The sequence below is a fragment of the Megalops cyprinoides genome, chromosome 6 (assembly GCF_013368585.1).
Source record: "Megalops cyprinoides isolate fMegCyp1 chromosome 6, fMegCyp1.pri, whole genome shotgun sequence".
NCBI classification, from domain to species: Eukaryota; Metazoa; Chordata; class Actinopteri; order Elopiformes; family Megalopidae; genus Megalops; species Megalops cyprinoides.
In genome coordinates, this window is record NC_050588.1 from 5,732,789 (window position 1) to 5,858,082 (window position 125,294).

A 125,294-nucleotide genomic window follows, 5' to 3' on the forward strand; every position below is an offset into this window, starting at 1 on the left:
AAGAGCCGAGTTTCAGCGCCAGCGATCAGAGCAGCGCGAACTTGTTACTAGCCGGAGACAAAGTTGCGACCGGATCCACCTCAATGCGTCTCCCGAAAGAAACCCTCATCCAAACCGAACCAGACCAGCCCTGGCTCCCCGACGACGGAACCGCCAGCGAAACTATCCACGGAACCGCAAGATTTGGACCTCATGAGCTACAGTAGGCTGTTAGCTCTGGGCATAGGGCTTTGCATAGCTAAACACCCGATTGTTAGTTACACTGATGAATGTTGTACATCCGTGTGTTTCTGATCATTACGAGTAATGTAACGAGCCATGTTTCGTTGTTCCTAACTGATCTGTCACACACTATTCACCGCGCAGCGTTAGTTAAGATACCACACAGAGATGTAGGGTCTTTGCATGCGTATCGTCTTACTAACCCCTGGTACCTTCTTTTATTCCGCACAGAATAACCTCGCAGTTATCAATCGTCCGAACATATCCTGTACCAGACAGACGTTATGTTCGCTCACACATGCACACAGGCAACTCAAACTCGCCGCCACACGCATGCTCCTTTGTTCTCTTTGAACACGTGTGTTCAGCGAGCACTAGCACGACTCAGAACAAAGGAACACACACCCTATGACACGCTCACACATTTGCGCAAGACATTCACTCATACCTACACATAAGTGTAAATAATACAAATGCCTCACTCATATTGTATATAAATGTACTGCATTACTACTTCGGTTTTATATTTCAATAAATTCATTATTTTTCCAAGGTTGTGTTGTATGTTAGACGTGGAATGAATATCGCCAACCTCTGCTGATCAGAATTCTAAAGACCTTCACCTCTTAGTTAAATCATCAGTGTTATTTGTTTAGTTAGCTAAATAGATAATACTGTGATTTGATTAAGATTAACTATTGATGTGGTAATTTCGATTATGATTATTATTTTAATTATTAATTGAACTTCCAAATTAATAGTTAAGTATATTTTATGAGACTGATATCAGTCTTAAATTAGTATATTTTATTTTAACCACTATGGTAGATGCCATATTCTGTATGGCACCTCCATGTGTTTAATTTAATTATCACCAATATAATTGATACATCATGTAAGGATATTCCTTACACGTAAGTGGTACCCCTCTTTAATTGTAGGCATTGTCCCTACATAATTGGCATTGCCCTTGTGAGGAAGACGTAACTTCCCCCTACATCAGGGTGGGGTGAATGATAGTTTTGTTAAGAGGGCCAAAAACCTGTGTCCCCTATGCAGATATGTGTATTAGGCTAACTTTTTATTGATATAGAGTTTACATTCAGAAGTTCCTGCTCTATCTTCACCATAAGCCACTTCCAGCTGGGCTCTTATGTCTGATTGATTGGATGTAGGTTCAGTATACAGGATGCCCATAGGAGCCCATCTTTTTCTCAGAAGTAATACCAGAATTATTTTGTCTCCTTTTTCTTTCGCTGTAAATGTATGTTCTGTGTGGTTCAGTCATTCTTACAGTGCACTAGGTCCCATTGCCTAGACTTGAAAAAGACTTGAAAATGTTTTTGATTTGTGCTGTACATTTATCGCCCCATAAAAAGTGTAATTCCTTGGATGTAACAACCAATCTTTCTGACATTAAATAATTTAACTTGGTTTCTAAGGATATAGTGTTCATCATTTTTAAACAGATTTTTTTTCATTTCATGTTTTATATTCCCACTTAGTAAGAGGTATGAATAAATATGGAGGGTAATGTCAGTCATTACATTGACTGAACTGTAATACAGAGTCATCTGTTCTAAAAGTAAACATTTATTTCCATTTTTATATTATTGTAGTTGCATGTATATCCTTACATTTTTGGTGTGAGTGTTTCTCTGATGAATGCCCTGCTCCTCCTTGGCTGTAATGTTGCTGAAATAAAAGCAGCTGCACTTGGTAGTGGTTGGCTACAGAAATGGGCAAATGTGGGTTTGGAGGCTAGAGAAAGTATGTTTGTAAGTTTCATCCCAAATCCAGGAGCCGACTGCACTAATTACCTCTAAAAAGGAAGTGCTGGTGTTGACAGCAGCCATAGCAGCAGAGAAGACCATGGCACCCATGCAGTAAAACAGTCTGCCAATGAAGACAAACTCAATATGGGGAGCCTTTCAGTGGCTGCACCTACTTTTAACTGTAATAATATCAGCGCCTGGTGAAAACAGAGTAACTAACCTGGCATCATGGCTCAGATTAATATTATATATACATAATATAAGCACTTGATGAATACAGAGTAACTAACCTGGCAGCTATTTTTAAAGAAAAGTTGCTGTTCTGTTGCACACACAGTGATGCATTAAAAGCAATTTGTGCAGCTGTTTTAACATTAATTTGCAAGATGGTAAAATACTGATTCTGATGATACTGAAGTATATTTTGCTAAATTCTTCCTCAGCCAGCAGATATGTTTTGCTGCTGCAATGTGTGAATCTGTTAGTTTGCTTCCTCTGTTAGTGTTTCTATTGGTTGGAGTTTCTCTTTCCTCTGCCATGCCTTTGCTTGTTCACTAACCGTTATCTTACACAATCTATCATGGGAGATGCTTCACAGAGGTACATTCACGGGTGCCATTTGCATAAGGCATTTAGATGATCACTCTCATAAATACCCCCAATGGGAAGTTAGCACATGTCATGCACTGTAAGTACAGCATTATTACTACAGTGTATACGCATGCTGTGTGAATGGGGGTTTTAGAGTGGATGGTATAGTGTTACTCACCTGTGATGTGAAACTCTGTCTCCTTCTCCAGGCTGCGTTGCTGCAGTTGAACTCGACAGGTGACCCTCTTGGTGTCTCTGTCCTGTATAATGATGCGTCGTCTCACGATTAGGAGATCCATACTGTCTCTGTGTGTCTCTGTAGGTCCAGCAGGGAGACTGTGTCCCTCACTGTCCAGCCAGATGAGTTCAGGCTGAAGATCCCAGCCTTTAGATTCACACAGCAGGCCGATCCCCCATTCTCTGTGTCCCTCCATGGAGATCAGTGGCTCAGTTCCTACAGAGACACAGACTCAGAGGTTACAGCACATAATCTATAATCATTTAATGATCTTTCTCTTAATGCTGCATAAAAATATGCATAAGGATTATTCAGTTTTAAAATAATAATAATAAGAATAAAACACTCTATTTACACAGCAACTTTCATACAACATTTTGCAGCTCAAGTGCTTAACATAGCCCTAGAATAATGCAAGATATCAAAAAATCAAGAGAGAGTGGATTACAACAAACCAGACATAGTAAAAATAAGTTATTTTAAAAACAAAAATGAGTAGAATACTGATATAATAAAGATAAATAACAACCAATGAGATCATATTATTAATAAAAGCAGATAAAAACCAAAATAAGATGAGGTCATCCAAAAGCAATCTTAAAAAAGTGTGTTCAGTTTTTCAGAGTGCTCTGAAGTATAGAGGTGTAAGAGCTGAATGCCTCTCCTATTCACTTTAGATTTACATGTGGAACATGATTTGAGTAAGTGATTTGGTGGGTAATCAGCTATGTATTGAGCTGGTGCAACATTCTGTGCTTCTAATATCAATAAAAAACCTTAAAATCAATTCTAAACCTGAATGATTTGTGTTGTGCAGGAAGAGCACTGACCTCTTACTTCCACTTTAACCGAAGCATCGTCATACCACTGCAGAGACTGAATGAAACATTTATACCGTCCTTCATCAGAGGCTCGTACTCCTGCCAGTCTTAGTGAAGTGTTGCCTTTCTTCAGCTCCTCTGGGAACAGTGCTGTCCTTCCTCTGTACGATGGGATCTGATCCTCATTTCTAATCTCTTGCTCCTGGTAAAGATGCACCAGTCTGTCTGTGGAGTCAGGTCTGAACCACTCCACACGCATGTCCTCAGCGCTGATGTTGGGATTCAGGTAACAGGGCAGAACAACATCTTCAGCAACATCAGCAACAACAGGATGAGCTGGACCAAAAACCTGGAACATCTCTGCAGAAAGCAACACAGACTGAGAGACTGCAGCTGGACCAACAGCACAGACCCCACATTCTGTGACAGACACATGCTTTAGATGTCAGTATTGCAGTGAGAGTGCAGGTGAAGATGTGCTGCTGTGTCAGACACACACTTTAGACGTCAGTACTGCAGTCAGTGAGAGTGCAGGTGAAGATGTGTGGCAGTGTAGCATAGTGGTTAAGGAGCAGGACTCGTAACCGAAAGGTTGCAGGTTCGATCTGCTGCTGTACCCTTGGGCAAGGTACTTAACCCACAATTGCCTCAGTAAATATCCAGCTGTATAAATGGATAACATTGTAAAGAACTGTAACCTATGTAAGTCGCTTTGGATAAAAGCGTCTGCTAAATGAAGAAATGTAAATGTACCTGGTCTAGAGACAGAAGTCTGGTGGAGGAACAGGAGAATTAAACACAGGTACTGTGACCCATCGCCCTTCATCTCTGGAAGACACAATGGCATGGAGATTATGCATATTATATTGTGATTTGTTTTGTGTGAGAACAGGACCCTAATGTAGGACAGTAGAGAAACACTAATATAGTGAAGATTGATGGTTTGACATCATGTTTAAAAAGCTAATCATCAATTTCAGTATCACTCTGTTGTAACTACATAATTATCAATTTCTCATGAACACTCTTGCAGTTCTCAGAGGAAAAACCTTTATCAAGAATATAAAGGTCTGTAGTTCAACAAATTGATTTTGTAACTTACAATGTGATGTAAAACCATCTGTAATAAAGATGTAGCCTGGCAACTATTTGTTTGATTCAGCCGTTCTACTTTTTGTTGTGCTGTTTAATACTGAAGCCCACAGAGTGTCTACCTGGCTGCTATTCTAGAATGTTCCCCCTAAATGAAGCCCACAGTGTTGTATCTGCCTGCTTCTCTAGAAGGTTCCCCTCACTGAAGCTCACAGTGTGTGCTGCATTACCTGTCTGGTGTTCTGATAAAGTGACAGGTGTTCTTACCTGATCTCAGTCTGTCACTCAGCAGCTGTGCTGGGGCTCCAGATGTTCTCTTTTATGCTGGACCAGTTGAGACTCTTGACACAGAATGGACACTTTTCAATACTGAGGGTAAGAACACACAGACAGACCCTCCATCTGACTGGCAGCTCTCTGCTATTGGAGAGTAATATGGAATGCTGAAACAAGTTCAGTTTTTACTTTCATTTTTTAAATTCACACCTGACCTGTTATACCACATACCAAGATCTCTCTCTCTCTCTCTCTCTCTCTCTGTGCGTGCGTGTGTGTGTCTGTGTGTGAGTATGTGTATGTGTGAGTAACTCTGTGTATGTGTGTGTGCTTGTGCATTGATTGGCTGTGGTTCTCCTGGCCTGGTATGCCACATGCCAACACGTCTTTACATGCCAGCCTTATAGAGTAGTGTCACACTTCCTGGTTTAGCGTATGAGAATATGAATGTATTAATGAACTAAATTTCTTCTCTCATATTGTCCTCTGGCCCTGTGTCCTTTCCCCTCTCACCCTCAGTCTGAACAGTTGAGACCATATAGGAGCGTCTGAAATATCTCATACATAAAGAAATACCTCCTACTGAAAGAAACATCTCTACTTAAAGAAATATCTCTGACTTAAAGACAAAGGCTTCTCACAGGGCCCACAGAATACCTATATGTACACATACTCTGAACAAATTGTACAAACACACACACACACACCACACAGAGCACAAACTATACACCGACACACACTACACACGCTGTACAAACTATACACACACACACTCATATACACACACTGTAGAAACATGCACACACCCACACACACACACTCAATCCCACAAGACACAAACTACACTATCACTGATGGGCCACACAGTGTCTCAGCTCATCTATCACTGACAGGCTGTATCACTATCATTCTGCACTCTACAGCTCTGTCCCTCCTGGGGTTCACTCCCTCCACTCTGCACTCTACAGCTCTGTCCCTCCTGGGGTTCACTCCCGCCACTCTGCACTCTACAGCTCTGTCCCTGGTAAACTCCAGCAACGGCTTCATCAGGTGGCTGTGAGTTACTGGACAACATACCAGAGCACAACATCATTTCTCAGGAGCAAATGGTTTTTGGTATATTTTCTGCTTAAAAATAAAAAAGAAATATTACACATTAATTTTAATGGCACTGTACACAGCAATTTTTTAAACTTCTCTCACTGATTAGTTAGCAGAAATGGAGAATATCATTACACTACTGAAGGAAAACACTGGGCTCCATTACATGATTGAGTTCTCAATGCCTTATGATGCTCTTGTAACCAATGAAAATTCCTCAGCTGTGTGCTTTACTCCATTCCCATGGCAACAGTGGGATCCAATCAGCTTTGTTCTCCACCAAATAGCCAGTGCTGGAGTTTTCCAGCAGGTAAAAGCCTCTGACTGATCCCACCTGACTTTAGTGCAGACCTCCTTCTACACACACAGTAATGATACACAGCTCAGTCATATGGGGCATTAAAGTGAGGCAGAGGGGTCTGCATTGTGTACATGCTGCCATCTAGTCATAACCTGCATCTTGGTGGGTAAAGAAATGTGGAGCTGCAGAAGCTGCTGGTGAAGAGGGAGAGAAAATAAAAGGCGGAGCCTCCATATTATTCCCAGAGTCACTTCCTGTTTTATTAACCAGTGCAACTTTGATATGAAAAAACCTGCCACTAGGACTCCACTGTTTACGCAGTTTTACAGTGCTTATTAAAAACATTATTATTAAAAAATTTAAACTATTATTAATTATTAAAGCTAACTATTAAAGACAAATTCAATTAAATCTAAATGCAGCAATATTATATTTGCAAACTAAAATCAATTTATTACAGCATGCTGGTACTGTGTTACATCTCTCCAGTGCCAGGGTGTGCTGCCCCTGGTAGAGTGTATCTAGCACTGTGTCACATCTGCCCATATCTGCACTGGGCAGCAGTTTGGTGTGGTGGTAGGGATCAGGGCTCATAACCAAAAGGTTGTTGGTTTGATTATCCGCTACCACAATTGCCTCAGTAAACATCCAGCTGTATAAATAGGTAAAACTGTAAGTTGGTCTGGTTAAGAGTGTTTGCCAAATGACAATAATGCAGTGCTCCTGAAAACTCCAACCTGACCTGTAACCTCATATTTTAGGAGAAATATTAAAACGCAATACATTTTTGAAACATGCCGGTCATGTTCTTTGATATGTATTTTATGTCTTTAGTAAGGCTCACACTGTGAAAATCTGCCCCCACATGCGTATTGAGTGTTGCACAAACTCTGAGATCTAAATCACCATTTTATAATATAGCAGGCGGCTCCCCTTGCAGCCCGCCAACGTTAAAACAGCGTCTTAACAAGATCATAGTTGTGGATCCCCCTCATCAACCAAACCTCTCCACCTTTAACTTTTTTCCTGTCCCCGTCACTCTCTGCTGTACTAACCTTGTTGCTTTATTCCTCCTTTTGTCTTTCTCCTTTTCCCTCTCCTCCGCACGTAAAATGGCGTCTGGGATCAACTTTATTTTCAATTTCACTTTTAGAGCTTGTTAAACTTTAACTTTGTTGTTTTTCACTTCAATCAATTCAGCCGTCTCTGGGCAAAGCTTCTGCAAATGATTCATAACTCGCTGTTGTGTGGATTTATTACCCGTCAAAACAGACGACATTCTACTTATTATGGAGATACAAAGTTAAACCTTGATATCTTAGTGAGTTTCTACACGAAACACTGTCGTCCCAAAATAGCTGCTCGTCAAACTGTATCTTACCATGCAAAACCACTCAACATATCTGGAAACGGGCCAAATTTTGCTGCTTTCTTGTAGCAGAATAAAGGGTCGAGGTTTACGCCGTAGCTATGAGCGTATGAGGGTTATGATATGCTGTGTTGAGACGGTAGCCGCTGCAGCCCAGCATAAACAGGCTATATCATTTTTGCACCAATCTAGTGATTTTGCACCAATGATTAGAGCACTGACGCGCTCATGTGTTGGCACTGTGCGTGTCAGTTTGGGCAGCGCTTGCGTGCAACACGCCGCCGCCTGGAGACGGAACTGATACAAGCCGCAGCCGCCGCACGCAACGCCTGGGAACGGAGACGCATGTGGTGGTTTTGGAAAATTGCAGTAACAAGACACTTCGCAGAAGCTCTTGGATCGGTCTATTTTTTGTTTGTTTGTTTTTTTTTTTTCCTTTTTTTCTTTTCTAAACAATGTTTATTGATTTTTCTTCTTTAACAAGACATAAGCAGAAATATGTATAAGTATAAGCAGAAATATTACATGTAAGACATGAAACAACAGCAACAGAGCAAACATAAGTCAAACAAGCAACAATAACCACATCAAAAGTACAAACATCTAAGACAAAACAGGAGTATTACAAAAGCGTAAAACAGACAAAATTACTCAATTGTTCACAAGGTGTAGAATACTACCCTGAGTTCTCTTCATTAGCCAATATTTCACCCACATCACTCTGCTCAACAAAATCCAAAAATGGACCCCAAACCTTTTCAAAAGTGTCTTGTTTACCCTTAACCATATATGTTATTTTTTCCATTGTTAGGCATAATGACATTTCCCTTAGCCTTTGAGCAATATTAGGTCTGTTCACGCTTTTTTTTAAAATAGACCCCTCCCCCCACCCTCTAGCCACCCCCCACTCTTCCTCCCTGGAGCTTCAGAAACACAGCAGATTGTCAGACATCCCTGTTCTGCAGGTCTGTGGTTGGCGGGACGGGACACACACACCTATTTGGCCCCGTGTGACGGTTACAGTAATTTCGTAAAGCATAAGGATGGCCGTCCATAATTCTTGAGGCTCTTGTACATAACCGTACACACCGTTCTGGTAAAGCTGACAGTTCCTGACAGCTGCTGCTGTACATTTCATGTGTATCATCACTTCAAGAGACAACTGCACTACTACTACTGATAATAATAATAATAATAATAATAATAATAATAATAATAACTAGAAAAGTGCATTTCCTGAAGAAAATGCAGAGTGTGCTTGCAACCCGGCAGTAAAAACATAACTTAAAATATGAGACGATCGCTAGAATGTGGCTAAGTGGTTGCTAGGGTGTTGCTAGATGGTTGCTAAGATGTTGCTAAGCGGTTTCTAGGTTGTTTTGCTGGATGGTTACTAGGGCATTGCTAGGTGGTTACTAAGGTATATGATTTGGTTGCTAGAGTGTTGTTGGGTGGCTGCCTGGATGTTGCTAAGTTGTTCCTAAGCGGGTTCTAGGTTGTTGCTGTATGGTTGCTAGGCTGTTGCTAGGTGGTTGCTAGGCTGCCAGCATATGTGGTACTGTGACCGTAGGCCGAAAGGTGACCACACGGTAAGACCTTAAAAATGAACTGAGGTGAATGGGAGGATGGAGGGATGACTGAATGACAAAAAGATGAGTGTGGGTCAGTATGACTTTCAATGAGTGTTGGGTGATTTGACCTGAGGCAGCATATGTGGTACGGTGGCTGTCGGGCCAGAGGTGACCAAGTGGTAAGACTTTGAAAAATGAATTGAAGTCAATAGCAGGATGGAGGGATGAATAAAATGAGTAAAAAAAAATGATTAAAAAAATGACAAAAAGATGAGTGCGGGTAAAGATGGTCTTGGATGAGTGCTGGATGATTTGTCCCGAGGCAACATGTGAGGTATAGGGGCTATGGGGTAAAAAGTGAGCGAGTGGGAAGGCCATGAAGTGTGAGGAGGTGATTTTGAAAATGAATGGAAGTCTATGGGAAAAACGGGACGAAAAAACAACAAAAACCGGAGAACGAGTGCAGGTACGGCTTAGCTGTATACAAGCAACTCGATCAGGGTCAGACCGGACGGGTTACAGTTGGTTTGGGGTCGATATCTCAAAAACTGTGGGAGGAGAAACGGGACAAAATTTGGTGGAAGAAGAAGAAAACTATCGGATAGCAATAGTTTGCACACTAATTATAATAGATTTATGTTTGGTACTAACTCATGCTTTCGCTCTGGCTCACCGCCATATTGCCGTTACGTCACTGACTATGTCATGAGGTTGGTTAGTTGGAAAGCCGACCAAGGAAGACAGCTGTTGCGGCGGTGGTTCGAAGAATTTCGAGAGAAACTTGCTTGTTGTTTGAGAGAAAAGTAATAAAAAAATCAATAAAATGATTTTTAAATCAATATTTTGTGTCAAATTATTGATTTCTTTAGTAAGTAGCCGTGTAATAAGCTTCACGTCAGGTCCTGCATCACCCCGTCGGGGTTTATTTAGCAATAATGACCGGCTCGCTGTACATTATCCCTTACATATTATCTAATCATTATCTTGTAAACTACATGACTGTGCTTTGACGGGAAAAGACGTAACATAATCCTGGTCGTACCTCTTTCTGCTCTGCCAGATGGGTGTGCCGTTGGACCCTTTCCTTACGGCGCACAGCTACTTCTTTGCTATTAGACTGGGTCAGACGGTCTGTACACACAATCTTATAAGAGGAAAAGTCAAACACAGGGAGCGGCCTCGGACTTCAGCTTGTTGGTCCGGCGAACCACCAGTACGCCTGACTCTCGTCCACATCATCCTCGTTTACAAATGGCTCGCTACAAACCCTAGCATCATGGCTAACTGGGGGATCCTTTCGTTTCAGTGCAGCTAGCCAATGATAAAGAATGTGTGAAAAGTCTGTGTCTATGACAGTGTATGAAAGTGAACAATCTTTCATGGGTTTTTGACTTGAAAATTCATTGCTGCATCCAGGGGCAATACAAAAGTGACCCCCTTTGCATCACTTTTTAGTTTGGCTTTTCTTATTTTCTTTTTTTTTCTTATTTATTTATTGACAGATAAACATGTGTAACACAAAATTATTGTTAAACATACAAACATAACAAACATAACATACAACACAAACCATCACTGGGTCTAAGTCTAGTCGGGAGTTGTTAGACATGGAGTAGATGTTGCTACATATTTGTTTCCAGAAATTGAGATCAGTCTTGATTGTTAAATCTTTTTCCCAGTCTGTAATTGGGATGGATAGTGTTTTTTCTTTTGGTGATGATATGAGTTTATATAGTTTAGATAAAGGTTTCTTCGATGTTGAGATGGATGCTATGTTTTCTATTAATGGTGGTGGTTGCAAATTATTGTTGGATAGTTGTATTTTATTTTTAAGCGCATTTTTAAGTTGGAGATACTGTAAAAAGTTTTCTTGGGTGATGTCATATTTCTGTGTTAGTTCATGGATCGTCAAACATTTATCATTTTCAAATTCCTTTACTTTTCCATTAAATATGAAGGTGGTCTTATTGATTAAGAAATCTGGGTTGTTCCAAATTGATGTGAGTTTGCAGGGATTAAGTGGGTGGTTGGTGATCTTACTGATTTTCCACCAAGCCTCTATGCGGCCAGAGAGTGAGAGTGGTAAGTTATTCCATCGGTTTAACTGTTTCCCAGTGGTTTTAAGAATTGGCATGAAGTTCAGTTCTATCTGCCCAGTGCTGGCCAGAAGCAGATGGGCTCCCCCTCTGAGCTGGGTTCTGCTCAAGGTTTCTTCCTGTTAATTGGGGAGTTTTTCCTTGCCACCGTTGCCTTAGGCTTGCTCTCAGGGGGTCGCAGGCCTGGGATCAATGTAAAGCTTGCTTTGTGACAACCTGTGTTGTAAAAAGCGCTATACAAATAAAATTGAATTTAATTTAATTGAATTCAGTTCAAACTCTGAAAGGCTGGAGGAAATATCAATTCCTAGATATCGAATGTTACCTGTAGGGATATTAAGTGACAGATTGGGGACACAGCATTCCACTGGTCCTGGTTGACTGGGAGAATAATGGATTTTGACCAGTTGATTGAATATTCTGAGATGGTGGAAAATGTCCCAATCAGATTGAAAATAGCTGGAAGTGATGTTAGAGGATTTTGTGTATATAGTATTAGGTCATCTGCATATAGACTGACCTTATGGGTTGTGTTCATGGTGGTGATACCAGTGATTTTGGTGTCTTGGCGGATGGCAGCTGCTAGAGGTTCAGTAAACAGGGCAAATAGTAGGGGTGAGAGTGGATATCCTTGTCTTGTACCCCTGTGAAGTGTAAAACGTTGTGAAATTATACCATTTGTGATAACTGATGCTGTGGGTGAGTTGTACAAAATTTTGATCCATTGAATAAATGACTCCCCAAAACCGAATCTTTCTAATGTGGAGAGTAAAAACGTCCAATTAACCTGGTCAAATGCTTTTTCGGCATCTAATGACAAAATGATTGTACTGGTTTTTTTGTTTTTGGCTATACCGATTAGATTGAATAGGCGGCGCATGCTACTTGATGAATGTCTGCCTTTAATGAAGCCTGTTTGATCGGGGTGTATTATTGAAGGTATGACTGTTTCTAATCTCATGGCTAGTGCCTTACTGATGATTTTAATATCTGTGTTAATGAGAGATAATGGGCAATAACTTGAGCAGAGAGTTGGGTCTTTATTAGGTTTAAGGAGGAGTGATATAAGTGCTGTGTTCATATGGAGTGGAATGACAGAGGAATTTCTAATTTCAGTGGTCATTTTAATAAAAAATGGTGATATTGTCGGCCAGAAATGTTTATAAAATTCTGCTGGGAAACCATCGGCTCCAGGTGCTTTATTATTTGGCATTGAAAACAGTGCTTTTTTAAAGTCGTCTGGTGAAAGTGGTCGATCTAGATTTATTACTTGGTTTTTAATTAGCCTGGGAAGTTTGATATTGTCAAAAAGGTCTAAATTGCAGACGGATCACATGTACAGTTGGATTTGTAAAGGTTATTATAGAAGGATTGGAAAGTTGCTGAGATATCATTTGGAGCTGACAAGGTATCCCCTTCAAAGTTTTTAATGTCTGGTATGATTGTTTTTCTTGTTGTCTTTTTAGTTGATTTGCCAGATACTGTCCAGATTTGTCATTTTGTTCAAAATGGTAATGTCTGAGTCTCTGTATAAAGAATTGGGTTTTCTTATTTATGATGGTATGGCTTTTCTTATTTTCCATTGAGTGAGTGATTGTCAGTGCTGGCACTAGTTAGCTAATGTGAACTAATGTAGAATTTCCAAGACAACGAACCTCATGACGTTGCATTCTACGCTAAAACAAGATGGCGCTACACTTGTTTCAAAAATGTAACTTAAATTACTTATTTTTAATCCAGTTTCACTGACAGTGTTAAACCTATAAGGATTTTTAGAGTGGGAATCCATCTTGTAAATTATGTGAACTACATCTAGTGTTTCATGTCCACTTTAAAGCGTAACTCTATGTGTGATCTGGACTCTGTGTGAAGCTGTGCCTATGCTTTATCACTGTGTTTTTCCGATCTGTTCTGTGATGTATTGACTGTTTGTGGCTATTTGCATTATAGCATATCTGTGGTGTTACTAATGATCACATTTATATCACTACCCGGAGAACAGCTCTAAAATGAATTCATTGTGTAATTTTGTAGTTTGTTAGGGAATCCCATACTGCAGGCACAAAAGAAAACATGCTGTGTAACTGATTTCCAACCAACAGCACAAAGGCAAACACTGATTTTAAAAGAATTAATGTGACCCCACTATAGTGTAACCATTGGGGAGAACAAACTAAGCTATTCAGCTAGCTACTGTAGTGTATATCAGCTAAAGTGGTTGGATGTCCTGATTTTGATTGTTACCAATAGGCAGGATCTGGCTCTGTAGAGAAGATGGATGGATCTGCCATAAATGTGATGTATTGTAAAGAGGCTACAGTAATGAACTGAAACATGGAGGCAAAGAGTTACTGATGTGTAAAGTGAGGAGCAACAAGTCTTATTTCTGCACATCATTTCCAGCTGTTTCTCATTATGCACATAGAAGGTCATTATAAATGATCCAAAATTAATAATGAGCACAATGCTCAAATGCTACTAGAAGGAAGCCAGTGAGTATGATCCAAAGCCACACCAGTTACCTTTAGCCTCGTTGAGGCCCCCATATTCCATATGTGTAATCTCAAATCACACATCATATTAATAACCAAAACATATACTTTCAAAACGATTTTATTTAGAAAAGCATGAGAAATACAATTCCATTTAAAGTGAAAATAGTGCATTTGTATGAAGAACGTGTCTGTGGGACGTAAGATTATCTGACTGAAGAAAAAGAGGAGAAATGGAGATTTATGGAAAACACATTCTGTAGGATGATTATAATAAGCAGTCAAATGTTTCCATGAGAAAATACGTATCAAACATGTTTTAAACTACACACTTTACACACTGGCAGTAGTCTTTATATTCAATTCAATTGAAAAAATAAACTGTAATTTACAATTCCACATTAAAGCATCATTCTGAAGCTGCTACAAGCCCACATTGTTACATAAAGGATTACTTTCCATCACCCCAGAGCGCTTGTTTTTAAACACAGTGATCAGGCAGCACAGGTCTGTGATCTTATGCACATTCTGCTGCTATAACTGCATTCTGAGAAGCTACTGAAAAAACAGTATCAGTTTAGAGAAATTCAGCTGTAAAATCAGGGTGTAAGGGTGACCACAGACCGCACTGCATTGTGCTGGAATTTGGAAACGCTCCACTGGCTCCCTGTAGCTGCCCGCATCAAGTTCAAGGCCTTGATGTTTGCATTCAGAACATCCAACAAAACTGCACCTACCTACCGGAACTCAATACTACAAGTCAATGTCCCTCCCAACCGCTATGCTCTGCTACCGAACATCGTCTAGTGGAACCACCATAAAAGCATTTTCCAGAACTTTCTCCACCGTGACCCTGATGGTGGAATAAACTTCCACACTTCATCCGTTTCACTGAGGCCCTCACTATCTTTAAGAAACATCTGAAGCCATGCATTTGCATCTCTACCAGCCAGCTTGTGCCTTGTCTGGCCAACTATTGACTATTGGCTCCTGTAGCAAAGGGCGAGAGCAGTCACCCCACCTGACTTTAAACCCGGGTCTACGGGGTACCAACCATGCAACTTTGACCGCGACGCCAAAGAGCCTGGCTCTTTCGTGTTGCGGTCAAAGCTGCAGTTTGGTACCCCATAGACCCGGGTTTGAGGCTGGGTGGGGTGACTGTTCTCGCCCTTTGCTACAAATGGTGTCAAGTGGGATGGCCACGAGGCCATCGGAGGTGTGCCCAGTGTATGAGCCGTATGAAGGACCCCCTGTCAGGGCTCCGCCCCCTTAATCGCGGTGTTCTCGTTTGTTTCCCCTGTGTTTCAGCCCCGCCCCGCTGCCTGTCTGCTCACCTGCACCCCATCGCCTCGTTACCCCTGCCCTATATCTCCCCTGCGTGTCCCTGTCTGTTTGCTTGTTCGTTTCAGTGAGTTTCTCCTGTCTCGTCCCCGCTCTAGTTAACCTGAGGTCTGATCGCTGTTCTTGGAATCCTGCCTGTCTTTCGACTTCGTCCTTCGCCTGCCGCTTTGGTCCCGTCTGACTCTTCTTGCCCACCTGGTTACCGACTCTGCCTGCCCCGACTCCCGATCCTGGATCTGCCCCCGGACTGCCTCCCCGTGTTTTTGAACCCTGCCTGCCCCTGTACTACGAACTGCCCAACGATTATCATTAAACGCTTGGTTCCGTTTACCCGGTGGTCCGCGTTTGTGTCCCGATCCCCGTTCCTGACAGAACGAACAAGCCAGCATGGACCCAGCGGACCTACCGCAGCTGAGGACGGCACTGGAGCTCCAGGGAGCGCTGCTGGGGGGACACCAGAACCAGCTGGATTCCATCGGCCGGTCCCTGGAGGGTTTCGCCACCAGCCTCGCCAAGGTCTCGGCACGGCTGCAACAATTGCAGCTCAACCAGGAGAGCCGACCCTTTCCGCCAGCAGCTGCCTACCCACCGGTTCCGCCAGCGGCTGCCTACCCACCGGCTCCGCCAGCCCCTCCCAGCCGGGAGCCTCGGCTGCCACCCCCCGAGTCATACGCGGGGGACCCGGGAACCTGCCGCTCGTTTCTTTCACAGTGTTCCCTGATATTCGAGCTGCAACCCTCCACATTCCCCACAGACCGGGCGAGGATCGCCTACGTCATCACCTTGCTGACAGGCCGCGCAAGGGAGTGGGGTACCGCGGTCTGGGACGCCGGCGCTCCCTTCTGCCACTCGTATGCCGGATTCGCCGACGAGATGAGAAGGGTGTTTGACCGTTCCAGGCAGGGCCGCGAGGCAGCGAGAGAGATGCTGCAGGCTCGCCAGGGGCGTCGGTCGGTGTCGGATTACGCAATAGACTTCCGCACCCTGGCCGCCACCAGCGGATGGAACGCGGAGGCCCAGTTCGACGCCTTCCTCCACGGTCTCGCGGAGCCCATTAAGGATGAGCTGGCCACTCGGGAGCTGCCTGCCAGCTTCGAGGCCCTGGTGGACCTGGCTATCCGCGTGGACCAGCGCCTCTCGCAAAGACGCAGGGAGAGAGCGTCCAGCAGCCTGCCCGGTCCCGTCCGTGAGCAACCCCTCCCGATGGCGGCCAGGGGCCCTGCACCACCATCCCCGGGAACCTCCGAGCCGATGCAGGTCGACCGCACCCGCCTGTCTCCCGCGGAGCGCCAACGGAGACTCAGCACCCAGTCCTGCCTATACTGCGGGCAGTCTGGCCACTTTGTGGCGAACTGCCCGGCCAAGGGCCAGCGGTCACCCGCAGCGGGGGGATTACAGGTGAGTGTAACCCCACTGCGTCACTTTCCCCAGACCCGTCCCCTGTTCTCTGCCACCCTGCTCGTCGGAGGTCAGAGCCACGCCGTCTCCGTCCTGATTGACTCCGGGGCAGATGGCAGCTTTATCGACGCCGACCTGGCAGCCCGGCTGCGCCTGCCCCGCGTCCCCCTGCGCTCGCCGTTGGAGGCCCACGTGATCATCGGGGCCCCCCTGGTTCGCGTGACCCACGCCACTCCCCCGGTGAACTTCCTCGTTTCAGGCAACCACCGCGAGGAGATCGTCCTCAACGTCATCCGTTCCCCGCAGGCCGCCGTGGTCTTGGGTCACCCCTGGTTAGCTCGCCACAACCCCCACATCGACTGGGAGGGCAACCGAATCCTGGGCTGGAGCCCCTTTTGCCACTCCCACTGCCTTCGGGATGCCGTCACCCCTGTGTCACCGATCGCTTCCGCCACCGAGGACTTCCCGGACCTGTCGGCACTGCCGCCCGAGTACATGGACCTGAAACTGGTGTTTAGCAAGTCCCGCGCAACATCGTTGCCTCCTCACCGCCCGTATGATTGCGCCATCGACCTGCTGCCCGGCTCGTCCCCCCCTCGGGGGCGACTGTTTTCTTTATCGCCACCAGAGACCGAGGCCATGAATAAATACATCCGGGAGTCTCTCGCGGCCGGTCTCATTCGCCCCTCCTCCTCTCCTGCGGGGGCCGGATTCTTCTTCGTAGGGAAGAAGGACGGCTCCCTCCGTCCCTGCATTGATTACCGGGGTCTCAACGCCATTACCATCAAGAACCGCTACCCCCTGCCTCTTCTGTCGTCCGCCTTCGAGTCGCTACAGGGCGCTACCGTCTTCACGCAACTCGATCTCCGTAATGCCTACCACCTGGTCAGGATCCGCGAAGGGGACGAGTGGAAGACGGCGTTCAACACCCCCTCGGGGCACTATGAATATCTGGTCATGCCGTTCGGTCTGACGAATTCCCCGGCCGTATTCCAGTCCCTGGTGAACGACGTCCTCCGAGACATGCTCAACCAGTTCGTATTCGTGTACCTCGACGACATCCTGATCTTCTCTCGCTCCCTGCCTGAGCATGTACAGCACGTCCGCCGCGTCCTGCAGCGCCTGCTCGAAAACCACCTGTACGTGAAAGCGGAGAAGTGTGCCTTCCATCAGCGCACTACTTCCTTCCTGGGCTTCGTGATCACGGCAGGTAGTATCCGCATGGACCGGCAGAAGGTCCGCGCAGTCGAGGAGTGGCCGCGCCCCACCTCCCGCAGGGAACTGCAGCGATTCCTAGGTTTCGCGAATTTCTACCGTCGCTTCATACGCAACTACGGCATAGTAGCGGCTCCCCTCACCGCCCTGACATCGGTCAACAAAGCGTTCACCTGGGCTTCGGCTGCCGAGGAGGCTTTCCGCGACCTGAAGGCTCGGTTCACCTCGGCGCCTGTCCTTACCCAGCCCGATCCCGCCCGTCAGTACGTGGTGGAGGTGGATGCTTCGGATGTGGGAGTGGGGGCGGTCCTGTCTCAACGCTCGTCCGCCGACAACAAGCTCCACCCCTGCGCCTATTTCTCTCACCGCCTTACGCCCACCGAGCGTAACTATGACATCGGCGACCGGGAACTACTAGCCATCAAACTGGCGCTCGAGGAGTGGAGGCACTGGCTGGAGGGGGCGAGTGCTCCGTTCTTGGTGTGGACTGATCACAAAAATTTCGAGTACGTCCGATCAGCTAAACGCCTCAACCCCCGACAAGCCCGCTGGTCTCTTTTTTTCTCCCGCTTTGACTTCACCCTGTCATACCGACCAGGCTCTAAGAACGGTAAACCCGACGCCCTCTCACGCCAGCACGCCCCGGCCGGGGACTCCCAGGAACCCAGCACAGTCCTGCCAGTCCGATGCGTTGTCGCAGCGGCGCTGTGGGACGTCGAAGCCGCCATCCGCACCGCCCTCCTGAACGAACCGGGCCCCAGCTCTTGTCCCCCTAACCGCCTCTTTGTTCCCCAGCCTGTCCGTTCTCAGGTCCTGCAGTGGGGGCATTCATTCAGGCTCGCTGGCCACCCTGGAGCCCGGCGCACAGCGGCGGTTTTGGTGGCCCACTATGATGGAGGATATCCGGAACTTCACCGCCGCCTGCTCGGTCTGCGCCCAGAGCAAGACCTCCACCCGACCCCCCGCCGGTCTGCTGCAACCCCTGCCTGTTCCCAGACGGCCCTGGTCCCACATCGCCCTGGACTTCGTTACTGGCCTGCCACCATCTGATGGTAACACCGCCATCCTCACCATCGTGGATCGGTTTTCCAAAGCCGTGCACTTCATCCCCTTACCCAAACTGCCCTCCGCCAGGGAGACCGCTCAGCTACTCATTAGCCAGGTATTCCGGCTGCACGGTCTACCCTCCGATGTGGTGTCCGACCGAGGGCCCCAATTCACATCTAACTTTTGGAGGGCGTTTTGCAGGTTACTGGGGGCCACCGTCAGTCTGTCCTCTGGTTTTCACCCCCAGTCCAACGGCCAGACCGAGCAAGCCAACCAGCAGCTGGAGACGGTGCTACGGTGCCTGACATCTCGGGAGCCGTCGGCGTGGAGCCAGCACCTCCCCTGGGTCGAATATGCCGTCAACTCCCTTCCCTCTGCTTCCACGGGGCTGTCGCCCTTCCAGTGCTGTGTGGGCTATCAACCTCCCCTATTCCCGGCCCAGGAGGAGGAGGTGGGGGTCCCCTCGGCAACGGCATTTGTGCAGCGCTGCCGTCGCACCTGGAGACGCGCGCACACCGCACTGCTCCGCTCCTCGGCTCGGGCTAAGCGGTTTGCTGACCGCCACCGCTCCAAGGCACCCCGCTATCGCCAGGGTCAGCGAGTGTGGCTCTCCACCCGGGACCTTCCCCTCAAGGTGGACTCCCGCAAGCTGGCTCCCCGCTTCATCGGCCCTTTTCCCATCGCCAAAGTGATCAGCCCCACGGCGGTCCGGCTGAAACTCCCGCTCTCTCTTCGCCGTGTCCACCCCACCTTCCACGTCTCCAAGATTAAGCCCGTCGTCCGCAGTCCTCTCTGCCCTGCTCCCCGGGCTCCTCCGCCGCCTCGCCTGATCGACGGAGTGGTGGCTCACACCGTGCGCCGCCTGCTTAGGGTTCGGCGTCGGGGGCGCGGTCTGCAATATCTGGTGGACTGGGAGGGTTACGGTCCCGAGGAGAGGAGCTGGGTTCCTGCAAGGGACATCCTGGACCCGGCCCTGATCCGGGACTTCCACCGCCGACACCCTGGCGAACCCGCTGTTGGGGGGGGGGGGGTACTGTCAGGGCTCCGCCCCCTTAGTCGCGGTGTTTTCGGTTTTTTTTTCCCCTTACCTATGTTTCCCCTGTGTTTCAGCCCCGCCCCGCTGCCTGTCTGCTCACCTGCATCCCATCGCCTCGTTACCTCTGCCCTATATCTCCCCTGCGTGTCCCTGTCTGATTGCTTGTTCGTTTCAGTGAGTTTCTTCCTGTCTCGTCCCCGCTCTAGTTTCCCTGAGATCTGATTGCTGTTTTCCGAATCCTGCCTGTCTCCCGACTTCGTCCTTCGCCTGCCGACTTGGTCCCGTCCGACACTTTTTGCCCGCCTGGTTACCGACTCTGCCTGCCCCGACTTCCGATCCTGGACCTGCCCCTGGACTGCTTCCCCGTGTTTTTGAACCCTGCCTGCCCCTGTACGACGAACTGCCCGACGATTATTATTAAACGCTTGGTTCCGATTACCCGGTGGTCCGCGTTTGTGTCCCGATCCCCGTTCCTGACAGCTACATCATACCAATGTCAGCCTGGCATGTTTTTACCCCATCGACGCAAAGGAGAGGACTGTAACCTAAGGCTGTCTTCACACGTAACGTCTAACCGCTGTTCCAAAATGCAGTTGAGAGCATCTTTTGTTACAACAACTTATACTAACCTAGCTAGAGTTAACATTTGGTAACAGGCTAGTTTTGCTAGCAACTGAAATAAACACAAACACCAACCAGAAATTCTTAGGACCTGTCCAGTTTTACTCCACAAATGAATATTGGTGATACAATTTAACTGTCATGTCATATATTTCACTGCACTCTGATTCAAACATAATAAGTTTCTCCACCGCTACCATCTCCAATTTTGACGTTTTTATGGGACATGACAGGTCTCGCTGCTCCTCTTGTGATTGGTCAGCTGTCAAAAAACTGCTTGACGTAGGAAGTTTTTTCCTGAGAAGTTATATTTCTTTCAACCGTATTGCCACATAAATTTTGTATCTCTAATAAAATAAAAGAAATTCATTTAAAAATATTACACAAAATTTACCCATGTAATGCAATATTATCTAAATACATGGCTATAGACAATAAGTGTCCTTTCTGTGATATTGAAGAATTTATCATTCATATCTTTTATGAATGTAATGTTGTCCATAATTTCTGGGTAGATCTAAAAAAGCACATAGCTCATAGATATGATATCTGATCTGTATATATTCACAGAAAAAGATGTTCTTTGTTATTTCACACATCACAACAAAGCTATTGAATTTGTCACTATTTGATTCTCTCAAGTATCAATTCTTTATCCACAAACACAAATCTTAAAACCATTCCAAAACTGAATGTATTTTTAATAGAATTTGAATATCTCTTGTTGTCTCTTAGAATAGTAAATGATAAAAAAAAGTTCTGTTTCTAAAATATTACGACAGCTTAATGACTGTATAACCCCTACTGTATGTTTTAACTTTTTTGTGTTTTTTTGTGTTAATGCATCCTTTTTTATTATAATTATTTTTTCCTAGGTGTTCCTTTTTTGTCCTGCTTTACATGATTTTAGTGATGATACTGCTGTTTTTGCTTGTATCCAGTGTTTGCTTCAGTGTTTAATCGAAATAAAATATATGTATAAAAAAAAAAAATTCTTCTTTCAACCAAGAAAAACACCCAGAGCTGCAGAAAAAAACACAGGTGACGACGTACCAAAAGAAGCTCAGGGCGTTTTAGAAAATGCGGTCTACTCCATAGGATTATTATGTAACACAGGTGCTGACCGCTTCAAAAAAGATGTTACGTGTGAACACACCCTAATGTTAGTCTGCAGTTAATGTCCATTACAGCGCGCATGCGCATGAACGTGACACCAGCCCTGACAGAGGCAGCAGGAATTGCTTAAACCAGTAGTATTAGCTAGCCAGCCTGTTAACATAATATTGTGTTTTTGTACCATGATTACCATCGACATAATATAATATATATTATATTACAAATAATATATATCACAAAAAAAACATTTCAAGCTCTCTTGTGGGACATTTCAAGCACTCTTGGGGGCCCTAAGCAGGCGCTTAGTTTGCTTATGTGTTGGGTCGGCCCTATAAAGAATGATACATTGATTCAGAAACTTGGTGATGCCTTGTATACACAACATGGCCATGAGAAGTCCCAGTGTGCCCATATAGAAAATGAGAGAACTGGGACGTTTTGCGTTAGCTGTTAGACAGCTTGATAAAAGTGTTCGCAGCCTTCAAGAGGTCTGTGTGCCATACAGATTCAAACTAGCTGTGTCAGCAGCACATAAAGCGTCTGGATTCAAACAGAACAGATCTGAACAGATACAAAACACCACCCCTCGCTTTAAAAACTGGATATTCTCTGAAAAGAGCATCAGAAATTGCAGTCGGTGAAAGTCTCATGAATGGCGACAAGACAGCAGAAAAAATGCCAAAGACTTTATCAAACTGCTAGATACCAACTGGAAGACATACGAGTCTTGTCATGCAAGAACTACCCTTCAGCAAATGAAGTGGAACAAGGCAGACATGATCCCATTAACAGAGGATGTTAAAACACTGCAAAAATATCTGAAGAATCTGGAAGATGATGCAAAACTAAGACAGCTAGAAAGTTCTGACCCTGAAGCTTGGAAGACTCTGAATAAAAGCCTTCTCACTCAGATTGTTCTGTTCAATCGAAGACACGGAGGTGATTGCTTATGGAAATGTATGTGAACAGGAACAGCGCTCCACTGAATTCTGATGTTTATCAGTTTCACTAAGTTGGAACAGGAGCTCAGCAAGAAACTTGTACTGCTTGAAGTAGGGGGCAAAAAGGCAGGAAGGTCCCTATTCTCCTCACAGATCGAATGACTTCATCCCTTGACATTATCATAAGGAATCAAAGCAAAGTCAGAGTTCCAGAGACCAATCCATATGTGTTTTCAAGAATGGAGGCTGAGACACCCATAAGAGCATCAGACTGCCTCCGAAACTTTGCAGTTGACTGCAGAGCTAAACACCTAGAAAGTCTGACTGCAACAAAATTGAGGAAACACACTGCAACCCTTTGTCAGATGATGAATTTGAAGGACCATGAACTAGATCAAGTAGCAAAGTCCATGGGACATGACATTCGCATACATTGGGAATATTACAGGCTATCCGAAAATACATTGCAGCTGGCAAAAATCAGTAAATTGTTAACTGCAATTGAACAGGGAGTACATGTATACAAAGGGAAAACACTGGACCAAATTGACTTTGACATGGAGGGTAAGTATTAAATGATGATCAGATTTGGATAAATTTACTCTTTTGCTAAGCATTGAGTTGAATATAAACGCTTTACAAACTGCTTATGAATAAAAGTCTTCTACATATGTTTTGTTTGTACTTGGCTGTTAGGGTTTAAGTACTTAAAATAATGTGAGTGGATGACGAACATGTGAGTGCCTGTCGATAATGTACAATTTCTCTTATCCTTCAATGTTTTTCAGACATATTGTGTGATGGTGGCTCAAATGGCAAGAAAGACTGTGCTTCTACAAACAGCAAACAGAGGGGCTGTGCTGCTATAAGGAGTGGTGAGAAGACCAGTGCTGCTACAACTGGCCAAAACCTGAACTCCAAAGATGACAAAGCACTGGAGACAGGTATTATACACTTATTCATCACAGGTTTCCAGTAGTTTTCTTAGTGGGATTAGCCTGTGTTCTAAACCTGGGGCCTCATTTATAAAACGTTCGTACGCACAGATTTGATCTTAGAATGTGCGTACGCTCAAATCCACGCTAAAGTTCAGATTTATAAAAACGGTCTTTGATGTGGAAAAGTAGTCTACTTAGCCCCACGTCAGGTTCCAACTTGGCGTACGCACGTTTCCTTGTGGCAATGTTGGAGTACTGCAGGAATTCGGAAATCTAAGAGCGCCAACCAGGGTTTCCGCTGGGATTTTTTCTTGCAGGTCTGGTGTCCGGAAATAATTTATTTTACCGGACAAATTTGAAACTTACCGGTCACGTTTCAATAACAGTCTATGTTACAAATGCAAATATAATGTACACCTAGGTTGACGAAAGAATGACAACGACCTCAAATCAGTTTGATTATTTAATGAACAGTAACGATTGAGCAAGACCTCAGTCGTGTAGGCTACGTTTTGTATGAGCATTATTACCGAACTTTCTGAACGGCAAGTTTTCAATCTATTTGTTTTTTATAAATTTTACCAGGCAAAAACCGGTAATTACCGGCTAACGGAAACCCTGGCGCCAACATGTAGTCTGCTACCTAATTGTTTCCACATTGTTATTATTATTATTATTATTATTATTATTAGTAGTAGTAGTAGTAGCAGTAGTAATAGATGCTGTTGTAGTTCTATTGCCAGATTGAGTACATTGCTTAGGCTATACGTAATGGTTTGCACAATAAAGCTATCAATAAATTAAAACAACATAAGCTAGGCTACTTGTGGAAAACAAAACATTGGTTTTCCAAAACTACCCCTAATAGCATAATTGACACATCCTTGAAGAAAACTTATTTAATTTATTTAATTTTATTTAATATACATATTATGGTTCCACACGTGTAAAACATTTCAGTCAGTCTATATTATCTTTAATGTCCAATAATGCAGTGGTTTGCAAGAGGAAGAATGGCAGCATTGGCACTTCCCGAAGATATCGTCAATCACGCAATAAGAAGGGAACGAGTTTTTACAGATCGGGCAGACGTCTTTGCTCATGATGACGAGTGGCTGATAAGCAGGTACCGTTTGCAGAGAGCTACGCTATTAGAGCTTTGTGCCCAGAGGGCACGTACTTGGTTTTAGAGGTAATGGCACTGGAAAGGCTCCCAAACAGCGTCCCTGCATGCATCTGCACCTCCGCCAATAGGACCTTGATTTCGGCCTCACTAAAATTTTTTTTTATTGCAGCTCGCCATTATCAAGTAGAGGATTTGGGTTTTGATTCTAGTTCCTTTATATGCTAATGAAATTAATTAGGGGGTGTTTACAAGGTGGAAATCTAAAACCATTCTGCTATGCACAATTTCAAGATTGTTATTTATAGATTCCACATCTGGGAGAGTGGCGTACGTACGTTTTTTTTGTGCGTACTATAGCGAAGGGCGAGAGCAGTCATGCCACCCGGCCTCAAACCCAGGTTTATGGGGTACCAGACTGCAACTTTGACTGCAACGCCAAAGAGCCAGGCTCATTGGTATGACAATCAGAGCGCATACTTAACCATAGTGACAGCACTCTGTCACACTGCCCTTGCTCGTGCATTCCCCCACCGTACTTCTCCGATCCCAGGGTACCCCACTCACTGGTGCTTCACCCATCTCTGGGGTCCCTCACACCGGGGTCAACCTAACCTGGGGGTCCCTTGTACGGCTCACACACTAGGCACACCTCTGATGGCCTCGCGGCCAACCATCCCACTTGTGACACCATTTGTAGCGAAGGGCGAGAGCACTCACTCCACCCAGCCTCAAAGCCTGGCTCTTTGGTATTGTGGTCAAAGCTGCAGTTTGGTACCCCGTAGACCCGGGTTCAAGGCCGGGTGGGGTGACTGCTCTCGCCCTTTGCTACAAATGGTGTCAGAGTGGGATTGGCCTGCAGGGCAGACGTTAGAGAAAGAACACTGTTCTTACGTGGCAGACAAGAAGCTGACGTTATGCCACTAAAAATCCGGTACCGTGAAGAGCCAAAAAAAGAGTGAGAGAGGCTGCATCCTCAACACCACTAGGAAGAGGCGCTGTTGCAAGAGAAGGCACTGAGGGGGCCATGACTGAGCTGACCCAGATGTTCTAGGCCTTTATGGAGCAACAGAGAGCCCGTGATGAGTGGAGAGACAAAGAGGCTGCACTCCAGAAAAGCAGATGGGCAGCTATGCAGCACCAGTTCCAGCAGCTGCAGCAGCAAGTGGGAGAACACATCAAGGACCAGCACCAGGAGGAGGAGGATGGGATGTACCTATGGAGACAGCAATCCATGTCCCCTTGTGAATCTCCAAGAGAGCAACCTGGGATGTTCAGAGAGCCCAAACCACCAAAGCTGGATGACAGCGATGATATTGAACATTTTTTCGCAACCTTTGAGTGTATTGTGAAAATGTACAGGTAGCCAAAACCTGAGTGGGCCATACGGTTAGTACCTTTGCTAACAGGGAAAGCCCGTAGCACCTATGTTGCCATGGACTATGAGGACACTTTTTGAAGAGGTGAAAGCTGCAATCTTGTCAAAGTATGAGATCAATGCAAAGACTTATTGGCTGCAGTTCAGGCCCACAGGTGTCTTGCCAGGAGAGACCCCAAAAGAAGTCTATGTGAGACTGAAGCTGCAGTACAAGAAGTAGATCCAGCCAGACAAGCGTTCCAAAGAAGAAATAGGGGAGCTCATCATTCTGGAGCAGTACCTATGGATGCTGAACCCAGAACTACAAGTGTGGATCTGCCAGAACAACCCACAGAGCGCCCTGGAGGCAGCACACTTGCCTGAGTCTTTCGTGGCTGCAAGACAAAGTCCCAGGAGCTACCACTTCGCCCGGAAGAGCACCAGCGGCTGTAAGCCTGTTGGGGAAAGGGGGGGAGTGGTCTAACCCTGTTCGTGCCAACCCTAGAGAGTTCACAAACTCAACTAGACCTAAGCCCCAGCCTGTTATATGACATAATTGTAGTCAGGAGGGTCACGTGAGGTACAGTTGCCCTATTAGGAAACTCAAACTTGTTAATATTTGCTATGTTCTCAGGCCTGAATTATCAGAGGGGGAGGGAAATAGTGCAGAAAAGTTGGTTTCTGCTGTGCTTAATGGTCAGTGCTTGGAGGCCTTAGCTGACACAGGAAGCTCTCAGACACTTGTCAGACAAGACAAAGTACTACAGGACTGGTGGAATCTAGGCTCTAACATCAGCATACGTTGCATCTGTGGTGACGAAAAGTTGTACCCTACGGCAGATGTTTATGTTTTGGTGCAGAGGCAGTCATACTATATAAGGGTGGGTGTCATCAAGGATCTGCCTTATTCTGTTGTTTGGGTCAGGATGTACCCATTTTGTCAGATCTGCTGTGCACAGTGAGGCCTAGTGAGGTAGCTGTAAGCAATCTGGCAATCACTAGATCCAGAGCAAAGAGCAGTGGCCCAGAGCCTAATCCTTTTGAAGAGTTGCCATTCGATCAGTCTCCATCTCCACCCAAGACTAGGAGGGAGAAAAGGCAGGAAAAGCTCAGAGGCACTGTTAGGCAGAGGAGTGAGGCAGACCTGCCAGAACCACCCCTACCTGTAGATGTTGCCCCAGTGAACATTGCAGAGCTGCAGAGGGAGGTGTGACATTGACACCTTTGTTTAAAGATATTTCGGAGTCAGCCAATGATATCCTCAAGAAAGAAAGTTACATGCTAAGGGGATGTACTGTATCACAGGCAGGGGGAGACAGAGTGGCTAGTGCTACCTAAGCCCCTGAGGCATACAGTACTGGAGTTAGGCCGCTCAGTTCCTTGGGTGGGACATTTAACAGCACAGAAAACCTATGCATGCATTGCTGCTAGATTTTACTGGCCCCATATGTGCACTGATGTCATGAAGTACTGTAAGACATGCCCAGAGTGTCAGTTAACATTGGTGCCCTTCTCCTGCCCAGTTGCAATCCTTGCCCCTGATAGAAACCCCTTTTGAAAGGATAGCAATGGACATTGTGGGTCCTTTAGAGAGGAGCAAGACAGGCAATAAGTACATTCTAGTTATCTGTGACTATGCTACCCGCTACCCAAAAGCATTCCCACTGAGACAGTTTAAGGCCAAACGCATCGCTGTAGCACTGATACAGTTGTTCTCCCAGGTAGGCATACCAAAGGAAATTTTAACAGATTAGGGAACCAACTTCCTATCCAACCACCTCAGACAGGTCTATCAGCTCCTAGGTATTAAGGCTATTAAGACCACTCCTTACCATCCTCAAACTGATGGGCTCATTGAACGCTTTAACCGCACCCTCAAGTCCATACTGCGGAAGTTTGTCAATGAGATGGGGACTGATTGGGATGTTTGGTTGCCATACCTCCTCTTTGCTTACCGAGAAGTGCCACAAGCATCAATGGGGTTCTCGCCATTCGTACTCCTCTACGGTCACCAGGTTAGGGGACCCCTGGATGTCCTGAAAGAGACCTGGGAGGGAGGAAAAACAGAGCCAGAATGTGGTGGCGTACATCCTACAGACGCAGGAGAGATTGGAGAAGATAACGGCCCTGGCACAGGAGAGCATGAAGTAGGCCAAGGAGAAGCAGGACACCTGGTATGACAAGAAGGCAAGAACCCGTACCTTCTCTCCAGATCAAGGTGTTCTGCTTCTGCTCCCTAGCAGTGAGAATAAGCTGCTAGCCAAGTGGCAAGGCCCATACAAAGTGGTGCAGAAAATGGGGCCCTTAACCTACAAGATTGACACGCCAGATCACCAAAAGCCCTACCAGACCTTCCACGTCAACTTACTGAAGGAATGGAGGTCTTGTCCCAAATTAGTGAGCCAGCAGCTGTTTGTGCGAGCCGTCGAGGAAGAGGAGGAGACACCAGAGCAGTACTTCCCAACAGACAGCAGAGCACACTCAGTTGACCTCACTCACCTGTCAACTCACCAGCAACAGCAGCTGAGGGCAGAACTGGGGGCAGGTGTCATTCAAGAAAGACCTGGTTGCACCCATTTGTGCCAGCACAACATCCAGCTTAAAGAGGACACACCTGTGAGGCAAAGGTGGTACTGGATCCCAGAGAGGCTGTTGTCAAACCTCAAGGAGGTGAACCTGATGCTGGAGTTGGGGGTCATAAACCTCAAGAAGGAGGTGAACCTGATGCTGGAGTTGGGGGTTCATTGAGCCGTCTTCCAGTGAGTGGTGCAGTCCGGTGGTGTTGGTGCCGAAGAAGGATGGGAGCATCCGCTTCTGCGTTGACTTCCGCCACTTCAACGCCATCTCAAGGTTTGACTCATACTAGGGGTGGGTGATATATCAAATATACTCGATGTATCTTGATGTATTATTCTACGTGGGATGTAGTAAATAACTAAATCGCAAACATCGAGTACAAATTGCCACGTAATTTTCTAAGCCGTCGGCATGAGACTCACTTTGGCGTTTCACTTCTCTCGCTCTCTCCTATGGCTCTCTCCCTCTCACAGTCACAAAAAGGAAAAATATACGTCACACACACTCATCCGCCCATCCAGACCACTCTCCTGGGCGAGTGTGTGTGACGTATATACTGTAGGTGATACATGTGTTTTTTTATCTTAGGGAACAGGGAAAGAGCCTGGAGAGAGCAAAAGAAGCGGAGCGCCAAAGTGAGTTTATACATGTAAGGTTCGGAAACTGTAATAGAAGATGGAGGCGGACGAACTGGTTCTGAAAAGAAACAGCACTGGATCCATTGTCTGGCAGTGGTTTCGGTATCGCAAAGATGTTGAACAAACAACAGTTATCTGCAAAATATACAGCAAACCATTGCCTGGTTTGAATAAATACTGTTTTGTTTAATTTAACTTGGTTGTGATTTCCCGCTTTTTGTATGCAAGTTTAAAATTGTCCCAGTAGAAACCACTAATGAATATAAACGACATTTCAGGGCTCTAGACTGCGACCATTTAGTGGCATTTTGTGACCATTTTTGGAGACAGTGCGACGAAATTTTATAACTAGGCGCACCAGTGCGACTTGCAAATATGCCCACATATGCAACCATTTTTTGAGAGTACATGAAGTACATGATGATGATTAGGCTGTTTTGGTGTCCCTCCGGCACAGGTACTGCGTTAGCCATTGTGGTTGAAAGTAGTACTTTTTCTTCTTCACTATCTCAGTCGGTCTCTCCCTACCTGCACATGCGCACTGATGATGAAACGCACGAAACAATCCATTTAGATGTTACCGTGTTCCAAAGATGAAGCTATTATTTTAACCCTTTCGTACAAAACTTATTTTATGCAGTGTAGCATGCTTTACGTTACATGGTTCGTTATGTTTTCATTAGCGTTATTAAGCTTCTCATAGTTTTCACTGCCGCATTTGCTATATTTTTTCGCACTAGTTTTAGCATATGTGCTAAACGGCTAATCACACCGGTGTGACCATATCCGCGAAAGGGTTAAAAAACAAAATGAGGAGAGAGAGGAGGAGGCTGGTGGGGAGGGAGAGCTGAGTAGAGGCCCCGACTCAGACACAATGGATGATGAGAGTGCAGGCTGCAGGGAGAGTCTGACAGAGCCAGTGAGGAAGAAAAAGTACTACTTTCAACCACAATGGCTAATGCAGTACCTGTGGTTGCGGTACAAGGGAAACTTAATGTTCAGATTAAAATATTATGCAAATATCAAGTCTTGAGTCACTGTCAATCTTTACATCACTGCAAAACTAGGGTATGCAACTTAAGACAACTATTCATCAGCATGCAAGGTCATTGATTAATACAATGCTGTACCAAAAAAAGGGTGCGACTAACTGAGCTGATGGCACCAGTGCTACCAGTGGAAAAGTTAGTTTGGAGCCCTGATGTTTTAATGCACACATATGTTGCAGGGACTACTAGAATCATCATACTGGTGTGATTGTATGCATCAAAGGGTTAAATTGAGCATTTATGAAGTGCTTTAGAGGAGATTTCAAAATATCGAGATATTGCGATATAGCCTAAAAATATCGCAATATTATTTATAAACCATATCGCCCAGTCCTAACTCACACCCAATGCCACGCATTGATGAACTAATTGAAAGACTGGGAAAAGCCAGGTACATCAGTACCCTTGATTTGAGCAAGGGGCACTGGCAAGTCCTGTTGTCACCAGGGTCCAAAGAGTACACTGCCTTTCGTACGCCGTTTAGGCTGTTCCAGTTCACGGTGATGCCATTTGGGTTGCATGGAGCACCGGCAATGTTCCAGCGGCTCATGGATCAAATGCTGTGGGGGAAAGATGCCGGGCTTCTCATCATTCCAAGAGTGGGCAAAACTACTATAGGCGGTAGAGCCTTTTCCTATCAAGCCCCTCTCCTGTGGAACAGCTTACCCACCGAGATTCAAGGAACAGACTCTCTCTCCACCTTTAAGTCTAGGCTCAAAACATATCTATATAGTAAATCCTTCAGCTGAGGGACATGGCCTGGTGCTGGCGTGGATCATAGAGTCTCTGGTGGAGTAAGTGGTCATTGCTTTCATGGACTCTGTACCGTGATCTGGTGTTGACTGTCTTAGGGTTGCCCTCATGACTATGCCGGTCGTAGGTATGCTGCCATAATGTTAGCCTGCCGGGGTTGTTCCTTGTTGCACACTGGCACCTTTTTCACTGCCCCTCCTCTCCTGCCTCTCTGTTCTACATCCCTGCAATTCTTATTATCCACTAATCAATTTTTTCTGTTTGCTTCCTATCCCTGCTCTGGGCTCCTGTCCGGAGCTGTAGCCCAAGCATCTCATCCCGATTTCCAGTCCTAATACCTCGCTGCCCTGCCCATCAAAGCCAACTGCGTTCCAAGAACTGGACATCCTAGGAGACATTTTTGTAATAACTATGCTGTTAATTACTATTGTCTATCAATCTTAAATGTCTTAAAGTACATTGTATAACTCGTCTTTAACTCTATCTGCCCAGTGCCAGCCAGAAGCAGATGGGCTCCCCCTCTGAGCCGGGTTCTGGTCAAGGTTTCTTCCTGATAGGGAGTTTTTCCTTGCCACTGTTGCTTCAGGCTTGCTCTCAGGGGGTCTCAGGCCTGGGAACAATGTAAACCTGCTTTGTGACAACTTGTGTTGTAAAAAGTGCTATACAAATAAAAATGAGAGAGAGAGATGAGAGAAAGAGGAATTTGCTGCTGGTGCGTGAAGCACATGGGCACGCTTCCCAAAGGGGAGGGGAGTGTGACAGAGTGCTGTCACTATGGTTGCGTATGCGCTCTGAGTGCCATACCAAGGAACCTAGCTCCTACTCTCTGTGCTCACATATAGGCCTACTGTATTTTAATACAGCTGAATTCCCAATAAAGCTGTTCTCATTTACATATTTTTCTGTTTCTGTTGTCAGACAACGGGATGAGTATGAAATAGTGACTGAAACGCGGCCCATTAAGACTACATGTTAACCAGCAGTCACTTCCAAGCCATTTCCAAGCTGCTGCTCTGCACTGCTAAAATTCTGATTTTATAACCGCGACGTCATCTGACAAAATCACCATACATGTAATTTAAAGTCAACAGCTGTGCTGTGATTTCGGCTATATTTACATGTAAAATGATCACTCAGAGAGAAAGTTAGAAGCGACAGAATATCTTTTTTCTCTGACACAGCACATGACCTCCGTGTGATAGTGAGTGATAAGACATTGATAACAGTCAAAATGATCAATTTAAATTGTTTAAATAAAAACAAAGGAGGAGCAAACAATACATGAATAGTGATGGGTCCTTGGCAACACTGTTTGCACATGCGCAGCTCATTCACGTCTATGTCAGCTGCCGTGCTGAATGTGCTGCTCCGTCTCTCTGCCGCTCACTGAACAGATTAGACGCAGCAAGGGGCAACTCTCTTCTATAGAAAGTAGCTAAGGTTTGTCCAAAAAGTCACTAGATTTGTCGCTAGGTGCTTTTTTGAAAAAAAGTCGCTAAAGGGGTCTGAAAAGTTGCTAAATTTAGCGACAAAGTCGCTAAGTTGGCACCAGTGGTTCTAGTTGGTCTCGACCGAGTCCAGCTGCCTTTAAAAAATATATGTTTGTTTTTTTCTCAAGTAACTGCTCCTTCAAAAACAAAATCATTGATTAACTCTTTCGCACGTACGGTCACACCAATATGACCAGCCGTTTGTGTATGCTAACACGGTGCGCAGGGGCGGGGACAGAGGGGGGGCTTCAGGGGGGCACGGGCCACCCTGGAGATTTGATTGGCCATCCCGGGTGCCACCCAAAAAATCTTAGTCAATGATTGGTCATCCACCAGGTTGAAGGCATGACTTTTCTTGATTTTGGAAAAAAAAATCTATCTCAATATTACGGCAAAAATCCCTGATTTGCACTGCCCCCTACAGGCCAAATTTGGCTTCCCGTTAAATGTCTCACCTGATTCATACACTAGACCTCCCCACCTTTCCAGTGATATCCCACATGGTTTTTGAGCTGGATTTTCTCCAAAATTCTACAGTAGATATGGACATGTGAGATATCAATGGAAAGGTGGGTAGTTCTAGTTTGTTAATCAGGCGAGACATTGAACCAAATTTGGCCTGTAGGGGGCAACGCAAAATCAGGAATTTTAGCAGTAACAACAAGCAGAAGGATTTTCTCCAGATTTTTACATTGAATATGGACATATAGAACATCATTGGAAAGGTGGGGAGTCATAGTTTGTGAAGCAGGTAAGAAATCCAACTGGAAACTACATTTGGCCTGTAGGAGACTGTAAAATCTTTTTGAAGATTTGTAAAATTTGAAATATAATGTCAAAATAGTTATAAACTCGATTTCCTCCAAAATTCTACAGTGGGCATATGAGATGTAACTGGGAAGGTGGTGAGTGGTAATTTGTGAATCAGGTGAGCCTTTTAATGGAAACCATATTTGGCCCATGGGGGCCCAATTGTAATCAGTATAAAAAAAATCAACGTATAACCCATCTGACAGGCCGCAATGAAAGTGGCTATGTGATGGGATTACTAATTGTGGGAATGGGTGTCTGTAAGCAGAGGGTTCTAGAACCAGATGAGTTGATAGGACTGAGGGAGTAGACATCCCACAGTGGAGAGGAGTAAGTCTGGAGTGGGAGTGGAAAAGGTAGAACATTAATGGAAAAAAAGCCAGTTGCTTTAATTATGTTTGGTCATATTATATTACATTAATATTATATTAATATTAAACGGAAGTCTTAACTGTCTTGGACAAGCATATTCAAACAGTAGGCTATAGGCTAAAGGAACAAATATAAATTAAAATAAACCTTGTTGTTTTCTTTGTTTGAAGACTAAAAGTAAGCCTGATCTGCAAAACTTTCCTCTAAACACAGAAAATACACACAAAGAAAACGTAATTGGAAAGAAAAGGGTTGCAGTAGCCTACGCATAAGTGGGTGTGCTCATTGTTTTCGGACTGACTGCAAAGAGGCAAAAATGAAAGTAAGCCCGGGGAAGATGATCGCCGTCGACGGGCTCTGGTGAGTTGCAGAATATCTCGATGTTGCAGTAAACAATGCCATCCAGTGGCCGAAACGTGCATATTTTAAGGTGGAATCGAAACTTAAGAGAACTGGAGGCGAATGTGGAGCCATCTTCAGCGTCGTCTCAGTAAGTTCTACAATGAGATTGTCTGGTCAACTGTGGTAGCTCTTTAAAAACAGGACATTAATCGGCTGTTTTTGCTGCAATTTTGAGCACTTTACCCCTTTGTTTTATGTTAACTCTGTTTAACTCAGGTTAACTCCACATTTCATGTTTCTATCTGCTTTAGCAAAAAAAAAAAAAAAAAAACAATTCTTCAATAGTTTCATTTTGTAAGTTACCTGTATTTTGTTGAGTTATTTTTACTTAATTAATACAACCCAACTGCAGTTTGATTGATATTACCTGGAATGCACAATAAAAAAACATTATTTAAATTTATAAAAATGGAGATATCTGTCTTTGCAAATGAAGTCTTCATTTATTTTTAATGCGCAGAGACACAATAAAGTTGAATAAAACTTTATTCATTGCTGCAGCTAGCATGCTCCCAGATGTCAATCCAAACCATTAGCCCCTCTGTTTGAGTCGCAAAGCATGAACTTGGCGATCGCCGGCTTCATTTTATTTCCCATCGCTGTCTCTGCTGACGGAGCCGCCATATTTATTTTGAATGCGCTTTATTCGCTGTCAGATGTCCTTGCGTAACCCAAGTAGCAAAAAAAAAAAAAAAAAAAATACATTGGCCGAATGCGGCTCGAATACAGCCACGAATACATGCAGTACTGTGCTTTTAGAAAAATGTTGTTGATAATATAAACTAAATAATGTCTACAAATGACTAGATAATAATCATAATAATAAGGGGGAGCTGGGTTTTCTCTTAAGTGATAATACTGCCATCGTTCTGCTGGTAACAAGCCTTTGATTATTTTTACAACAGCACAAACCAGAAAATAACACATGTAACCCTGGTGGGCTAAGCAACAGTCCATGGCCCCAAGGCATGCTGGGAAGCTCCGGCCACTTACCACCAATACGTTACAATAATTAGATAATGCTACCAAATAATTCTAAATGTAAATTCCAACCCATTGAAACAAATGCGATAGGTCTAACAGTGGGCTACATACATAGCAAGTATTCATTATTCTCTCAAAATGTCAGTTTGCTTGCCAGTTAACCCAAAAGCCTACCAAATGGTTAGCAGGTTAGCTAGCCATCGGTCGAATGGTTGCTAATGTTAGCTAGCTGAGTGCGAGTCTTTGCCAGAGGAGTTTCATAAATTTGTTCAGCTAGATAACCTTATCGTTATCACGTGAAAAAGAATTTTCTACGTCAATGACTTGACCGTACTGGTAACTGCTTGGTCAGCTCGAAGCTCTTGGCGGTTCATGTTAGCTAGCTAGCGGAAAAGGTAGCTAGCTATGGTTTGCTAGGTGGAAATAACGTTAATAAGCCTGACTTCATTTTTAACTGTTCGCTGCTGCTCAACACATATTTTGCCAGCGACATAAGTAAGGAAATAAGGAGTATGTAAGAGGTAATATTTAAAATGTACATACTTATATGCTAAAATATTTTTTAAAATGTTGATTTTGGTCAGCTAATTTGGCTAATATTCTATATTCCAATGTCACAGTGAAATACAAACGAAAGAAATCACAAGTAGCCTAGGAATTTGTTTTACTGAAGACAATTTATTCAGGTTATGGCTGTGGTGATCAGTTAACCATCGTGGTTTCCTGTGGCACATATAGGTTAATGAGTATCTGGGCCGAGTAAGCACGCACGGCATCGGCGCTACTGCATTTTGCCGACGCCCTGGTCTGGCAAGCCGCACTCGGCCAGGTGACGGTTGACTGATGCGGAGTTTTAACCGAAGGCGCCGAACAGTTCCCGGACTCGGCCCTAGTCTTCTTGCTAGCTGGGAAGTGTTCAAACAGAAAAAATTACGCCGTCTGTGTGTGTGTGTGTGTGTGTATATATATATATATATATATATATATATATATATATATATATATATATATATATATATATATATATATATATATATACACATTTTTATGGCTGCCACATGCTACTAATTTGCATTCAACTTTATATGACTCACCCGTGTAAGTGCTTTAGTAATTGTGACAGTAATTAACAGTCTTTATTAATTTAGTTAATTAAGATGCAGTCCTTTTCACGTGGTGTTTCCGTTCATTTGTCCACCCCCTTACTTCTATGTTTAATATCTTTAAAAAGTGTTTGTTTTGGTTATTGATTAATATTGTGTTTGGCCATAACTTTAAATGTAGGGTTTCAGTCAGCAGCACCACAGCAGGCTGCACATGTCCAAATAACGTGATGACATCATACGGTTTCAGCCCAGCAACTACTGGTCCCAGCATGCCTAGTTTCCTACATGTTATTTTCTTTGCGTGTTTGAAAGTTCTTAACGATGGCTGAGACTCAGGCCATCTAGAGGTGAAATGTGGTGTCCTACTTCTCCAGTGAGTTTGAGAAAGGGTGACCCTAATAAAAAGGTGGCTTGTTTTGGACCTCACAGGTATAGAAAAACGTGTGTGTGTCTTTTGGCAGAGACTCGGCAGTGTGTGAGCTGTCAAACTTCTAACACCCCTCTGTGGAGGCATGATTGGACAGGAGACTATCTGTACCATGCCTGTGGGCTCTACAACAAGATGAGAGGCCAAAACAGACCCCTCCTCCAGCCCAAGAGAGAATGCAATGCAGCTGCCAGGGCATCTGACCCAGCTAGCTGATCACATTATGGACCTACTGGTCCAACTGTATTCCAGAATATTAATATTATGTTAATAATATTAACTGTCCCCTTCTCCCAAAGCCCAACTAGGGCAGATGGGGGGCTTGGGGATGGCAGGATAGATATGTTTTTCGTGTTCAACATAAAATTCATGCAAACACTACGGGCCACATGTATCAACGGTGCGTATGCACTAAAATCGTGCTGAGCACTTTTCTACACATAAAACGGTATTTATGAAAAGATACTTCCCGGGAAAACATGCGTACCTCTGCGCATGGTCTCGAGGTGGCGTACTCATAAACTTTGTAATTTGCAGATTGGCGGCACCAAGAGGAACTAACGGTGATGCAAGTAAACGGGTCAATCATTGATGAGTGTTATCTTGCATGCATCCATGTGAAATACTGGTTTAACTGTAAACTGTGAACAATATCGGACATTATGGCAAAACTGACTGTCAATTTGGAATTATTACATTAACATTGTAATTGGGCCTTGTAGTCAAAAAAAATTAAAACGTCACAGATCACCATGTGTAATCAAACATTTTTAATGTGTATTCCTATATAACAGGTGCATTTACAATTTATAAGCTTAAAGCATTCACAATCAGTATGGCTGTGCTAGTGCTTTTAGAGGATATCGAGAATAACCTAATCAGGCATGAATGTGTGTTCAGGGACCAGGCAGACTTCTTTGCCAGTGGTGATGTATGGCTAATAAATCGCTTTAGATTACCAAGGGCCTTAGCCTCTGAGGAACTGGAGCCTCTTTTCCTCAGAGAAACGTGGAGGACCCATGCAATACCGGTTCATCTCCAAGTTCTAACCACCTTGGATTTTCTCACCACCGGGACATTCCAAAGAGAGCTTGCGGAAAGGACGGGAATATCACAATCCTCTCTGAGCCGTATCATGCCCATAGTATGGGAAGGGATCACCCGGATGACTCCAAGGTATATAACATTTTGTTAGACTGCAGAGAAACAGGCCAATATCAAAATGCACTTTGCAGCAATGGCTGGTTTTCTTAATGTAATCTGCGCAATCGACTGCACTCACATTGCAATACGGGAACCAAAAGAGGATGAAGTTGTTTTTGTAAATCGAAAACACTTCTTCTTCACCTCCTCCACCGTACACACCTCTGGTGAAACTGCACTTTGAGCCACTCCGCATTTTTCCGTCGATTTGAAATGCCGCTAGTCTCGCCTCCAAAAAGGACTTTTTTTCTCCTCTCCACCTCATCAACCATTACCTCTATCTCTGTGTCCGAATAATTTCTTTTCTTACGTCCTACCATTGATCCTCAACATCAATCTCTGCATTTCACTCAGATTTACCTGGGATCTTCATATGCTAATTCGACTAATTAAAGGCGTGTCTCGGTCCATATAAGAACAATTGTGGGAGTGGACGTTAAGTGCGTTCATATGCACATAATCTCACAATTTGATTTACGCTCAGATTTATGAAGACAATCAGGCGTACGTGGTGTTTGATAACTTTGACGAAAAACCTCCATACACAAATCGTGGGATTCTGCGTACGCATGTTCCTATGGCAAGTTGTACACAAAGATTGATACATATGGCCCTACATTTAGTAATGGTGGCATTAGCTTGAATTTGTCATATGACTTTAAAATCCCCCTCTGTGGTACTTTTAGTTGTTTCCAAAACAGAGTATATGCTTTGTCCACCTTCAGTCCATGACTTATGGCCCCGCCTTCTTTCTCTGTCAAATTATCAGCAAACATGCTGACATGCAGTGCACTAACTGCCATACCTCCACACCCTGTGGAGACGCAACACCAAGGGGGAGCCAGTGTGCAATGCCTGCGGGCTCTACTTCAAACTGCACAATGTGAGTTTACTGTTGGCCTGTTAAATCCACTGGCCTCTAGCATTTCCTCACTTCAGTGTAATTGTACCACTAGCCCACACACAACAAGCATGAACACTGGCACTGCTGCCGCTGTGGAAAACGTCACTGACACATGTGAGGTCTGTGTGAACTTCCTCTTGTATTGTGATTAGACTGCTGTGACAAAGTGAAGAATGCATTGGCTTCATGTATTGCAAGCTACAGTGTAACTTTAACAAAGAGTTGGATGTAATGCTTTACCATAATGTAAGTTTCAGTGTATATCCTGACTGGATTTCTTTAACAAATGTGAAAACACACGCTGGCTAAACCCTCCCTCCTCCTGTCTTCACCCAGGCAAAGAAGCCATTCACCATGAAGAAGGACAGCCTCCACACACGGCTCTGCCAGGTGTCCAACAGGAACAAGAGGAGCCAGAGGAATGGAAGGGGAGGTCCCTACAAGGACACGCCCCAGGGACCACCCACCAATGAGCACACAGTCCCCAGCTTTCAGAGCCCAGATTTTTAAACTCTTTTGTTTCAAATGAAACCATGTTTCTGTTTTTTTGTTTTCACGTACTGAGCACTCTTTTTTTGGCCATCTGTGTACATTATGCCCTCTAACCAATTCAATTTCAAACATCCTGTAAATAAGGGACCCATTTTGACTGTCATCTTTGGGTGCTTTCTACACAAAACAAATAAGTGGTGAAACAAAGCTGCTCATCAGATTTCATCTTAGGCTCTACCTATATATCCTATCAATCAAGATGCCCCCCCCCCTCCACATCATGCCTCTCTGTAAAAAACTGCCCCTAAGAAATCAGTTCTCCCTCATGTTTTGTAACATCATGCTCGGGGGTCTGGAACAAAAAATGTAGCACTCCTGTGGGTGTCTACATCAGCTGTCCATACCTGTGGCTGATTCTGATTGGTCACAGTAACAAAAATATACAGTATGCAGTTGTTCTGAATGCCATTCACAACACAATTTGCAGACACACTTGAATGCCAGATGATAAAGCCTTTGTTTCCAAGCCTTTGTTGGGTTCTCCTGGGATCAGGTTAAAAAAAAAGACAACTTACAACAATGTTTTTACAACCAATAACTCTTCTCTTTCTCACAGCCCCAAGACTCCATATAGTATGGTCCGTTTAAGGTCTTCAAACCTAGTTTGTGAATCCATGGGGTAATGTAATGGTATTTACTCCAATTCAGATTTACAGGCATGAGCTATTTGGGAGGCACACTGACCAGCAGAGGATTAACACCTGGAAAAAAAGTAATTCAAGCTCCATGCCAGTCACTGTTGTCACTTGTAAAGATGGAATCTGACTAGTATAGGGTCCAGAGCTAAAGCAGGCTCACACAGCACAGTGTGTGATTGGCTGGAGCCAAAGCAGACTCACAAAGTGCAGTGTGTGATTGGCTGGAGCCAAGTAGACTCACACAGCACAGTGTGCGATTGGCTGGAGCCAAAGCAGACTCACACAGTACAGTGTGTGATTGGTTTCCTCTGCACTACCAGCAACAAGAGCTGTGAAATGTGGTGCCATGCTGAAAGCATGGGGACATCACGTACGTTATAAAAACTGAGAAAAAAACAACAGCTGGAGATGAGTGTCCCTTTCCGAACTGATGGACTGCAACAGTTAGTCTGTATGTGCTGAATAGACTGTTGTGTGGGAAATGTGCTGAACCCAATGGAACCTGTGCTTGAAGCAATGGCTTCTCCAGTTATAGCCGCCTCCTAGGCTGAGCAATTTCAAGCACAACTACCAGCTAAATGACTAAATTTAAATGTAAACATGTAATATTCTTCAATTTAACATATAGGTACTGGTCTTTGCATATTTCCCTTTTCAACTAATTGTGACCAGTCATAAAGTCATAAACATTTTATATTTTTTGGGATATTGACTAGTTTCACTTCCGAAAAGGGGTGGTGCATCTTATTTGACAAAATTATGAACTATACAGAATACTGGAACATTCCATATTAACCTATAACAGCAGCTCCACTGGTCAGGAATTACTGTATAGTTCTTGTTTTTATTTGTACCCAAATACTGAATGTTGTTTTCTCAGGGCATCTACAGTACATTCAGTATAATGTAGTTTGTTGCAAGTATAGAAAAAACAGAAATAGCAAAATTCATGTAACTGTTTAGACTGGATGTACAAAATAACCAAGTGTATTGTGAATTGAAATTCCATTCCGTGAAGACAACTTGCATATCTACATATCCGTTGAGACTAAACCATTTAAGATGAGAATATGACGAGTATTATCAGCAGTTTGGTGTCCCTGTAAGGTTAAGTTAATAAAACAGTACAAAACGTTGCAAAATAATCATATAAACAACATGCGTGTCGTGAACATGCTTCAAATACTCTTAACTGGTCCTGCGGAGACTGACAGAACTCGGGGCTGAGCACAAAGTTCTTCAACTTGTTTTTCAACTTGACTGAATAATGACCAATTCTCAAATCCATTCTGCGCTAGAAAATTCCGCAAAATTATTAGAGACTGCTGCGCTTTCGCCGGTGAGATGACTGTGGCGTGCGCACTGTCGTCTTCCTCGGAGTCGGAATGTTGTGCCTTTTGATTCTCTTTCGCCTGATAGAAGTCCTCATCCGTCAGCGGGGCAGTCCAGCTGTCATCTGCCTCCACTTTCATTAAATCGTCCAAATCTTGCTCCGTTATCCCCGCGAGGATCATGCTTTGTTCCACAGGCTCTTCCTTTACCAAAGCAGGGGCACTGTCCGAAATGGTGAAACCAGCAGAACAGAAGCTGTCAAGGATAATTTCCTTTCTGACCGAGTCCCACGCCTCCTTCACCATCAGGATGACAGAGAGCAGGTCCATTTTCTCCGCGTGCTCTGTGGCGGACATTACCCCGTCACCAGCATCCACTGCTGCGATAATCTGAGAAACCATCTGGCGCCGGTAGTGCGCTTTAAGCGTCCGAATGATGCCCTGGTGGCACGGCTGAATCTGTGAGCTTACGTTGTGTGGCAGGAAAACCATTTCAACGTTATTTAGTTTCACCGGGGGATGCGCGGGGCAGTTGTCCACCACGAGCGCTACGAAGCGCTGCTGAGACGCGAGGGACGTGTCCCACTGCTCAAGCCAATGCGCAAAAAGGTCCGACGTCATCCACGCGTTACGGTCATAGAAGTACTGCACGGGCAGGTCTTGAACTTCCCGGAGAAACTGTGACTGTTTCGATTTACCAATGATCAAAATGGGCATCTTTTCACCTGACATACTACAGCACACTAAAAGCGTGACCCGGTCTTTTACGACCTCGCCCTCACATTGGGCAGTTTTCCGAAACGTATTATAACCAGGTGGTAGCGCTCGATAGTACAGTCCCGTCTCGTCAGCATTGTAAATATCCTCTGGTTTATAACGCCGAAGAAGAGCAGGGATGTCGGTTTCAATCCACTTTCTCGAATGAGGCGTATCCGTATCCTCTTTCTCCCTAAATGCTCTCTTGAACGCAATATCGTTACGTTTCTTCCAGCGGTCAAGCCACCCATTCGACGCATTAAAGCCAGTGACATTAAGGTCTGCTGCAAACTTCACAGCTTTAGCTTTCAAGATGTCTCCGCTTATACGCTGATTCGAGGATACGGCAAAATGAAACCATTTAAGCAAAGCCTTGTCTACATCGACGGCATTACTGACGCGGTGTCTTTTTCTGTTGGAGGGAGACTGTTGTAAAATAACGTTTCGGTTTTTGTAGAGTTTGCGCACAGTAGATTGGCTGATATTGAACTGTTTAGCAATGACTGCAAAGGAAAGCTTTGGCTTTACTTCACAGATACGTATGATTTCAACCTTCTGTTTATTTGTGAGATCAGTTCTCTTGCGAACCGACATTTTGTCCAACAGAAGCACTGATGTGAAGACTTACTGTAGCACTGCGATACTCGCAACCCCAGCTGTGTGTCGTGACCAATACCAACGTCAGTAGGTATCCCAGGTATCTAAACTGAGCCACAACGAAGACTGGTAAACTGCTCAGAGTGAACGTGCGCAGCCAGCATCAATTAAGGGCAGTGAAAGTTACTACTTCCGGGACTCAAGGAAAAATCAAATTTCAAAATAAGAGCTTAATCAATGTATAATGTTGCGCATTTAATAATATTTAATATTGAGCATTTAAGTCAATATAACGCATAATGTAAACACGTTTGAGCACGCCTGTACAATTCAACGTATTTTAGTGATACTGTGTTGGTTATTTCGGTAAGCAATCAATCATGTCATGTGTGAATATGTCCCACCCTCACCATACTGCATCTTATAATCTCTGTGAAAGGAAGATAAAATGTAGCCTAATAATTGGATTTTCTATTTATTGCAACAAGGTTATGACAATGAAATCCCTCCTCCTTTGTTTCAATAAATAGAGCATACAAGGATTACGTTTTATCCTTGTTTTCATATAATAACCAGTTTGGTCATGGTTGACATGACATGGTTGACAATATAGTTCAATATTTACCATAGTAATATTCTAAAGAAAATTCTGCTTATGTTTATTCAGTAGAAAATGTTAAAAGAGGTATATTCTTCTAGACATTCACTTCTAGATATTCACTTCTGCTAACTGTAAATGAGAGGAGAGTGACACTATATACACATACAATTTGTCTTCATGAACAATTTCAGCAAAATTAAATTCTATTTTTGTATTATTATTTACATTGCAAATCAGTTTATATTAATGTATAAAAACACACTAACCTACAAAAAGTCATGAGACACCCCATCTCACTGCAGGAAAATGGGTGTGAGTATGTGTGTTTTGAGGAGAGTGACATCAGAACATTGCAGTGGCAAGCACAAGCAAATAGAACAACTTGATGATGAATTGGAATGCAGAAATAGGGCAAGGACAAAATGGTCCTCTTTAGCAGTGGAGCTCACTAATGCATTAAAAAAGTGGAGCACAGTGCTACCAGCTTTCTACCAAAAATTAGTAGTCTTCCATGATGCACTGAAGCAGTAATTACAACCAAGATGCTGTTCATTTCTGCAATAAAGATGTTTCATTCATAACAACCTGTGTCCAATGACGTTTAGTGGGATGGTGCATGACATGAAATGTGCACAAGAAAATGTAGTCTATTAAAGCAATAAACGTATCACATTCATCTGCATTCAATCAAAATTATTTCTCATCTAAATTTCTTTAAATTCTCTATTGAAATCAAACTGGATGGGTCTATTGTGTCACCACAGAACAGGGGATTATTAGAGAAAAAAACCTGTGGTGTTCTATCCATTGAATCAGTCAGTGTCTGCTGGCCATCTGTGCTGGAGGGTGAGGCTGAGGAGAATATGAGGTCCACCCCACTGGGTTTCCCAGCTCAGGCTGGTTCATCTGCCCTTAACATGACAGTAGAACAGAGAGGAGTCAATCTCAGCTGGTAGCTGGAAGTTTCAGGGACACATACGGGACAATGTGCAAGTGAACCTAAGTAACAAAGAATGCCACAGAGAAAAGCAACCGTTTGGCAACCGATAATCAGCATTTTGTGAGCTGTAACCACCTTCAGCATGAGCTGTACCCTTCCTCCGAGAATGTGGCATCATGCCTGCAAGACCCCACAGTAGTATTGTTTTGTGCCTGTCTGTGGTTGTGTACAGATAGTATGACATGCAGTGTTTGATCTCCTCCTGTGTCTTAATTACATGTCTTGGTTCTAACACTCCAGTTTTCCACAGCTGCAGTGTCTGTCATTTGGAAAGGGTCTGCCCAATGGTGATGCTATTGCTTGGCTTGTTCTTTTGCTCACCTGTGAGCACAGCCAAACCACTCCCAGGTGTGCCACTTCATCAGCAGCATAAGGAGTTTTCCATCAATCAGATCAGTTAACCTTGTAACTGACTCATATCTCACTTTCTCTGCATAGGGCTTTCCGCGTGGATTAAAACTTTCTTGATTTCTGGACAAGAACCAACACCTTATCTCCATAGTATGATGTCTGGCCCTGTACTGATATGAAGACATAAATGCATTCTTGAGTCAGCCATGCTTGAGATAAGAAGTTCTTTACTATGGACTATATCTCATTCTTCCGGCTTGGCCACCTCTCCACGTGTTCAGCCAGGCTGTGGTAGGGAACTGGTTGAGCATCCTATGCATTTACATTTATTCATTTCGCAGATGCTTTTATCCAAGTGACTTACAAGTGAGGCAGAGTACAACACAAAAACCATAAGGAGTCAACAATATTAGAAGCCTGTGCCTTCCAGCTGCCAAGTCAGATGTCTGTCCCATAGTATCTCAGTTAGGAAAAGAGCCCACAGCTGCCCGAGAGCCTCAAAGATAGTAAACATAGATATCAAAGATAGTAAACATCAGAGACAGACATCAAGATAGATATGATAGATAGAAAACATCAGAAAAGGTAAAGGATGTCGCAAGAATGTCCCGGGACCAGGAATATAGCCACAAATCTACAGCAGGGTGATTCATTCATTATCTTTGAATATCACCCAGTAAGGAACTGGTTAGAGAAATGGCTGCCTTTGAAAGAACAGTCAGATGCTGCTTCCATCCAGGTGAGGAATCTAATGGTGCTGACTGCCCTTTAGCCTGAAGTGGTCTCACAGTGACGATGTCTTCAGCAGGAAAAGCTCACATTGTATATAAGTGTGTATGTATTCGCCACACTGAGATTATTTTCTGTACCGATAAATGGCTCTCTGGCCTGCTGCATTTTTTTATTGATGGGTTTAGTTTGCCTTCAGCCAAGGGTTGTGTTTTGTAACCTTCTGTTACCTTTGCTTTATTCTGGCACACAGTAAGAGGAAATGGAAACTGAGCTTAATGTAAAGCACCTGAGTAAGCATTGTACAGTTTTGCAGGTACTATCATACCAGCGTTACTGGCTGTGGAGTTGCGATTGGACCATAATAGGAGCTGAAAGACTGTGACAGTGAATAAGAAGCAAAAACAAACATGGTGTCTGCTTTTGCACAAAAAGATGGCAATGATCTGTATTTCATGCACATGCACTATGAGCAAAATGCTAAGAGTGACAGCTGATAGTCAAAATGTTGCTATCAGTAATATTTAGTAGTATTATTGTTTACTTCATTGTTGCAGGGAGTAGGGTTGAGGGTAAGCTAGTTACCATACCATACCACTGACACAGACCCAGCTTCTGTGCACACATTGGTGGTGATTAAGGAATGCTCAGTGATGTCAGATAATCAGTGGCACTTTGCTAGTGTGCTATAGTTATTTTAAGCATGGGCTTTGAGCTTGTTTATCGCCACTAAAAGATGGCAATTATGCTTTGGCAGGTGACAAGCCACCGCTCGCACTATTAGCTCACTACATAATCACGAGGAAAAATTGTTCAAACATCGAGCAATTTACCTGGCCAATGTACCCCATTTAAGGTTCTCAATAGAATCTGATCTGTCACTGAAATTTCTCATGATCCTGTACAAGATGTATTGGTCATAATTTCTAAAAGTGCTTATTCTAGGGAATGCTATTTGGCAGTCTTGTATACAGGATAATTTAGAGAAAGCTTTCTCTGTCTCAGTGGTGGCAGAGGAGACATAATATATGCAAGAAGAATCAGGCCTGACTGATGGGAAGTCTGCACAGTGAATGCCTTTGTCCAGTAGAGTTGGATTACTGTCTGCGTGGGTGTTGCCATCTAGGGTGGAATTAAAATTTCGGCTTGTCCTCTTTGGCATGTGTGTTCCCAATGTGGCCAGCAGAGGGCGCTGTTTGCTAATGTGAGGGAAGGTATGAGACAGAACCATATTTGGGTCTGGCTCCTACCCTTCAGAGCAGGGGGATGATGCAGCAGGGAACTGGAAACTCAGCCAAATCAAATCCACTGTATACTGTGCCAAAGCTCTGGTTCATGAAAAAATTACTTAGTCTGATGTTTTATGTTACCTCAGAGATGCAGTTACACCTAATTGCAAATATTCCTTATTTTATCCATGTTACATTTAAAGGAGGTATTTTTACTTTATTTAACGGTTTTGCATAAAGTTCCAGTGCATTTAAAGCATAACTGGAAATATTTAATCATGCACTGTTTTTTTACTATTACATCTACTTTACATTCTGCTTGGCACGCACTCTTCTCCAGAGAGACTTACATGGTTCAGGTCCAGTGGCCACCTCACCCAAGGGTACAACAGCAGTGGTCCACCTGGGAAGAAATCTAGAAACCTTTGGGTTATGAGCCATGCCACAGCACCACACTGTAGAATCACAGTGTGCAGTACTTCACAGCACCTCACAGTAGTCATCATATTAGGCCATGCTCAAACGAGAGATCTTCAGTTTTATTGATGTAAATTGTAGCATGAACATCACAATAGATCACATTAAAACACAGACACATTTGGCTCACTAAACTTGCCAGTGACTCATTTGAAGCAATTATCTTTTACGTGCCACAAGTGTTTAGTTTTGTCATGAGCCACAAGCAAATTTGGGTAAATCACTAACTGTGCTTGATGAAATTTTAATAATAACAGACAGAGACTGCATTCCCGGGTGTATTAGGAGGGTGTCTCACTGATTTGCTGAGGACGGCTGCAACTGTTGATTGCCGTTCGCGGTGCCGGGAGAGCGAGTGAGAGAGGACGGGACGAGCCGCTGCCGCGTCAGCAAGGAAGGACGCAGTCTGCCTAGCAACAGCGGCGAGGGCGGTGCGCTCGGCGATCGAATCAGCCACGCAGCGCGGTACTAACAAACACCTGAGCTGCTACACCCCGTCAGCATGGCAATGAGAGGCAGCGGCACTGCCGCGCAGATGGGGAAGGGTCTGAGGAAGAGGGTCGCGGTGTTCCTCCCGCTTCTCGCACAGGACTCTGTTCTCTGGTGTTGTCCTGCTGCTGTGACCTTACCCTGCGTGACACCGCAACTTTGCATGTGAGTTGCTCTTATTTTGTATTTTGTTTTTCTGACATTGCTTGTATTCATCAGGGACATTGAAATGGTCTCATCGGTCCTTTGTTTTTGTTGTGCCCCTTTGCCTTGTTGTTCTTAAAGGATGACCACTCAGGCGTACTGCTGTTTTTTTTTACTGTGTGTGATCTTGTGTTCCCTCTCACAGTCCCTTTGGCCTTGTGTGACCCTACACGCTACCATGCACGGTGGGGAACGCAGGCGTCTGAGCAGGACCTCGATGGTACGTTCGGCCAAATACCAACACCTGGAAATCAACAAGGAAGGGATCCACATGCAGGGCTTTGAGGGACATGCACTCACCTGCAGCTCGGCCTCGGCTAGGGCTGCCCTCCACCAAATATTTTCCGAGTCGACTAATAGTCGTTAGTTCAAGCCATTAGTCGACTACTCGTGGCACGTTTATGACATTAATTTAATTATTTAAATATATATATTTTTCGGGCATCAGAAAATGATTTGAGTTCCAGGGCTGGGGAAGAATGTTATAAGTAACATTGTTAACACTGTGCTATGTTACAGAGAAATTCAAAACCGTAATAATGAGTCTTTAAAATGTAAAATTTACAAGCGCATGTGCGAAGCGAGCCACCTGTTAATGACGATGCTAACTGCAAAAACGGTAATGATTCTGAATGTGTTGGAACAACCAGCAAGGAGACTGAACATTTCGTTAATTATTTCAACACAGTCCATAATACAACTTATGAACTTGTAACACCAGCACAATAACTTATAAAGCAAATGATAAATAGGCCTAAACATGAAACAGAACATGAAATTAAACATGCAGTAGGCTAAGCGAGGTAATTTAGCTTCCCCAGTCCCCACGAACACTTGGATAAACCTAACAGCGCATATGACAATATATTTATTTAGCTGCATATAGCCTTAACATTTCAATTCGTTAATGTTAATTAGGCCATTAATTATTTAGCATAATGGAATAACCCTTTCGTGCGTATGGTCACACCGGTGTGGTTAGCCGTTTAGCGCATATGCTAAAACCGGTGCGATTAAAATACTAGATTGGAAAAATTCTAGCTAATTGCTACATTGCTGAAAAATCAGTTACGTGCAAAAGGGATAATAACGTTCGGGTACTTAGGGGAGAGCCGGGACGAAAGTAACACTTTTCAGGTAAATGTCTTTTTAAAAGATAACGTTACAGGCAGAAACTAATTTTCGTTGTGATCAACTACTCACGTGTGTGTTCTATCAATATCAGTTGCTATGTTGTACAAATGTGGAACGACTTCGGTATAATAATATGATAAGTATAGTTGTTATTGTAGAGGGACGAAAGTAACAACTGTTACAATCATCCTGACAATGGCTCCTGACAGTTAAACCTGACTTGCTTCTAAACTGAGAAACTCTGACATGGCAAACTTCAGGACATGTTAAAGTACTAATTATTCTGCCAAATGATCATGACTATGACACATGAAACAACAGACACAACTTGTCATTCAAAAAAAAAAAAAAATTACCGCTTGAGTGAATTTACTTTCCATGATCGAAAACAGCTTCTCGGGCATAACTCCACCAAAGTATCCACACGATTTTTCGGGGTTCTGGTAAGTGTTGCAAGCTCTACATGCTGACGCAGTCAGGCATATCAGACTTGTATGGGCTCGGGTGTTACTTTCGTCCCGGCTCTCCCCTACATGTTTCAGATCATATTTGAGGTCGACAAATGATAGGCGAATCTTTGCTTTGGATGATTTCCTGCCCGACAGTCTAATAACTTTTTAACGACAAGGCGCAGCTCCGGAATGGAGTTTCAGGGTTTTTTTCTGCGACTAACCGACCAATGAGAACTTGGCCAACTAAGATTCTTCTCATTGAATAACATTTGGTCGACTACTAGGGGGCAGCCCTAGCCTCTGCAGTAGTCCAGCCCAGCCAGACAGCCATGGTGATGTTCAACCATCTCATGTGTACCAGTCGGGGACAGGCGATCTGACCCACCACTTATTGTGCGTGCGAGGAAAGCAACCCCAAAGTCAGCCTCCAAACCTTCAAGAGGACGGTTCATAGAACACTATAAGCCCATAATCTATGGGCTGGTATCCTGGCACTTAACACACGAGACACAGGAAAGTTATTGGGACCTACGTCTTTATTATCATCAGCAGGAAAATTAGTCTTGAACCTTTGAAAGTGCTGCTGTACACACAGTATATTAAACAGACAGACTCTTTAGGTTTTAATTACCTTCAGCAACATGAGTAGCATTGAATCTGCATGAGAGGGGCCACAGTGACACACTTTTACTGTCCCTAGCGTGACACTTCAAATAGGGTGTGGGTGAACAGGACTCCAGAACATATTCGGGAGGTGGACTACACCACTGAGACCCTGGAGACCCTGCAGGACGTTCTCCAATCGGAACGCACAGTGAAGACACTGGCTGATGCCAGGAAGAGAACAGAACAGATGGCCTGTATCTGGAAAGGGTCCAAAGCCACGCTGACCATTCCCAGAAACCACTGTGTCGCTGGAAGTATGCAGCACAGGGAAAACTCACTCACAGGTCTCAAATCCTTGACAAACCCATGCCAGCTAGACCATGAATGCTAACCCCGAGACCACCTCAACCTGTTGGTCCTTAGGGTGGGAGCTCAGCAGATGTCAGCTGCCAATATGAGCTGATTGCAGCCCTAACTGCTGCAGTAAGGAGATCGCAAGAAGCATTGCTTCCCTACCTCGTGCCTTGTGTATTCAGCAACACTATAGACAGTTGCCATTGTTTGGGTATGCCGGTACCCTAACCATGAAATCTGGACAGTGTTCCTGGGGGTGAGGCAGGGTTTCAGGTCTTCCTCTCCCTTTGGCTGTAATGCCTTTGCATTTGACTGGGTAAATAAATTGGCCTCTGGTGATTTCCAGCCTATGTTTTATGTTTAGCCCCAAAGACTACATTACATTACAGGCATTTAGCAGATGCTCTTATTCAGAGCAACTTACATCAGTTAGACATACCCATGTCACCCATTTATGCAGCTGGACATTTACTGAGGCAACTGTGGGTTAAGTATCTTGCCCAAGGGTACAGCAGCAGTGCCCCAGCAGGGAATCAAACTGGCGACCTTTCAGTTACAAGTCTTGCTCCTTACCAACTACGCTTCACTGCCACCCAAAGATCTAGACTGCAGTCCAGCCACTACAGGACCATTGCTTCATAGGTCACCTAAACTGTGTCAAGCCTCAGCTGCAACAAGGGAAGGTCTTCAAGGTCCTGGCAGGCAATGTCCTGGCCAACTTCCCTGAGGACCCAAACTGAGTGGCAGGTGAGAGTAAGGCTGAGCATCTTGAGGTGTACCCTGACGTCTGTGACCTCCATGTTGGCATCCGTTCTGGAAATATTGGGTTATCACTTTAACAAAAAGTCTCAAGGTGCTCGAATCTCTCCACAAACCTAGTTTGACCACAAACCTCAAGAAGTCCTGCTTGGTGAAACACAATGCGTAGGATATGGCATTGGCAGTGGAATCCTCAGTTACTAAAAGAAGGAAAGTGAATGGCTTTAGTTAATTAGCTAAGACACTGTTAATAGGGATGTAACGATATATCGTATTTCTCTCTTGTTGAAAATCGCCCAGATCACTCTTATAGACTCTCATGTTAATGCAATTTTTTTCGAACTGCAGGCACTGCAATGCAATCTGTATGGGTTCCGGTTGGGCTTGCACTAACATGCTTTCTTCATACGTAATCTGGTGTAGGGATTACTGGGGCAGCCAGCGATCTTGTCACATTCAAGGTCAACATGGCTAATGTTACCTCAACTCAGGGCAACTCGATGGTGTCATTAAGAGTTGTAGTAATCAGGATAAATCTGCAACTAAAGAATTAGGACCACCCAGACCAAATTTAAACATCAAGCAAGTATCTACAAAGGGGGGAAAATCATATAACCGGGGATTTTTATGTGGAGCTGGTATGAGTGGAAAACGTGGCTAGCAGGCTGCGAAGTAGCTAACGCTTTGTTTGCAATGTGACAATGTCAAGTTAGCTAGCTGACTAATTTGCACAATGCAATGTGACAATGTCTAGTTAGCTAGCTGTTTATTTACCCATTGAATGGGTCACCTTAGCCATCATCGCAACAATTGCCCCCCCTGAAAGATTTGGCAGGAGCCACCACTGAATTGTACATACATAGTTCATAGTTTGTTCTCAGCTGAGATGGACGGCATAGTGCTGCAACACCTGTCTTTAGGTTTAATTAAAGGCACTAATTTTTAAGGATTCTGTTATTCTACAGTATTGTTGTTTGTGCAGTCATGGGCTGCTTAACGTCCATTCGGACAATGTCCGTTCGCATATACGTCCGTAGACCTATAAAGTTATAATAAAGTTTAAAAATCCCGATTGCAGAACGGGACGTAGCGGACATAACCAGATGTAGTGAAGGCAACGCTTCCCGAACACAACATGTGTATCTCAAGTCTCTTGCGCTGCCAGGCGTATAATTCTTTATTGCCATTTCTCAGTACTCGCATGCACTAAAACGAAATTTGTCCTCTGCCTTTAACCCATCCTATTGTGAGTGAGAGGGGTGTCAGGCGCCCAAACTGAGATGGTTTATATATTCACATTTTAACAGTGCAATTAAAAAGTATAAATATAGTACAAGAATGTGCTGACAAAATGTATTTTGCAGTTCATCTTTATTGATAGCCTACATTTTGCAAAAAAAAAAAAAAAAAATTGAAAAATGAATACTTACGCAATTAATGAATATCCAAATAGTCGAATATTCGGGTCCAGTCCTAATAACCACAAATTGTTTCTGATACCGAATGTTACATACATAATGTTACATCTGTAATCTCTTTGTAATCTGGCATTTTCACTGGTTTGACATCATTGCTGACTTTCTCTATTAGTTCAATGATGTATTTTACAGTTCATGAAGCTCTTTCCAGCAGACATAAAATCCAACAGATTATACACCATTAGATATAAGTCAGTTGGTGTTCTTTCACAGGAGAATGCTTACTGAAGACTCACCGAAACCATATGCTGAGCTGGCAGAATTCCACTTTTCTGTGTCCTGTTTGGTTATCCCCTTTCAAGCCTTGGGAAGAAAGCTTTCTCTTTGACCTGAAATGTGCGAGGTTGCTTCTGTATCAGTATCAGTTCTATTAATTTTTGCACAACTAGAGAGGAAAGACTTATTAATCAGTATGTATGTGAAGGTTCCTTCACAGATGGTGTCTGCTGCCATCATGCTGTATTTTCATAAATTGCACCTGTTCTCAAATTTATCCAACACCTGCTATGTGTTTAACAGTGGACTTCAATGCTCAGTGTAACCGCTGCTGTTCTGCTATGGACAGAAATGGATCATATCAGCAGAAGGTAGGTATAAGCCATTTGCACATATTTTATACATCAAAATACCAATTTCCACATAAGCAGAGAAAACAGACACAAAAAAACACACACACAGAAATGAAAACACACAGAAACACACACTTCAACAGAATAATTTCAAGTTTATTTCTTTTTCCACATGGATTCCATAGAATAAGAATACAATAGACTTCTGGAGAATTTTTTGATATTTTTTCTCTGCATTGTCATAATTAATCATCATCATTAATACTAAGAATACATCATACACAATAAACACAGCACTACCCAAAGGCATTGAGAGTATTACAAGACATCATTCACCACTAACAACAGAGTATTACGTAGCATATCTGTAGAGAGAGAGAGACACACAGAGTAGGGAGGGAAAAGAGAACAGAGAGAGAAAGGGAGAGAAGGAGAGAGAAAGGGAGAGAGAGAGAGAGAGAAATGCATCTAGACAGCCTGATTCTTAATCCCCCAAATTTAAAACAATTCTTACACAAAGAGAAACAGAACAGTGAAGTCAAATGACAACTGTGTAATTAATACTTCATCACCGTGATATCACTGTGAATTCAAACCAATCCATCCATAGATGCCTTTCCACTAACTAGAAGTCCTGGCATGTGCTGTTTTGGAAAGGGGTGATTCTCATTGTGGTCTAACATAGTGCATGCAGTGGTCTAATGACTAATGCAATACATATAGTTAACTATTAGAATAATGCCCACTGTTACATTGGGGAAAAAAGTATACATTGAAATACACAAATAGTACATTCCGCATTTCTTTGTGTATTTTTCTATTACCAGTGATTAAGATTTGGTGTACAGCCTATGGACAATTCATGTATGCACAGAAAGAGGGTAGAGAGCAGAGAGACATTTCCAATGCCCACTCCTATGATTCAAATATATGGTGCATTTTGGCAGCAGGAAGCCTGTAGCTGCACTGGAATTAATCACATTGACAGAATGGGACACATGCAAACTGAGAGGAAAATAAAGCCTTTTATAAGAGATATGGAACCTTGCATATTAACAGCCCATATAACTGTGAAATGGCTACTCAAACAGCTACTCTATACGGTACAGAACTCCTACTGTTCTCACAAGCCAAGCATTTAATACTGCATACGGTCTCCACAGTTTGTACATACAATTTATATTAACTCCACTTTTTAAGCATGCTGTACTGGAAACATTACTGGTACAAGTATGTTATTGAGGCAAATCTTATTTTGCAGTTATTACTCATTTGAAAATAATTTGCTAAAAAATTAAGAACCAAAACCCCAAAACATATTTTCCCCCATTACATATTTTAAATGCAAGAAAAAGTTGTGAGACACTGTCCTTGTTGCCATTTCCCTCTTCACAGCACATATTTCTGGGCATTTCAAAATTAGTGATTGCATTTTTTGTGTATTTGAAAAATTTCAAACATTTGTAGTGCTAGACAAATGTCAGATGTCCAATTTTTCTCCATAGAAACTGATGGAAAAATCTGATACAAGACAGTGCCCAATGACCAAAAGGCAGATTTTACATTTGTAACTCCTCCCTGCATTAAAACACTTAAGGTGCACTGCAACAGCTGAAACGACAGCATAAGTATTAGCAAATATCAAATGTTACCATGCTAATTTATTACAACAATTTATTATTGTCATATGTTTTTGGTTTTTTACATTTGCACTTTGAGGCTTTTTTGCAACATGCATCTACCTAAATTATACTGAAAATAGTTATATTTTGAGTAACAGCTTAATATACACCATATTGTAACATGATTAAATAAAAGTAATGAAAATCATATCCATTTATTAATGAATCCACAAATGACTGTTTTCCAGCCTCTCTGATGTGTTCCTCCGCCATCCCCTCTCCTCTCATCTCCTTCTCTTCCTCTTTGTGTAAATATTAGGTTTCTTTTTTCTTTTCTTTTCTGCATACTTCTGTTCTCTTTCTCTTCCTTTGTTCACTTGTTCTTTCAATCTCTCTCTCTCCCTCTGCAACTTAAGAAACCCACTGAGTACTACTAAATAAATTAACAAAAATATATTGGAAATATTAATAATCTGTTCCCTTGTTCTGAAATGAAGACATCATCACAGAAAGGAAGGAGGAGTCAGACAGTTTAACAGATTAAATGAAAAAAATTATGAAAACTACAAAAGTGGGCAGAATTATTATTATTGGAATAACTATCTAAGCTCCTAATTCCGTACATAACATTACACACATATGTATATATAATATATATATATATAAATGTATATACACATATATTATATATAACATAATGTTCATATTGATATTTACACAGCACAGACAAATACATTCTCCCAAGTGTATTATTACTATAATTAATATTAATTTAAAATGTTTTTATTTCTTTATTTATGTTTTTTGTCTTTTTCAGTTTTTCTTTTTTATGTTTTGGTACTGTATTCAAGTTTTTTACCATTTGATCGGTCAGAACTCTTTTTTTCCTTTTGAATACACCACAATGATAAACAGCAAATTGAAAGTTAGAATCCCGTATTCTGACTTCCCCCCTCCCCTCGGTTCCCTGTGTTGCTGTGACCCCGCCTCCCACCCCTACTCTTCCTCCCTTACTATTTTTTTTTGTCAAACAGACTGCTGCACAAACAGATAAACAGAGGAGTGTGGAATTGTGGGTAAGGTTTAGGCACCACACTCCCAATCACATTGTCACCTTCTTTCTGTGGAGAGACAGAGAGAGAAAGAGAGAGCATTTTAAACGACAGTAACAGAACTGGGAAGGTTATTTCACAATGGAAATAAAGTTTCACAAAATCACAACTGGATTTTATACTATATGGTGCTCCAATAAAGCCCTACTAAACAGTTTCATTCTAGTACTGTACTATCTACCTTACACGATAAGGTAGCACTATAATAATGTATAATTCTGTACTTCCTGTTGATAACACAGCATTATTAGTCATACCACATTCTATTAGTACAAGTCCCAATGCCAAATACTGCTACTGAGTGGGTCTACAGTCGTACTGCACCATGCTGGCTAAGACTCGTTAACACAAACTAATCGACTAAAATGACTTCTTTTTGCCACTTGACATTTCCTCATGGTTGGGGGCAGTTAAGTGGCACAGGGGTAAGAGAACTGGCCTCCTGTATGGTCATGGCAACCATCTGTCAAAGAGAATCTGGCTGCTGACATGGCAATGCAAGATGTAACCTGTCTAAGTCAGCCCTGATATGTCTAAACATATACATAATATAATGGAATAATCTGTTGACAGCATGTGACATTACTACATCTGAGCATTAGGCACTAACTGCAAAGTGAAAAGCAGAATTCTCAACCATCCCCATAAACCCATTCCCCTCCACATCAGCTGCTGCGTGGTGAGTGCTCTGCTGCAAAATGGCTGCCGTCCATCACCCAGGTGGGTGCAAGTCATTGATGGTGATTGAGGTGAGTGTCTCTCCATTACTAAGGCACTTGGAGTCCAGTAAAATGGCTGACATCAGTACCAATCCTCACCTGAGAGTAATCAGGGATAGTCAGACAAACTAAAAACTGCACAATTACTATTTTTAGTACTGCTAAAATGCTATGTTATGCTACCGTTTTGTCTTGTTTTCTTGTGCTATGTCCCACTCTCACAAGCGCTACTATGGATTATTACAGTGTATAGACTGTTTGTCCTGTATACAGGCAAATTTGAGTTGAGTGCTCATTTTTAACTTCTGTTCCTTGTAGATATCTGCCCTGATTACCTTTCAGCAATATTTGGCCCTTTTGATTAATTTGAGTTTATGCATAAACAAGACTGTGGCTCCAATAGAGAATTAGTAGAAGGAGCCATCTAACTTGCTTTATTTGGCTCCAGAGAGGTGTGTTGCTTATGCTTCTGATGAACGTGCTTTACCAGCATATGAAATGATGTTAACAGTCAAGGTCTTCATCTGTTTGCTTTACTGGTAGATTACACACAACACAGAGTGGCAGACTTTAGTCAATTGATTCAAGTCAAAAATGGAGGTGAACAGATGATACATTTTCATCTGTTTTAATTTTCGATGACATTAAGACTGGTCTACACATGAAATTGTGCTACTTTCAATAACCATTAGGTTGTAGGCTAGGTAGCTATATATCTTTAGCTATAGAGATTATACCCTGAGCACGATGTGGTTTGTACTCAGCTCAAACGTAAGTGACTAATAATAACAACAATGACCCCTGAAAAGAAAAACAAGGTTTGTACATTAGTTAAATTACTGGTCATACTGAACTAAAAAAAAACAGTATCAGCCAATAATACTGACATATAGATCAATCTACCTCCTCTCTCTTATAGCACTTTGTGTTTCCTTGTTTGTATCAAAGAGGAAGAAACTATCTGTAGGCTAAACTGCAACAGCAGATCTCATGTTCACAACACTGTGAGGTGTCACACAGGAGGAACGTTACTCAGAAAGACTCACTTGACTATTGAACAGCTCATTCAGTGCTATTGTGGCAGAGCTGAAGTGAGTAGCTCGTGTGAGCCCTGCGTAAAGCCTTAGGTAGCGGGTAGCAGGTAGCCTAGGGTTATGTCACTCCCTAATACCTGGTTAACTAGCGTTCTTGCCGACAGGCTAGGGGCAATCTGCCTTTAGCTCAACTGGCAACGACGCTGGCCATAAGGGGTTGGCAGTGAGCAGCGAGAACCCAGGTTTGAAACTCACTCACTCGCTGACCCACGCAGTCTACACCCGTTACACAATGGTAGGTGCAATAAGTACTCTTTCACCCTGTAGCAAAGGGCGAGAGCAGTCACCCCACCCAGCCTCGAACCCAGGTCTACGGGGTACCAAACTGCAGCTTTGACTGAAACGGCAAAGAGCCAGGCTCGTTGGTATGGCAGTCAGAGCGCATACTCAACTGTAGTGACAGCACTCTGTCACACTGCCCTTCTCTTCGGGAAGCCTGCCCATGCGCTTCACCACCAAGGTGTCCCTCGCACATTCCCCATCGTACTTCTCCCATCCCAGGGTGCCCCTGTATCACAGCCTGTCTAGAGCAAGTGCACCTCCCGAACCTCAAATTCATCTTCAGTTTTAGGACGAGCCAACAGTGGGGGGTTTGAATGACCTACCATATCGTTTTTGCTTGATTTCCCATGAGCCCCCTGCCTCCCTAACCCCCTCAGCACCTACAGGCTGCTGTGTGCCAACTCACCATCCTCCTCTCGCTGCTCCACCTCCGGACTCACATCTGATTGGCGAAGGAGGTGGGTCCACCCTGGCCGTAGCCCTGCCCGTAGTCCCCGCCCTCATATCCCCCGCCCTGCTGGCCGTAATCGGGCTGGTAACCCCCCTGAGATCCGGCGTAGGGGTCCTGCTGGCCGTAGCCCTCCTGCCCGTAGCCCCCTGGCTGGCCGAAGGACTCCGGGGCAGGCTGCTTCTCCTGTGAGGGTGGTGGGTAGTGCGTGAAGGCAGCCAGCCAGCCTGTCTCCTTGAACACAAACCACAGGTTGCCCCCCCACAGGATCAGGTTGAGGAATCCAAACACCTGTAGGATGAGACAATGACAGGAGGGTGCATTAGTTTTTGTCAGAACAGAGCGAGGTGCACCATAGGTAACCCTAGTCCTGGAGTACTAGATTTTTTTTTCGTCCAAGCTCTTAATCACATACTTAGATGCATTATGATACTTAACTAATGCAGGTGATGATGCACAGCTGGCGACATCCACAGCATCTTAAGCTCACAGTCAGCTATGAAAATTTAGTGTAATAACTGACCCAATCGTATGATTATGAGATGGGAAAAACACTGAAATGTCTCTGGCACCCCTGGACCAGTGTCACCCACATCAGGCAAAGAGCAACAGATGGCACTAAAAAGACCAGCAGTGTCTGCCTGGAAACCCATTTTAATTCCATCAGATCATTTCTTAATGTTTACTTTTCTTTTTTTCCTCTTTTTTTTTCTTTCTGGAGATGTGAGAGCAGACTCACGACAGAGGTGTTGAGTCCGGACACGACGGGGTCGTGGACCTCGCGGCAGCGGTTCTCCTCCCGCTCGCAGGCGGAGATGAAGGTGATGACTCGCTCCGGGTCGGTGGCCGTTTTGACGTCGGAGAGGCCCTTGGCCCAGGCAGCCGAGCTCACCAGCCACATGAACGTGAACACGCACGTTACGCCGAAATCCTGAGGAAAGAGAGAAAAAAACATCAAACAAACAAGACTGATAAGCTTTTTCCAGGGCTAGAACACCGCATTGCCGTATGCCAGAGTGAAATGCTGTTTGAAGAAAATGTTCACTGGCCCTCATACTAAAATGCAGCACTACATTTTCAATATACAGGTCTTCAGGGCCTGTATATATATATATATATAGTCCCTACTGGCAAGATGCCGGGTGTGGCCATTGTGTCATGTGGTGATTGGATAAGACTCAGGCACCCAGAGGCGCTGTAAATCAGCCACCAAAAAGTGGGTCACAAATACGCCAGTGTACACACTAACCCAGCACAGGTGTTACCCAAAATTCACAGCAGAACACCTGGCTGCTATGTCCTGGTACATCTCCTGCAAGGTGCAGTCTTTCTGACACTGAAATTGAGGCGCCTACTAACACCTGGGCCAACTACCAATCAGGTTCAGCTGTGAGCAGCTCAGATGTGCCACCGCTGTCCTTAGAGCCTCCCGGGCTTTTAGGACCAGCAGGGCCGCCTGATAGCGGCCATATTCTGGGAGCAGCCCTCTCCACTGTGACACCGCCGTCAACCCCCAGCGTCATGCATGTGTGTGTTAACATTAGTAAAAAACAGAGAGAGGAACTCACAATCTGAGGCCCCTTGTTGTTCTCGCGGTACTTTTCCAGGCAGAAGAGGTAAACAGCCAAGGCTGCCAAGGAGTACAGGAAGGAGAAGACCCCAATGGTGACGAAGAACTCTGCCGAGGAGGAGTAGTCACCCACAAGGAAAAGGCGCTCTGGGTTACCCCCCTTACATGTCGGGGCATCAAAGTACACTTGGTGGAGCCTGCAGAGAAGAGGAGAGGGACACAGTGAAGTTACTGATCACACACAGATCACACACAGACCCATCGCAAACATGACAGAGTCTTAGATGTAGATAGTAGATGAGAAACTGAAAATAAATTCCAGCGGGGCACTCTTATTTTAAACATATCATAACCTGGAGACTTCATAGTGAGTGGGACAGATTACCTCCCTGAAGTACATGAAGTGACACAGTTTGAGCACACAATTCTCCACAAAGTGGGTGAACGGCTGGCTATCAAAATGATCAGAGACAACAAAGGACAAAACCATAGTGTAAAGGAGGGATAGGGAAAAGGGACGGGAAGGGGAGAACGGAGAGGAGGAGAGGACAGAGAAATGGTGAGGGCATCTGAAGACAAATGAGACAGGGAAGGAGAGAAGCGTACTTCTGTGTGCATTTGTTACCTGTGTCTTACCATTCCCTGTGTCAAAATAGTGGAGCAACCCTAAATAAAATGACTGATGGGAGAAACATTTTGTTTTATCATGTCACAACAGTGACTCGTCTGCACAGTGACTTTCCCCCCTGAGAGTCCCCGACTGCAGTATGAGTCAGACACAGCTCACACACACATATACAGAAACGCACGTGCACACACACACACCCACGCTTCCAGTCACCTCCAGATACAACCACACACACAATTTAGGGTAAGTGTGAGGCTCAGTCCCTGAATGGCCATCCACACACACAAGTTGCACCTACCACCTATAGTTATACAGCTACCACACAGTGTGAAACTTGTGAGTGTTATTAGCTGATCACTCGTGGCACCACTGACCTGAATGGGTACTCAAACTCCACCTCGATGCTGAGGTCGCTCTCGGTCCTGTTTTTGCACTCCACACTCATCTTGAACATCCCGGAGTAACTGCCACATGTGGAGAACGCAAAGATCGCAAACACCTGGCAGACAGAGAGGAAGACAGAGGGCCAGAGTGAATAAAACATCCTCCTATTTTGAAAGATGTGTTGAAGACACACAAGCGCACACATGCACATCCACAGGTGCACAAATATGCTTAGTCACTCAGTCCCAACCACAACCACAGATACCCACAGTCACATGTATGTACCATTTATGCCCAGGGCTACTTCTACACCCCATTTACTGGCTCTGATGCCAGGCTCCCAAGTACCTGGCTCTGATGCACACAAAAACTCTCAAATGTGCATACACACACATACATACATGCACAAACACACACACACACACATATGCATGCACACATTTGCATTAGTTCACTTACACACCCTCTGCACACAGACACAGGCACACAAGCACAATCATATGCACGCACACACACACACACACACACACACACACACACACACACACACACATACATAGACACACATACACGCGCACACACAAACACACACACACATACATAGACACACATACACACGTGCGCACACACACACACACACACACGCGCACACGCACGCACGCACACACGCACACACGCACACACTCACTGGAGATTAGTCAGTCAGACTATTTTTACCTCCCCTCCCCTCCCTGTAGACTAGATCGGATTGAATGGAAAATCCAGCTATTAATCTGACTGAGGTGCTCCACCATCTGTCACACTGTACTGCTAGATCCTTTGTACACTCACTGACACTGCACCGCAGACCAACATGGAGAATACTGCTACACTGCACACAAACATGGAGAATACTGCTATACTGCAGACAAACATGGAGAATACTGCTATACTGCAGACCAACATGGAGAATACTGCTACACTGCAGACAAACATGGAGAATACTGCCATACTGCAGACCAACATGGAGAATACTGCTACACTGCACACAAACATGGAGAATACTGCTATACTGCAGACAAACATGGAGAATACTGCTATACTGCAGACCAACATGGAGAATACTGCTACACTGCAGACAAACATGGAGAATACTGCCATACTGGAACATTGCACACAAGCATGGAGAATACTGCTATATGTACACAAACATGGACAATACTGCTCTACTTCATGTAAACATGAAGAATATTGCTATATTGCCACATTACACACAATCATGGAGTATACACTGCTACACTGCGCACCAGCATGGAGAATACTGCTACACATTATGTACAGCACAAGGACACAGCATAATACTATTCCATACTGGTAACATGCAACCCTTCACCTCAGAATAAACAACCGACCGTAAATTGCTTTTACTATATATGACACACTAAAATGGCTAGAGTAGTGCTTTCAGTGAGTACTGGTAAACAATACTGCTAAATATGCATGCACAAAGCATGAGGCAAAATAAACTATCCCACACACTATAATGCTCACAAGTGAAACACACCTTTTATACATACACACACAATGCAGTGCATCTGGGCTGTGCAGGTGTAGGTGGAGCGCACTGCCATTGTGTAGTGATGTAGCCTTCAACAGCGCAGACATTCAGACATCTCACCCACTCACTTCCTCTCAGAATCTTGGCCTTTACAGATCCATTCACCCAACCTTTTCTTCCATCCCTTTCTTGATCTCTCACTCCTCCTCCTTCTCCACCCACACCCCCACCCCCCACCCACCACCACCACCACCACCTCAGTCCGCAGTAATATTGGTGATTAACACATATTAATTAGGAGAGCACAGAAGTTGTGCGGGAAGGCGGAGAGGAAGAGGTGATAATTAAATCTCGTCTGGTGGAGACAGGCGTGGGGAAGACAAAGGTGGAAGGAGGGGCAATTAAAACATTATTTCTCTGAGTGTAACAAACAATACAAGGGTAGCGCGCATCCTTGTGCATTCAAAGAACCACAGTATTTGTTTTGGGGGGGGGGGGGGGGGGGGTTCAGTGCACATCTACTTTGCAAACGAACAATCCTGATTAATATGAAAACGCAATTAAGACAACACATCTCCAGAAAAAAGTAAGTGAACACACAAATGTGCGCTAGCTCTGGCAGGGGTGACACATTTGCTTGTGTGAAATTTCACTGCTAATGGCCTGTCCTGGCTGTGCCCCATGCCACTCATTTGCTCGGAATGGAAGAGAAAAGGGGTGTTGGCTGCAGGTAGCTCTGGCACTCACAGTGCTCAGGGCTAATGACGCCTCAGAGGGGAGACGGAAAGGAAGAAGACAAGACAGAGTAAGCAGCCCTGAGGCTGGCAGTTCAGTTTCAGTTTTCCCTTCAGTTTTCCAGGAGGATGCCAGTGTCAATATGAAACAACAGGGCAGAGTAACAGTAACAAGCTGGTGATTGTGGTGCTGGATGCGCAGTTCCATTTTTTTGTGTACATTTGATGCACATGACAATATAACCAATTATTTGGGCATCTCATTTGAATTGCAGCCGAAGTTGGAAGAGGATGACGTTAAGAAACAGAGGGAGACATCAATGCTGAGTAGAAGTGTGAGGCGGAGAACAGCACCGGGAAACATCAAGGACCAAAAATAGACAATGAAACCAGACAATAAATAGGCAATGATATTTAATTATTTATTACAGGGTTGCACTTTTCAGGTTCGCCATAGCAGGCTGAACCCAAATCTTACCTCTCTGTCCCCATGGTAATGGGTTGCAAAGGACACAGATGATACAAAGGCGGTTAATTATATATATTTTTTTTGCTTCAACAGGGAAAGCTGAAATTGCACGAAGGAAGAAAAAATTGTTTAAAGAAGCCCTAAGCGGAAACATCTCTCAGTGAGAGAGAGGTTCTGGGGGGATTCTTCACACCATGCAGAATTATCTCAGGGAGGGAGAGGAGTGAGGCAGCTCTCCACACCGCTGCTGTTCCAGCGGAGGGCCCGCTAAAATGATCGATAGCGGCGACGAGGAGACAATTAATTTCTGGGGGAATTTAGCAGGAGAGAGCCAAGGTACAGTATTAGATGAACTGTTGGATGGAAACTACTTCCAGAACTGCACCCTCTCCAGTGGTGCAGAGGCCGTGATGCCACGCCTACAGACTATTTCAATGCAGTGTTACGTGTGGGCCCCTAATGGCCAGCAGACCTTGTGTCACTGCGTGTCTGTCTGGTTTTCACTCCACGCCTTCTCCTGCCACATTAGGGCATATTTGGTATGTGTTTGTAGCTTGCACCATCTTCTTAGTGTACCATAATGCTGAGTCAGTTTTACTTAACGACAAGATAGAATAGCAACCTATATCAATTTTTTGTTTAGCTACAACCACATATTGTCGTCACTGGCCCTGCTCAACAGTTCATATTTTCATTTTTTGTTTCATTCACTTATGGTAACACTTAACCTTAGGTGTAATTGACATTTTAGCTGTCCCACTTTTCAAAATTTCGAAATAGCAAAAAAATAAGCAGATGGAAACTGTACATTGATATGCTCATAATAGGTATTTTTCTATTTGACTACCTGTGTCTTTTACGGATCAGAGAAATAGGCAATAGATTTTACTTCTCTGTTAACATTAATGAAAGTTGAAGCAATTCTGGCTGACACCACTGACTGGAGGAGGAGGGCCTTATGTCCACAGGGCATGCTTCAAAATGCGTGAATGCAGATCATGCATGCAAATAAACAATGCAAAAATGTGATGTTTAAGATGGTAGGTCACTATGATTGATCATGATATGCATGATAGCATGATATGCTAACTTTCGAAACTGAGCAAAAGCACCTAATAATTTCTGACATTTCCAAAGATGTTTTTACACAAACTTTGCAGCTGTCATCTCTGATCCAGCATTGGTTGGCTTTAAAAAAAGATAGCTTCTTAATTTAATGTCTATATGTCTACATTAGTCTACATTATGCCCATATTACTTAGTCTTCTCATCTTTCAACAATTACAAATACACTCCAGTTAATGTATTTCACTTAACTGAACTTATCAGATACACAGCTTGAAGTATTATTGCAACTTTTAAAGTATTTTACAATGCGACACTTCTGACAACATTTGTTGCTGGAAATGATGTATTTTTTAAGATTTAGTAAGTTTTGTGTGTATTGGTGAAAGTCTGTATATTGGTAGATTGTGTGCATCGCTAATGAGTTTTACAGGATTGCAGACAGTGAGGGGGAATAAAGGGAGTGAACACAAACAATAGAACTAGATAACACAATAGAATAAACAATAGCCAGAGTCAGTGAATAGATAAGGTAAGATAGAGAGGCAGAAGGGGAGAGAATCACAGAACGATGGATGGAGCGAGTAAAAGAGGGCAGAACAGGGTGAATTAGACAGTGAGAGAGGGATGGGTATGCCGTTGGAGATGAGAAAAGATAGAGAGATCAAAGCAGGGAGGAGAACAAGGCTGCACAGGGAGAAGGCTGGCCTCCACTGCACATAGTGGACCTGTCACTATGGCAACATTATCCGTGGGAGATGGGAGAGAGGAATCACGTCACGGTTTCCACGGAAACGCCGTTCTCACCTCCCGATCCACACGCACATGCAAGCATGTGCACACAAACACCATGTACACGTACATATACACACGCGCAGACATGCACAGTGTTAAAGACGGGGGGAATAGCCCTGTAAAGGACTGATGACTGGTCAAGGGCATGCTCTAGCGCATCAAGCTATTTCATACCAAAGCAATCAGGATAAGCTCAGACCATATAAATCAACCAGGCTAAACCTAGTGTGTGTCATCTATCTATCTATCTATCTATCTATCTATCTATCTATCTATCTATCTGTCTGTTTATCTATCTATCTACTGATCTGTCTGTCTGTCTGTCTATCTATCTGTGTGTTTATCTATTCATCTCTATCTATTTATCTATCTACCTATGATTTATGATAAGATACTGTAGATATCTTGCATCCCGGTCTGCTTAATGGCTTAATGTCACCAGGTATGGGAATGACTTAAAGCAGATTAGGCAGGTTGAAAACGGAGGAGCCGACAGTCGCGCACCTCTGACTCAGATCTGCAAACACAACGCCCAGCAGAAAGGATGCTGGGAGCTGCCTCTGAACGGGGATGATGAACGGAGGCAGCAGACGACGGAGGGCCCGAGAGAGGGCTGAGGGAGGAGAGGATGCGGACGGCGAGGGTTGAGGGAGGAGAGGGCCCCCCGGTGGAATGCCGCACCGCCCTCCCTCCCCTCAGTCACGGTGATGCCCCCGTCGGCACGCGGGCCATCTCTGGGAGCACACAGCGGCAGCAGCATGAGTCACGCATTGCGCAAGCAAGCGCGCCCGTGCGCGGGCCGACACGCATATCCTTGAGAGGAAAAAAAAAAAAGAATTCTCTCCTTCTCTCCGCGGTTCAGCTTGTACCAGACGGCCTCTCTCTGCGTCTCGGCTCTACCTCACCGATATTAATAATTCAGGGCCCCCACCCCCCCAAAAAAAATCACCTCCGACAATCAAGTGACCTTCAATTCCATCAGACACGCCGAATCTCAGAGGATGATGGCACTCTGCAGGAGCGTGATCTTGTGTGTGTGTGTGTGTGTGTGTGCGTGTGTGCGTGCGTGTGTGTGCGTGCGTGCGTGCGTGTGTGTGTGTGTGTGTGCAGGAGATTCAGAACCTGGGCGCCCTGGTTCCAACATCTGGGTGGCAGATTATGCACGTGAATGGTGGCACAGGAAACTGGATTTCCAGGCACAAAGGCGCATTGAGCGCAGCTCTGATTAAAGAGGTCAGAGATGGTGTTCTTTCTCTCTAACATTAGAGCTCTCCTCCCCTGAGATAGTGGGGGGGATGGGGGGGGGGGGGGGGTATGAGAAAATTAATTAGCGTCTGTCTAATGACTCCTCCGGTGATTTTGTTGTTGACAAAGATGGAAAATAAGATAAACGATGATTGGCTCAGTCAATGAAAAACATTGTATCTATCATAATGTGATGACAGAAAACAGATCCACATGTGAACCTCTATCATGTCCATCTCTGTTTGTATCTTAATGTGCGATGCAGCGGCCTTGAGTCATGAGTGGCTAAGGACTCCTGGTTGCCAGCCTCATAATTATGGGAACATGATAACTTGCCTGTAGACGGATGACCTGGATCTGCTACAGATTAATGACTTGCGCAGACCTGGGGAGGTGGAACAGCTGCCCTCCGCAGCATTCTCGCTTGAATTCCACTGGGAGCCCTCGGCAAGTCGTTAAACTCAGAGTCCCATCAGGCTATTCTGGAAAGGAGTGACAGGGTGAGGTGCAGAGCCGCTGTTCCAAACTGGAGCGTTCAATCACATCAGAGAGTGGGGGGCGTCTGTCGTGAAAAGGCGTAGAGTGATCGCCGCACAAGCAATCAACTTATGTCTGAAGCGTTCCCAAGCGCAATCGTCATTACCACTGAGCACCTCTGGTGGAACTGTAATGCAGAGGGCCGCGAACGACAAAAGTGCAGAAATGCATTGCAAACACAACCAAGGTCCCTCCGACCTTGCCACATGCCCGCTTTCCAGAGCGTTGGCGCTAAATACCGTTTGTGGCCCACAATGTAAGTCAGCCTAAATAAATGGTTACTCAAGAGCCACGCTCCATCCATTAGAGAAACTGACTGACGATACAGTGACAGGAAATGTAAGGTTCAACAAAGTTTCAATCATTTCACTGACCTACTGTCAAACAGCTTAAGACAAGAGCCCTACAGTTCTGTGCAACCGGGAGCTTTCTGGAGGCCCTGGGAGATGTGTTCTTTCCGTGCATAGTCTCGAGGTTCCGTGCAGAGTCTCCTGGCAGTGGCAGCATCGCTTTCATGCCACGCGTGGTTGCTAGTAGTTACAAAAGATTCTCAGAAGATGCTGGCAGTAGCCCAAACACCAACAGGGAATTGCATGCATGTGAGTAGAAAGCATCACTAGCACGCTCATCCATTTATTCATAGCGTGCATGTTAAAGAAGAGCTCTATGTTAGGTGTACAGGTGATATACAGCCATGAGGGGGGTCGTTTTGGACATTCTGGCAAAGTGGCGGGGGGTACCCACTAATGCACTCTACATGATAGGAGGCCCTGGTTTACCAATTAAGTCAAGACTTGATATTGAGGGGCAATGGTTATCCCTTACAGCCCTTATTAGTGTCAGCAATCACCTTTCATGGCAAGGTTTGACTCGCTGCCCATTGCTGAAAAGAAATTAATTTGACAATTAACCGATCAAATTATTTTTAGATAATAGCATTTTAATTGTTTATATTTATGCAAATTAATAACAGACACTGGACATCAATTATGTACCACCACTGGTCCACCACTGCTTTCAGCAACTTCAAATGGAATAGCTACTAATGGACTTCATTTACAATTGATCCATAAGCTGCAGTTTCAATGGGAGGTTTGGGAAACGCAGATGGGGGTTCCATCGAAAACTGCTACAATCAATTATAGGAATCTTTGTGCTCCCAGGTGGCTCAGTCGGCTACAGAGCTTGAGTTTAGGCTGAGTTCAACAGCTCAGACTTAGGTTAGCGTCTGAGCTGTGCAATTTGCCCACAATGACTGAGAGGCCGTGGCAACGGCACACAGTTGGCCTTGTTCCGCGGCCGCCGAGGTAGGGCAGGTTTTCTTGGACAGAGTTCCCTTGTCGCATAGCTCTCTCAGCACTTTGGCTGTGCCCCAGTCTGCAAGTGAGCAAGGGAAGTGAGTGAGCAAGTCCACACATCACGTAACATCACACAAGTGTGCACACTCAAGGAGGAAGGGGACAGGTGTTATTTGGGAGAGCATTTGGGACACGCCCCGCTGTCACCATTGCAGCACTGTGGCTTGTGACAAAACAACAGTGACTCTATGGAAATGGAAGAAGTGGGTTTTAACAATACACGTTTTTGAAAGATAATGTCCTCTCCCACACTGACCTTTCCCATTGTTTCTGAGCACAGTTGGAAAATTGAGGGACAATACTAAGGTACAATTGAATCAGTCTTCAGGAGGTAATGTCTGATGCATAAAAAGGTTTCAATAAGGGAGCAATGCTCAAAATGCAACTTCAATGCTACAGTCATGGTCCCATTTTCCAATTTTAGCAATGTAACAATTTAAATGTTACATTGTTTATCACTGATTTAACTGGGCTAACCACAAAGTAGCAAATGGCAGTCAGCTTTATTGCAAATTTGGTAGTGATTGATATGAAAGGTTTTTTTTCTAACTCCTCACAGTCACCACTTGAAAGCCAAATATTTATCACTGTAATTCAGTGTTTTAGTCTTGAAATCAAAACATAAACTTTTCATTACGCTGCTGTGGGTAAGGGTGTATGCCAAATGAGTAAATGTAAATGCAAGGTTGTTTGTTATCATTTCTGTTCACTTCTAATTTAAGTGCATTATAGAGTCCTTCAGTCCAATGTTACCACTTTCTCATGACTGTGTGTGAGAAATGTGTGTTCATGCATACAACTGAAGTCAATAGCATCTGAGACATTTTAGATGTTTCCGTGGCTGAATGAAATTTCCTAAAATTTGTGAAGGGTACAAGCACATACACTCGCTAGGGCAAGTGAATGTTCCTCCCATGGGTTTTGATACCCTTGACCACTCTCACAGTTTTCCATTTTGATGGGTAGAGCTTAGGACAGTCAGCAAAAATGCAGATTGTGATGCAGCCTTTGCAAACTGTTATTCGCCTAGGGTTGCTCAGATGACATCGAGGAAATGCTATCCTCCATTCGCTGTTCGCTCTCCTGGTGCACTGTGGGACATGTAGTGTACAAAAAAGCCACCATTGGCATGTAGCAGAGGATTGCATCTATTAGACTTCAGTACTCCTGCTCGAATGTAGAGGATTTACTCCTTGCGACTCCAAAACAATGTGGAAAAAGCATCTTAAAACAGTAATAATGAATCATCTTAAAAATTCGAGTTCTATTCACCCCAGAACTGCAGAGCAGAGGAATTGCTTGTGACACGGAATACAATTGGCACAAATGCAATTTTTTTTATCCTTACTCTGAGAATTGCACAGGACATACACAGAGCAGGGCATAGATCATTCAATACAGCATGACACTGCACAGTTTCCTTTAAGATCAGCAAAACGCAGCCTCTGCCAGGCGGCAGTGCTCCTTGTAAGCAGTGTTTTCTGAGCCTGATGCTGTTTGCATCATCTACAAATGAATCCCTGCTGAGTCCATCTATCAATAGCCCAATGAATAAATTGATACAACAAACACCTGCAGTGCAGTTATTTTCACCCAACCCCACCCTTGTTTTCATTAGTGTTGGCTCTCATCAAAGTTTACCCCTACAAACAGCAGTCTGATTCAGCAAACCCTTGTGTTTTCATAATACATGCACCTATTCACAAAGCCACAGATGGGGAGAGTGTTATAGAACTGAAGGTAGGCAGGAGAAAATAAAGAAAATGAAATGCCAATGAATAAAGGCACAGAAACGTTGAAAAGGAAATGTGCTGCCATTACCCACCCCGCCATAGTTTGAATGGGGTCCATTTTCAAATGTTTATTCACTTTTTCTGCAAAACTTTAAATGAATCTCAAGCTTCAGCTATATATACAGTATGTCATATCAAAGCGTGAGGTAAAGCCTTGACATTCTGGGCAGAACATCTGTGGGTGCCCTTTTGGATCCTGAGCTCTCAGGAGCTTTCTAATTCTAACAAAACACCCTTCTTCTTAAACAGTGTTTATTCCACTGATCGATTCCAGACCTTTCCACTGTGCTTACATTGCTTAGCTTTCACCTGAGCTTTGACAGGGATTTGTGATTCATTTTATTTATGAATTAGTTTGCTTATTCCACTGTCTGAGCATAGGCCTTTATTCTCTGGTTCCTTAGCTCTAACACAAGCTCAGACAAGGATTCATGAGCACAGGTGTTGGGCACCAAGGGGAGGGCTGTTTACTGCCAACCCAGGAACTGGTGATGCACGGTCTCTGCAGTCGTCTAGGACTAACTGAGTCAAAGGTGTGTGTGTGTGTATGTGTGTGTGTGTGTGTGTGTGTGTGTGTGTGTGTGTGTCTGTCTGTCTGTCTGTCTATGTGGATGTATGTAATGTTTGCATTCATATGTGTGTGTGTGCAAGAATGTATGTTTGTGTGTGAGAATGTGTGCATGTATGTGCACATGCACAGCTGTTTGTGTGTGAGTGTGTGTGCACCTTCAGGAGTCTGTGTGTGCATGGGAGTAAGGTACTTCTAAAATGGGACACAGCAGTAGTCCTGGGGCCATAAATCAATACACTCTGCTGACAGGGGTGCAACAGTGGAACTCAGACAGAAGGTGACAGGAGATCCTGTATTTATCATGCACAACCTACAACAGAGGAGTAGCACCATAATCATTACATGGACTATACAACATAAATATCATTAGTTACTTTCAACAGTCTAAATCACCCAAATAAGAAATGTCACTCCTTAAAAGCAGAGCCACTTAAAAAACTGTTTGTTCTCATTTTCATTACAGCCTTTTTTATATCCTATGGGGATGTGGGTAATTTAGCTCAAGTCACCCACATACCCGGTGAGCTTGTTACTGCATTGCTTCACAGGTCAGGCACCCCACAGGGCCTGTATGCATGTGGTATGATCTGTTCTATTTCTTTTGCAGTGGCTGATGTTCAGTTTGAGTAAACAGAGGATAAAATGGCAGAGGAGACAGACTCTGGAAGAGGCAACATACTCTTTGCTTTATTTACAAGCGTATGCAATCAGCTGCCTTTTCTGTGACTTTTATTTCTGGTATAGTCCAGTAAGGCCATTTGTTTTCAGTAGCTCAATTTTCAACAAAATGTAATAAATGCATCTTGTGAATGAATAAATCTCTAAAAGCTTCAATAAATCTTGAAATACATAAATATGTCTTGCCATTATTAAACCAATTTCAGAACAATATAACATAAATAAACATGCACATATTATTTATTTAATTGTATATTTCTGCATTTTTATATATATTTTTTAACATAGTTCATCTATTTTATTGTGTTGCATTGAATATCCAGTTGAAATACTTATGGATTTTTTTCATGTTCTATTAAAGCAAATTGGCAGATTTAACTCCTCAATTGGCCCTGGGACCCCACCAGCCCAGCCTAGTCCATCTTGCTAAACAGCCCAGTCCATCTTGCTAAACAGCTATTAAAAGAAGCCATTCTTATCTTGATAACCTGCACTTACGTTATAGCCAGCCAACTACTCGTCTAACTCTCAGTGGTTCATTATCACTGGCAATGTCTCTATTGTATATTATATATTCTGTTCCATGTAAGTTGCTCTGGATAATAGAGTCTGCTAAATGCCTAACCATAACCCTAGCCTAACCCTAACCCTAACATAGCTGGCTAACTAAATACACAATGGGTTAACTATAGCTACATTTATGGTATCTAGGCTAGCTGGCAAGCTACTATTAAGAGATCCAAACACCTGGCTAGCATGTATATATAAGCTTAAGTTGTATATGGTAATATCCATCTTGTGGTCATCTTTATCTTGTTGGGTAGCTATAATACAAGGACTCTAGGGTAGAGATTACGTAGCTAGCTATGTAGCTACATAGTTACATATCATCAACTAGTCAGCTAACTAGCCAGAAAACTAGCTAGCTAACATTAGCTTGCCAGTGAGCTATGAAATCTATTCCACATTTTCTTCCCATCTGTTACACTGTATTCACAATATGCATTTCAATTTGACTGTCAAAGAAGTACAAGATTGACATAAGGGAACAAACGAAAAAAATCTGTTTTAAAAATATACCCAAAAATATTGAAGCAAATTAAATGAAATAAATGAAATGTGCATATGAATCTCTTTCAATCCATTTTCTTTTCACTATTTAACTGCTTCTAGATCCTTACAACATACCTCTATTAATTTATTTAGATATTTATGTATCTATTTTAAGACATATCCATTTAAAGGTGACCTTTAAATTTGGCAAGAATCAAGCATCACAGAGTGTATTGGAAAAAACCCTGTTTAGGCAACATGTATTTTTATTTAAATAATTATCAGCTCTACATACTATCATTCAATGTGTCCTGGTTTACAGAAAATCCCTTTCTGGTCATTTAGAGAGAGAAAAAAAAAAGTTACTGGTTTTAGTTACTGGTTTAGCTAAAACAAAAAAGAATCCAGTGCTACAAAGAAAGATGCACTACAATGGATAGCACAGTACTGTACAGTCCCATAGGAAAACAAACTGTATATGGTCAAATACAGATCATGGAGATCCATAAGGACTATGGAACTGTAACGACATAACAGATTTGTTTCCTAAAGAGTATGATTACAATTTCATGATATAATCACATGACCGACAGGTCGCGATGCCTCCCTCCTCTTTGCACGACGTCACGCAGGCACGCCTTGAGCACAACGCTGTCTTAACTAAGCGGTGACCTATGTGCGCGATAAGGACATTGAATCAAGCGAGATCAGGTCATAAACTCGTATTTATTTGCGCCATATTTTATAGTGGCAAAAACATCTAGAAAACGCTGCATCCCTTTCACGCTGTTTGTAGATACATTTTCTTGAGCGATTTATTCCTAGAATGCTGAATGCAAGACTTTCGTTCACAGCGCACACGCGTACATACGCGCGCGCGTGCACGCACACACACACACACACACACACACACACACACGTGATGCAAAGCACAATCCTCGCTGTCTCCCCTGCTTTCAACTCAGGAACTAATACTTGCACGACGAGGACTTACCCATTCTAGGATCTTTATAAACCCCAGTGGCTGTTTAATGATGGTGAATTGCCCGGTGGCGACCAACTGTCAACACAGAAATCAAGAGTTAACAAAGCCTCCTGGACAGCACTCCGTAAATGGAGTGTATTCATATAGCTACGCAATTACACAAGCACAAAAAGAAGTCCCAGAGCTGTGGATACACTAACCACCGTTGCACAGATAAATATCGCTTCTTCAGGCTACGTGCAGGGAGAAGAGCAGGAGGGGGTCTAGAGAGAAGGGGCGCGCAGACTGGATTAAGCAGAAACTGACACCGTGTGCTGGGATGCTCATAATATGTACAGGTTGACCGTGGCACACACACAAATGGCAGGGTTCTTTCATGCAAAATACGAATTTTAATAAACTGTGAATTATTATATTCATTATACCCGAGATGTATACCTCCATGTAAGCTAGTGTGTGTGTTTCTATTTTGATATGTTTTTTTTATTATTATTATTCTTACTATTCTTATACTTTAGGAAAGCAAACATTTCTCAAAGGGTGACAGTGCGTGTGGACACGGTTAACAAAGATGTATGCTTGTACAGGCCGCAAACGGTATTTTTTCGTTCTTTGCTTAGGGCGCGACACGCAGACTGACAAAGCACTGTCAACGGTTAAGGAGAGAGAAAGGGACGAATGGAGAGAGAGAAAGAGTGAGTGAGAGAGAGAGAGAGAGAGAGAGCGAGAGAGAGCGATGGACAGTTCGATAGCCTTCGCCAAAATTAGACAAAGCTGCTTATCCCAGTGTTTTTGCCTCGTACGCACGATATAACGCATATTATGAATATATACATACATTTTTTTCGTTCGAATTTCCATTATTTCATACAGAAACTAATGTATCAAGGTGCTGCATATTATTTGACATTATCCGTAACAGTATATATTTTGTATCTCCTCATTTGAACATAACCATAATAAATAAATTAATTCACTAGTTTAGTGAACAGTAACCTTACGTCGCTGATGCTGAATGATGTTTTTTCTCGATTACTGGTACCCCTTTTGCACCCTAGCCCCGTTCCCATCCCCCGCCTGAAAAACACTCGATAAAACCCTTTATATAAACAACAGCTCACGGTATGCCCCAGCTATGGCACACAGCATCTCATGATTCTGTTTCATGATTTTAAGGTCTGTGCGCACGGACCTCGTAAATTATTCATCAACGTACATTTATAAAAAAAAAAATACGCCTATGTTCGTTTACATACTGAAACACCACGTATGCCCCTGCTATTCGCACACAATGTAGTTTAACATTCAATTACATCACTACCTTAGCTGCAAAGGCGGTTTTTTTTCCCTATGCTGTTTACGAATTTTGTCTATTATTGTTATTAACGATAAAATTACAGCCATTAGTACAGTATGCTACATTTAACCGGATTACACGATCACTGGTTATAATGTGACAATTGCTTGCGCATTTCCAGGTATTTTTTCTTCTGCCATGATATTTTTCTTTATAACACAAATATTGAAGACATTCGTTAACCATAACCTTTCAGAGCACTGCAATTCAGACACGGACCATGCATATATTTGCTCTGAAAATGCCCCCTTTAAATAAAACCAAACCACTATTCAGATCAAGTTAAAACATGTATGCGCCATTGCGTACATTTATAGAGCTGCAGATTGGTACAGTATTCTACGTTAATTAAATATGTGAATTGTTGTTTTTGGAAAGCCCTACCTGGTTTACAATATCCATCTTAGTCGCCTGCTCGGAGATAAGAGGATCAGCAGAATGGAGGGAGGGAGGCGTAACATCCGGAACAGCCCACGGAGAGAAAGGGGGAAGGAGGGGGGAACAGCTATATTGCGTCACAAGCTAGTTGAGGGCATCTTCAAGCCAAAGATGACAATAAATCCTAATGTTTGCACAAACAGCTGTCTGAACCACCATTTTAAATACTGGACACACGAACAATACACGGTCGATTATACAGGTAATCCTAATATACCGATGCAAATAGACTATGTTCTGTAGATTTGTGCATGTTATTGACAATTGCTAGTTCACTGAGAATTGTCACTGGGGTAGCGAAAACTGTGCTAGTGGCTGTCCCGTTCAGCAGCACACAGTGCTGCATTGTGCTTAAAATCGCCCACCAATGACATTTCCTGTCTTGTGGAATTTGGGAACTGATTTCAATGCATGACAACATGTTCACTCAGTGACAAATGTAGCATTTGCCATGTGTATTGCATAACATTTGGGGCGTGGACAGGTTGTCGGTGCCAAATCATTAGTGTCAATACACGCTGATAAGGTCTTGCAGTGTGTCGGAGTGGGAAGGGGTCGGTTTTAAAGATTGTCAAGACATATCGCAAAATAAATATGATTCATTTTTATGACTAACTGCACTAGTCTGCCTTGAGATTGGCAAGGATCATTATGCATTATTGAAGCCTGACAGTTTGTTTTCATTGTATTCATCAACAAATCGTTATTTCAATGTTAAACGATAGATTGCCTAAATGTACAATAAGTATATTTGTAAAACTGTAAGAGGAAGGTCACCGCAAGAAATAGTGGCTATATTTAGCATACCTAGAGGTTCAGCGCTGTTGCGGGTCACTTTAGTCCGCTAGTTACCCTTGCTAAACAACCTAATGTAGGCCCTATACTGTAGGTGTATGCATATGAAGAAGGCATGACACATTTACAATAAATGTATCTATGTGTCATACAGGGCTGACTTGTGGAAGGTCTGCCTAATATATCTTCTGTAACCATCTCTTTTTAATACATACATAGATATGCAGTCAAATATGTAGTGTATAGCAATGTTGCCTGGGCTTCAGTCTGTATGCTCAGGCTAATACAAATCTAGAATTAATTTAGCTAATTTAGCCTGTGTAACTGTGTAAACAAAGAAACAAAAAAAAAAAACCTTGACATAGCAGCCAACTGCTTGCAACATATTTAGTCTGATTTTGGCAGGACCACAAACAGGCACTGGTTCGACTACGACTTGGGTCAGTCTTTTAAGTGCTCTGGTGGCCCCACCCCTGCAGGCAGGTGTGTACACACACTGTGTACGATTTACATGTGGCCCTCCTGCAGCTGTCTGTGGTACAAGCTCACTTTTCGTTGTTGATGTGAGCACCATGCAATTATGCAGAGGACTCCAACAGCGCTCATCTTCTCTGAGGAGAGCAGATCATTCTTCTTCAAGAGCTTGTTATTATCATGAGTAGTTTATCTGACATTTCAGCTATAAGTGTCACAGTGTATTTGAGGGTGTGTGTCAGAGCTGATATTTGTGGACCCCTTCTCACAGATCAGCTTTGCCAAAAAATGTAAATGCACTGTAATAGTTTTTTTTGCCAGAATGTCAGAGAAGCTAGTGGTGATAATGGCAAGCTCTTGTAGATGCATGATGCTATTCTTTCCAGGTTGCCCTTAACATTTTTCTGTGACTAAATATTTTCTAAACATTTTAGTTCCTTTCTTAGTCTAAGCACTGTGTGGTGTCCAAGGCAGAATCTGATGATATTTCTACTATTTGTACTTGCAAGAACAACATGCACTGAGCTCCTAGTGAAAGCATCGGTGTGCAAGGTTGCTGCACATGTTTATGAAGACAAGTATATCTGATATATATACTGTGTATATTTTACATACATCAGGGGAAGGAAAACTAACCTCCCTCTGGCATCATTGTGATCAGTGAAAACAGGTTGTTTGTTCAGCTGACAACGACCAGCAGCCCACACAAGAGGAATAAAGCTTCATTCTGCCATCTTCATTTTCCTTGCATCAGTGCTCCTCCTGCCTGACTGCAAAGGCTGTCATGGTCAGGTGTGCCTAATGTGTAATTGGTGATTCCAAAAAGGGTTGCAAAAGGAAAGAAACTACACAAAAATTACACATATTCTTTGTACATATAATACATAAAATTACAGTGCATTCAGACAGTATTCAGACCCCTTCACTTTTTTCACATTTTATTATGTTACAGCCTTATGATAAAATCATTTAAATCCATTTTTTTGCCTCATGAATATACACTCAATGCCCCATAATGACAAAGTGAAAACAGCATTTTAGAAATTTTTGCAAATTTATTAAAAATAAAATTGAAAATTGAAAATTGAAATTCACATTGACACAAGTATTCAGACCCTTTGCTATGACATGATATGAAATTTAGCTCAGGTGCATCCCATTTCTCTTGATCATCTTTGAGATGTTTCTACACCTTGATTGGAGTCTACCTGTTGACAATACATATCAGACAATGCATATCAGAGCAAAAACCAAGCCATGAGATCGCAGGAACTGCCTGCAGAGCTCAGAGACAGGATTGTGTCGAGGCACAGATCTGGGGAAGGCTACAAAAATATTCTCCTCCATTGACGGTTCCCTCCATAATTCTTGAATGGAAGAAGTTTGGAACAACTAGGACTCTTCATAGAGCTGGCTGCCCGGCCAAACTGAGCAATCGGGGGAGAAGGGCCCTGGTAAGACAGGTGACCAAGAACCCGATGGTCGAAGGTGGACCTTCCAACAGGACAATGACCCTAAGCACACAGCCAAGACAATGCAGGAGTGACTTAGGGACATCTCTGTGAATGTCCTTGAGTGGCCCAGTCAGAGCCTGGACTTGAACCCAATTGAGCATCTCTGGAGAGACCTGAAAATGGCTGCCCACTGACGGTCCCCATCCAACCTGACAGAGCTTGAGAGGATCTGCAGAGAAGACTGGCAGAAAATCCGCAAATCCAGGTGTGTAAAGCTTCTCACATCATATCCAAGAAGACTCGAGCCTGTAATTGCTGCCAAAGGTGCTTCAACTAAGTACTGGGTTAGGGGTCTGAATACTTGTGTCAATGTGATATTTCAGTTTTTTATTTTTAATAAATTTGCAAAAATTTCTAAAATCCTGTTTTTGCTTTGTCTTCATGGGGTACTGAGTTTAGATTTATGAGGGAAAAAATTATTTTAAATGATTTTAGCATAAGGCTGAAACATAAAATGTGAAAACAAAAAAAAACTGAATGCACTATATGTATATATATATATATATATGTGTGTGTGTGTATGTATATTTATTCTATAATGCTAAAACCAAACCAAACCCACGATAACATCTTCAGGATTTATTTGTTTTATTACCATGGCATCTCCTGTTTTAATGTTTTTTTTTCTGTCTCAAATTTTCCAAATAATTTTCAAATCTGCATTAAAAGAGTTCCACCTGTCTCACACCTACAATATTCATTGATGGTTTATTTCTCTAAAACATGCATACAATATCCTGTGGCAGTACTATTGCAATGAATAACCACCCTTGTTTTTAGTATTAGTTAGAAGTTAAACATTAATCCAAAACAAAGTGACAAAATACAAGTGACAAACAGAAAGAAAAACTTCAGAATTTAATTCATTTACATAAAAGTGACCTGATTTCATCACAAAATATATTATTGGCATACACTGCATGGTATTCAGATATAACAGAATCCTTTCACTTCTTCATGTCATTTCAGGAAGAAAAATGACTAATCGATATGCAACAACATATTATCAACAGAATATTAGTAGTCAAAATAAGAAAACCGATTCTAACATTGGATAACACTTTGTGCGCTGGAACATTTCTCAGCAGACCATCGTTTCCAGTGTTTCCTCTTGGCATAAGACCAGTCTTCAGAGAGATCACATGCAAATGTGCACATTTGTAATACACTATAGCTCAAGCATATACTAAATATATTTATTTACATATGCTACTTAAGAAAATATACCTGAGTATAAAATTATCTTTCAAAATTCAGAGACGCTATTTCAGACACCCTGCTAACCATGCTCTGGAAATTTGACGCTAAAGGTGTCAAATGCCACAGAAGTCCCAGATTTGGTGCCACAGTGGAGGACACTGGAAAACAGTGCATTGCAGAACAGTGCAAGCGAAGTACAGTACGGAACAAGACAACGGTTCTGCATGTTATGGTATGGAAGAACGCTGCAATACCATACGTCATTTTACAGTGTAGATCACTATAGATTAGAGCAACATACTAAGAAACAAATCAGCACAGAGATTCAAAAACCAGTGCTGTGAGAAAAGCAAAAAAAGGTGCCATGCTGGATTTGTGTACTGTCAGGAAGCTTTATTGCTGTTTTATTCAACTGTAGCCAAAACAGGCAATGACACGCCATCAGTAAAAAGACTGTTAAAATAATCAAAAGGAGTATCCTCTGAGGTGCTGTACACCAGTGAGATCTGACACAAGTTTGCGTGATCTGGTTGAAAACAGCTGAGCGGTCTTTTTTGTGTTTTAAATGATGAGATCATTCACAATTCCACTTCAGTGGTGTTAAATCTTTCCTTACATTACATATCTCATTCCACTCCACCCATGCAGCCGCGCTGTCATTCATACTCATTGGAACCCTTTTGTTGCAGTAATAGATAACTTACCATGAAATAGGGCTACTCTGAATGCGGAATTGCAGTGAGACATACAAGAAGGGAGAAATTTTTGGGACATGTTAGCTTCAGAGAACGTAAATGTTCCTGGCAGCAATTAGCAACCTCCAACAGCCTTTGGTAATGGGGCCATGGAGCTAGCAAGCAGGATCGCCAACATGTTGACATTATCAGCATGTTTGCTAGTTTTGACAGAAAATCATACTGAGCTTAGTTTAGAGAGATTGACTTACTGGACTTGCTGAATGTTTCGTTTTTTTTTTTAATTCAGGCAATTTTGCATGACCTTTCAAGGACAGTGGGCTTTTTTACCACTTTCAATGACTGTCCCACATATTTCCAGGATGAAATTATTTTTCAAGGTCAGTGGGAACCCTGTTTACTGCTTTTCATTGTCCACCCCTTCATATTAAGCTGCGTACAGTATCCCCCCCTCCCCCAATCCGCAAAGTCTACAATGGTACATCCCTCTCTCTCAGCCAGCTGGTCCCCTGTCAGCACACCCCTGGTGGTTCCCTCCCTCTCAGAACGAGCTGACGCAGTTCATCTCGTCGGCCAGCTCATCCTCCAGGCGGCCCCTGATGGACTCCTCGTCGCTGTACAGGGGCGACACGTCGGCTCGGCCCAAGAAGTGCGACCCGTGGCCCCGCCTCCCCGCCCCGCGGCTCAGCAGGTCGCTGGCCGCGTTTTCCATCTCGTCGATGGTCATTTGGCAGGCATCGGCGATCTCCTGCTTGGCGAAGGCCACAAACTTGGGGTCCTTGGCGTAGAGACCCAGCCCCTCAGAGATCAGGACCTTGGGAGAAGGTGTATGGCAATACACTGAATTAACAACTAAAGATTAACTAAGTGAATGGAAAAAAAAACAGACACTGATGAAAAGGGCCTGTTGGGCTCTTTAATCAACATATTGTGGTTCTGCAGCCCACTTTCCTGCTTTGGCTCATGTGAATGTTATATAAGAAGGATGAGCTACACTATCCCGCAACACTTCCTAAGGATAACATCCGTAAGGAATGTAAAGAGGACAAGCATTGACAACAAAACTGGCAGAAGGCTCAGGTGTCATTTCCCATCCATTAACAGTATTGAAATTAAGAAGACTAAAAGGGGCACATAGGCTAAAACGGGCACATAGTTTTAGTGAACTCTGAACAAGAGCCTTCACCTGTATGTGTTTTACCAATGTGTTAATGGAGATAATCCTCATCTCAAGTGCCTTTCATTTCCATGTTCTGTCTTATAGAACAGATCTGTACTCCATGGATTAATTTCAAACAGGTTCATTGTCGTTGTAATTAACATTGTGTGGCTAATGGTATAAGAGCAGCCACTAGCTAACGAGTCACACCCGTGCTAATCAGCAGCCTTTAAAACAGGTGTGAGGGTGCTGTTAGGGTGGGAGGGTTTTTGAATGAGCAGCCTGCTATCGTTCAAGCAAGGCTGTTTTGTGGTGCATTTTAAAATAAATCATGTATTTTTAGAGCTGTTTGTCCTTCCGTGTCTTATTTGCGGTGCTTGCAACGTCACAAGTTTTCTTGTGCATTGGAGTATTAAAATGCAGAATGTATATGACTTTTGTGCAGCAGTGTAGTAAATGGTGTGAATGAAAGGAGTTACAGGTAAGTCAGGTAAGGGGCACTGTGTAATAGTCTCGGCATTTAAGTACCAGGCAAACAGGAGGGGTACTGTCAGCAAAAGCCCTGTAGGGTCAAGCACAGGAGGCCACTCACCGACTCCACCAGGCTGTCAGCGCTGCCCTTGCCCACATACTGGTGCGTGAGCTGGGGCGGCACCCTCAGGTTGGTGTATGTTCTGCTGTAGGCCGGGGCCACCCCGTGCCCCAGGGTGCCTGAGTCCCAGCCGGGCCGCACCGCCGCGGGGAGGCTGGCGCTGCCGTTGGCGTCGGCCCACGCGCCCATGCCCCCCGCCACCTCACCCGCCCTCCCCTCCCCTTCCACCAGGATGAGGGGGGCGTACAGCAGGCGGCCCCGGCGGGGGTTGGAGTTGGAGTTGGAGTTGGCCCATGAGTTGGAGGAGTCTATCGACGAGACGCTGCCGCGGCGAGGGTCGTATCCGCCATACACCTTGAGGAGGTGGCGGGAGAGGGGAGCAAGGAAGGAGAGATATGGAACCTTGTACCATGTCAAATAAATACAGTCAGATTTCCTTATGGTAAATAGTGTCTTCAACACCGTTCCCTGCTGCCACCGCACAACTTTTTCTGTCTTTCGAGATGGTCCATTTTAGAACTACATCCGTCACGTTGCTTTGCTATTTCTACCCTGCTGGGCTGGGCATACACCAGTGCTCTCCCCGGGCCTGCCCATGTACTCAACCTGCAACTGTGTGGGAGACATGTCAGTCAGCAGCCTATCAGGGAGCACTTATTACCTGTGTGTGCATTTGTGTGGGCGGGGCCGCCTGATGGTAGGTGCCAGGAATGGGGATGTCCTCGTTGCTGCCCTGCCTCCCCAGACACTGGATGTTAAAGGTAGGCTTGTGCCCTGAAAACAAGCGAAGGGGAGAAAATGGAGAGAAAGAGAGAGAGAGAGTGAGAGAGAGAGACAGAAAGAGAGAGAGAGACAAAAAGAGAGGAGAGTGTTGGGATGAGAGGAGGGTGTATGGAAAACAGAGAGAGGAATGTGAAGAAAGAAGTGAATAGAGAAGAGTGGTGAAGACACACAGATTTGTGGAGAGGTCAGAGATAGAGCAATGGTGAATGATTCAGAGCAAAAATAGAAGGAAACAGCAACAAAATGGTAAAAAACTGAAAACGCATATAGCTGCGGTGAAGGCAATGCCAGTAAAAAGAGCAGACAAAGACAGAGATGCTCTTATGATGAATCTAATGTGAGGAAGCAGGGCAAATGTGACAACTGATCCTTACCGGTGGGCGTGGCTGGAAGCAAGCGTCGCCGGGGAGGCCGCAGAGGATCGCCGTTGCCGATGTGGTTGCCGATGTGATTGCCGATGTGATTGCCGATGTGATTGCCAATGTGGTTGCCAGTGTGGTTGCCATAGAGGTTGCCGTTGTGGTTGCCATAGTGGTTGCCATAGTGGTTGCCGTAGTGCGTGGGGGCGGGGGGCTGTGTGTCGTACGTTTGCTCACGTTGTCCAGGGTACATGGGCGGTGCCTCTGGGAACCAAGCCCTAAGAGAAGCGGTTAGAAATGGGTACTCTTAGAGGAGCAGGGCACACCAAAAAACACACACTCTAAAATGCATGGCCCCTCCCCATGGAAGACCCCTCCCCACCCAGTATAAATATAATAATTTCAATGAAATGTGTAATGTAATCAAATTATGCTCAACTGTATGAACTTGATCTCTCTTCTTAAGATAGCCAGTTCTGATATGCATATTCAGCTCACAAACGAAAGCAATGAGCATCATTTGTGAGCTGAATATGCACATATAAATATTGCGCTCCATGAGCTTGAAGTTTCTGCTAAATGACAGACTTTGCTGTTCTGTGTCTTTGTGTCCTGTCTTTTATGTTATTTATATTTGTATATTTACAATTATTTTCATTTGGCTTGGCAGGTACCCCTCTCCAGGGCAGCTCTTAAGACTTTATCCATTCAACTTGCTGAATTGATGATGAAGCCGATCTTATAGGTAGCAGAACAGTGTCCCGGCTGGGATTTCAGAGTACTGCTTCTAGGCATGTCTCCCTAATTGTTATTTGCCAGATTGCTTTGCAATATGTGACAGGTGGTTGGTGAAAGTAGGATTGGATTCAAAGAGATCAGAAGCTGTCAGCATTCAAACTATGAAAGTATTGACATCTGAACCCCCAACCAACCTGTGTGTTGTTTCATCAATGAACATACATTATATTGACTAGATTAAATGACTGATATAAGATTTATATAAGACAATAAAGTGAAAACTAGATTAGTTCCTAGGTTGAATGTGACAAACTTAATAGCAACATTTTCTCAATGCATATGTATATATAATAATTTGGGGGGCATTTTATAATATTGTATTTCCTAACAGTACTACGAGATGACCATTTACAAAATGAATTTTTGATGGGGATGAAAACATTCAGTGCACAGAGGTTCAGCATTATAATGTGAAACACTTATAAAAACAGTGGATGCTCTACCTTTCTCGTGACGCGGTGCTCTCATTATCCTCCTCCCCGTAGTACTCTTGCTCTCCGGTGTAGTTTTCTTCCGGTACCTCCATCACGTCCTCCCGGCGAGGGGGAGGTGGAAACCCATGGCTGTATCCTTCCCTGGGGAACATGAACAGAGGGGACGAGAGAGGAACGGACAGATGGAAACAGAGACAATGGCGGTGCAGTTAATGGAAGTCAGAAGTGATGGGAATATTGCTGTAATGGGTGGTAGAGATATTGAGAACAAAGTCAGTGGTAATGGCAGGCAGAGGTATTATGAACATAATCAAGTAATGGGGACATTATCAGAAGTAATGGGTAACAGTTAAAGGAATCAGATGTAATGGGAGTCAGAGGTAATCAGGACATAATCAGAGGTAGTGGGTGTCAGAGGTAATGGGAAAACAATCAGGTAACAAGCATCAGAGGTAATGGGAACATAGAGGGAAAGAGATACTGTAAGTGAAACATAAAAAGATGTAATGGGTAACAGATGTAAAGGAAACATAATCCGATGTAATGGGTAACAGGTAATGGGCACAAAAATAAAAAGCAATATGTAAATAGAACATACACAAAGAAGGCGGTACAAAGGGAATGAAAAAGGGGGGAGTAGAATGTGTCAGTTTGATTTTGGAACAATTCAAAGGATGGATTTGTTCATTTCCACACTAACACAGAGTACTGAGAGTGTGAAGGTGTTTTGTGTGCACACAAGAATCATCCCTTAAGTAAGAATAACCAAATGCTGCCTTATTATGCATTTGTAATTGAAATTACAGGCCAAATTATCAGATAAAAGAGTATTGTACAAACATCTATACATGTAAAAGTGCAAAAGTATACTGTCACACAAATAAGACATCATTACCCTTGATGTATCCAATTATTTGGTTGTTGTAAACGGAAAGACTGAGCACTGCTTCCAAACTCTGCCAATACATTTTTCAGAAAGCTGATCAAGGCTATGGTAAACATGTCTCCTCATGTAAAGAGGTGTTCATATCAGTTCATATCAGTGACTTCAGCTCCACATACCTTTGATGGTGGCTTGGGAGCACAGAACTTACTCATTTTGTATTCTTTATTCTTTTCCAACTTTTGAACTTTGGGATCACCAGTTGTACAACAGGCTTGACACACCACAACAGCCTCTACACTTGCACAAGTGTGCTGAAGCATGACAAATGCAAAAACCTGTACAAGTCCCGCCGTGCACTATAGTGAAGCCAACAGTGAACAGCCAACAGGTGAATTTCTGTTGACATCATCTGAATAACTTGCAGACTTCTAAGGTATCACTAGAGGGTGCTAATGAGCAGCAGGACAAGGGGACCTTGGTAGACATAACCCCGCCCTACTCCCAACACAGAAAAGCCAACTGTGACTAAAAGGGACATTGTCAGTTAACTGTCAGTTAATGGTGCAGCACAGCTTCAGATTTTCAAAGTTTTGGGTCAAGCTCCTTTACTGGCTGAGCCAACCAGGAGCTTTGGATGCAGAACATTTGAATCTTGCCATCATATGAACAGCATGGCAGAGCACAATGGAAAAAGTAAATAAATGCATTTCAGCTCAGTGCAGCTCTTGTCCTGTCTGTCAGACCCTCCTCTTTTTGAGACAAGCTGTCATGAAAGCGGCCCAAGACTCTACTGGTCTTACCTGTTAGCGGCTGGCTTAGGCTGCTGGTTCACAACCCCTCTCTCGACCACGGGAGGAATATACTGAGAGTGGTCCTCCTCCACCTCTACAGGCTCCTCCTCCTGCTCCATCATCACCTCTCCATTTGGTGTTTTTAGCGGAACGTCCACAGTGACGGGTGTGGGAGTCATGCTTGCGTTGGAGACCATCTCTGCCTCTTCTTCCTCAGGGGGTGGCAGAGGGGTGCTTGTGGGTAATGGAGTTCCAGGATCAAGCTTGTCGGGACTGACAGTGTTACCTCTGAAAACACTCTCACTCTGTAGGGAGAGAGGGGGAGAGAGAGACAGTTATTACAGAACACAGTAATATCAAACTCATTGTGTATGTGCCCATGACAGAACACTTTGCATGGTGCAACAGAGGGAAGAGACTACAAGAAACTGTCCAATTATAAAAACTGAATCCAATTATAATAACTAGGTGCTCTCAGAGATAGGTGCAAATAAAATTGCACACAAAAAGATATGCCTGACTGAGGTCACGCTGGAAATAAAACAATATTTTGAGAGAAAGAGACATGCTGAATATATCAAAAGATGGCTTAATTGTGACAGAGAGAGAGAGAGAGAGAGAGAGAGAGAGAGAGAGAGAGAGAGAGAGAGAGAGAGAGAAAGAGAGAGAGAACACCAGCAAAAGGAGAAGAAAGACAAAGAGGGGTGGGCCGAGGGGTGTGGTCTGACGGGACACTGCCTTCGCGACCTTGTAGAAAGCCTCGTCCTCGTCGGCCTCTTCCTCCAGGTCCAGCGCCACCTCCTCCTCAGCCTCCTCCTCCAGGTCGCAGGACATAGCCAGCCGCATCTCCGGCCCCAGGTCCTGCAGAGTGCGTAGGCCGGCCTGACGGACACCAAGCACAGGTTGTTACATGTCGTTTATGAACGAGACGCCGACAAAGGACGTTCTGCTGCTAACAGTCGTTTGACAGTGGAGCACACAGATACAGACAGGCATATTATTCTCACACACACAGCACCTCACGCTGTGACAGACAGAAGGGAAAATTACAGTATTTGGAGGAATGCTAGTGTAGGGGCCCACATATTCTCAAAGACACAAAGCATGGAAAGGGCATCAGACAAGTTCCTGTGAGTAAACCCAGGCTGGCTGTGTAACATACCATCATAAATCACAAGGCCCTCCAGCAAGGCCCCTGTCAATGGCACCAGGGTGTTCTCCCTGACATCCACACTACCATCATTTTAAAACGCATGCATTTACACTCAGAAATTAGCCACAGCACAACACGTTCAGGCCGACCCTGGTCAGGTTCACTGTGCTGATGTGTCTCGCTTTTAATGCATCTTTTTTTCTTTCTCAGATATCTGATATGAAGGATTTCCAGGGTACACTGAAGCACAGCCAGATAGGGATAAGAAGTGGTGTTATCAGTTGATTTTCAAATTCCAACAAAAAAGTGCCTCTCACCCTCTCACGAGTAGAAGTCTATGCATCAATTTAAAAAAAGCAATCTGGATTGTCATGAACACATCACACTAAAACGTGGTCCACACTGTCACGAAAACATTACATTGGATAGCTGTCTGCACTGTCAAGAAAACGTTACTTTACAAAGCAGCCTGTGGTTGTGCATCACTCTCAGACCAGCGCATAGGTGTGCTTCGCTCATACACTGTGACATCAAGGTCAGAGCCACACACCTCCAGAGCAGACGACTTGTTCTTGTTTTTCTTGTTGGCCTTCTTCCTCTTGCGGAACTTCCGGAAGTAATCCTGGATGAGGAAGCTGGCGTACACCTTGCCAACCGTGGCCAGCTCCTCTGTGCGAAGAGAGAGGGGGGTGAGCGAAATTACAAAAAACCACACAAGGGACAAGGAGCAGAAATGGACTATTCAGAGGCACAAGGCAGAGGGACAGAGGAAAGCCAGAATGAGAGAAATGAAGGAAAAAAAAACATGGGGGGTCATGTGTCTGGTGCAGGCAAGCTAAAGGCTAATGTGGCCATTCACCCCGCAGAAGAATGAGTGTTCGCTTGTTCAGTAACCTCTACTGGAGGGCCCGCCCAGGCCCAGTGCCAGGAATGAATGCAGAGGGGTGAAATTGCAATCCACTGCGGGGAGGGGGGCACAAAAAAGTCATAAATACTATGTAGACATCAGGATATAAGGAGATAACTGGGGGTGCACTGAGGTCCATCTGAGGCACCCTGAACGTGCTGGGCCTGGGCCCGCCTCTCTGCTCCCCGTACTCCCTCCAATGTGCAGTGTGCCTCTTACCCTCACGGGGGGGGATGATATCGTCCAGGATCTTGGCCTTGGTTCGCTTCCAGACTTTCTTGATGATGAGACGCAACTCCTCGTTCTCCTGCTCTATCGGACCTGCAGGGGGAGACAGAACACACGCCAAACCAAGCCATTAGAGAGTGTGTCGGCTGTACGCAAACATCACATTTAGCTCAACTTAACATCAAATTTAGTATGCGCTCTATACTGTGGTTCACTGCGTTTCAACACACAGTACAATCTACACCGATATGAACTTGCACACTTTTGTCCACATCACTGTGAGGTATGTGCTCTGTAAAAGCAGATCGCCGGACCTATTTATGTTAATTTCTCCACTTATGCGTCATGTAGAGCGAAACATAGAAACACAACAAGCGCCCGGTGCAGTGCACGCAATGGCTGTGGTCCCTCGACGGGCTTTTGGATTGCATGTGATATATCTAACGTAACCGCTGTGTCCGACTGCGGCAGCAACGAGCACGGCTTCAGCACAGAGCAGGGATCAGTGATGCCGCGTCCCAGTTTCAGAGGAAGACCGACCTTCTGTTTTAATCTTCAGGGCAGTTCTGACCAACGCGAACAGAGTGGCGTTGAAGGTCACCGTGCCATCGCTCTTCAGAGGCATGTTCATAGCCACCAGTCTCTGATGGTGAGGGAGGGAGGGTGGCAGAGGCGGAGACAGGGGAAGGGGTTCGTAATTGGATTGGGAGACAGGGGACACATCTCCAGTGAGAAAATTGTGTCAGTCGGTAGTAGCGGCACACTACAAGAGCGCTTTATCACTAAGAACACTATCAACCCCGTCATTTACAGTATATGTCAGGTTCACTGGGGCATTGACTAACAAATGAGGGAGGTGGACAATATACATGTATTATTTGGTGTTCTTTAAGTGTAGTATTGCAATGTGTTTTGGATTCTGTGATCTAGTGACTGTGATGTATGGTACTGTGTGCACTTTTCCTTAGTTTGTAGGCTGTCTAGTCAGGCTAGCACAACTTAACTTGTGGTAGGGCTTGAATAGTGTTATGCTCACACTCACTGGTCTGGGAGTGTTGTTAGCCTGGTCTGACACTGTTGCTCATCCAATTTGAATACATACACTTCTGTTCTTTTAGATGGAAGTCGCTCTGGATAAGAGCATCTGCTAAGTGAATGTCATGTAATGTAATGTAAATGTACAGTATCCTTGCTTAAAACCAATTTTTACTTTGTTTTCTTAACAAGCAAGCTGATTAAACTCAGGAACACGTATACAGTGCCTATTCCTTTTGATGTGTCTACCTCTGTAAAAGAATTATGTGTACTTCACATTATGTCACTTCATTTTGAGAGAAAACAAATTGGTTGAGTTAAAAAAATGTTCCCCAACTTAGTCAAACCTATTTAGTCGAGCCCAATCGCCATCTTGTAATCAACAGTATGAACATTCAAGGTACTGTAATGCTATGTAATTAGAAACACCTGAGTTAAAAAACAACTCCTGTAAATTAAGAAAAAAGTCAGAAACAGCTTCAGGACAGTTATCAGTTTAAAGGTAGGTGCCTCCCTCATCTCCTGCTCAGGGCCCCACCACTGGTTGTTGTATTGGCATAGATGAAACTAACTGTGTTTTTCCTTGCGTTTTTTAATGCTGAGCACCGTGGATGTTGTGGGGTGAAAAATCCCTCTGGGGAAGGGCAGTGGGAGTGTCGCGGTGAGGTCACAGTGGTGAGACAGCACCGGTGCAGTGGGGGGGTCAGCACATTTGGATGCACTGAGAGTGCCGGCACGTGCGTGGGGCCCTACCCTGCAGGCGACCCGGTGGGGACACCGGTGGCCGAAGCCCAGCGGAGGCTGGATTCTGCGCAGCAGGGCCACCACCTCCAGGTGCTTGATGCGGCCGCTGCAAGACAACCAGACCGTTACGGCACGACTCACTAAAGGCACATAGACAGAAACCACACCACTGTACACAATACACAATACGGCATCATTCACTTAACACACAAAGAGAGGAACCATATCATTGCAACAATTCTGCAGAGTACACCAACGACACAGAAATAACCAATGATAGAGAAAAGACAATACTGTACACAATACTGCACAATATGGCATGATGCACCAATGGCATAAAGAGAGAAATCACACCACACCACTTTACACAATGTGAAATCCTAAACTAATGACATTAATGAGAATGTGTACCCCTGTACAGAATACTGCACTGTACACCAGCAGCACAAATAGAGAAACCACATTGCTGTACACAATACTCTACACCAATGACAAAGAGAAACCATATGACTTTGCACTACACTACATAATATGGTATGATGCAGCAACAATACAAAGAGAAACTAAACTCCTACTCACAATAATAGACAGTACACCAACAACAAAGACAGACGCCACACTAATGTATAAAATACTGGACAGTACACAAAAAGAGACATCACAATAATGTACACAACACTGTAGTGCACCACTGTACTATACATGGTACATTGGCTGAATTTTAGAGAGAAACCATACCACTGTACAAAACGTGCACCCTAAACTAAATTTACAGTTCATTTTTTAAAAAATTATGCCACAGTTGCTAAACACCGAGAGAGGAACAGAATAATGCCTCACCTGGCCTCGGGGTCATATTCTGACCAGACCCTTTTGAACTCATCCAAGTGATGGAGGCCGAGGATGGACCAATCGCGTGTCAGGTAATCAAAGTTGTCCATGATGACAGCCACAAACAGGTTAATAATCTGAGCGAGATAGCAGAGAGGAGGGGGAGGAATGTCGAGTAAAGCCAGGGCTATGAGAGAGACACGGCAACTCAGATGAGGTAACAGACCTCGACCTTCAATAGCAGAACAAGCAGAAAACATTTCAGGAGCTGTGGTCCTTAGCCTTCCTTTCCTAACAGCAGCTTCCTACTCAAAGCCTGCTCTGTCCCTCACCCGCACCCTCTCCTTCCCTCCCTCTCTATGGCACTCTCTCACCAGAAAAGCACAGAGCATGAAGAAGCTGATGAAGTAGACGATGGCGAAGTTGCTCCCGCAGGAGTACTCCTCTCCGGGCTCGTAGTCCGCCTCCGGGTCACACAGCTTTCCCGGCAGGCTGGCCAGCATGATCTCCTGCCACGCCTCTCCCGTGGCACACCTGAATTGGAAGCCCAATGGGGTGCGGGGGGTAAGACTGGGGGTGAGGTCTGTATCAGATCAGATTCGAATGCTGCTGCGATTGGGTTGTGCGAAGCGAGGGTGTGTGGCGACTGTCTGTTGATAAACGTCCTTTCTTTGTCGCCTCACCTGAATAGCAGGAGGACAGCCTGGGGGAAGGTCTGGAAATTGTTGTTTCTGTTTATATCCGTGTTGTCCTGCATGGCGATCTTCCCAAAGGTCTAGACAGAGCGAGAGGAATGGGACAAGACACCTGAGCGTAGGCTGTGACTGGAGGATCCTGAGATGGCTAACCTGGTGCGAATCATACTGGCATCAGAGGGAGAAAAATGCGAGGAGAGACCCACCTGCATGCCAATGACGGCGTAAATGAAGAAGATCATGGCAATGAGGAGCGCTACGTATGGCAGAGCCTGAGAGATGGGGAGGGAGGAAGAGGACGAGAGAGAAGAAGGTCATGGGTGAGGGAGAGAAGACTTTATTTCATGAGGTGACAATACTGAATATGATCAACAAGCAAATGGATAAAGACTGATACACATGTCCTTCACAGTTCATACCACTATCAACAGTGGTCTCTATACATATACTGTATATAAGCTGCAATATAATTACGTTGCTGATATAATACAGTCATACAATCCACAATTAAACAATCAACAGAGCATGAAGGAAGCAAAGTGCATTGTGATATAGCTTTTCCACTCTGAATCCTCCTGTGAGGTGCCTCAGCAGACAAGGCCAACTGTGCAAATGAACAGCAGTCCACTCCTCCAGACGCACCTGGAGGGATTTGACAAAAGTCCACAGGAGTGTGCGGATGCCCTCCCCTTTGTTGAGCAGCTTGACCAATCTCATGACACGGAACAACCGGAAGAATGTGATGGACACTCGCGAGCTTTCTTCTCCCTGAGAGAAAGAGAGATAGATAGAAAGAGAGAGGGAGAAGCAAAGAGAGCTACGGACATTGCCATGTTGCGAAAATGAAAACATTGAAACAATGTTTGATGAGAGAAAAAGGGGTGATAATGGGATGGGGGGTAACAGCTATCTATCCCCATTATGGCGTATCGCAGGGGTCTTCTTTTGCAGTACCTCTCCTGCGTGTCCTCCAGTCTGAGAAGGCGATGTTGGAGACAATGATGTCACAGTGAGGCATGGACAGAGAAAACAGTAATGCATGAATTCCAGTGTGATACCAGCAATAAAGCCTGGCCATTTATTTCTGAATGAATATACGCATTAGGAGTCATTCAGTGTTAGAACTAAATATCAAATAACATTAAACAGATACTGTAACCGATATTACCTGTGTTTTGGTAAGTCTCAGTGTTTACAATGAAAAATGATCTTTTCACTACTTGAGGTGCAGGAATTGCACAATTGCAAGGGCATTGCACTACAGACACTGGCATTAGAGACAACTCGTACTTTGAGCATATTTGGGACAACGGCCTGTTTTAGCTAGGGATAAAAGGTCTCTTTAGTAACAATCATGTTAGCACCAACGCTGAGGTGGCGGACTTACGCTGAACTCTGTCACCACGATGTCCACCACACTGCCCACCACGATCAGAGCATCAAACGAGTTCCAGGCGTCCATGAAGTAGTGCTGTGGAGACAGGGAGGGTTTGGCTGATCAGCGCCATGTCAGGGCAAGAGGCTGCAGGACACATGCGCAGCCTCCAAGCCTTTAAAACAGGGCTTTCAGGGGACAGCATGGCGTACATTTCACAGTATTATAGACAGATGTTAATATTCACTGCAGAAATTTGATTGGCTAGGAGGCTCTTTAAAGGCCCCTTTAAACATTAGTATAGACCAGTATAAACCATATTTGGAAAAACTCGAAATGTGATTGGATGATGGTGCTGGTGGTTTTTGTAAGGAACCTTGCTTCCCTCTTTAATCTTGTATCTGATGCGAAAATGGTCATTGAGCAGTTTAACATGAAATTTGCATATTTAACTGGTGACTGATAAATTTCTTAAAAATTCTAACCAGCTTTGACTTTTCACAGGCAATCACTCAAATTCAAATCAGAGCTTTACCAAGTGCCCAATCACATGTTCCATGCTGTTCTGGATGACAGGAAATGCAGGTAAGCTATGTTGTCCATCCTGCATTCTGCAGGTCAGGGCCTATCCCCAGTGGAGCTGCAGTCCAGGTTGCTGTTATCAAGTGCATGAAGTTCAAGGGCAACAGCTACAGTGGTTTCCACATATAGTAACAAAATGACTTTAAATCCTGCAGTTAATATAGGACATATCTCCATATAGGAGCATGAAATATTAATGGCAGGAAAAGAGAGGAGAGAGAGAGACACAGAGAGAGAGACAGAGAGAGAGAGAGAGAGGGCTCCGTCCCCTGTGTGGAGTCTTACCCTGGGTCTGAGCGCCAGGAGCTTGAGTACCATCTCCACGGTGAAAAGCCCAGTGAAGACCATGTTGAGAGTGTCCATGACAAAGCTGAAGAGCTTTGACTGTTCATAGTGCTGAGGAACACAAGCACAGACTGTAAGGTCACTGATGTACTGTCATGTCACTGAAGCTCCTGCTATTTCTGCATTTTGTGTTTTTCTTTTGCACGTTTGTGAGCTGTGTACTCTGCAGGGCCATGATGTACTGTGGCACTGCTTGTAATAAGACGACCGCAGGATCACTTCCCAACGTGGGGGCCCTGCTGCTGTAACCTTATACTGCAAGTGCTCTGACCTGAACTGCTTCAGATGTCCAGATGTACAAATGGATGATATGCTGAATGGAAATCATGTAAGTTGTGCTGGGTGATGTTGTACACCACTCAGACTAACGATACTGTGTGTGTGTGTCTGTGTGTGTGTGTGTGTGTGTGTGTGTGTGTGTGTGTGTGTGTGTGTGTGTGTGTGTGTGTGCGCATGCGCGGTGAAGAATGCATAGCTGTGCAGTACCTGTACAGCCAGCGTGACCGTGTTGAGGAGGATCAGGACAAACATGATGTACTCAAACGTCGTGGAGTTCACGATGGACCAGAACTTAAACTGCATGGGATTCTTCGGGATGTAGAGTTTCAGTGGCTGGGCCTTCAGTGCATAATACACACATCTCCTCTGAGTGAGAGGGAAGAGAGAGAGAATAATTATACATATATTTATGCACAGGTGGACAGAGATATATGGATATGCATATACTGTGTATGTGTGTGTAATGTATTATGCTTACCTCACAAAGTATATGTATGTAAAATGTAACTGTTACAAGCTGTGCTGTTGTATTTATAGTTTCATTTTATACTGTATGCAAATGCTCTGGCCAACAGTGCTTTGGTATGCCCTACCAATAAAGCAGATTTGAATTCAATTGAACAGAGAGGTCAGTATGCACAGAACACCGGCTAAAGCATGCACATCAATGGCAGCTCATTCTGCTAATGAAGATGAGCATTGCCTTTAATCCTACTGTATGTCATTGACATTAATCTGACCATCTTTGAGATTTTCCCTGAAATATATATATTTTTCCCAGCTACCTTTCACCTATTTGCTCCAAGGGTCTGTAAGTGACCACCTCTCTGATCAGACAGCGCGCCACGCTGTTCATTCTGCCACTGCTGCAGCTATTTCTGTCTCTGTGTCCTCTGGCACAGCATGCTGAATCCAGTAATAGAGGCCTCTCTGTTAAAGAGCTGCGGACTCACCTGGTTCTTGTCCAGCTCGCAGTTCTTGTACTCCTGCTCTCCCTGCTCGCGGAAGGTGATGATGACAAAACCCACGAAGATGTTCATCATGAAGAAGGCGATGACAATGATGTAGATGATGAAGAAGATGGAGATCTCCACGCGGTAGTTGTAGATGGGGCCCTCATTCTCGGCGTTGGCGTCGATCGCCTTGTACAGAAGCCTGAGAGAGAGAGGGAGGGAGGGAGGGAGGGGGAGAGAGGGGATGAGAGAGCTGACAGTCCTGCTAGCAGTGGGGCCTACAGCCCCGTTAGGCATCCGGACACGTCACAGAGGGACACACAGTGAGCACCCACTCAAGTGCGAGACAGAGGAACAGAGGAATAAGATGCTGGGTGATGCCAGCCAACCTGGTGTCCAAAAGGAACACACTATTACACAATTGTGCAATCAGTGCAAGGCAACAAAGCAATCCCTTCCACGCTGCACTGTAACTCACTTAACAAATGTTACTGCATGGTAACACATGTCACAAATCTATTATACAATCAGTCATTGATGTACACAAACTATTGAACAGTGGGAAAAAAACTACCCAATTTACTAGGCAGGGGTCACGTAGCCCCCCCCCCACCCCCCCCGTCCCAATCTGCCCATTCCGTCAGTCATGTGAAACGGCATTTTTAAGGGAGACACTCACACTGGCCAGCCCTCGAACGTGGATACAGTGAAGAGCGCCATCATGCCCATCAGCACGTTATCGAAGTTGAAATCGCTGTTGTACCACACCCTCTCCTTCATCATGGGGTGAGCCACGTCCCCGTCCTTGTACACGACAAACATCCCCCTGAGACAAGCAAGCACACAGATCCGTAGTGACAGTGAATGGTGTTGTGTTGACAAGCATTGATATTGTATTGGGAAGTTAGTTTTCGCCGGCAGGTTCTCTCTGAGTAATCCATTTCTTGTTTGGATTACTCAGATGCCTTTTACTCTGTGGGCCAATAGTAACAAGACAAAAGGAGAGGACCTGCGCTGCCATGACAACTGGAATACATCATTGCACTGGAATGAAGATGGTCAAAATGTCTCAGAAATGTGTTTGTGTTACTTGTTCACTCTGAAACCTAAAAAGAGCTTATATTTTCTTAAATATAGCAGGACTTCAGGTGCTTTCCTTTTGGACTTCTTAACAAATCTGTTTAGGGCATGTGCACCTTAGAAAGAATTAAATAAACCACTCAGGACTGGGCGCTTCCTGCTCAATGGACACTGGCAAATACAACAGTGACAGACTAAGCAGCTTACAGACAATCAGCTTGAGTGCACTCAAAGTGACAGGAGGAGAGGGAGAAGGAAAAGAGGAGACGCAAGGGTGGGGCAGAGGGGGCCCGACTGACTCACTTGCACTCCTCTGGTGTGTGCTTTGCTTCATCAGTGCATCTGAAAAATTTACCCTGAGACACAAAGAGCTTGTCAATCAAAAATGACCTGCGCAGCAAGGACGACATTTCTGGCAAAGCTCATTAATCAGACACTGAGACAGTGGCTATTTACAAGCCATCCACTGATGGTTAGACTTAGGTTTTTTTTCCACCTCAATCCCAGAGTTCATCCACAGTCTATTGCGGTTGTCTTATTGGGCAACTGTAACCATCTTCAAGCATAGCTATCATATTCATCTCTTATACTGTTTTACGTACAATGCTTTAAAGTACAGGGGTACATATTCTGGTATTTGCAGTTCTCATTATGTTCACTCTATGTTCAGTTGAGTCTAGAAAAAAACTGACGTAGATTACACTTAGTATTGATAACAGAGAGCTGAGTACCTTGAAGAGCTGCACTCCGATGCAGGCGAACATGAACTGCAGCAATATGTTGACAATCATGATGTTCCCGATGGTTCTGATGGCCACAAACACACACTGTACCACGTTCTGTAAACACAGACAGGCACAAACATTACTGTCAGGAGCACACATACACAAACATTACTGTCAGGAGCACACATACACAAACATTACTGTCAGGAGCACAAAGACAGACACAAACATTACTGTCAGGAGCACACATACAGACAAAAACATTACTGTCAGGAACACACATACAGACACAAACATTACTGTCAGGAGCACACATACACAGACACTACTGTCAGGAACACACATACACAAACATTACTGTCAGGAACACACATACAGACACAAACATTACTGTCAGGAGCACACATACACAGACATTACTGTCAGGAGCACACATACACAAACATTACTGTCAGGAACACACATACACAAACATTACTGTCAGGAACACACATACACAAACATTACTGTCAGGAGCACACATACAGACAAAAACATTACTGTCAGGAACACACATACAGACACAAACATTACTGTCAGGAGCACAAAGACAGACGCAAACATTACTGTCAGGAGCACACATACACAGACACTACTGTCAGGAAGACACATACACAAACATTACTGTCAAGAGCACACATACACAAACACTACTGTCAGGAGCACACATACAGACAAAAACATTACTGTCAGGAGAACACATACACAAACATTACTGTCAGGAGCACACATACACAAACACTACTGTCAGGAGCACACATACACAAACATTACTGTCAGGAGCACACATACAGGCACAAACATTACTGTCAGGAGCACACATACACAAACATTACTGTCAGGAGCACACATACACAAACATTACTGTCAAGAGCACACATACAGACACAAACATTACTGTCAGGAACACACATACACAAACATTACTGTCAGGAACACACATACACAAACATTACTGTCAGGAACACACATACAGACACAAACATTACTGTCAGGAACACACATACAGACACAAACATTACTGTCAGGAACACAAAGACAGACACAAATACTGCTGTCAAAATCACAAAATACTATCTGACACAAAAACTTGTAAGACACACTGCTGTCACACCCACACACTGCTGTCAGACAAAGATCGCTATGAAACACATACTGTTGTCAAACACAAAGACCGCTATCACACTCACTTCTGTCAGACACAAAGACTGCTGTCAATCACACTTCTGTCAGACATGCACAATGCTATTAGACACTGCTTTCAGACACAAATCATATTGATAATTTCAAAACTTTGTCTGTTACAGAACTACACACACACATACACGCACAGTACCTTGAGCCCCTTGGCTCTGTTAATGGCTCGAAGTGGCCTGAGCACTCTCAACACCCTGAAAATCTTCACTACAGAGATAGCACTCGAACTAGGATCGAGAGAGAGAGAGAAAGAGACAGAAGTGATTATGTTTTAAAGTGATACATTAGTAAGCAAACCTCACAATCAGTCTTATGAAACTATGAGAAAAGGAATCCACTTGAATCATCTACTGTTCTATTACCAGGTTTGTGTTATCATTTTTAATTTAAAAGCATTAATAAAGATGTCCCACTGTTACTAGTCTGGGTCAATGACACTAATGCATTTTGCATAATTTATTTGTAACCTGTACTGCAGTATGCCTTTGCCATTGCAGACATTGTAACTGTCCATGTCAACAAACTACATTGAGATTATAAAGGATATATAAGATCTCCATCCAAAGGAAAGGTGACAGAATTAGCCTGGGTAACTGGACTTAATGTTCAATGGTTTTAAGTAAAGGTAATCCAACCAGTGTGACCCAACCAGTGTGACCTCTTCAAGTATTAAAAACAATGCACTTTTACAAATTGTTGAATTGTTGCTTATTTTTTTCCATTTACAGTAATATAAAAATATGGTATACTGTACAAAGAAGCCCATGAATTCTATGTTTTTATATGGAATTACAGCCATGACAGTGCTGTCTCAAACCCCAATGCAATAGGTCTTCACTTTTGGGCAGGGAAATCTGAATTCCCCATTAGCGACCCCTTGTGGACAGTATGCACTGAAGCAGAGATGCTGTAGTTTGTACTGTGCTGGACACTCACTGCAGGAAGAAGGAGACCAGCGACACACTGACCACCAGCAGGTCCAGGAGGTTGAACCAGTTCCTGCAGAAGGAACCTTTGTGGAGAAATGCGCCATATACTGTCATCTGAAGGTGGAAAAAGGGAGTGGAAGGTGAGTGTTTAAAAAGCAGCGGAGTCCAGCTTGACTTACACCAAAGCTGCTCAGCACTGATCCCAGCTGTCTGCAGTGACAGACAGCTTTAATGCCGCCGATGTTTCCTAGGCCTGGTCCTGGGGACCCTCTGTGTGGGCTGGTGTTCTTTCCGTCTGAACTCTCACTTCTTTAATTTTAACTGCTGTTTATTTGAATAAATACAAGGATTTAATCTCCATGTTTACTCTTCTATAAATTCTCTGTGAGCAAAATATATTACAGATGTGTTTGCACTGATATTAAAAAAGGAAAGGTGATAATTAAAAAAAAAATTATGAATGTCCACTTTGTGAACAAATCTGGTACAGCTGTCACAATTGAGTATAATTGTTCAACTCCTTGTTCTAGGCCACACAAACATCTAATTATGCTTTATCAAGGTGACTACTTGGTTGTATTATTAATTTGTTTAACATACTCAAATGAATAGAAATATGTAGCTCATAGTTACAAGCTCTGCTTGAGATAGACAGTCTGCATCTGCGGCCACTGCAGGAGGCCCATTGTGATGTCAGATGCATGTATCAGAATGTACAGATTCTGAATGTCCTATTCATGTTCATCAATTTGAAATAAGTAAAACCATAAATATCTCCAAATATATTGCAGGTATTGACACAAACAAAACACAAGCAACACAATCCCATACTAGCTGAAGGTATTGGCCAAGTTTTTTAAATGTAGCTGAAAAGCTGCAGGAGTTACAGAAAATCTGATGGAATACTAAGAAATAGAACAGTAAGTAGGCTTTTTTTCAAACCAATTTAATAAATGTAAGAGCTTTGTGTTCACATGGCAGCCCAGGATTAGACAGTGATGCTGGGTACAGGGAGTGCTGCCTGCTGCTGCAAATATTCGAAAACCTCAAATGGCAAACTGGCAGACAGCAAGGGTGTCTTACGCATAGATTCTGCCTTCAATTGACAATGGATCAGCGCCAACCTTTTTTCATTTTCAGCTTTTTTTTTGCAGCCCCCATTCCCCCCCCCCCCCCCCCCCCCCCCCAGGACTGGAGTTAAGTGGTGCTGAGACAGACCATCTGTGCTGTGTTTCCATGAACACTATGTATGTACCATGCCTCTGCTGAATCACTTCGCAGCCAAGAAACAGGACATGCTGAGAGTGGGTGGAAATGGACAAAGCACTGATGAAGTATGGACAATGAGAGCCAACCTCAGAACCCGGCCATCAGAGAGGGAAACTGTAGGGGAGTGGCCTTCACTGACTGACAGATTGAAAACCTTTATCTGTTTTTATACGCAAAGGTAACAAAACAAGTGTAATACAAGGACTGGGGGTCAGCCGGAAGCAGACAAGATTTGACTTCTCCATTTTGCACTGGGCATGGCAAATGCAGGTTGTGAACTGTTTAAGTTGATTAGCTGGCAAGTTGATTCTCGCTAATGTACCAGCTGGTCTTCAGCTCTTGTGGATAGGTATGCATCTGAGTGGGGAGGGGAGGTGTGTGCTAATCAGTGCAATATATAGGTTACTGCTTTGTGGCAGTTTTTCCACCTGTCAAACTGACCAAATTGCCACTGATTCCACTCAGAATCATGGGATTGAAAAGACAGATGGCATTTGGGATTTTTTTTTGGAAGGGAAAGGGAGGCATTTTCATAAATAGTCTCAGCTTAACAAACCCATGCATTTTGAGTCCCTACATGGACTCATGCCTTAGTGGAAACAACCATGTTTGTGGTTCCTTAGTGACTAGGCTACTGTAAGACTTGAGTTAGCAGTATGGTATTTTTTTTTTTTTCCACAGTGAATTTGCATTTGACTTTTTTATCGGATGGAAGACATCATGTTGGCTTGATAATTTGAAACATTTCTTAGAACCCTGCTCTGAGACAGGCCTCTCTGTTCTGTGAGAACCAGCTACACACACAAACCTGCTTTGACTGCAAAATACAGCCTCTTACACACGTTACACCTGTGCATGTCAGTCATAGCACTGGGCCATAGTGGATTTTGGCGTGTTCAGTTAAACACAGTGTCTGTACCTTCAGTAAGATTTCCACAGTGAATATAGAGGTGAATGCGTAGTCAGCATAACCCAGAACCTGAGGAGAGAGAAGAGGTTAATAATCACATGAAGAGGCATTCCATCATAACTGGCACTTCCTGAGAGAGCCTCCCTGCTCTCTGATAGCTCATAACCAGATGCTAATTTCTGCTCTTACAGCACTTAGCAAGGCATAACCAGCAATGAAAAAAACAGGAAATCAGCACAGCACTGCAGCACTAAATGGTTGGTACAATGGTTGGTACCAATCACTGGTGTATAGAAAGGATCCACAGTTTCTCTGAACATGTTATCAGTTATGTTACATCTTCTCAATGATTCTTAAGCCAGCTATCCCTTGTATTTACAGTGTATATAGCAATATACTTATAATTAATATTTTCTTTCATATGTTTTTTTTTTAAAAATACTTGTTATATTTAATAAATGTTTATCTAAGAGCCATGAAATCCTCCTTTTATTGGATTTGTGTTTTTGCAATTGGTAACCTTGTTTCTGATGCTGCTCACTGTTTGGTAAAAATGGGATCAAAGATTTTGAACAGTGTGTAACATACATTAACATGAAACATATTGCATCTTATATTACTGTGTAATTTAAACTGTAATTAACATTGTAACACACATTATTCAGTAAATTATATTATTCTATAACTTACATTACTCTGTAACATGTATCGTAACTTTAATTACTCTGTAACTTACAATGTTACTCATATTACTGTGTAACTTACATTATTCCTGGCTGAATGTGTCCTGATTGGGTCCTCGGCAGCCAGGGAGATGCTACTGAGGATGATGAAGACGAGAATGAGGTTGGTGAAGATGTGGTGATGGATCAGCTTATGGCAGCCAACTCGAATCCTGAAAAAGGGAGATGGTGAGAGAGAGAATTAGCTTATCACTGTTAAACACAGAGATGCATTAACACACACTTACTTGTGTTCCTGAGAGAATCAGTGATATGCCATGTATGTGTCCACTGTGTAACCTTGAAATATGACATGGTATAAGTGTAAATAAATGCAAACCAGTATGAGTTACCATACTACAGATCACACTGAGAGTAATGATGTTGACTGCGTTGGTAACCCTACTGTATAGAGAGTAATAGTGGTGTAGAATATAAGCAAGACTGTGCCAGTGACCAGACTACAAGTAAAACTGTATCAATGACCACATTATAGTAGGAAGTACAGTAACAGTTCGGTACAACTTGAGAGTGTGAAAATGTAAAATCTGCACTTTTTATATATGAATGACAATTTTAAAGAGAATAGTATTAAAATAGTTCACCTGTGACACAAAACTAATAAATAAAGTATTCTCAAATAAAGAAATATTTGAGAATTTCAAAAAGATAATAATAGAGTAGAAAATAATAAGGAAGTGATACTTTTCATCTTAAATTGGGCATACTGGCAAATAAGAACCTAATATTTGATTTTATGGGGAATACATCTTTGTGAATTTGTGCATTGTGTGCTTGTGAATTGCAGCGGGAGCAGCAGGGACTCACGGATTGGTCTTGCCCAGACAAAAGAAGGAGCTGCCATCGGGTATGGGGACGATCTTTTCTTTTGGTGGCGCAAAGTCAGTCACTTTTAACTGGGAACCGCCTTGAGCGGGACAGAGAAATGGGGGGGTCAGTTAAGCCTCTGGGACAAAAGTTACCTTCCCTTAAACACATCGTGGCTAACAAGCTAACAAACTAACAAACTCTAATAAAAGACTAAAGCATCTTCACCCTCCTCTCCTTCCTCCTCTTCTTCCAAGTCCTCTATATGAACCTAGTTAGAGACAGCGAGAGAGATTGACAGAAAGTAAATACAGACACATACTTTAGTGACACTTCTGAAAGAAGAATCTCAACAGAGCTCACCATCAACACAAACCTGATACTGCTGGAAATAGTTTGAGAAAAATAACATGTCTTCCAAACCACAGCTAGCCCATGAAAATTCACTTATATGGTAAATTCTACTCTTCCATTGTGCATCCATACCAAAACAGCTTACAGTACACAGTTCAAAGGCTGGCCCATGGGCTCAGTAGCTACTAATGGATTCTGAATCTAGAAATTGATACCAATACATTAATTTCAATGGCATGATAAAGCCTTACCTTTATATCATCTTCATCCTCATCCTCATCATCATCTTCATCCTCCTCCTCTTCCTCCTTCTCTCTGCAAAACAGGATTATAAGTGCCTTTTGGTCAGTGCACGCTGCAAGCCAGACTGCTAATGTGAATGCAAATGTTTGTCTGTTTATCATGAGAATGGGTGCTTGTAGTCATGTCTTATTGCTGAATACTGGTGGCCATGCGTGTGTTCAAGCAGTCTCTCCCCCCTGTCCTTTCCTTCCTGTCATTTTCTCTTCTATGTCTCCCAGCTCCCTTGCTCCATTCCTCTGTCATGAGCATCACTGAATGGCTTGCATACACCAATCAGAAGCAAATCCCACCCATCGGTCAGAGTCGGAGAGTCACTGATGACTTATGATATCAACACCCACCTTGGGGTTCACAAAGCTTCTCTTTACAATCACCACGATTTAGCCCCTCCCACTCTCCCATCCTCTGGCCCTTCCACTTTTCTCTCCAGATTCATCAATGCACATTCTTCAGGGTCTATTTTCACTGCTCAGTCTTGCCCCCCACCCCACATACTCTTTCTTTGCGTCGCTACGGTCACAGCTAGCCAAGTTGTCCACAGCGATGGCCAAGAAGACATTCAACAGGATGTCTGAGAAACAGTAGGTGTCAAGGAGGTTAGAAGAAGAGGGAGAGTCAAGGGAAGGGAGGATACTGATAAGGGGCTGGAAAAGCACAAGCAAAAAGGGAAGGAGGGGAAAAGGAGAGCGTCGTCTCCCGTATGCATGCCAGGAGGGGATGGAGCACACAGAGGGGTCAGCAGAAAGGATACAGTTGCCGCAGATGAAAAGGATGACAAAGTAAATGCAGACGATCATTCCGGGGAAGGACGGGCCTCCATACGCCATGATCCCGTCATACATCACCGAGTTCCAGTCCTCGCCCGTCAGAATCTGCACACAGGGAGAGGGTGAGAGATGAACAGGGGATTCAGGCCGAATGGCGATAGCGATGATCCCAAAAGACATAAAGTGTTTTGCGTTTAGGCACATATGACCATTGTGCATGCCTTGTTATAACTCAACCTTGGATGCTGTGCAGTACAAAGCCTGCAGACATTATGCATTATGATCATACAGCCACATTCATAATATGTTTCCCAAAGCCTTTTCAAATTAGTTCAGTTTGAATCGCGTTTGAATTGAGCCGGCTGAAGTTGGATTTGGTCATTTCATTTGTATGTGAATTGATAAAAGTACATTTATCAAAATCCTAACATGATACTTTTAATTTGCTTCGATGACACCCTAACATAATGGCATTGCATTGGTAGAGTCCTACAGGAAACAAAGAAGTGAATGCCCAAGGATTAAACATACAGTGAAGGGAGTGGAGGTGTGCTGTAGTTACATAAGATGTTAATTACTTAGTTTCTTAATAGGTTAACTGATCACATCCTTGCTTGGTTAATTGGTTTATTGCTATTCTATTGCTAGTTGCTAATTAAGAAATGGTGGGCTGCAGGTGTTTATCCGGATGGAGCTGTTACCAGACTGAGTTGTTAACAATTAATCAACGATCGATTATTTGCTGATAAGAATTTAGTCGATCAAGAGTTCCAGAGTATTTTCATAACAGCGAGTAGGCCTACTCTTTTTACTGTCTATGGGCCTACTACAATAGCACACAAATCTCATGTGGTTTCTGAAATGATGAAGTTGGTGAAGAGGAGTGTGGTGTGGGACCATTTCACGCGAAAAAATGAAAACGTGCATTGTAACCATAGGATTAATACAACAAGTCCTCTTATGTATCATTTAAAAAGCCAACATCCAACCTTACTGACAGGTGAAAGTTCCAGTGGATTCCAACCAACCATTATTACTGGATTGGCTAGGAGAAATTGTGATGACAGGCGAACTAACGAAATCACAAAACTAATATGTGATATGATCGTTAAAGACATGATGCCACTAAGTACAGCTGACAGTGAAGGTTTCCGTGGACTAATGAACTTTGTCATGCCAGCATATCGCATCCCATCCAGAGGCACATTGGCAAATCGTTTGGAAGAACTATATGCGGAAAGGAAGGGTAAATTAAAAGTACAGCTGGCTATGGTCGATGTTGCTATCACAACAGACTGTTGGATCGCGTTGACTACAGAGAGCTACATTACTGTTACGTGCCACTACATCAAGGAGGACTGGCAGGTGAAATCAGCGGTCCTGCTCACACAAAGCATGTCAGTTCGACATACTGGATACTGCTGACAACTTGGCAGAAAAATTGAACCAGGCAGTGCATGCATGGGGACTAGCTGGCCGAGTTGTCGCATGTGTTCATGACAGTGCTAACAATATAGCTGCAGCAAACGACCCCACTCAAGTGAATTGGCAGTTGGTCCCGTGCTTTGCACATACTTTGCAGTTGGCCATCAGCGACAGGTTTGCTCTCGATTTGTATAAGGTTATCGCGGCAGCCTGCAGATTGGTTAAACATTTCCAACACAGTACAACCACTGCTAAAGCAGTGGAGGCTAAGAAACAACAATTGCGAATACCAAATCACCGTCTGATCCAGTCATGCAAAACCAGATGGAATTCAGTCTGTGAAATTCTTGACAGGTTCATGGAACAACGAACAACGATGGGTTGTGACTGCAGTACTCTCGGATCGTACGGTGACCAAACTCGAAGACGCCAAGGTTCTCGAGCTAAAGGATGAATATTGGCAGCTAATGGAAGACTCGTTGCCTGTGTTAAAAGCACTCAAGTGTGTCAGGGGGGTACATGAATAATCGATTAATTGTTCATTAACGTTAGCAACTGTTGATCAAGAAAATCCCTTTAAATTTGCAACCCTATACCACATACACTTGAGCCCTACAAAGGCTGATTTCTTTGTACATGGCATGCTGGTATGCTCGTGCAACTAAAATAAAAGCATAAAATTACACTGCATAATCCCTGCCTGATAAGTCATGATAGCGCAGTGGTGGTTTACCCACTGGGAGCGAACAGAGACGGAGTGCGTTTGCCAAAAGGGCACAGGTGCGCTTTGTAACCTGGAAGCAGGTGAGGAGGGCCTGGGGGAAGGTGTCGAAGGTGCTCCGCTTGGTCTGCGTCTCGTCGAAGTTGAACTTGCCGCCGAAGAGCTGCATCCCCAGCAGGGCGAAGATGATGAGGAAGAGGAAGAGCAGCAGCAGCAGGGAGGCGATGGACTTCATGGAATTGAGCAGCGAGGCCACCAGGTTGGACAGAGAGTGCCAGTGGCTGAAATGGACGGGCGCAACAACCTTGTTACATTTTTTTAGTTTCATTGCGTTACATAACACAACATTACTCATCATATTTTCCTTTTGTCAGGGCAAGTTACAAAGCTTACATTTTGTCAACAGCTTACCAGTTTATGCAGCCTCATATTTACCGAGGCAATTCAGGTGAAGCACGTTGTTTAAGGACATAACAGTGGCACCCTCTCTAGGAATAAAACTGGCAATCTTTAGGTTACAGTTTATGCTTCTTGACGATTATGCCACAGCAAAGATATCTATCAGACTTAACTTGTTAATTTACAAATTACAATTTACAGAACAAGGTAATTTGGCAGTTAGAACAATCTAAAGTGAAGAACCATGCCTGGCTTACTGGCAGAGAGGTGGCATAGCCATCTTCAGGGGCTCCAGTTCAAGCTCATCAAAACTCAATGGGGCATAAATGAACTCAATCTAACGGTGGCAACAAAAATGTTAGCATACCGCGTGACTTTGAATATCCTCAGCAGCCGGACACAGCGCAGCACAGAGATGCCGATGGGAGACAAGATGTCCAGCTCCACCAGGATGGTCTCTATGATGCCCCCACACACCACGAAGCAGTCGAAGCGGTTGAAGAAGGCCATGAAGTACACCTGGAAGCCCAGACTGTACATCTTCACTAACATCTCCACGGTGAAGAGGGTCAGCAGCCACCGGTTAGCTCTCTCTGAGAAAAGGAAGAGGTGGTGCAGGAGAGAAAAATAGACTGAGTGACGCAAAGACATGAGACAGACAGTAAGAGGCTCCTTTTACTATTTAGATGTGGTAAGACAACAAAAGCAGTGAGAGGAAGAAAGGGAGAGAGCGACAAAGACAAAGAGAGACAAGTACATTTCCTCATACATTGTAAAATACATTAAAGCCTCAAGTCCTATTAGGAGAATGACTAGAAGCCCCTTTCATGGCATAGTTCATGTTGACTGCAATCATTTTTATTACTTAACTTCTTAATTACAATTAGTTTTTTTCTATTATGTTCAATCTGCATTTGTTTGCATTTGTTCTGACGACCACTAACACATCACTTTGGCATCCTAATGCACATCAATTAAACACAGCAAACCAAAATAAAATTGAAAGAAAATGAAAAAAAATTGAACTGGAAACTGAGAGAGGAACTGAACTGAGAGAGAGGATGACTGAACACAGGAACTGAAAAATGAATATTGAAAGGGAATGAGAGGAGACACCCACCTTGGACACGTGTTAGCCATTCGGGCTGTTGGTAGTGCTCAGACGCGCTAGCAGCAGTGTTGAGGAACACGAGAAGCAGCACCAGCCAATAGAAGGCGGAGGACTTGACAGCAGTTCGACACTTTTTGCGCATTCCTTGGTTCCAGCGGTAAAACTGCTCACTGGGGCGGGCCGGGGTGGGAGGGAAGATGGGACATATGGGTTATAACATACAGAGAGACCCAGTATGTTTAAGGACAGGTACAATAATACATGAAATTCTTTACAGAAGACAAACAAGGGCTTATTGTTGAGATTCAACATTCTACAATATAGCAATATAGCGCAGTGTCAGAGGTGTCCATTTAGGAAGGAAATTTAAATGACTTATTCTGACATCTTCAGGCCACTCTGTACTTACAAGGTGCTGTTTGCCATCATCCGAGCCCTGAAAAAAACATTGACAAAGACAAAGATAGGAAAAAGGATCATTATCGTGTCAAATCAATAGTACAAACAAATGTACATCATGCATACTATGCATACACGTGTTTACAGTATGTACAGTATATAAAGAATATCAGTATTACACACAGATAAGCAGGCATGAAGTTCAGCATTGATGTGTCACTTTTCCATATTAGTCTTGCTCTTGCTCAGAATCAGCATCTTAAATTTGAATGCTAAAAATATCTTGATCCTAGCAATTAGGCCCTGGTCTGTTGATTTTAAAATGGATGTTTCCAGTAATTCCCAGGGGTTCTCAGCCTGCTGAATAATCAGCACACAGGTGTAGCCAGTTTCGCATGGCGAAAAGACGGATATAGCGCAGAGAACCACTGTGGCAATTACAGTATGGGTAGGTGCATGCAGGAATAATGAACCTTTGGCTTTAGTATCCAGAAATGGATTGCACCTGGGCATCAGGAAGAGATTGTTGACCCTTCCCACAACAGACATCAGAAAATTGAAGGGGAGAGGTGGAGAGGTATAGGTGTAGATTGTTAAGGTAGAGATGGGGGATGCTGGAAACTGCGACAGAGGATGACCATGTCAAAAGTGAACCCAAAGTGGTATAAACGCATAACATGCATTGTATGTTTGATAAAGTATAGCTATTTATTTGGATAGTAATGGCAATTACTAATTATGTTAGTACCATGAGTACATTAGTACTATGAAGGCTGATGTGTTAGTTGACTTTTCCCCACAGGCTGTGAACCGCTGTAGTAAAATATGTCTAAGGGCAGGTCGAGAGAAGGACAGGCAGAATGAGGGGAAGGTAGGAGTACAGAGGGAGGCATGGTGGAGGTGCAGGTGGGTGGAAGGGAAGGCATGGTGGAGGTAATAACAGGAGAGGGAAGTGGGGTAGAAAAGGGTGTGGCAGGTAGAGGCATTGTGAAGGAGATGGGCACTGTGTTGTGGAAGAGGAGAGGGTGGTGGTACGCTGTCAAAGACGCTGTGAGGCATTATGAAGGAGATGGGCACTGTGTTGTGGAAGAGGAGAGGGTGTTGGTACGCTGTCAGAGATGCTGTGAGGCATTATGAAGGAGATGGGCACTGTGTTGTGGAAGAGGAGAGGGTGTTGGTACGCTGTCAGAGACACTGTGAGGCATTATGAAGGAGATGGGCACTGTGTTGTGGAAGAGGAGAGGGTGTTGGTACGCTGTCAAAGACGCTGCGAGGCATTATGAAGGAGATGGGCACTGTGTTGTGGAAGAGGAGAGGGTGTTGGTACGCTGTCAAAGACGCTGCGAGGCATTATGAAGGAGATGGGCACTGTGTTGTGGAAGAGGAGAGGGTGTTGGTACGCTGTCAGAGACGCTGTGAGGCATTGTGAAGGAGATGGGCACTGTGTTGTGGAAGAGGAGAGGGTGTTGGTACGCTGTCAGAGACGCTGTGAGGCATTGTGAAAGAGATGGGCACTGTGTTGTGGAAGAGGAGAGGGTGTTGGTACGCTGTCAGAGACGCTGTGAGGCATTATGAAGGAGATGGGCACTGTGTTGTGGAAGAGGAGAGGGTGTTGGTACGCTGTCAGAGACGCTGTGAGGCATTATGAAGGAGATGGGCACTGTGTTGTGGAAGAGGAGAGGGGGTTGGTACGCTGTCAAAGACGCTGCGAGGCATTATGAAGGAGATGGGCACTGTGTTGTGCAAGAGGAGAGGGTGTTGGTACGCTGTCAGAGATGCTGTGAGGCATTATGAAGGAGATGGGCACTGTGTTGTGGAAGAGGAGAGGGTGTTGGTACGCTGTCAGAGACGCTGTGAGGCATTATGAAGGAGATGGGCACTGTTTTGTGGAAGAGGAGAGGGGGTTGGTACGCTGTCAGAGATGCTGTGAGGCATTACAAGCAGGATGCGCAGCAGCCGTCATCGTCGTAGAGGATCTCTTCATTTTCAGAGCCTTCTTCACTTCCTGAAGCAGGGAGAGGACGCACAGCGTGAGAGCTCTTTCCTTCAGTCTTTCATTTGAGGACAGAAACGCAGCACGAAACGCTCTCAATGGGAAAAGGGGCTGGGCATCCTCTAAGATGAAACACCGGCTGTGTTGAATTATGAACTGGATCACAGGCTGGACAATCAAAATTATGCTTTTGAAAATGTGCACAAACAAGGAATTGAATACACAGAACAACTGAAATCAATGAACATGCACATTGTTTAGTTCTGCTTTCCTTTTAACTATGCTTGAAACAGTAAAGTATGAGCCCTTGGAGTGTTGAAGAGCAGGTTTGACATAGTGCTGTATAAGCTCTAGACTATAGGACAGTCCTAGCTGAGCGGAATGCGGCAGTGTAGCATAGTGGTTAAGGACTAGGACTCGTAACTGAAAGGTTGCCGGTTTGATTCCCCACAGGGGTACTGCTGCTGTACCCTTGGGCAAGATACTTAACGCACAATTACCTCAGTAAATATCCAGCTGTATAAATGGATAACGCTGTAAAAACCTACATTTGATGTAAGTCGCTCTGCGTAAGAACGTCTGCTAAATGCCAATAACGAAATGTAATGGCCTGCTGTTATCATTAAACTTCTAATGTTCTTGTAGGCAGACAGACATACACATGGACAGAGGGAGAGAAAGTGACATACAAAGTCATACCTGAATCAGAGTGACCAAACCAGCCGGACTTGCCCCTCTTCCTGTCACCTATCTCTGGAGACATAACAAGAAAGAGTTTGTGTCAGTCTGAGCACAAAGACTAGCGGATTCCACCAGAGGATGCTGGACAGAAAATAATGAGTACATAAGGGAGACCACACTTTGAAATAAAGAGCAGTCTGAGCCAATAAAAGTTAAGCAAACTATCAGCCATCCAATCAGAATGTATGTGTTATTCATTTTTAAAAATCGTGTTCTGAAAAAGTACCAGAAAAAGAATGTTTTCCATAGGGAATCAAAAAACCAAATTGGAAAAAGTAAAAAATTGCTTTCAGACTCCAGGAAAACACTGGACAAGTAAACAGCACAGCCCAGCCGAGTCTCAGTCCAGCAGGCTAAGCTCCGTCCTTATATCAGTGTCTACAGTATGTCAGTGATCCAATAGCAGCCCATGGGGTGGAGCTGCTCTTACGTTTGTTTCCCTCCTCGTACTCTAGGTCCTCTGCCTGCATGAGCCAGTCCATGTAGCCCAGCATGTCCTCCTCCATCTGCTGCTTCTCCTTCATCTTCTGGAAGTCTCCACGCTTCTTTGCCTTCTCTCTCTCCTTAGAGAACTCACTGCATGAATGGTTAGCACCACGTTAAGACACATGCATGTGTTCACACATGCACACACATACAAATACATGCACACACACACACACACACACACACACCTGTACACATGAACCTAGATACACACAAATATATGTGCACATTTAAGGCTCACATACACATACTGTACACACACACACATATATGGGTGTACACATACATGAAAACACTCACACACATACACACGTATACACTCATACATTCACACATACACACGCACCTATTGAGAAATGCTTGCGCACACATATATACTCATGTACACACACGCAAACGGTGAGGGTAAACTGTCGCTGTGAAACACTCACCCACTCAACACACCCAACACAAGGTTGAGCACAAAGAAGGAGCCAAAGATCACCAGGCTGACAAAGTACACCCAGGGCAGCTCAAACCCTATTGCATCGTTCATCTGGGGAGAGAGAGAGAGAGAGAGGGAAAGAGAGAGGGAGAGAGAGAGAGCGAGAGAGAGAGAGAGAGAGAGAGAGAGAGAGAGAGGGAGAGAGAAAGGGACAGAACATGAAAGAGAGATAGAAGGGAAGGAGAGAGGGATGTAGGGGAGGATTACATAGCACTAAAGCCAACTGAAATTCCAATCCCATCATTCATCTTGGACAGACGGAGATTCTGAGACAGATTTACAAACAGACAGACAGACAGACAGACAGAGGTAGACGTTACCCAGTAGAGCACGTCGGTCCATCCCTCCATCGTGATGCACTGGAACACAGTCAGCATGGCGAAGAAGAAGTTGTCGAAGTTGGTGATGCCACCGTTGGGGCCGTCCCACTTGCCCCTGCAGACCGTGTTGTTCAACGGGCACTGACGGCCGTTCCCCGCAAACGCGCACGGGACGGGGTCTTCCTCAACGAGCATCTCTGTGCCGGAAAGCGTGAACGACCGCTGAGCGTTAGTGTCATCGCTGTCTCATCTTTCATTTTCATCACCATCACATACACTATCGCATGTTTCACTTAAGAATTCTGCTTGTCAAATATTAATTCCTTTAACAACCACATCAAATGTAATACAGGCATGGACAGCCATGGCAAAGACCTGGTACTCAGTTTAATGTTATATTTTGTTGTACTACACTGGAGAGAACAACATGGCTGCCCTAAATTGAGTGAAAAGTAAAGATACACCGTGATAAATAAATATGGCCAGATAGAATAAATAATGGATTGGAGGCATTAAATGTACCGCATGTATTAAGTGCTTATATGTATAAATCGCCCTATATTATATATACTTATGTATGTAATAAGTACTTAAATGTATAAATTGCCTTACGTTGTACTCATGATTGTACTAAGTGCTTATATGTATTCATAGGCTTATATTATATATACTTATGTATGTACTAAGTCCTTAGTTGGACAGACTGAGGTACGCAGTGACCTGTGCCAACAAAGAAGCAGGTCTTGTGCATCCGGCCGATGAAGAGCTCCAGGCCGATGATGGCGTAGATGATGATGACGAAGAGGACCAGCAGGGAAATGTGCAGCAGGGGGACCATGGCCTTCATGATGGAGTTCAGCACAATCTGGAGACCTGGAGAGGCATGGCAGCACGGCAGAGCAACGAGGCGTCAGACACACTGTGCGCAAACCCCCAGGGTCCATCACCGTCCGCCTAGAGTCCTCACTGTGTTGTTAACTTGTTTTTATTTTCTGATGTTCCCCACTTTGTATGCAAGTTTATGCATAAAATATAAAGCTGTATGCACTTTTGGAACTGCCAATTGTATACTGGGCTGGGTTTTGCTGCTGTGGATTCCTGGTCAATGTCAGCATATGACAGGGCAGGGACTGAACCTGGGTTGTAGAGCTCATCTTGCATACAAAGCAAACACCTGAACCACTGAGCTACTAAGGAGCCCTTTAAGCACATTAAGCAATTATTGACAGAACCCAGAGGACAAAATAAAATTGCAGGACATGCACTACAAACACATGTATGCATGCAGAGACAGGTAAAGTAAAGACAGCCATAAACTGTGGACACAAATGCGCACATGTACACACACCATGAGACAGAATAAGGACACTCACTTGGCCATGCACACACATACACACGCACACACATACCTGCAGAAAAAGGTACCATAAGGATACTCCCTCAGCTATGTATGTATGAACAGACACAGCCACAGCTTTAAGCAGAGTAAAGGCACTCACTCGGCACCCCTGAGACCAGCCTGAGGGGCCGCAGCACTCTGAACGCTCTCAGGGCCTTCACATCCAGCCCCCCGGGCTTCCCCGCCATGTGGTGAGCCTCCCCTGGCTTGTGGGTCATGGACTCCAGCACCACACTGAAGAGGCTGCAACACAGCGAGTGACAGGAAGGAAATCACACATTCCTTATCAATAAGGTGGTTGTTACCAAAGGTAATTATGAGTGATATCAGGTAGGAGTTCAAACACACTAGTCCCTGCCATATATAGCAAATGTAGTAAACTGTGTCTGCAAGGTGTGCGTTACATTTCTCTGGAATGGACAAGTGATTGGCTTGTATTCACTCAAAGCATTCTACACAAGTGGAATAACAAGCCATCTTTCGAAAGATATTAACCATATAATATATCTATATTTTCACCTCATACTAGAATAAAAGATTTACTGCACATAGTCATTTGCACAAAAACCCCAAGAATTTCACACTCTTTAACTTTAACAGCTAAAAATGCTCTTATTCAGTGTACTGATGTCAACCAGCCGCCATATCAAATGAAGCCACCTGAAGCTGAACTGTCAATCTGGGAGTGAAAGTGTTCATTACCGAAAGTGCAAAGCACTTGAAGAACAAACATTTACACTTCCCTGCAGATGCTGAAAACGAGTGTCTCTTCCTCAGATGCACATGAGGTTGAAAAGAAGAGCATGTGAGTGCTAATTACCTTAGCACATACAGTTAGCTCAGTTGATTGTGTTTCCTACATTTCTACTGCTTCCCAGTTTGTTACATTCCCTAGCATTTAATTTTTCTGTCATTACTGATGAACCAGCAGGACAGGAAACCAAAGCAGTACGGAATGAAATACACTGGGAAGTATTAGACAGGCTGGAAATACATGAATACAGTCAACCAATTTGAATAGTTTACTGTTAAACAGATAGTATGTAATCGATAGATATATACAGATATATATACATAGCATATCATATGATATATGCATAATGGATCTTTAAATTTTTTTATGATAATGTGACAAAATATCTTATACAAGTCATATTTATGTTTTGAGTTTTGGAAACACATGGCCTTTTTGACATTTCAAGGGTACGATAATCATCAAAACCTCTAAAAACCGATGCTATACTTAAAACCTAAATTCAAGGTCAAAGCAGCAACAAAACTTGTTTAAATCTGTTCAACCTGAATTTAAAATGACATTTAATTTCTTGAAAATATCTCTTTCACTCTGATGAAAAATAGCAGTGTAATCCTGAGTATTTCTCAAAAAGGGCAGAAGAGGACATATGCTTTGTGGGAGGATATAGACTCTTTTTGGGTAGAGACTGACTCCTGGTGGGTGGAGACTGACTCCTGGTGGGTGGAGACAGACTAAGAATGGGTAGGGACAGACTCACAGGGGGCAGAGACACAATAAATGTGGGAGGAAGTAGACTCATGATGAGCAGGGAACGACAGGTGGTGGGAGGAGACACATCCAAGGTGGGCCTTGTGTGCACTCTTAAATAAAGCCATTGGTTGCCCCAGCGGACCACTTAATGCTTTAAACAGATCACCACACACTCAGCAGATTGACAATTAGGGCAAGCACCTGGGCATTGCAGAGACACACCACAATCCACCATCACACAATACTTTTCCTAAAGGAATCCTGAGAAAGTGGTGGAGGTATAAGGGTGTTCAATCACAACAGTGAGCAGAGAAAATCGCAAGACAGTGGGGAAGGAGGGAGCAAAGTGGGTGACGGAGAGAAAAAAATAAGAGAGCGAAAGGAGGATGTATGACGAATGGAGTGAGTGAAGGAGAGACAGCGGCAAACGAAGAGGGACTGAGGACAGCCAGCGTACCCTACAATGACGATAACGAAATCCAGCATGTTCCAGCCATTGCGTATGTAGGCGCTGGGGTGCATGACCAGCCCATATGCCAATATCTTCATGAAGGTTTCAATGGTGAAGATGATCATGAACACATACTCAACTTGTTCCTGCACACGGAGACACACAGATGGACACAGAGAGACACATGGTGAGGGATACATGGAGCTCTATGAATCATTCAGTTAAAGAGTGATGACTAAAAGTATTCCAATATATACAGCATTTTCATATTTGTATTCTGCATTTAAAATGTAGATTGAAAGATTAATCATAAAAATACATTTCAATTTCATTTTAAACACAAAAAATAAAATAAACACATTAAGCAAAAGGATAGCACAGCAGCATTAATCATACTCATCATACTTGCTCAATGAGGTCATTTTCTGATATTAACTTTTTTGCAAAAACTATCAACAGGATATCACTAGTAGAGGAGACTGTAATTCATTTTGAGTGCTCAGGAAAAATCTCAGTAATTCCCTCAGAATAAATCATGTTTCATTCCAACAGGTGTTGAGATGGACATACCAAATAAGTAAAAGACCCTTATAAAACCAGCTTCATCATTGTTGTACCATTGACCATTCTTAAAATGTATAACAGAAACACACTTCCTGCAGTAATGTGTAGGGCTAATTATTACTATTATAGGAACATCATAAAACAAGCCACTTTTATTTTAAATGTTATTCCAAAACACAGTACATTCCTTAAAATGATGTGAAATAATTGGCTTTTCCAGCTTAGGGACTGTTTGGACGACTTAAAATCAATGAAGATCTTTACAGCCGCAGACCTTTACACATTAATCCTATGCTGTTTAAAAAACATACATGTATTGACACAAAATTTTTCTTTCAAAAACCATTCCCAACATACCGCACAACTCCCCAAACAGCAGAACTGTTGGTTCCAGCTGCACGCACCGATGGAAACACATGCAGATATATCACTGTCATGGCAGAAAGGACTCCTCCCCCTTTCTGCAGAGTCCAGGTGTGCCAGGTGCCTATTTATAGCAATGCACCATCCTCCACTGGAGCTCCCCTGCCCTTTCTGGAAAGGTAAAGGGGCACTAAGTTATCCAGCTCCTAACAGCAGCTGCAACAGATGTGCTGCTGTCCAGCATGCCTTGCCAATTCTGATGTTTTTCCACACCAGTCCACCAACTGGAATCTTCAGGGGACTTGGATGATAATACTGGCCTTCCTGCCTGCCTCCTAACGACTACGGATAACTTTATGCAGGAAAAGAGGAGGTTTTTGCTATTTGGGTGAGGCATTGCCAGGGTCCTCCCTGTGGGCTCTGCATAGGCCTCCTCCCATTTCACCTAAGCCTTTCTCCAGCAAACGCACAGAGCCAATGTCTGTTTGCCCACCTACACTTGGGGGTTTCCCACCCAAACTGCTGTAGTGACAGGGAAACAGGGGACCTACTTGTGCCAGATTGCTCTGCTTACTTCATTCAAGGACTCTAGCTCCCATAGCCTTTTTTGCCGGAGGGAGGATAAATATCTGATGGACCAGCAGTGTCCGCAAGCCGCATTAGAGAGAGGCACTGGCGCAGCTCCAGGCTCCCTAGCTACCTCAGTCGCACGCAAGCTGGCAATCCCAGCCTGACGATGCAGCAGCTTCCTGGGCGGGGGCAGCCGAGGCACCGGTGCTTGCTTCTCTGGGTTAATCAGACCTTGGCCTTCTTTCTGCATTGGCAAGAGCAGCACTGCTGCCCTGAGTCGGTGCCTCTCCAGTCAGAAACACCCGGCCGGGCAACGCCTGGGATGCCGTTAGCTGTAACTTGGTGAAACACCAGGTGGGGAGACATCATCACCGCCATGCAGTATCAAAGCACCAACTCTCTCACTTCCTCACGCGCTTCCCAGTCTTTCAGTTTTTCTCAAATTTATCAGCGGCTCTTTGAATCCCCAAAAACGTTTTACACAATCCAGACCACACAGCATGCTCCCCAGGAGGCTCCTCTCCCCACTCTCTCCCTTAATCACACTAAAATTTCTCTCTCTTATTCCACAGAGAAAGGGTGAGAGAGGATATCAGAGAGGAGAAATAGAGAGATAGTAACAGAGAGAGTAAGCTGCTTAACGGTGCGTACATCATTCCGGATACTGACACAAACCATCAGTTGCCATTGCCCCTAACCCCAACACTGATGCTTTCATTCTCCTATCATAGAAATTATTATTTTCCCCTTCCTTGCTTCCTCTAGAGTTAAATCACAAATGTGACTGCATAGAAAACTTCATTTGCACAATTCTGCCTCATACTAACAGACCAGTAAGCTGATCTGCCCTGGGAACACACCCTGACGTTAATTAGATTGCCAAACTTTTAACCCACTGACTAAGACACACTAATGCTACAGCTGATTGGCTTTAACTCCACAGTAAGACATTGGGACCAGAGAGCCAGAGTAGGAGAAAGAGTAGGAGGATCACCACTCTACAGCGGGCTGTGGGTTTCCAGTAGTTAAACACTTTTAAGCCAGAAAGAGAGACGCCATCGCTCAAGACGCCCTTGAAAGAGAACAAGTCAGACAATGATAAATAAGACGCTGAAAGGGGTTTTGTGATGTGAGTGCTCTGCACTGAACACGCAACTGGAACTCCCAGCATTTGATTTGCAAATGATGGCACTGACATTTGTTTCCTTAAACAGGCCTCCACGACCAGGCTCATTTCAAAGAGGTTCTTCACAACAGCTCTGATGAAGCTGCGAAACTGGTTCGCAACACAGAAACCATGAGCAAAGACAGGGCTGGAGATGGGAAGCAATGTCAAAGTGGCCTTGTGAGCAGCACTTTCACTGCAAGACGCCTCTGCACTCTAAACACAGGAAATACACAAGGGTAAAGGACTAGCAGGTGGTGAAGAGACCTAAGACCCAGTCTGGAATCTCAGGTGTGCTATCCTGTTTCCCTGTCCTCGGACCTGAGGTACTGATCCAGGGTGATGCTTGGCATCAAAATCAAGGGGTTAACGGCCGCACCCCCACCACCCAGTTGCTGGGAATCCCCAAGTCACGAGCCTAGAGTGGGAATTACAGTAAATCTCCAGCCTTCACTCTTAGTTTTGCTGCATGGCAATCCAATAAAGAGCTCCCTGGACACAGCCTCCAAGGAATTAGCATCCCAGATGCCTCCCCACAGCTCAAACCAGCTGGAGTGCTAGGAAAGCCCTATACATGCCACAGTGGGTTTCTCAACTCAAATCATCCTTTCAGACACACAGTACCAGTCAAATGTTTGGACACACCTAGTTAGAGAAGGGTTTTTCTTTGTTTTTACTATTTTCCACATTTTAGAATAATAGTAAAGACATCAAAACCATGACATAACACAAATGGAATTATGACCAAAAAAGTGATGAATAAATCAAAACTTATTTACATTTTAGATTCTTCAAAGTAGTCAAAAGTATTTTTAAAATTTAAAATTTTTGTTTTGGAAAGAAATTCGCAGGCATCAACTTCAGTATTTATATTTGTCTAAGAAATTTCAAAAATTATTCTAAAATAATGTCTTTAAGATAATGAGAAACATGCATTCAATCAGGTGTGTCCAAACTTTTGACCAGTATTGTACGTATGTATGCATGTATGTATGCATATGTATGCATATCTGTTGCCTTTGTCTTGTATATGTTGTCATGTATATGTTGTCTTTGTCTTGCACTGTCTAAATATAGCACCATGGGTCCCAGGGAAAGGTTACTTCACCCCTACTGTATACTTGTAAATGGATGGGCTGACAATAAAGCTCTCTTGACTTGACTTGATCTGTCTTTCTTTCTACTAATCTACAGATCTACAAAAGCTCAGCAACATTGATATCTAATGTTCTAAGTCTCACTGATTCTGCCATTTTTCATTTGAATGTCTGGTTTGCCTTTAGCCAGTTTGCCTGTTTGAAACTGAGAACATGTCCTTTTAGACTGGTATCATTTGGTCTCATTGCCATTATAGATTAGGTTTACTTTCATCAACACGCTATGGATCTGATGAATGATGGTAAACGTGCGATAAGAAAAAAGATGACACTTTTTTATTTGGGTATAATATGGAGCATCAGATAGAGAGGAGTCACAGAAAACACTCTGACACAGAGTTGCAGCAGGGAAATACAGTGACAGATGGTGGAGTTAGAGTCTTTTCTCCCCTCTCACTGCCTGGGCACAGTCTCACTGCACCTTCCCCTTCATAACACCATTTTGATTAACTACCTTAACTTCTCAAGGACTGCTAAGGCCTTAAAGGCATTCAATTACTTTACAAGGCCAACTCCTCTTACTTACAATTGTACTTTCTGATTTATGGGTATCTAAATTACAGTTAAAGTCTTTAAACAACTGACATTTTCCCTGAAAACCTATTTTGTGAAAATGATGCATAGTTTTAAAAAGGTCTTGTTTTTAGTTCTTTCTTTCGCTTGCTTGGGAAGAGGAAATGTGGTTTTATGTAATCAGTTTTGAGGGCAGAATCCTGATTGGTTTGATTGAAAAATGAGTCTGACCACTATCTGACTAGTGCTTAATATGCACTGGTCAGACAGTGCCGAACCCCAACACATCTCACCAGGTCATGGTTGGTTGCATTGGAGTCATCTTCAGGGAAGGGGATGGACACACCCAGGGCCACGCAGTTGGCAAAGATAGCCAGCAGGATGAAGATGTCAAAGGGTCTGGAGAGTTGCTGTTAAGGTGAATGCACTGAAACCACTCTCAGAGAACATTCAAAAAGGGGATGCCATCAGCTCAGAACACAGAGAAGGCTGAACACTCTGACACTGCTGCCAAACACAGAACACAGTGGCCCACAGTTTATGGCATCCATCCACCAATGAATCTTTCCATATTTGCATCAGTTAACCAATCAGAGCACGGGTGAAGACCAGCATTTTCAAACCTCTATCAAATAATCTCTCATCTCACATGGAACACTGACAGCCATCACTTTCAGCAGCCTTTGCTATTTATGTGGCTCAAAATGTCAAAAAGGTGCGTGGGCACCCTTACATGTGATGCATGAAACCCAGGAACAGGTAAGTTCACCTCAGGTCTGCTCAGCCTCTTTTAACACACAGAGTTGGCTACCTGGTTCAGATCTGAATATGAAAGGAACAAGTCAAACAGAATGGTGTCATACATGTACAGCATCTCAGTGAAGCAGTTCAAATTTGGCTTATGTGACTGGTTATCTCTAGCACATAAGGTCAAGGAAAGCATTTTAAACCGTATCTGACAAAGCATTATAAACAACACCCTCAGCTGTAATTTCAAGGGCACTATTCATTGTTATTTCACGCTAGGTGGCAAATAGATTGTTCATGCATGTTTATGCTAAAAGGAAGGAAAGCAGAAAATTGTGCAAAACAAAATTAAGAAAGAATAACAGAAAGTCACTGCACAACGACTGTCACGACTTGTCAGAGGAAGCTTGACAGAGGAAAAAAAAAACATCGTAGTTGAAGCCTCATGTCAAAGGGCATCCAATCAAATTTCACACCTCTTTCCCCATTGGCTGACCTAAACGTCTGGAAAATGTGTTTAAAGGCATCACTTCACACCAAATATCATACTTGGGAGGCAAACTGAGCGAACAAAATGAATGAGTGAATGACATGAATTGGCCCGGATGCCTCCACAAAATGGCGGAAATTTCTGGGACAGCGTGGGCGGCAGAGGAAAGGATACTTCCACTCCACGATGGCGAGGACGGCCCGGCGGATGGGGTTGTTCAGCGTGAGGCAGAAGAGGGCGCGCGGTGCCCTCAGCCCCGCGTTGCCCTGCACCTGCTTCTTCCCGTGTGGAGTTCTCCTGCGGTGCGCGGCGCCCGAGCTGGCGGCCGAGTTCAGGGTGTCTGTCCGGTTCAGCAGTCCTCCGTTCTCATCCATGTCCTGCCACGGCATCCGTTTCTTCAGCTCGTCCCCTCCTCCCCCGTCCGCTTCACTCGCGGTGGAGTACCCATCCTGCTCACCTGAGAAGAAGAGAGCACTGTGTGAGTTACACCTGAGAAGTGGAGAGTGCTGTGTGAGTTACACCTGAGAAGCGGAGAGCACTGTGTGAGTTACACCTGAGAAGCAGAGAGCACTATGTGAGTTACACCTGAGAAGCGGAGAGCACTGTATGAGTTACACCTGAGAAGCAGAGAGCACTGTGTGAGTTACACCTGAGAAGCGGAGAGCACTGTGTGAGTTACACCTGAGAAGCGGAGAGCACTATGTGAGTTACACCTGAGAAGCGGAGAGCACTGTGTGAGTTACAGCTGAGAAGCGGAGAGCACTGTGTGAGTTACAGCTGAGAAGCGGAGAGCACTGTATGAGTGATCTCTCTCTCTCTCTCTCTCTCTGTTATACAAGCCAAAATCAGAGTGATTCTGTGATTCTGGTGACATCGACAGCTTGCAAACCAGTCCAGGCAACACCACCAGGAGGAGCAGTAAGAGGGTGTGAGTGGGCAGTGGGTAGGTTTGTTAGTACAGACGACAGACGACAATTCAGTGACTACGCCCACATGTGGTCACGCACCAATACCTTCCTTCAGCTCAACAGACAGATGAATGACTGTAGCTATCAATGATCATTCATGAAAATTACACAGTAGAAGGTGAAGACCTCAGCAGCTTCAAAAGAAATGGGGGCTACATTGCAATGAATCAGTATTTTCAGTAATCCACCCATCTGCCCTGTGAATATCTGGATCAGAGGTGATATAGGCTCAGTTCCTTTGCCTGTTTTTCACCTGCACATGAGCGACTGGCAAATGGTGCAATCCCAAAAACCTCATGGCGGCCCACTGCATGCGTTTTACTGCAATAATAAGTCTTGATCATGTGCTGAGCAGTAAGATACTAACTACTTCTCAGATGAGACCATTTCAATTTCGGCAATTGCAAGCAGATTTGGGGAAAATCATCTCAGTGAAAGTTTTGAAACAGCTAGATTTTGGATGAAGCTGATCGGAAAAATCTTCACAACCTTTCACGATAATCTAATTATAAAAGCAAAATATCATAAGACTAAGGAATGTGTTTGGAAAGAAAAAAAAACAAAGCAAATATGAGTCAGTAGACAAACAGCACATGAAGGAACTTCATAAGGAGGAAGGCAAAGGAAGCAAACAGGAGAATCCCTGAAAGCAAAAAAAGGAAAAACTGGGAGAGCAGATAAACAGCCAGAGATACATACAGATCGGGAAACTATAGCTCGATATAGCTATAGCATGGCACATTGTGGTATAGTAAATTATAGTGTACAATGGTTTAGAATGATGTGGTACAGCATAATATTGTGTGGAACAGTGTAATGTGGGATGGTACTGTAATGTATAGCATAGTGCAGCACAGTAGGTAATGTATTTTGTGGCTGGGTGAGGTACATTATGGTGTATAGGCTGAAGTGCAGTGTGGTATGGTGTGGTATAGTGTGGTACAGTATGGTAGGTAATGCACAGTACAATAGGTGAAAAGGGCAATACTGTCAAAGACATCTGTGACCTACTTCTTTGTGTGTGCAGCACAAGACTAGTGACAGGTGAGCCCCTGGGTCTAAGTGTTTGTTGCTGCGGACCTCCTCAGCACAGACAGCCACCAGCAGACAGCTGAGCACAGCAGGGTTAACACAGGCAGCGAGGTGCACCTTTAGCTATACCGTAATTCATATACATGACAAAGACTGTGTTACATTAGAGAGGATCACATAATAAAAAAAATGTGTTCACTTCATGTGAAGACCATAAAACTGTGTCAGTCAGAAAAAACACCTGCCAAGTACACACACTCAAAAGATAAGCTCAATCTGGAAGCAGTAATTGCAAGGGGAATATAGTTGAATAGAATTCTGTGCAATATGTATTAATGGGTGTAAAGTATTGGTATAAAGAAATTGTTCTTAGAATGGAAAACTCTTCGGTACTTACTCTTGACAATACTTATTTTTTCAGCCCAGGGAGATTTATAGAAGACGATACTCTTCAAACATTTTCCCCTATGTTTGCCTCAGTCTCACATTCTAAGTATATGCTATACAAAGGACTGAAGAGGTACAAGAATGTTATATGAATGGTAGTAATATAAATTTGTAAGAATACTTGAACTCAACAGCAATTGCAACAAAGGGCTAGGTGCACTGGAAACAATGAGTTGAGTAAGAAAATAATAATAATAAATTAATTTGAGGCAGGTGCCTTTCCTTTTATAAGTCTTGTTGATCGGACTGCAAAATAATCAAGGACCCAGCTGAACTACAATTCTTAAAAATAAATGCTCATGCTTTCATTATACAACATTTGTCTACACAGTGTGTGTGAAACCAAAACTTTCACCATATGAATAGAGCATTACTAATTAATTAGCTACCCATCTTTAAAATACTCGCACCCCATTCGGTGGTAAAATCTGGTGTAAACTTCAAGCAGGCTAATCTGCTTTAATGCCTTGTAACAGCCAGCTTGCTTAAAGGGACTGATGAAACATCTGCCAGTGGGAACAAGGAGGGAGACTCAATCTCGTGCGCGAATTAATTATGTAACTGACGCTCAAAATCATCTTACCGGCCAATGCAGCGGAATACAATAGCTGAATGCCGCCTGTGTGATACTCAAGAAAAACTCAATTTACATTTTACCGGTTACCTTTGCAGTGCATAGGTCTGTGATCTACCATCTATCAAATTGTTCAAGCCTATGCATTACAGTTAAGGACTAATGTAGATGAATATAAGACACGCACATGCATAAATATTGTGATAGTGTTACCACTATTATAATAACATAAATTATGGGGAAAAGGCATTCAATACTTACTTCTGCGGCCGTCATACATGTTCGAACTCTGTACCAGTAACCTCCTTCAGTGCAACTGCCACGAAAGCTGCAATTTCTCAGCTGTTTCTTTCCGGCTACCGTAGTTTTAAATTTGATTTGACGAACATGACGGAGCACCTCCACTTTATATGACTTTATGTGAAAGTGTACTTCCCTTATCTGTAAAATAAAAAATGCACATGAATCCTTATTCTTAAACGTCTCTGTACTCCTCACTCCTGCATTTAAGGTATTCAGCTTCAACTATGTGGTTGGTCTATTTCAAAAATGCGTACAACTTAAATTCTCTGAGCTAATTTTTTCCAAAAATAAATAAATAAATAAAAAATAATAATTCAGGAACACTTACGACGACTTTTCAAACATACCATCTAAGAATGTTTACCCTAAGTCTCTCCCTCTCTCTGTGCCACTAAGCCATCAGTTGAGGATTAGAGACAAGCGCTTAAAGGGGATGGCCGCGTACAGAAGGAGGAGTAGAGCGGCAACAGGTGTAAGAAAACGTCGACAGAAAATTCTAGTCTGCGCCAGGTAGACACAATTCCGAAAAATGGTTTAACGTCATGGAAATGATATGTTTTATGTCAAAAGCTATGTGAAGTCAAAACCAATGTCTTGCTTCACACTAAAACAAATACATGTAGGAATCTTTTTGAATGTCATCATTTTCCTGCGTTCCTTAA

General features: G+C 43.7%; 3 protein-coding genes across 3 annotated transcripts; all 3 read right to left on the minus strand.

Annotated features, from left to right (window-relative positions):
• Window positions 1-25: 25 nt before the first annotated feature.
• On the minus strand, window positions 26-4,005 carry LOC118778897 (butyrophilin subfamily 1 member A1-like). Its single transcript, XM_036530681.1, has 4 exons — window positions 3,657-4,005; window positions 2,767-3,042; window positions 435-488; window positions 26-162 (listed from the first exon to the last, which is right to left on the minus strand). The coding sequence occupies exons 1-4, from the start codon at window positions 4,003-4,005 to the stop codon at window positions 26-28; spliced, it is 816 nt and encodes a 271-aa protein (XP_036386574.1).
• A 54,329-nt stretch (window positions 4,006-58,334) lies between these two features.
• On the minus strand, window positions 58,335-75,614 carry LOC118779271 (synaptophysin-like). Its single transcript, XM_036531303.1, has 6 exons — window positions 75,520-75,614; window positions 73,788-73,853; window positions 60,949-61,073; window positions 59,945-60,143; window positions 59,116-59,307; window positions 58,335-58,667 (listed from the first exon to the last, which is right to left on the minus strand). The coding sequence occupies exons 1-6, from the start codon at window positions 75,535-75,537 to the stop codon at window positions 58,365-58,367; spliced, it is 903 nt and encodes a 300-aa protein (XP_036387196.1). The 5' UTR covers window positions 75,538-75,614; the 3' UTR covers window positions 58,335-58,364.
• A 4,935-nt stretch (window positions 75,615-80,549) lies between these two features.
• Window positions 80,550-121,682, minus strand: LOC118778899 (voltage-dependent L-type calcium channel subunit alpha-1D-like). The gene is made up of 45 exons (XM_036530691.1): window positions 121,483-121,682; window positions 120,365-120,470; window positions 115,746-115,885; window positions 113,882-114,024; window positions 113,103-113,255; window positions 112,383-112,579; window positions 112,010-112,113; window positions 111,517-111,668; window positions 111,051-111,104; window positions 110,297-110,363; window positions 107,969-108,129; window positions 107,216-107,441; window positions 106,523-106,730; window positions 104,288-104,408; window positions 104,023-104,107; window positions 103,485-103,548; window positions 103,101-103,150; window positions 102,880-102,987; window positions 102,095-102,224; window positions 101,339-101,398; window positions 99,158-99,264; window positions 98,361-98,448; window positions 96,992-97,099; window positions 96,564-96,616; window positions 95,860-96,006; window positions 95,181-95,382; window positions 94,435-94,593; window positions 93,889-93,999; window positions 93,034-93,117; window positions 92,289-92,414; window positions 91,853-91,918; window positions 91,635-91,726; window positions 91,326-91,485; window positions 90,961-91,088; window positions 90,130-90,226; window positions 88,882-88,984; window positions 88,333-88,434; window positions 87,757-87,875; window positions 86,801-86,935; window positions 86,063-86,358; window positions 84,386-84,517; window positions 83,160-83,422; window positions 82,664-82,776; window positions 82,003-82,356; window positions 80,550-81,065 (listed from the first exon to the last, which is right to left on the minus strand). Exons 1-45 carry the CDS (start codon window positions 121,680-121,682, stop codon window positions 80,793-80,795), a joined length of 6,147 nt encoding a protein of 2,048 aa, XP_036386584.1. The 3' UTR covers window positions 80,550-80,792.
• Window positions 121,683-125,294: the final 3,612 nt, after the last annotated feature.

Bases quoted from the DNA above. Each gene is read 5' to 3' on its own strand.
- LOC118778899 (XM_036530691.1), bottom strand. From the start codon at position 121,682: ATGGATGAGAACGGAGGACTGCTGAACCGGACAGACACCCTGAACTCG. The intron at 102,225-102,879 runs GTGAGTCCCTGC...TCCCTTTTTCAG, and splicing joins TGTCTGGGCAAGACCAATCC to GATTCGAGTTGGCTGCCATA. The intron at 87,876-88,332 runs GTAAGAGGCACA...CTCTTCGCACAG, and splicing joins TATCATCCCCCCCCGTGAGG to AGGAGCTGGCCACGGTTGGC.
- LOC118779271 (XM_036531303.1), bottom strand. The intron at 60,144-60,948 runs GTCAGTGGTGCC...TCTTCTCTGCAG, and splicing joins GAGTTTGAGTACCCATTCAG to GCTCCACCAAGTGTACTTTG. The intron at 59,308-59,944 runs GTGAGTTCCTCT...CTCTTTCCTCAG, and splicing joins ACAACAAGGGGCCTCAGATT to GATTTCGGCGTAACGTGCGT.
- LOC118778897 (XM_036530681.1), bottom strand. From the start codon at position 4,005: ATGTTCCAGGTTTTTGGTCCAGCTCATCCTGTTGTTGCTGATGTTGCT. The intron at 489-2,766 runs GTGAGTAACACT...TGTCTGGTACAG, and splicing joins GACAGAGTTTCACATCACAG to GATATGTTCGGACGATTGAT. The intron at 163-434 runs GTACCAGGGGTT...TTCCGTGGATAG, and splicing joins TCTGTGCGGAATAAAAGAAG to TTTCGCTGGCGGTTCCGTCG.